General features: G+C 47.2%; 1 protein-coding gene and 1 pseudogene across 1 annotated transcript; one reads left to right on the top strand and one right to left on the bottom strand.

The window, feature by feature from the left end:
• Window positions 1-37711: 37711 nt before the first annotated feature.
• On the bottom strand, window positions 37712-86446 carry LOC149356952 (uncharacterized; annotated as a pseudogene).
• An 11839-nt stretch (window positions 86447-98285) lies between these two features.
• Window positions 98286-121619, top strand: LOC149356951 (aurora kinase B-like). The gene is made up of 7 exons (XM_089576471.1): window positions 98286-98338; window positions 109251-109377; window positions 112033-112112; window positions 114855-114993; window positions 117024-117172; window positions 120676-120907; window positions 121515-121619. The coding sequence occupies exons 1-7, from the start codon at window positions 98286-98288 to the stop codon at window positions 121617-121619; spliced, it is 885 nt and encodes a 294-aa protein (XP_089432597.1).
• Window positions 121620-144179: the final 22560 nt, after the last annotated feature.

The raw sequence follows: 144179 nt of genomic DNA, 5'->3' as shown, positions 1-144179 counted from the left end.
CCTTTATAAGCATTTTGTAGTGTGCAAGATTTGGATTTAAAGCGATTTAGAGTGATTCATGCATTATTAAATTTTGCTTTGTACGCGAGGGAACGCTATCAACGCTACGGTCCCGTCATCAGCTGACTGCCAATGGCGACGAGGTAGATAGCGTAAACGGCGCGGCGTAGGGCGTCAACAAACAGGCACTGCATTAGACATGAAACCAAAGGTCGCCACTGTTCCTCGGGTTCTTAAGATCCTACGTGAGCTGTGATCGTGGGAACCACGCAAGGCCGCAATTGTTTCCGGCGATTGTGCTCATAGATGGCATCGTGCAACGTGTGATAACTGAAGTAGCAGTGTTGAAGAAACAACTGTTAGAAGCTCGGTGCTTCTTCATGTAACATCTGTGAGTGTGCTAACAACCATTCTGTGGGAATGCGAACGTCACAAAGTTTACATACAGCGTGCACAAGGAAGACAGCCTGTACGCCTACGGTCTAGCGTGCCACTACAAAGAGTAAATAATTTCAAATATCTTTGTGTAAGTACATTATGACTCTGAAATGCACTGGAAAAAATCAACTAAAACAGGATTGCACAAAGTTACCTTAAGGATGTGATGTTTTATTGCAAGGGCGAGAATGTTTCGATTTTTCAATGCTTCGCATACTCTCTGTATAAAACCCATTAGTTGGCTTTTATACAGAGCCAACTAATGTATTGCATAGAGTCTTGGGGTAACACGTATCCTACATATCTCGAACCTGTAATCGGATTACAGAAGAGAGCGGTAAAAATTATTATTTCTTCAAAATTATCTGACTCTAGCAAACCACTCTCTAAGACAACCCGTATTCTGCCTTTTCATTCCCTATTCACTTTAAAGGTAGCGCAGACAATTCAACAAATCTTACAAATTAATGACCCACTTCCGCATAGCATATTTATCAGACCTAAAAGGGAAAGTAGGGCGGCAAGTGCCAAAATTTCAACTTACCAGTGTGTCGCAATAGTTATGGGCAAAGAGTAATAGAGTTCAGTGGAGTTTTGATTTGGAGTGGCATATCTGACGATATTAAACTGAAAATAAACTTTGTGCAATCTTTGAAAACGTTCCTGATGGATATGTAAAGTTATGGTGTACTGTTTCTCTTTGTGTGAGGTGTGTGTATTGCGCACGCTTGTTCTTGTTTATCGCTAAATTGTTGAGAATGTGACTTTTTATGAACGCATGTGTCGTCTTGTACATTATTGTGACGGACGCGAAACTAGCCTCTGGCCATGGGTCCTAGGGCATTGTACGTACTGTACCGTTGTAAATGGATTTTCGTTTGAAATAAAAAATAAGACGCAAGGAAGAGGGCGCTGACGATGGATGATCGCAGAGCTGAGCACAATGAAGGCATCAGCAAACTAAAGATAAGTTTATTTGTATTGCTTTATATACTGCATTACGAGATCGCGTGGGCTAGATAAGATTCGTAATGACGATTTTTTAGAAGGCGTTAATAGACACATGTCTCAAGTGAGCCCGCGCCGCCGCGGTGGCTCAGTGGTTATGGTGCTCGGCTGCTGACCCGAAAGACGCGGGTTCGATCCCGGCCGCGGCGGTTGAATTTCTTTGGAGGAGAAATTCTAGAGACCCGTGTACCGTACGATGTCAGTGCATGTTAAAGAACCCCGGGTGGTCGAAATTTCCGGAGTCCTCCACTACGGCGTCTCTCATAGCCTGAGTCGCTTTGTGACGTTAAACCCCATAAACAAACCAACCATCAAGTGAGCCCGCGAAAATTTGAAATGGGCCGCGAAAATTTAAACCCGTTAGTCCGTGCTTAGAAGCAAAGCAACGCCTCCACCGTGGGCAATTGCTGTAGTAGTAGCATGGCGGAAAGCAGCTCCACACCACCTCCGGCGAAAAAGGCTAGGTCGGGACAGCATGCTTCCGTTCGCCAGAAATTACAGCTGCATGACTTTCTTGAGCAGCATCCCCGTTTAGCAGGTCCGAGCAGCGACTTATCGTCATCTTTTACAGGGTGCAAAACAGAGCGGTTGCGGCGAGATGTTGCAGAGCTCCTCAATGAATTGGGGCCCGCAGTAAAAGATGGAGCAGGTTGGCGACGTTTTTGGTCAGAACTCGTCGCACAAACTAAGAAAGACGTGAGCATCGTGTCGGCCGCTACCACGTAAGTTAGACTGCTGTTGATATTTGTAATAAAAAAAACGACAGTTCCTTTGCCGTTCTGCCTTATTCGTTGTACTCCTTAACTGTGCCAGCATACAGTCGCAAGGCCGCGCTGTCACTTTTATTTTTAGCAACTTTTGATCACTTTAAACGCACTGGAGTAAATAGATAGGTAGATAGGCAGGAATAGTAGAAGTGGTGGTCGTGTAATAATTTTGCACGGGTAACTGTTCATCTCTGGATTGCTTTTGCATGACGTCCACTCATACGCGTTTTGTTCTCAATTTCAGTGAAACGGGTAGTAGAAAGCTGGCCAATATTGGGGAAGGGGTGCTTGCATTGGTTGGCCTTGACTGTGTGGTGGGTTGCTGGCCTGGCACTGCTCTTGAAGGACCCTACACTGGTGAGTGCAGAACAGTGTGCGCAGAAATTTTAATGTGTAGTGTTCTTGCCGAGTGCACAGTGGTTTTATTTTCCAGGCATCTAGGCACTTTCATGAAGCAGCCAGTAAAGAGAAATCCAACTTCTGATTATCAGCGTAGACCAGTTCTGCCCGAATGAAATTAAAAGGTAGTCAACATGCATCTTGAGAAGCTGCTTTGTATCAAAGGCTGGGAAACCTTGCTGCATATTTGAGGTTCTACTTGATGGTGTTCAGTAAGACACCTTTAGCATGGTGTGTGTGGCCATCACGCACACGTGCGGTTTTCTGCAGCTCCTCTTTGGGTTTCCCCATTTATTTGGCCCCTATCCTGTTCAACAGCATTATTTGGGCCAGGCATTGCACTAAATTCGATCAAGCCACAAGGATGAGACTGCCGCTAAGTCGTGATTACAACGTAATGAAAATGGCTTGCTGAGGACGACGTGATGGTTATGATGTGACAGCGCCATTGTGAGGGCAGCAGTGCAATGCTTGACAGCATGGTGAGGCCAGCATGCAAATTAATGATTGGCTGTGGCCACTAGTCCTTGCCATTTCTGTCATTGTTGTCTTTCCTGAAACAAGAACGCTTCCCATCACGCAGCCTTCAGCTGAAGTTGTGTCGCCACCCAATTGTTACATATGTGAAAGTTCACCATGCAGGCACAGTGCATAGAGAGAATGAACTCTTCCATTTTCACTCACCTACAAAATGGCATATATAGAGATGAGAAAGCAATTAATGCATCGCTGCACAACTAGCACTCAACAGGAAATTATGATCAAATGTAGCACTTTAATACACTTTAAACAGATTGCTAAATTTGATTTTTTTCATGCATCGTATGCACTTCTTTTGACAATGTTTTGCAGGAGCCACAGCCCTAGACCAGCCAGTCGAAAACCAAGCAGTCCCACTGCAGCACTCAATATCAGGTATGTCATGGGAGTTTTGTATTAAACTTGTGCACAAGATTTCAGAGTCGGTCAATCACAACTCACTGTTCTCTGTTCATTGCCAGCTAGTAGAGGCATTCACCTTGTTCTCTGTGACAGGCATAAAGATCAAGCACTAGTGTTCGTGCTCTGTTCTCTTGCAAATTAACAGTAGACAGCAACTACTGTGCATACAGCATACCATACTGTGTTGTGCAAACCTTTGTGGGCTGTTGTTTTTGTAGAAGGACTTAGTGCCAAGACAGGCAGCACATAGAATGAGAACAGGACAAGCATACTGAGAGCTGTCTGTTTGGTCCAAGTCCTTTTACGAAACCAGCCGTCCAACACGTATTACTAAAGGTTATCGTTTCTGCTCTTTATAACTACATTGCCACGAGCTACAAGCCATCGGAGTAGTGCCTCCACCCCCCAAAAGGCGGATATTTTAACGACTATAGCCAACGACCAAAAAAGGTTGGCTGAGACTGTGAAGGGTCTTCGGACCGATATTGCACAGGCATGTATCATACTTAAAAACCAATCTGTAATCAAACTGTGTGTTCGGGTTTTGAAACCATAATTCAAGACCTTCTGACAGCATCGTGATCTTGTGCTTAATGGTGTAAGTGACACTATGTCGGCCTTCTTAACACCTTTACTGTTACTCACATCTCTTGGCACAGTTGTGCCCGATGTGCATTAGTGTATGAATGACATCTAAAAGGGCAATGTGCACATTGTTCAGATATTTGTAACACATCACCTTGAGCTACCTGCATTTCTATAATTCGGAAAGTATTGCAAGCTCTGTCCATCCTTGTAAATAAGCTGAATTCTATACTATCCAGCACGGAAGCCAAATTTGGAAGATGAAGAATAATCTAGAAATAATAGGAGAACAGGGAGTCAGTATATCTCAGTTGATGCCACAGTTTTCGATAAATTTTCTTTTGACAAAGAGAGCAGCACTTATCAAAACTATAGCTAACCTAGAGGCATCTCCCTACGTTCGCACATGCGTGTACTGTCTAGCATTGAAGAGGCTTGGTACACAGGCAGAGCATAATTGGCTGTTGTATCCGTCTCTACAAATGCAGTTACTTCCAGGTCTGATACGTGTTTGATTCAGTCTACAATTCCATATATTTTTGCCCCACAATGTTTCACATGTCCAGGCTATGGACCGCCACACGACTGCGCTGACGTCAGCACTGCATCAGCTTGCAGCAGCAGTGACGACTGCAGGCGAACGCCAGGCACAAGCCATTGAAGGTTTGACGGCAGCATTAAAAACTGCACAAGACGGCCATCCCTGCTGTGGATGTGCTGCTGACAGAGCCCAGCCACAGCAAGAAAAATAAACACAGAAATTTTTTTTTGTTCTCTTTATTAAAGATTATTTGATTCAACAGAGTTACTGAGTTGTTCATAATGAGACAATGCTAATATGCGCTATAATATGGAAATGAAAAAAAAGGCGGCAATGCAGCACACACTATTAAGGAAAAAAAGTGTCCAGTGTGCAATAACGAGAAAACAAATCCTATAGCTCTGTTGTTAGCTGATCCAATCCAAACTTTCGGACGTGGTAATTGAACTCATGCCCTTGAATGTGGGGAACGGAAATCCATGTTTGCTGACAGGCATGCCGCCTGTGTGCCTAGAATGCTTTTCCTGCGTCCTGGGGAATTCTCTCTCTGATAGCACGTGTCATTGCACTGATTTCACTGTAGTTTGTTCATTCTATTTTAAAGAAATGTAAATTAAAGACCAATGATACGAATAGAGGACACACTTAAAAATCCACTAGCAACACAGCAGCAAATTCTTTAGCAGCTGTGCAACCTGATGATGCTTTCATGTACAGACTATGTTTTGAGTCCCCAAAAGGTGCTGCTTGTGTTACTGAACACTGTCATTACAAGATGCCATTTTAAGTTCAATTTATCGCGTCTTACTCTTTGGAAACACCACATTTTTGTCTCCATTTTCATGCAATGGGCTTTGGTGGAGTCCTCGAGGGGCTGATATGTAGTGCTATTCTCATACACACAGAAAAGTAATCGTGCATTTTGTTCTTTTGTGTTGCATTACACTTAAAGAGCATCCACTATACTCTGCTGCACCTATTGTTTGCTGTAAGGCCCTGCCCACATTCATGGCCGCTGCACAGAAATCCTGCACGACCAAACATTGGTCGGTTGCTAAAACTTTTCCTGTTGCCTAAACAAGAAGGTAATCACAAGAAAAAACTACAACCTCTAGAATCTTGATATCTGGCTTGTTTAATAAACTCGAACATTAAAAAGCTGATTTCATTTACAGTTCTGATCAGCTAGTGGAGTAATACAGGATGCCACATACTGTAGCCCAGTGTTAACATCTGCTGTTTTCTTAAATTGTGCCCTACTACAGCATCATGGGATACCTCGAACTGAGCAGTGACTTTAATGACATGCAGGCACACAAATCTGTGAGAAAGCCAAAGAAACGTGGCATATACGCGACAGGAAGGGCTATAGGAAAGGAAGGTCGCGCCAAACATTGAAAGAGCTGCCGAAAGGGACGGGATCCAGTACTTCCCATTCGGAATGGACTGCAGACTATAGCATCAAGATACTGTTAAGATAAAGTAAAGACAGCTTGGTCTTTGGTATTGGTTGTGATGGGAGCTTGTGTTCCGTCTAGTAAACAAATTACTCTGCACAGTAAACCTGTTGGCGATAGTCAAGTTTGACATTACCGGTGACAAAAATAAAAGTTCATTTATAAAATAGTATTTCTTTTTTAACGGCCATGCATTTCTACATTAATTTTCTATAAGCTCATTTCTACCAGTGATGAGGTTACATGAGCTGGCACATTATTATCTTTAGGTAAGTAAGGCTTTTTGACGGGTTAGTTGGTACATAATCATATTTGAAAGGCTGTGCGCTAAAAAGACGTTCACAGGAAAAAGGATAGAGACGACAGGAAGGAAGCGTCGCCTCTATCCATTTTCCTGTGAACGCCTTTTTAGCGCACAGCCTATAAAATACCGTTATAGCCTTTCAGGAGTGTATTACATTCCAATGAAAGGACCAGTTCTACAATTAAAGATTTTTGGAAGGAACAGGACAGGTTCAACCACCCTTACTTAGACTCATTCCTATCACCATGTACCGTTATGCAAACAAGCAAGCATTCATGCTTACAGAACAAGTGAACAAAAAATGACACATGAGACGAACTAGATCTACCGGAACACATGATGCCATACATTTAACGAATCAGATTCCTGCAAACATACTTGACCCACTATTTTTATACAGAAGGTTTTCTAGCTTTCACTGCATTTTGTGCATTCACGTCTGTGGCACTTGTACCTTGAATCTGAAAGATTTGATAGTGCAAAGATCGTGTCCACATATGTGGACAACACCACAGCGATTTCCTAGGGGTTGGGAATCCACCTCACAAGCGGGAGGTGCTGTGTTTGAACCCAGTGCCGCCGAATACCCTCTGATGATACCACTGGTAACAGGCTTTCTCCTTGCCTGGTGCTTGGCTTATCTGCCGTAAAATGCTTGAAAAATAGCTCTTTGACTTCACCTTGTGTAAATAAACAAAAACTGGTGTCATGGCACTTTCCGGCCGAAGCTGTCCTTTCTCCATAGCCCACCATCACATATGGGGACAGTGCATTAGAAATAGTTCATTACAAGCACAAAAAACTGCACATTTGAGCTGCAGCTGTACACTGAAGTCGGAAGCGAAGCTGGACGCATAAACTGCCACCCATGCACGAGTGCAGAAGTTGCACACACACTGCTATACTCCGCGTCAGCAATTTTTGGCAGCGTAATGGAAGCTACAGACGTGAAACATGCCTTCTTCCTACGTAGCAGAATATAGTCCCTGCTTGCAGTTATCAATTTCCACTTAAAACATAGCACATTTTTAACAATCCTTATTCAAGGAATATTTCTTACACAACTGCCATATTCTGATTTTGAACACTTAAGGAAACAAGTTTTCTTGATTACAAAAGGAAACTTAGCTACAAGAAGCTTGAACGGGTGGCATCAACTGCTCCAGTGACAGAATGAAGACACCGTTGAGGGAGCAAAGCTCCAGGTGACCAGGCCTTCCGTCATGCGGCCTACCTTTCTGGCAGAATGAGAGTTACACACGCTGCACCTGTGTAGTCTTTCTTTAACTGCCAAAAAATGTTGCCGCAGAGTATTGCACTTTAACGTCTTTCGCACACACAGACACACTATGTGCCACGAAGACGCCGCATGCGACGCCTCACTTTGTTGAGGTAGGTTTGACGCTGAGGCCTGCCTTGCTGGAAAAGTCGCAGCTTGGAGTCGCGCAAGGCCTTTCCTCGGGAAAATAGGAGGCGTCGAGCCTGCTGCGATAGAGGCGGAGTCGTAGATAGTTTGGTCTGCAGAATCAGCTGCTCATCGTCATCATCAGAGTCATCACTGTCTTCACAGTCATCGCCACCTACCACAGCCTCACCAGCAGCAAGGCAGATGTTGTGCAAAATTGCACATGCCGTAACAATGTGACTGGCTCGTCCAGGCTCATGGTGCAGCGTGCGGTACTTCTGCAGGCACCTGAATCTTGTCTTCAGGACGCCAGTGCAGCGTTCCACGACTGCGCGCATTGCTCCATGTACTCTGTTGTACTCTGCCTTTGGTGATGGCGATGATGGGTGACCTGCCACAGGAGTTAGGAGCCACGGCTCCAATGGGTAGATACTGCCGCCTGCAGAGAAACAGCAGATATGCTTGAGAAAGTTGGACACAAACGATTAAGCATTACTGTAAAGGCAGTGTGCCCACACATGCACTTAATATCACTGCCATTCCTGGCGCTTTTAATGGTAATTAACTAGATACCTAGACTAACAACTGAATGTTTATTGCTTGCTCAAGGTGAATAATTGATAGCTTGTCATAAGTGTTCTTGGTGCAGCAGCCAAATCGAGCGCAAAAGTGCAGAAACATTTGTCTGCTGTGGTCGTGAGTTGGCGTTTGTGGTGTAAGTACTATCGGGGACAAAATTGGTATACTCCACGCGGCGGGAGCCGGAGCAACGGAAAACTGCGTTGCAACGCCATCTGCAGGCGGCATCTCGGACCCAGACAGCCAATCTGTGACCTTTATTATCCGCAGGCATGTCCCTTGACTCGTTTCAATGTTTCGTGCTTTTGCTCGCCAAAATGCCGAGCGGCGCCGCAGCAGTAGCAATCTGGTGGCCCTCTTTTCATTCTGTGTCTTCTTTTTTTCAACGCGCGTTTGAGATATGGCTTGAGAGCCGGCGCGCACCGTCATGATGCGATCAAATTCCCGCGAACGCGTGGCTAACTTGTCGTGAAAGCACCGCGTTTTTGAAACATTGAAACGAACCAAGCGATATGCCTGCTGATCATAAAGGTCACAGACTGGCTATCTGGGTCCGAGATTCCAACTGTATATGGCGTTGCAACGCAGTTTTCCATTCCTCCGGCTCGCGCCGCCTGTAGTATACCACTTTTGTCCCCGATAGTACATATGTGCGCGCGATTTGGCTAACTCTATTAAACGCTGCATCCATGTGGCGTATCTCGTAGCAGTGGCCATGAAACTTGTCATTTCGTAAAGTAATGGAGAACTTGCCTCAGCTCTTTTGTTGAAAATTGTGAAAGAAGAAGTAATAATAAAATACTTGGACTCTGAATTCAAGAGGTTATTCAGATTATCATGGGAGCCCTCCACAGTTTGTTCGCGTGGTTCAGCTTGATCGTCGCCGGTACTCAAAAAGTGTCTTTGGTGGTTCGCCAGTTGCTAAAACTAGATCCCTATTTGGACTCCACAACAGGCGTTCATTGTCAGCAGACTGTAGCATTGGAGGGATTTTCAAAGGCTGACTAGTGATCTCAAAACGAGTCACAAGCGGGGGGGCCATTAATGTGCCTGCACATTGTTGTGAACGTGAATTTCTAACACCGGAACGCTCCTAAGGATGGCGTCCAGGCCTGCGTCTCAACGAGCCTGCGCGTCGTCTTTGTAGAGAGTGTTGCGCGTTCGGCCGGTGAGCTACAGAGACGCTCCCCAAGGACGGCGTCCAAGCTTGCGTCTCTCCGAGCCCGCGCGTCGTCATCGTTGAGCGCGTTGTGCGTTCGGGCCGGACAGCTACCGGAGCGCTACCGGGGTTGGCGTTCAAGCCTTGCAGGCCAATAAGCCACCAGGACGCTCCTGATTGGACGAAAAGGGGCTGGAGTCTCTGCCGAGTCTATTAAAGGGCTCCCATCTTCTTTGTGCCATTTTCCTGTTGTATTGCAACTGGGCATGTAGCGTGCTTCTCGATGCTTGTAAATATGTGAATACATATACCTTTTTTCACGCTGCTCCTTATCAACCCCCCGTCTCTTCAATGCTCCGGCCGGTCGGCGACAGCGGACCCGCGTCCCGACGGCAACTGACAACCCGCGTCTCAAAAACATGCAGAATGCTGATAAGGAGCTGGCCCCCTACACAAAGAAACAATTTGAAGAGAACCATCACTGACATTCTGGTCACCCACATATTAAAATGCAGCAGTACTGTGCTTTCCGCATCTTTTATAAGTATAATCCGCCATGTTTCATGTTGTCTCCATGGCTGCCTAGCATGGGAAGCGACATTTAATAAATACAGCTCAACCATGGAGTCGTCTCTTGTCAAGCACGCCAAGCACCCTATGCCCTCTTGCACAGAAAGAACAGCGGCCCAAGTGAAGGTGTGCAGAGATCTCACATATGAACAGGACTGCACAATGCCAAACGAAGTGCCCATTGCAGGTTGCGCACGCTGTGCGATAGCCAAATCGAGGGCCAGGGTACAGTACTCTAGAACTAGTGCAGAACGCACAGCCACATCACAGAGACCTATGCTGTGTGTGATAAAGGAATATCATATACCACATTTTTTCCCTAGAAATTGCAAACCCAGTTATGCAATAAACACTGGTCTGCGTGAGATGAAGACTTTCAGTGCCCGCGAAGCTGGTTATTAGATCTCTATATTTCTCTGCATTTTCTTTCTCTTGGCACATGCTCTATTTTGTTGGAAGAGAGTCACGTCTCTGTCCAGTGCATTACTTGCTCTTAAGTCTCCACTTCGTCATAATCACAAATAGAATAACGTCTGCTCGTATTCGAGACATCCCAGTGGAGGAAAATTATAGGTGCTATGCCTCTCATTTTGCTTTCCATAAGCCATGACAGCAACTCATTAAGCTAATCAAGAGGTCTGCTACACTGAAGTTTTGAATGTTTTATTTTGCAATCTAACGACAAAGAGAAGCGGCTAGGCAGTACAAGTCGTATCTTTGCGTATAAAGTTATATCCTCACCAAGGGGTAGAACCCATCTCGGTAGTTTTGTCTGCATGCTCGGGCTGTATGCGAAAGTAACAGAAAAGAATATATGTTTCTGGTTCTCCCACAATGCATACATATTCAAGCAAGGTGGCATACGCTCCATGCAGCAAAGTCTTCAATGCATGAGGTCCTCCGGAATTCCCGCCACAGTGGTATGCATCACTTAGCTCCCTTAGTAGATGATGTGGTTGTATTTCACTTGAAACCAATAAATGCTGCATGGAAGCGCTGTTGGCCAGCTGGGTATCGTCTGAAGTATTTTGGGAAGCTAAGGGCAAATCAGCCTATGAGAAAACCTCAGAGAATTAGACAATAACAGATGTGCAGCTAAGCATCCAAATACTTGTACAGAAACAGCGGCGGCAGAGTCACGGCGGCAGACAAGCAATAGAAAGCTTTCCAGTACGTATGCAGGAAACCAAGACTGAGAAATACCTGCCGAGCTTTTAAAGACGTGAAAAATGCAGAGAGTAAGAACCACTCTTCCTGAGGCCCTAGGGCTTAGATACAACAAACGTGATATGACTGAATCTACAGCTGACATCAACAAAAAGCAACTGGAAGATTAGTGGCTCAAAAGCAGGGCAGCGTCGTATGGATATAGGTGCAAGATTATATACTGGTAAAACATACAACTCAACTGGATTTGTATTTAAAGAAACCTGCAAATATATAGTTAATATTATCAAGCCTGAAAGACTGCCAAAAGGAGTATAAAGAAAAAAGTCTGAGAATGGTGGCAAGTGCCCGCACCCTGTGCCTAAGAGGACGGTCCTAATTTCCATCTATCCATTTGCAGCGCTGCCTAAAGAGCGAAGCAAGCCTAGAAACAACAATTACGGCTTTTTTTCTTTAAAGATGTAAAAAAACGAAGATCACAACAGAACTGGCTTTCAAAAAATTGTCTCATGTACAACTGTGAGTTCGATGCTACTCGAGTGTGTGTTGTGTTTAATGGCGCATAAGCGGCTAAGGCTATCATGCGCCAAGAACAAGGTTTAGAAAAATTGGCTTGAGCAAAGTTTGAAAACAAAGTGTATAAAAACGGTGGTGTAAAGGGCCTAAAAGTTATTTTCATTACCTAGTCGATGAAAGACAAACACTTTAAAAATGGCTCTTTGCAGAAGCTTTTAAAAGTTGGTTAACCTCCGTTAACATCTTTGGCTTGGCAAGGATCTCGAGGCTCCCAACAACTGAGATAGAGACCTCAGCCTCCTTCTCAGGACTGAGAAAGGGGCTGAGGCGTATCGATCTAAGGAGAGAAGCACAGGGTCAGAACAGCACAGTTTTTGCAGTATACCGGCTTCCCTTAAAAAGCTAAAAACATCAACCATACCAACAGGTGCATGTTCCGCTAAAATCAATGCTGGATGAAATGGAATATGTTCTTTGTAAAATGTAGCAAAATATTTTTTCCTTAGTGATTCAAGTTTTGTGCATGAGAGTAGTATGTGGCTTACGGTGAGTTCATGTCCGCATTGCTCGCAAACACGTTTATTTATTTTTTGTGAGTAGGAAGTTGTGTGTGAGATGTGTGTGTCCAAAAACGGAGATAACATAATATAACTTCCATGAAACGTTGTTGATGGGAGCATGACTTCCATTCTTCTATCAAGGGTTTTATTAAGTGGAGCTTATTATTACCTTCAATATTCCATTCAGACTGCCATTTATCTCAGAGCTTATACGGTACTAACTTCATGCCATCTTTGTAGGGAATGTTAACTTTCTTTATTTGTTTGTTCCGAGCTTTCGCAGCACATGCATCCGCTTTCTCATTGCCAGTGGTTCCAATGTGGCTGGGAACCCAGCAAAATTTTTTCTTGTCCATGTATTGTGGCGCTTGTTATGTTGTGTATGATACCACCGATTATTGGCGCGACTGCGTTTCTATGGTGAAGTGAGGTTAGTATGCTAAGAGAATCAGTGTAAATGATACTGTTCTGAATGTTCTCATTTATTATTTTTTCTAACGCCACCGAGACTGCGTAACACTCGGCGGTGAAAATGGATGCACACTCAGGTAGCCGTACTGTTTCTTCCCAATTATTCCGAACCACAGCACTTCCAACGTAGTGTGCTGATTTTGAGCCATCGGTATAAAATGCTTCGTATTCTTCGTATTTTTCGATCAGTGCTAAATATTCTTGTAATATCTGGTCATGCGGTGTGTGTTTTTACCGAAATTGTGTTAATGTGAAGTCGCACACAGATGGTAGGCAGTACCAAGGCGGGAGTGGATAAGGTTTGCGGGCAATATTAGGCAATGCGTTCATTATGTCTAATTCTTGGCATTTCTCTTCACAGCGGAGAAGAAGTGGTCTGATTGCGAGGGGTCTGTTGGTAAATAGTGTTCGAGATGGGCACTTTGTAACGGGTGGGTAACAGATGTGTTTAGGGTGGGAACGGATCTTTAAAATGTATGAGCATGTCAGCGTTGCTCTTCTGTCTGCAAATGGTGGTTCATTGGTTTCTACGTACAGGCTTTTTATGGGTGACGTCCTGTAAGCACCAGTTGAAAGACGCAATCCCATATTGTGCACAGGATCCAGTCGCTTCAAGTACGACGGCCTTGCTGATCCATACACTATGCAACCATAATCTAGAATGGAACGACTACAGAGAGATAAATCTGTAGAAAGCATACCCCATCAGAACCCCAGTGTTTGCATGAAAGGACTTTCAGTATGTTGAGTGCTAGCAACGCTTTCTTTTTCAGTGCGTTTATGTGAGGCAGGAAAGTAAGTTTTTTGTCGAAAGTGATGCCTAGAAATTTCTGTTCATTTTTTAAAGGCAGTTCGGTTTGGTTTAGATGTAATGTTTAATTTGTGTGCAAGCCTCGTTTAAGTGAAAAAAAGTAAGGACACTGTTTTATGTGGTAAGAACTGGAAACCATTCTTGTCTGCCCATGTTGCCATTTTGTTGATTGTAAGCTGTACTTGTTCGCATGTAGACATATTAGAAGATGTGCACGCTATCTGAAGATCATCAACATACACTGAATACATAACGGACCTTGGGATTATTTTCCTAATAGAATTCGTTTTTACGACGAAGAGAGTTGTCCTTAAAATTCACCGTTGAGGAACTCCATTTTCCGGAATGAAATCCTTCGAAAGGGTTGAGGCTAGGCGGACATTAAACGAGCGGTTAGGCAAAAAGTCTTTAATGGAGTTCAGCATTCTGCCACAGATGCCGAGCTCAGTGAAGTCCTGAAGAATCCCGAACCTCCAGGTTGTATCATATGCTTTCTCTAAATCAAAAAAGACGCTAAGACAGTGTTGTTTGTGTATAAAAGCTTCTCTGGCCGTATTTTCAATGCAGACTAAGTGATCTGTAGTGGAGCATCCCTTTTTAAATCCACACTGAGGGATATCAAGAAGTTCACAGGATTGAAGAACAAAAGTTAATCTTATATTAAGAACATTTTCAAAGGATTTGGCGAGACAACTGGTCAAAGCTATGGGTCTATAACTGCTAGGAGAGGTTAGGGGTTAACTAGGTTTAAGTAATGGTACAATAATAGCTTTCTTCCAGGCTTCAGGTATTTTCCCTAACATCCTAACTGTGTTAATGAATCTTAAAAGTGCTTATACGGCAGGCTCAGAAAGCTGTGCAAGCATTTCATAATGTATATGGTCGGGTCCTGGAGCAGCTTTTTTTCCGGCAGACAGTACTCTATTGATTACTTGGAGGGTAATTAGACTATTGCATTTTTCATTTGCACCTCCACTTGTTAGGAGCCTCTGTTTTCCAGCTGTGCTTTTGAATTTTAAAATGGACTGCGCGTAGTGTGATGAACTTGAAACTGCAGTGAAATGTTCCTCCAATATGTCTGCCTGCTCCTCTATGCTTGTTTGTGTGCTGGGTGTTGTTAAAAAAGGAATTGTGAATGGTGAAAAGTTGCCGTTTATTTTTCGAACCTGCTCCCACATTTTTTTTTTATGTGATTTGGCTGTTGATAGTTCAAACATAATTCTGCCATGAAGCTTTCTCGGCACTGCGACGGACATACCGAGCTTTAGCTTTTGCCTTTTTCAAATTGAAGATATTTTCATGTGTCGGATACCTACAGAATTTACCCCAAGCTCTATTTTGTTGCTTTTTAGCTTCTTTACAGTCTTTTGTCCGCCATACTTTATGGTTTTGTCGCGCCACTCCTGACGACTGAGGAATAGCTGTGAGTGCGGCAGTTACGATACAATTAGTACAACTTTTCGATACAACTTTTCGTTTATCTGGTCGATGGTGAGATTTTCTAAAACTATATTTTCTAAAGTTGCCTTTGCTCTAAAAAGTGACCAGTCGGCGAGGTGGAGCTTCCAGCGCCGTGGCCTTGTGGGGATTATTTCCGGTGGGGATGTTAAAGTGATTAGTATAGGGAGGTGTTCGCTGCCATATGAGTTGTCAGTGACGTCCCATTTAAAATCGTTAAAAACAGAAGGTGAACTAAATGACAAATCTAAACAGGTCATTTTCCCTGAGGTAGGGGAGCAGTATGTGGCTTTTTCTGTATTTGAAAGACATAGATTATTTGTGAGGATAAAATCTTCGATTATTTGATCCCTAGAGTCACAGCGCTCGCTTCCCCAAAAAGGGGAGTGAGCGTTGATGTCCCCGACTACTAGATACGGTTCAAGTTCTCTGACAAGTTCTTGTAAATCGTGGACTGTTAATGACAATGTGGAGGAATATATACAGACAAGATAGAAATCGTTTTATGGCTGACGACACTGACCGCAATGGCTTCAAGTTTTGTTTTGAGTGTGATTTCTCGAGCAGGGACGCCGCTTTGCACAACAATCGCGACGCCTCCAGAGTGTATTTGCCAGCACACGATCGCGTCGAAACGTTTTATAGTGTTTCCGTATATTTGCATGTTGTGGACCAAGATTGGTCTCCTGGAGACGTAAAGCTACGGGCGAGATTAACCCTAGAATATGTTTTATGTCATTGTAATTCCTCAACATTCCTCTACAGCTCCACTGAACTAGAAAAGCCATGTTTATGTTTGGGACAGGAACGATTAAGGGTTTTGCTTATTTTCTGGGGCCGTTATGGCGGCCCTGTCTTTTTTCCGCTCAAGAGAGCTGTTCTGCCGCTGTAAGGCAGGCGGGCTGGGAGTTACGTCCATCACCTCGCAAGAGGTGCTGGACGACTGCGGGGAAGCCGCGGGTGTGTGAGTGTCAGGCCTCCCCCGACGGGGGAAAGTCCTGCCGGATGCTGACCCATGGGCCGGCACTCCCTGGCTTGGAGTTGGCAGAGCAGCCTTCGCTGTCTCTGCCTAGATCGTGGGTGGCCCTGCCACAGGCGCGGTGGAAGTGGCCTCTGCCGGAGTGCTGTGTGGTGCTACGCCCCTACGCACCACATCAGCGAAGTTTGGTTTTGCTGTGAAGGAGAATGGGTTGGTAAGCGCAAAACGCCTCCTAGCTTCTTTAAAGAAATATTTTCTTTGGTCTTAATGCTGAGGATTTCTTTTTCCTTTTTCCAGGACGGACAAGCCCTGGAGTATGCAGTGTGACCTCCTTCGCAGTTCGCGCAGCGTAGGGCTGCATAACATTCCTCTGAAGGATGGTCTTTCGAGGCGCATTTCGCGCACGTTTTTCGACCGCGGCAACTCTGTGAGCCGTGGCCAAACCTCTGAAACAGCGGCGGGGATTGGGTATGTAGTGCCTGACATTGACTTTCAAGTCTCCTACTTCGATTGTTTCGGGCAAGCTTCTGGTGTTAAATGTCACGACTATGTGTTTGGTATCTATTTCCTTGTTATTCTTGCGGATTTTGATCATGTTGACATCAATTACATTTTGATCAGAGAGTCCTTGAAGCATTTCAGCTTCTGTTACATGGATAAAGTCAGCTTCTGAGATAACGCCTCTGACTGTGTTGAGAGATCGGTGGGGAGTCACGAAGACAGAGATGTAATGTTTGAAAGCGTCGAGCATTGGATGCTGCCACGCAGTTCGAGCAATAAGTCGCCACTGGCCATGTTTGAAACCTTGTAGCCAGAGCCCAAGGTATCTGTCATCCATTTGGATACAATGAATGGGGATGTTATTCTGGCTTGTTTTTCTTCAACTTGACTGTGGATTACGTGGAACTTTGAGAATCTCGGTTCCTTTTTCGCGAAAAAGTCTGCTGCCCCGGTCCGCCCTTGAGAGAGCGATCTGGTTTGGAAAGGGGGGGAGTCATAAAAAAATTTAGTTTTTCGGTCATGGTGCCAGCCACCCACCATGGAGTCCAACAAGGGGACGCGACAGGAACTTGAAAGCAAGTCCTGCCGACGCCATCTGTACACCTCAACTATAACCAAATATGACTCAACTCAGGGCACTTGGCCACATAAGGTTAACGCTCGCCGCCAGGAAAAAAAAGGGAAAAAACCAAGAAGAGAGGAAAATACAGGAAAGTTGTGAGAAAGGAGATAGGAAAGTGAAAGATAAAGGGAAGGACAGGAAAAGGCGACTGCCGATTTCCCCCGGTCGGGTCAGGCCGGGGGTGCCGTCTAAAGGAAGCTGGTGCCAAAGTGGTGTGTTGCCTCCGCCGAGCGGCCTTAAGGGTCCAATCGCTCGGCATCGGCTCAACCACCAGGATCCCCTTTTCCCCGGACACGGCGATGACACGCACGGCTAAGCGTGGATGCTCGTGTCCGTGGTGGCGCATTGCTCACCATCATCCCCCTGAGGGGATGTCCCTGCGGATGCTCGGGAAACCCCGTGGTGTCGCCACTCATCAACGTCTGCATGCTGCAGACTCCCTCCAGCGGGGATGTTTTCATCTAGAGATTAAGTCAGAAGTCGTTAAAAGAAGTTCTCCGAAGATTATGAACAGCTGATACCCTTCTAGAACCAGCATATGAGCAGAGCACACAAGTGGTAGTCTGTGCAAGTGCATGCGAGTGTAAATTAATATAATATGGATTGATGGAGCAGTGAGTACAGATACGAGCAGATATCAGGATGTTATTTTGAACTATTCTTGTCAGGTGTTAATGGATATAAAATATAAACATTTGTGTTGGCACATGCCAAACATATGCAAGCACGTGAGTGTGAGTTTATGCTTCTCAGTTGGCAATATGTCTGCAGTCACCATCACAGCTGTTTAGCATATGAAAGAATTTCAAGAGGTTGGAACGTGGACCAGCTGACTAATATTTGACAGGCTTCCAGCCGCAGAAATACCACAACACACAAGCGTAAATGGACACTGTAATACAGCGAGCTACATTTATAACATTTATAAGGCTGGTGTGGTTTTATGCGGACTATGAGGGACGTTGTAGTGGAGGGCTCTGGAAATTTAGACTACCTGGGTCTCTTTAACATGCACTGACGTCGCACAGTGCCTAAGCCTCCATCGAAACATGGCCACTGTAGCAAGGATCAAACCCACTTTTTACAGGCAATCAGTCAAGCACAATAGCCACTGAGTCAACGCAGCGGCTTGCAAGTTATGCAAGAGCAATGAAGGCAGATGGGTGCTTTAAAACCACCTCCACGCTTGCTGACATCACACAACACATAATTGCTTTCAGTTACAATCTTATTTTAGTTTATAAAGGCATGAAAATTTTACTAAAAATGTGCATTCTGAAATGAAACTACTTTCTCATAAAACAATCAAGGTGTCCATGGCACACTTCACTGGTGACCGCACAAAAGTTTTGTTTCTGTTTTGCCTAAAACTGTCATGCACATGTTCAATCCTCAGCAGTATATGGAGTAAAGTGAACTGCCTTCAGATGCCAGAGAGAGACATCATGCGTGTTTGCCAAATTATTGACACATCTGTTATGGGCTAAATTTTTTACGCATCCCAGAATCCTCAGCAGTGTATGAAATGACCTGAGTCCTCTCCAGATGCAAGAGAACTCCATTTCATACATCAGTTGCAACATTGTGGAAGCTACAGAAGTAGTCCGCAGCAGGGAGGCATGTTTCTACACGCTGAGTTCATGAGCAAGGGGTCTAAGTGGTAACTCAGAAACTGGAAACTTGGGGGTGTACGTTTGATTCCCACTCGTGACAGTTTTTTTTCTGAACTGCGCTACTTTGCATTAGTTTAAATAGCATTTGGTGGTTCAGTATCACTTTATTTTATCAGCTTTTTGTTCAGAACAGGTTCAAAACCACTCTATCCAAACCAAACAATGGTGCACGGGCCTATTATGCATGATTCAGGCTGTCTGTAACTTTCATTTTCGCAGTTGCCGAGGACATTCCTTTTTCCTGTACCCCTCAGAAGTATGCGGGCATGTTATCCACTATACTGTATCAGCAACAGAGCAGCAGATTAAGAGCAGCAAAGGATCGCACCGGATTGAGTTTTCTGCAGTAAGGTCAGTCAGACTTTGTCACTCTGCTGGGGAGAATGTCAGGATATCCCGCACAGATTTCTGCGAGGAACGGATTTTATTACAAGAGTACACATTTATAATTACTTGCTTAGCGTGCTGGGGAGTCTTCGAAGTACGAAATTTTGAAAAAAAACTAGTTCTGGAGAAGTGATCGCAGAGGCTGGTCCAGACCGCTGAGCACGACTGCATTTTCTCTAAACTTAAGGCGAGCTCGAAGAGTACGGCGGCGGGTTTGTGGGGCATCGAAAACGCATCATGAAGAAAAACGACAAAAAATACAAATTTACAGATTTAGATTCTGGTGCTCACAAAAATAAATTTTATCGAACTGATTGTTTGATGTATTAAATGTGCAGATGAAGTAATTATTATTTTTCGCTCAGCGCAAGAAACAAACTATTCTTTATCTCCACTGCAGGCAGCGCAAACATGAGCTGTAGCTTTGACATTGTCGCACCTGATGTTTGAATTGGAGTATACATGTTGTCCAGCTCAATCATCGAGCCAACTGCCCTATTGACTGGACAGAGTAGTTCATGCACTGCTGGGGAAGCATCTGAAAAAGCAAGTGTTGCAGGCTGGTACCTGAACGTTATTCCTTAAAGCTAACCACTAAAACATATGTCTGCACTTTCAAAAATACTTCGTCACAAATAGTTTTCATTCCTGTATTAGTATATTTCACCAATTATAGGAATTGTATCAGGTACTCGAAGCCAAGAGTAGAACCGTAACTCACACACTCTGTGTACTGCATGTCATCAGATAAAATGCAGTTGTACTCCAGCTGCTCATGAAAATTACATGCCGAGCAAGCAGTCTGCTTCTTCAATCAGGAGCCCCAACTCGGAAGTGCCGCCTGAGAGCAGACTCGCCCCAGACGTGGGAATCGTGGCAAGAGCCAGGAAAGTGGGCATCAATATCCAGGATGCGCAGGTCAGCATCACACACCTGCAGGAAAGTCAATGTGCTTCACACTATACAAAAACAAACTATGAATATTGCATAAGAATGTAATCTGCCAAGTGACACAAGTGCTACCGTTTTTAGAAACCCATTAAAATGCATGCATGAAATAGCTGGAAAAATCCATGCACTTATTACATGCGCAAACATGAGGTAAAACAAAAAATCATCTACACTGTGTGTAAAACTGCTCAGTTAGTGATAAACGGAAGCGGTTTTTGAGGTTAAATGCCCTAAAATAACTCAAGCGATGAGGCATGCCATGGTGAAGGGCTGCCAATAACTTCGACCATATGGGGTTCTTTAAAATCCACTGACACTGCACAGTACACGGACCACTATCCCTAATAAATGGGAGAACATTCCATTAACCATGGCATGCAGGCAAGCAAAAACAGAGCATTCTTACAACCATTGTGTTCAATGCATAATGTGCCTTTCTCGTGAAATATTTGGCCTTCCCCACGTCAGGGCTTGACTTCGAAAGGGCCTTTTCGCCAATGTAGGTCCCGTCGACGCATCCCACGACGTCTGTGATGCCGCCGCGCAGAAGGAAACTCTTCTTAACATACGCACGCTCGGCCGCAGTCGTGGGGAAAGCGAGCCACCACTTCTGCACTGCCGCGTCAATGAGCGCGTCGGAGACGTTCCTCACACAGCGGCTCACAGTGCTTTGGTGGCATCCAATCAAGCGGTCTGCGCCGAAGCTCCCCTGGAAGCACCCGGTCGCGATGAACCGGAGGGAGCAGAGGACTTGCTCTTCGACCGAAAGCGAATGAGGCCCGATACGCACTCTCCGCAGGCGTGGGTCGTAGCCTAAGGGCCGTTTCACATGCTGCGACTAGAACGAAAATAGTCGGCCTAATCGGTGACGCCGCAGTGCGATTTTCGCACAGGGCTTTCACTTGCAACGCGTGCCCAGCAAATTCGGTCGGACGGACACGCAAGGTTGCTCGATGTTCGCATAGGCAACCCACGATTAAACGCTGCAGAAACGCTGCACGGAATGTGTTGATGATGTTATGGCCAGGGTGTTTTTAGATGCAAGGCAATATTTCGTATGTTTTGATTAGAATAAACAGTTTTGCTTACGCCGCGGCAACAGCTCCCACGTGACGTCACGTCACGCGCCGTCTCGGCGCTGCCCATTGGTCAGTCGCAGAGCGAACACACCGACGCTGCGACTGAATTCCAACCAGACGGAACTTGATCGCAGGCCATCTGCGGCTAGACCGATGGCCCGCCCCGGTCGCAGACCGACAGAATTCGCAGCGTCGCAGGCGAGAATCGCATGCATGTGAAAGGCCCTAACTCTTCACACAACCATCGTACCGATGTTTTGGAGAGGCGAAAATATCGCTGGAGTTTGTCGTCGGCCATGGCAGTAAACGGGTCCTGCCGGCCGTACTGACATTTGCCGTCAGAGGAAGCGATGACCCAGGCTGCTTCTGCTGCCCCCATGACAGTCCCGAGATGAATTCCGGGCACTTCACCGTTCACGAGTTTAGCTCCGAGTTCACCTGTCAATCAAAACCATTGGTCACGCCCCCGGCGTGCCGTACATAAATTATAGGCGTACGCGCTATGGGTGGGCCACTGCCAACATCCCTGCCGGCTACAGGTATGCTGCGCGGCTGTGCTGACTGCTGACAGACATCGAAGATGTTGACCATCGAAATATAACAAGCAAAACGGACGTCATCGCTGATTAATCTAAGCGCCTCTGCGAAGGACACGCAACGTAGCGAGAGCCGCCGATTTCTTCGCTCGCATACCAAGATTGCACAACACTATAGCCTGTTGCAACCACGTAATACACAGCACAACGCTGACGGCGCGTCACACCTGCTTGCAAGGCGTCAAACACGGAGCACGACGACGAAGCGGTGCTTGGAGCACGCCCTACTCCAACAACATCGCATCAAAGGTGTTTGGCTTGACCGTCCTTTCATCGGTGATAAAGCTCAGCATCAATGTGTCAAACACATCCGGGATCCACAAACGGTCGCTGCTCTAGACCCAGTGCAATAAAGAGTTTGTAATATACAGCGCGCAAGCACTGCGTACTTCACAACCGTAACACTTTTCTCTATTATAAGCCCGATTCCATTATTAAAAACAGGATCCCTCACGTGCCCGAACGATATTATTGCGATGTCACTGCGGTATAAAACGGCGATCGACGTCAGTGACAAAACCAGTCCGCAAAACCTTGAAGTGCGCGACGTAAACAAATACTACGCAGATATGCGCGCCACCACCTTCACAGATTTTAGTCAGCGTCTGATGACATAGGGTGAGTAGTGTAGCTGGGTGGCCCGCTCTTCACATCCGCAGTGCACTAAAGAGGAGTCACACATAACAGGCATACGTAATGAATTATTGAATACAGCCAAACAGCAATTTTGTTCTCACGCCGCATCACAGCCGCTCGCACGGCCAATTTCTACCGCTGAGATTCGCCAAGAGCGTACTAAAAGCAGTGGTTGGCCATAGCGGGGTGCGGCAGCGGCCGTAGCAGCGGAGAACTCCACCTGAGGTCACTGCAGAGAGAAGCAGTGACGCGAGGGTGGAGCGCAGTTCAGTTTTTTGCTTTTGTGTATTATGCAAGCCGGAAGATGCATGACTCACATTTTGATATACGACACAATAAAATATATTATCGCAATGGCCGAAAAATAAAACAGATTCAGCGTGTAGTAGTTGCCCAGTCTTTCCAGTCGAAGGCAGCGCTACCGGTGGCGTGTCAGCGCAGTAGCTCTCTCGTTTTCGGCACGGTGGGCTGCCGCTCTAGTTCGTATGCAAGCCACGCTGCAAGCCCATAGCGGCAGAAAGTGTCAAATCTTTGTTAGTTGCCTAAAGCTGTGCTTTTCAACAACGCTTCATTGGATTCAGATTTTAAAATACATTTGGAAATGAATAAAACGTTCATAATATTATCTGTTGCCTTTTAACCTATTCGAGAGAACAGAAAGGGTTGATACAAGAGTGCACCTGGTGCGCACTGTTCGTCTTTGGAAATGGAGAGACAGAGCCTGAAATAGAAGGCACGCCTTTCACGCGCCCGAAAAGGCGTGTCAAACAGCTAGCGGCGAGTGTGCAGATAGATAGCGAGAAGTCACTATTTCGCGATTGCTGATATGGCGCTGACAACTTCAGGTAGCGCTGCGGCCTGGTATTGCGCAGTGTATTGGGTTTGAAGTGTGAAACAGGCTCGCAGGGTGCACTTGTATCGCCTTTACGTGGCTTTATCTCTACATTTTATTGTCCGCTGCCTGCGCACGTTCCGCGCTATCTTGGTTCACTGACTGCCGTCATCGCAAACTCGGATGACACTCGGGCGAGCGCCAAACTCGGGCCTTCCGGCATAGCGCCCCAGGTGTTTGTTTTCCGTTGATAAGTAACCGCTTTCTAGACGTCCACTCCCCCTGGGAACTAACGGGAGTAGACAACATTTGACTTGCACCTGTCGCCTGTGGACATTCCTTGAACATATTGCGAGTAGAGTACCGCTGGTGTGCCGTGGTCGGGAACGAGCCTCGCGCTCGTTTCTGTCCGTTTGGCGCGGCAGAAATGAAGCGAGCTCCATGAAAAGAATTCCCGCACTTGCCTTCAGTGCCATTATGGTCCTCGAGATTCACCAGTGGAGCGAAGGGGTTGGTGCACGGCCCGAGCAGCATCCTTTCAGGCATACCAACGGCGGCCTCATTGCCCGTTGGGGTCCCCGGCGTCGATGGGGCGGCCGAGTTTCCTGGTGCCTGCTGGTCCATTTCCTCGGGAACGTCGCTTTGTGGTTCGGGGCAGTCCGGCGAGGCCATGCCTGAAAAAAACCGAATAACTTGGATGGTGTAAGCCCTAGCAGCGGTCGCCGCCGGCAGCAGGCCGGACGGCGGGGGCGGTGACGGGCTCAGATAGCAGTGTCCCAGATAGCAATCACTGCAAGCGCGAGATAACAGTCCGGTTCGGCAGGAGCGCGCTCGCAAACGCGTCCGTCGCTCTCTGTGGACGGAAATCGAATCCTCATCAATAGAACGATGGCTATGACTGTTGTTGAATTTGTTACATGAGGCACGAAAAAAACGGCAATGTAACTGCTAATACGCCGTTCGTTGTAATTCTAACTCTTGAAGCAGGCTGGTTTTTGTGGAGTGGTGAGTCAAAACAACGTATCAGCGTTTACATCAGAGTTTTTCCGAGCCACACGTGGCCTAAAGTTCAAATGCATGTCACTGCCATCGTTCGGTTCATCACACCGGAACAGCATGGGAGAATAGGTTATTTTCTAAACTATTCATTGTCTGTAGGCGAATACCACACGATGATCTGGGTATTCTAATATCTCTTTGAAAGAAGAAAACACGCAATAAAATTATTTCTTTAGAGTCCTTTAAGCACCGATTGACAATACCTTTGCTTTCTTTGCGTCATTTACCACACTTGTATGAAACATTACCGCAACTACCCAACAACGCTGTGGTGATGGTTTTTGAGGACAGTAAATGGCACAGTAACGGTCTCACTTCTCTATGGACACTTCCAGCGCGCCGTAAGGAAAGGGAAGAAGGTGGGAGTGAAAGGAGAAAAAGAGAAACAGGTGCCTTAGTGGAGCGCTCTCGAATAATTTGTACCAGTTAGAGATCTTTAACGTGCACTGACATCGCACAGAACACGGGTGCGTTTTGCGTTTCGCCTCCATCGAACTCCCCGGTACACCGAATAAGTAGCCAAGAGGCCTAAATAACAATCCACCACAGTGGGTAGGGCAGCATTTACTTTTGTAAGCGTTCTTTGTCTCAGACAGCAGATACTAAATAAAGCCCCTAACAATGGGTCAGTGGTGCAATAAAAAATGCCTAATTGGCTGTGGAGCTCGGCTGGTTAATTGAAAATTGCGGGTTCGATCCTAGCCTCGAGGGCCGCATTTTGATGGAGGCGAAATGTAAAAACGTGTGTGCGCTGTCGTAAGTTTAAAAAAATGGCAATGGTTTAACTATTTTAAACGTAATTAAACAGAGCGAAAGCTCCATTACACTTGGCTACGCTTGGGTAAACGCCTGGAGCGGCTCGCCGGCGTATCAGGCACACTGTCAGCGGCGCTGTCATCCATGGCAAAACTGCATGCGAGAGCGGCGTTGCCTCCTTAAGCAAAGGCCGAGTCACGTACATAATCACCTGACCACATCTGGCGAAGCGGTGGTCGGCGCATCGCGGTCGGAGCAGCGGCGTAGCGGCTGCACCTGCGGCGAGTACGTGTCCTTGCGTCACAGCCACACCTTCGGCGCTCCTCCTTGCTGAAGGTCAAAGTGTCACAGCCGACCACCTTGGCGAAGCATGATGTAGTAGAGCATTCGCTCCAAAAACCTTAGCTGGTCTACATTAATCTGGAGTCCTCCACTACAGCGTCCATCATCTAGACCCCCCTTACAAAAATGCACATAGTCGCAGTTAACTATTTATAGAGTTTTTATGATGTCAATAAACAGTCTACTAATACTCACTTCCTAACACATCTACAAGTTAAAAAGTCAATATTTTCTTGACTGATATGACTCTAAAAAGTTTATTGAAAACAGCTTTATTAAAACTCTCACAACAAAGTATCGATTCACAGCTGGAGTCAATAACAGTCTATTATATTCAAGTCCTTACGAGTTTATTCGTTAAAAAGTGTATTTTCTTGAGTGACATGACGTAATAGAAAGTAAATTGACTACAGCTTAATAAAAACTCTGGCATCAAAATATTAATTCACAGCTTAGAACCAACCACAACCACAAATCAAACAATTGTCCCCTCAGTGTAAAAAATTTTAATCGTATTATATCAACTGTAGTGGAGAGGTCATGATGTCAAAGTTGGCGATAGGTTACGACTTTAAAAATACGTTATGCCGAAAGTTATTTAATGGCAGTGTAAAAGGAAATGCCTGAACACAGTATTTTTTATTGCACTGAGGGAGAACCGAGGTATGAAAATTACTCAAGCTGGAATTGCAAAATAGTGCAGGGATCACTTTAATTGCTTCAATTAAGGTGTTGAATTTCATCTGTTGCATGAAGGAGTGTGACATACATCCCCTTAGGCTCCTCGAGATAGGTATTCAGCACATTTACTTCAAATGCACAGCACATGCATCTTATCATACTGACGCAAAACATACATAGAGATGGAACTCATACAATCCAACAGCATATTGTGCAGCAGCATGAGGAAATGGCGAATGCTTATGTGCTTGGATACACACTCTATAGTGTAAGGAACAGGTTTGGTTTGGTTTATGGGGTTTAACGTCCCAAAGCAACTAAGGCAACGAGAGACGCCGTAGTGAAGGGCTGCGGAAATTTCGACCACCTGGGGTTCTTTAACGTGCACTGACATCGCACAGTACACGGGCCTCTGGAATTTCTCCTCCAAAGAAATTCAACCGCCGCGGCCGGGATCGAACCCGCGTCTTTCGGGTCAGCAGCCGAGCATCATAACCACTGAGCCACCGCGGCGGCCCCGTGTATGGAACATTTGTGGACCCTTTAAGTACGAGACCTCCTGCAGGTGGCGCATGCATGACAACCTGCACACCAACTGTGCGATGCTGTGGAGCGCTAACCATTTGTATTAGCATGATATGGAAACCAAGTTCCTAAACAACAGTGTATAAAAACTGAAATCCTACGAAGTTTACTCACTGAAAAGCAAATACATTTCTTGATGCGACCCAATTGGAAATCTGTTGACTACAGATTGATTAAAAGTTACCTAACAAAAAACCAATTTAGAAACAGGTCAAGTTTCCTCACTGATTATAAAAGCAACCACAGCTTGAGTTATTTCAGCTGAACAGATTTTATTCAATAACATAGTCGAGAGGTCACACTCTCAATGTTGCTCTTAGGTGAAGACTTGAAAACGTCTACAGTATTTTGGCAGTGTAAAATTTAACATATTATGAGCACTTTTAGGGTACCTCGGTACCAAGTGAAATCTAAGGTATGAGAAATTTTCAGGTTCGAAGTAAATTGGACGACGTAGTAAAAAGCGAACTTATGGTTTGGTATCATAAATGTGACAGCAAAATATTGCTCAGATAGCCGCCATCCATGTACGTCTTTACTGGCACGGGCACGAGTATAAATGTAAATGCTGTTTAATGTGCGTTGAGAAACAAATAGCACATCTATTGCAACATGCACAGCAGACATATTTCATATTATGCATGAGGAAAGCAGTGTTTCAAAACGGAAATGTTTTGAATTTTTTGGTTTGTTGTGTAAGGGAAAAAAGTACTTTATCATTTTGTACCTGAAAGACGATTGATTACAAGGAAAAATATTGGTGTGCCGCACACATGGAGATGAAAGGAACTGTTATCTCTGGGTATGGAACAGCTGAGGTAGCAAAGTTAGCAAACGCTTATATGCACACAGAAATGTAGTGTATTGTAGCGAATATTTGTTATCTTTTAAGTGCGGCAGGTCATGCTGTTTGGCGTATGCATGACAGCTTGCACACGAACCGCCCAGCGCTAAGGGAGGCCAACCATCTGTATGAGCATGACTTGCGAAGTAAGCCACAACACAAATGTGTACAGCTTTATTCAATGCATAATGAGTGCCCTAACGTAGCCGTAACATTGAGTAGAGTCATAGCAGTAAAGTGCACACCTTGCTATCACAGCAGTCATGTACAATTTGTATATGCGTAAATAATACAGGATCATATGCTCAGTGATAGTAATGGAAGAACATCAAAAATCAAATGAAATTGCAAAACTCTACACATTTGTGAAGAAATATATGTAGGAGGAGGAGGAAGAAAGAGAAACATATGTAGAACTTTCGATGACAGTAAGTATGTACAAATTGTGCTTATCTAAAAGCTTAACATTTCTCGGTTAAATGTAATGCAGTTCAGAATTAACATTTCAGTACTAGTATACTGGGAGTTCATTTTTTCAACTTCATGCATTATGGACTCCATTTTGCTTTCAATGTATAGTTTAGAGCTTAAAGGTCAGAATTGGGCTTGTACTAAAGATAGTGGTACCTGAACACAAGAAAGAGGAAAGTCAGCAGCTTTGAACAGCTTTGGTATTTTCCTTCAGAGTGGCAGCATTCACATGAGTGTGCCTTTGGAGGGGTGTATCTCCCCACAGAAGACAGAATTCATGACTTGTGCTGTATATTTAAAAGAATGCGGAACTTTCTTGAGCCTCAAACGTCACCACCCACTAAAAGCACCTATCAAATGAATTACTACTTCAGAAAATTCTTATTTGGGCCATGTATTTAGTTTGTTCCAGCTACAAAAAAATCTTTCATGTTGTATTGCAAACTGCAACAATTTTCACAACTGCTGCACACGACCAAAAGAAAGGCTGAGCTTTAAATATTGCATCAACTACTACCGCAAAGGTTTCGGCAGATAATGTGCTGTTCTCTAGTTTTCTAGAGGCACCACAGCATCAACTAAAGTCACACTAAAACTGATTAGGCAGCTGTAAGGTTGGAAAACGATTCGGTGGAACGGTGCCCCCGGATAAAGTCCGTCCCCGCACTCCTTAGTTCGCCGCGTCCCCTTCTTTCGTCGGCTTCGATGACACGTGAAGCTCCCTACGTGCTCGTTGTCGTCGCCCTGCTTGATCGGCACGTATCGGCCTTGGTCGACACCGGAGCGGCTGTCAATGTGCTCGACAAATCGCTTATTGTCAACGCGCCCCACCTGCTTCTTCCAGCCGCCAAAACCCGGCTCGTAGCTTTTAACGGCGCCCCGGTGGAGCAAGTCGGACGTGTTACCGTCAACCTGACAGCACTCGGAAAGACCATCTCCACCGAGTTTGTTGTCGCGGACAGCCCTATTTGGCCAGTGGTCCTCAGGTGCGGGTGGTGCCAGCAAGCCGGAGTTGTTCTCAACTTTACTACCACAGAACCACGTGCGAGCAAAACTCTGTGTGGGCCGGGTTGGCTTAGCTGGATTTCCAGCCTCGGTGTCACCCTGTGGCAGTCCCTGGTGTCGGCGACCAAGCGTGCTTCAGGATCTGTGCGCTACCTCGGAACGAAGTGGCCACGTCGAGTCAAGCCAGTCGACGTCACTACCGTGACTGTGGCGACCGCCGTGAGTCTGCCACCGGGTGCGGCAACCTGGGTGCATGCCAAGTCTGACAATCCGATCACAGCGGATGTGCTTTTCGAACCTACCCGGTGTTCGGCTCCAGCCCGAGAGATGACCTCCCCTCGAAGCCTTCTGTCTGTGCTCAATGGAGAGGCCCACGTATTAATGCTGAATATCAGCCGCGCACCGCTCGTGCTGACTCCCGGCACGCAATTGGGTGCAGCGTCAGTCTTGGACTCAGAATCACCGGTTGCGTCTTTACAGCCTGAAAAACCATCTAACCACACTCCAGCGCCGGCGGTCCTATCATGGGACGCATTTAACTTTGGGCCCACCCTGACCTGCGCGGAGCTCGCCTCTCTCAAGGCCTTGCTGCTCGAGCATCGCAGTTGCCTTGCTCTAAGCGCCGGTGAACTCGGGTGCACTTCCTGGGCCCAACACCGGATGAACACCGAAAACCGTGGGCCTATTCATCACCAACCTCGCCGTGTCGCGCCAGCTGAACGGAGAGTCATCCAGCAGCACGTTTGCGACATGCTTGACCAGGGAATTATCGCCCCTTCTTGTAGCCCTTGGTCCTCCCCTGTCGTCCTTGTGCGCAAGAAGGATGGAACACTCCGCTTCTGCGTTGATTACCGCAAGTTGAACGCTATCACTCGTCTCGACGTGTACCCGCTGCCCCGCCTCGACGATGCACTTGACCGCCTGAAGGGGGCCCATTATTTTTCCACCCTAGATCTGCTCTCGGGCTACTGGCAGGTGCCTGTTCACCCCGATGATGTGGAAAAGACGCATTCGTGACTCTCGACGGCCTCTACCAATTCAACCATATGCCCTTCGGTCTCTCAAATGCTCCAGCCACCTTTCAGCGCCTCATGGACCGCGTCTTAGGCCATATGAAGTGGACTATGGCGCTGGTCTACCTGGATGACGTCATTGTCTACGCGGCCACGTTTGATGAACACCAAAGGCGACTCAAACTCGTCCTCGAAGCCCTTACCTCTGCTGGGCTTCGCTTAAAACCAAAGAAATGTTTCTTCGGTTTCGCAGAGGTCACGTACTTGGGTCACGTTGTGAGCCGGCATGGCATCCGTCCCGACCCGGAGAAGCTAAAAGCGCTTACGGCTTACGAAGCTCCCACCACTGCCAAGGAGCTCAAAAGTTTCCTCGGATTTGCTTCATACTTCCGTCATTTTATACCCAACTTTGCCAAGCGAAGCGCTCCGTTGACCGCCCTAATGAAGAAGAATGCAGCGTGGAGTTGGACACCGGCCCAACAGCTCGCATTCCTTGTCGTCAAGCACGCCCTTCTCGAGCCTCCTACGTTGGCCCATTACAACGAATCGGCCCCCATCGTCCTCCACACGGATGCCAGCCAAGATGGGCTCGGCGCTGTCCTTCTGCAGGAAGACGAGTCTGGTGACCATAAAGTCCTAGTTTATGCCAGCCGCCAGCTTTCCGACGTTGAGCGCCGCCGCCACTCTTCAGAACTCGAGTGCCTCGCCGTTGTCTGGGCCGTCGAGAAGTTCCGTCCCTACTTGTACGGCCGTCGCTTTACCATCGTCACGGACAATAGCGCTCTGACTTGGCTGCAGTCTGCCAAACACTTAAATGCCAAGATTGCACGCTGGTCCCTGCAACTTCAAGAGTAGGATTTCACCATAGTGCATCGGCGCGGCTCTCCACATCAGGATGCCGGTTTCCTTTCTCGCCACCCTTGTTCCGTGACGGCTTTGACGGACCTCAGGACTGCGCAAGCGCAAGATCCCGACGTTGCTGCCATAATCCACTCCCTTGGCACCACCGTCGGCGCAGGTCTCCGCAAACTGCGCCGGGTCTATCAAATCAAGGATAACCTCTTGTGTCATGTGAAGTGGTTCCGTGGTCGACCACCCGTGTGGTTGCCAGTGGTGCCGGCAACACTGCGGTCGCAAATCTTGCGCGGCCCACACGACGCTCCCACGGCTGGTCACCTTGGTCGCAGCAAAACCTACGCACGAGTGTCGGAGCGCTTTTGGTGGCCTAATATGTCCAGAGACGTCAAGGAACACGTGGCGTCCTGCCAGACGTGCCAGTTCAGGAAGTCATCCACACGAGCAACCAAGCCACCCCCGCAGGTGTTTTCGCCGTCGAGTTCACCTTTCGAACTGGTTGGACTGGATCATTTGGGCCCGTTCCCGAAGACACGCGCCGGCAACCGGTATATTCTGGTTGCGGTCGACTACTTCTCAAAGTGGGTCGAAGCACTGCCCGTTCCCGACACGTCGTCCGCTCATGCCGTCTTGTTTGTGGAACAACATCTTGTTCTTCGGCATGGTGTGCCACAACGCCTCATCACGGACCGCGGGAGCTGCTTTATGTCTCAAGAATTTGAGCGTGCCCTCCGCTCCTTCGGCATTGCGCATTCCACTACATCCGTCAATCATCCCCAATGCAATGGCCTCGTGGAGCGTGTCAACCGCACCCTTACGGGTAAACTCGCCTCCTACGTCGCTCCGTCCCACACAAACTGGGATCGTTTTGTTTCTACTGCAGCTTTTGCACTCAACACTGCGGCTCAAGAAACAACGCATGTCACGCCGTTCTCAGTCGTCTATGGCAGAACGCCCTCCATCCCTCTCGACGCGCAGTTGGGCCTTCGCCATCCTACTGCGTCACCGACTGACTGCGCCCAACGACTTCATTCCGCCCGCCTCGACGCTCAGCGCAACCTTCTCACGGCCCATGCGCGTGCGCAAGTGGCCAATGCTGCAGCACCACCACTTCCCTCCTTCCGGTCCGGTGACTTGGTCCTCGTTCGCCGCACCATCCGCGCGACTGGCCGTGCCGCGAAGCTCTTGCCCCGATACCGCGGCCCTTACCGGGTCGTTGCACGGCTCGGCCCCGTTACGTACCGCCTAGAAGACCTCCCCTAGCTTCGGCCACGCGGTGTGCACCACATTTTTCCCGAACATGTCTCCAACATGAAGCGCTATGTCTCCCGCACCCACCGTGATCCGGACTTGGCTCCCACGTCCTCCCTAGTGCCGCCCTCCCGTACCAGCACCAGGCCTCCCTACCGGAATGCCGCCCCATAAGTGGAGCGCTGTGCCGTGAACGCAATTCCAAGTTCCGCGGTGTTCCGCACATCGAAGCCACCCCATCGCCTACAGGACGACTAGACGAGGGCAAGCGCGGCGCTGCGCTTCTTCGGGCTGACACGAAGACAAAAACGCGAATACAAATGCCGTCGCCCGACTCTGCCGCAGGAACTGAACGTCGTACTAAGCTTGAGTTTAACGGCTTACTGGAACCACTTTCCGAAGACGGGCAGAAGCCCTCGCAGTTTTCGTACGGCGAGGAGTCGCCTACAAGCAGCCCCGGGATCTACCGGGACCGTTCGGTGTCAGACGACACTATGTCATCACAACTTGACGATGCCTCCTGCACATCAAGCTGCGCCGGTGCGAAGAACCTCAGCCCGGGCTCATCAGGACGAGTTCGATGCCGCCTGCAAAGCGAAGCACGCGCTAGGGGACACCAGCGGTGTTCCAACTGCGTTCTATTTTCCCCTCCCCCCCTCCCCCCACCCCCCCCCCCCCCCCGGTGGAAAGATGTAAAGGCATACGGCCTACGCTAACCAAGAGCGCGCTGCACTATACAAATAAAGAAGAGGCGCGGGGCGAGCGCGAGAGGTAGAGAACGAAAGAGAATCGCCGCGGCCGGTTGTGTCTGAGTCTCCTGCGTCTCTCTGTGCCTTTCTCTGCGCGGGCCCGCCGTCCCGTAACAATATTTTACAACGTGCAAGCCCTCATACAAGGCGTTATACAATTTCAACACCTCAACCATGAAAAACTTGTGCTGGAGTGCAGTGCGGTACTTGGTGACAGTGGGTTATGTACTATTCCTGAATTCAGAATATGACACTGAAAACTCACGGGGTCACCTACTTTAAAATACATGGCATAAGTCGGCTGAAGCATCATTGGAAAGTTGGCCCATCTATTGTTTAAAAATTGGCATAATTATAATCAGCAGACACTTGAGCCCAGCAACACGCAAGACAACAAGACAGAACAAGTGGCTGAGTACTGGCAGGCACAGTGAAGTCAGTGCATGGTAAGGAACACAGGAGTTAAGCTGAACAACACAAGAATACAATGCAAATCAAGTGGGTGAGTAGTAACAGCCACCGTTAAATGTAGATAAAATGTAAAGATGCTCAACATGCGATGTCAGTGCACAGTAAAGAAGCCAATAAGTTAAGCTCGGCAGTACTGAAGAGAAGAAAACAAGTGGTTCAGTGAGAGTAGACGCAATTCAATGGAGGTGCAATGAAAAACTGCTCATCACGTGCTGTCAACACCCGATAAAGAACCTCTTATGGTCAAACTCAACTCATAGCCTGAGCCGCTGCAGTGGCTCAGCGGTGGCTCATCTGATGGCCTGAAAGACGCGGGTGCGATCCCGGCCGCGGCGACTGCATTTCGATGGAGGCGGAATGCTAGGGCCCGTATGATGTGCGATGTCAGTGCACGTTAAAGAACCTCGGGGTGGTCAAAATTCCGAAGCCCTACACAACGGCATCTCTCCTAGCCGGAGCCGCTTTGGGAAGTTAAATCTATTAAACCATAAACTGACTCATAGCCCTCTAATGTGGGGTTTCTCATAGCCTACCCCCAGCTTCAGGACATGTTCAGAATTGATGAAAAATAATGCAGGTTCCTAAACATGACTTAGACCGAGCAGACCGGTGAAGGAGTCTTTGATTAGAAGGGACAGTGCCACCTGGTAGCTGAAAATGTTTGAAGTCATGGCCTCATATTTCAGTAATTCTGTAATTTCGTAAAATAGCTCTGGCCTCGAACTGCAAGCCTGGATCCTCAGAAAATGACATACACATATAATAACGCATGGTAATATTGGTAACAGTATAAACACTGACTGATTAAGCGTGCTACAAGCACTGTACTCCAGATATGCAGTATAATGCTTAATAGAAGATATCCTTAGCATAAAGAAATTCAAAACACAAGAAAAAACAATCAAATTGTACTCGGCTTGAAGTCATTTCGGTGTTCGTGGAAATTAAGGAGCTGACATACGTGCAATACAAGCTGAAAAAAAGTATACAATGTAAACATGTCTTTTCAAAATGGCAGGAAGTTCGTAGAACACAAGGTACGAAGCGAATAGCAGACGAATTGGGACAATCAAGCAAAAACTATGTACATTAAAGGCAATTGTAGGTGAACGGATATCATATAGGCAGCATGAACAATTCATAGAAGTGAACTTATGCTTGTGTTAGACACATCGATCTTGTGCTTAATTTTTTTAGTCCCAAATTAAAACAAGCCTACACATGAAGCATGTGACGATACTACCACGGTAAGCCATATTTAAATTAAAAACCAAAAACTTGAGAAACTACAAAAAATGCATTTTGCTATATTTTACAATCAACATACATTTTCTTCGATCCCAGCTTACCGTTAAGAAAAAATGCAATTGCAGATTTCTCATGGGGTTTTAGAGTTCTACAGGAAGGACATTTTTGAAACAGACTATAACCTTTAACACTTGAGCTGCTTATGTTCCATAAGAACCAACACAACCATACGCAATGACGAGAAGCATTTGCCTGATATCTAAGTCATCACGTGGGCTCCAGAGCAACTACTTCTGTGAGGGATACGATGTAACTGGCATGGCTGTCATGTACAAACAAGCACTTTCTAACTGAAGCAGTGCTGACAGTAGCAATTTGGCCTGCTGGTTCTACTTCAGCAGATATGATTTCACTGTTCTCACAGAAAGTGCCAAGAATGCTTCGTCTTATACGAAGGACTTCTTACTTGAACTTTAACAATCCTTTCCCTGCCGGCGTCATTGTACGAAAAGGGCACCAAGATATCACTGATCACAACTCCATCATCAAAAACATGAGTTGCAGCGTCTCGATTTGTGCAGTGCTGACACACAAAAGCAGAAAGACCCGATTCTCATCTTTTTGTAGTAGGTTGCACTGTCCCTTCTAATTCCTTTTGCAAACAGCATGACGTTTCCAATACTGATGCATTTTTGCTTCAATAAATATCCGGAATGCACCAGAAATAGTTCTTTCCAATTTTATGAGACACATTTTGCCAAAGCTTTGGAAGAGCCTGGCAAATCATATATTTATCAATTATTTGCACTGCAGCATACCGTGTGCCAGATACGAGCTTTCGAAGTTGCCCATTTATGGACAGGGACGGGAACTAGGAAAACCCCCACAGTTGCCCCACTCATGCACACTGTCAACAAGATGTATGAGGAGGTGCGCATTGTATGACATGTGCTTTTTGCCATACAGATCTTGGTAATGGGCCAAGATCTGGGCCAAATGGGTAATGGGCCAAATGCATGACGTCAACAAAAACCATCCAGGTTTTGTAGTATCTAGCTGGAATGTAATACTTCAGGATAACTGGGGAATAAAATAGGAGCCAGCTTCTCCACTCTAGCGATTTCCAATACTTCACTTCGGTGAGTGGACGTGGTAACCGCGACAACTCCCAAGCTGGCTTCATTGCCACCAGCCTGGCCTTCACTTCATGCAAGCTGTTCTTGAAACAAAGTTTTTGGCATTTTTTTTTGTTCGAGCCAAAGAAGTGTAGTAGCCTTAAAAAAAACCTGAAGCAGCATGCATGTAATCGACGACAAAGCCACAACTGAAGGTAAAGAAAGTGAGCATGGTGAGAGCGCTAACAGCCTTGACACCGCAGCTAACTTTCATTGCCTCAGAACTGGCTTTCTCGGCATGCGTCAGGAATGAGTCCTGGCACCTCATTTGGGTGCAGAAATAGGTGCAGGGTACACCCTACAATGGCCCCTACCTCTCTGCACCGCTTCTCTTTCCTTGCACCAAGCAGAACCATACTCTCCATTGAACTGTGTCATGCATATCACTTCTCCTCTGACCCCGCTATCAACAGTGCATGGTCCAGGAAACACTTGATGTTCTCTCTCTGTGACAAGAGTCCATCCACTTGACACCCTTCATTGCAGGTCATTCATTGTTTCAACAAACGGCAAGAGAAATGTATTCACAGCGGCTTTTTTGGGGCCAAACCATAAGCCAGCTAAAAGAACTCTCTGCACCCTCTCTTTGTAAGGGAATTCATTAATGAGTTTCGGCAGTGGCCAGATGGAATAGCACGAGCTCTCAAAAAGTGGGAGGCCATCAGTGTTAAAAGTTAACGTTTTGTCGTCTAGTTGCAAAGGTAAGGCATGGTAACCTGCACTCTGAGTGATGTCAGAGACATCATAGGACTGTGCCTGCTTCTGTGGCAGATCACGAAGTTGCTCAAGCATGAACACAACTTGTGCTGCAAGTTTAACAGCAAAAAAAAGATGACTTCTCAACAAGCACGTCCACATTCTCCTCTGCACTACATTTTCTGCATGCTACTTGACCTTTGTCAACATCCTCTCAAATATATTGTAACGCGGCGGCCAGCCGAAGAATGAGGCGTGGTGAACGATGGCTATGAGATGATTTAATGGCCGCTGGCCTAGCGCGGGCGCTCCGTCCCGCGCCACTGCCAGCTTCGTCTTCGTCACAATATAAACAGCAAAGAATGCAGTAGAAGTGCCTCTTTCTGAAGCTTTCAAAATCTGAAAAATTCTAAAAAGAAAGAATACTTCGTTGTTGGGAAAACTGCTCCCTCAGGTAAGTGGGCATCAAAACCTTCAGCATACTTTCGGTTCATTCTTTTGAAGCATCATTCCGCAGGCTATGTGCAATTATCAGAAGTATGCCCTCGCCGCTTGTTAGTTTTGCACAGGGTAGATGAGCTGGTCCTAAATTAAAAAGAAGAAATAATTAAGAACACTGCGGCAAAATAATGCTGCTATTTCTCACATGCAAGCTCCGTGCGCAATTTCATGCAAATAAGCGAGCATTTGATGGTGGAGAATTTTAGGAGTACCTGCGGATAAAGATGCACATTTCGGTACACTTTTTTAAATTGCAATTTATCTGTAGAAAAAAATAAAGAGGTGAAAGACATTCAATTTCATATTCAGTGGACATGGGCTGACTCCATGTTATCATTTTCAGAGTGTATGGTGCATTGGTTAGAAAGGAAATGCACACAACCAAAACATTGTACACCTTAGCTCAACTTAATTTCAACTTCAAAAGGCTGCAGATATGGCACTGAAAGTTAAATATCGCGTTTTGTGACCTGTGCAATGCCAAACTGTAAAACACGACTTCGAACGAGGTCAGGGGTGAGAAAACTACCTGCTCTTTCCAAGAAAGCATAGGCATCATGCCCTTAGAGATAAAATACTGCGCATATGTTACTGTGCCTATTCAAGCATTACGTGGCTAGACCACGAGAATAGAAGCGCACTGAAACGTCCTTACAAGGTCGCCGTTGTCGTGCCTTGGTGCATTTGTGGAGCCAACAGATTCTATCGCCGGTTCCAAGTCGGCGCCATCCTCAAGTGACCCACCGGTGGAGTCGGCGTCGTCCCCATTCGACCCTTCTGTGGAGCTGGCGTCGTCTTCAGTTGACAATTCTGTGCAGTCGGCGTCCTCTTCAGTCGGCCCTTCTGCGGAGTCAACATCCTTCTGCGGAGTTGTGTGCATGCAGCCCACAGAAAAGAAGAAAAAGGTTGAGTTACGGTTTTAGTTTACAAAAAAAATGCTGCGTTGTATTTTTAGTTTCTTTTGTCTAATACTTGATTGGCAATGAAGTTAACTTCTCCATGTTCTGCACCAAACATGCTGGCTTGTTGGTGCCGGTAAGACCAGTGCCACTTGCACCGAAAGACCAGCTGGAATCCTTCAAAAATGACGCATCAGAAAATAATGTGTCATTAATGTTAGCTCATCGGAGCAGCTACTAGGTTACATTTATTTCACTGCAACCAAACGTTACGTGGAGTCAGTATTATGCCAAACATACTGAAATATGCGTGTGAATTGTTTCTCTTATTTTATTCTCAACATGTTCTGAGTTAAGTTTCGAATGGCGTTTGAGTGTGTGATGGAATGAGCTATGCTGCCTGAAGAGAACAGCGTGGAATTATGGTGAAAACCTGGCTGTGTGCACTGAAAGGACATGGTTAGCACTGACTCGCAATGCAGGGTATCTTGAGGATACTTGGTTCGCTTTCTTGACAACACCTGCGTCGGTAAAATTTGTGGTCGTTTGGTTGGAGCTGATAGTGTAGTTGCTAGTGTGACGTGGCCAAAACATTCTCCATGTCACATCGCAGTGCTGTCTGAAAAAAACTACTAATGAGGGCATTTATCAGAGGTGTTGTTTATGTACAGTGCCGCGTCAAAACATTCAGAATATAAACCAGAACCAGCCACAGTAATTAAAGCAGGTTGCTTGGACTGATTGCTTGGACCAGAGAAACTCTAATGATGAGAACCGACAGTGAATCAGGTTGACGAGATTGCTGAAACATAACTCCATGGCTTCTATTAATGCACACCAAAGCTCGCATGAATGTATCGAGCCCCGTCAGTATAACCAATTCAGTGAGAATGCCTTTTAACTCCACGACTCACGTTGCCCTGTACGGCACATGCTTTGAATTGAGAGGATAATTTTGGTGTTTTTCATGCTTGAGCCATACTAAATGCACAGATGTAGTAGGTACCGTCTTTACCTTAAGTAAACAGGCTGCGGCAGCGGGAGCGGGCTCGCGGCTGAGCAGCGGCGCGCTGCAGATGCCGGCGCTGCACTCCGGCAGGGAGCGTGACCTGGCTGACGTATGCCTGCTCCCTCGCTCCATTTCTGGATGACAAAAAAGACACACAGTAGCGTGTACAACGTGCACTATCACGCATTCAGGGTACTGGGCTCAGAAAAATGGGCCGTTAGCTCCTTTTTAGAACTGGATGCACATTTTTCCATGACGACTTCTGTGCCATCCTGCAAATGAAGCAAAAATTTTTAACTCCGTCCTCTAAAATTGGCAGTTGCATTTTTAGTAGTAATTAATAAAGTAGAATTAATTCGGCGTTTTCACCTGAGTTAGTGCCGAAGTCCTGGCAGAAGAGCCGAAAAGTTTGGTTCCTTTTTTTATTGCATGCATTTAGTCACTTCAATAGCCCTGTTGCGATAGATGGAGCATTGCGGCCCGCCCGCTAATTAAATTAAGTGTTCTTAAAATATAGCGATCAGACCAACTGCTTCTTCAGAATTTAACAGCAGTGGAAGCGTAATGTAAATCTCCTTACGTATGATCTCGATTAGAAGATGTCGCCATTAGTATTTGTTTTTCAGTACTAAGTTGCAAACTTTCCGTGTGCTGGTATAGGAGTCATTTCTTCAGTCGCAATTTCTTAAGTGATTGCTTCTGGTGCAATTGAGGAAGCGTACAAAGGTTTCATTCCCAGCAGTGCCATGCCATCTGTGTGAAGGTTGACCAGATCATGTCTTCAAGCTGCCCTAGTCTATTGATTGATCGCAGTGAACTATCATGCCGGCTGTCGACTAAAAACGGAAAACGCAAACACGGTTTGCTACTGCTGATGCTGTGGGCCTGCTTCCTACATGTTTTCAGGACGGCGCCTTGTCCACAATTCAGAGGCTCCATTCATCGTGCAGGTTATTCTCGTGCGTTCTGTGATTGCCGCTGTATCGTGCTTACTTTTGGCAAAGACGGTGCATAGCACTGCCATTTTTATTTTCAAGCTGGCCATAGTTTGCTGGGAGCCGTTACCTGCTTTATGCACGTGACTGCTGGAGCATACGCTAGTTGTATAAAAAAGTGGGAACAAGGAGCAGTCTAGTTTAGTAATAGATGCCTTCGTGTTAGGGGTCTGGGCTGTTGATGTCCTTAAGCCGCACAGGCACCAAAGACGCCATGGTACAGTACCCTGTTAATGCTGACCACCTAGGGTGTTTCAACCTTAGCTGACATTGCAGAGCACATAGGCGTGATTGCATTTCGCCTCCATTGAAATGCAGCCTCGGTGCCCTCGGTTTGGCCCACATTCCTGGGGTTTGGTAACCATACTGAATGTCCTAAGTGAGCTTCTGCAGGAGTTGATAGATGTTTTAATATTCCTGTCGTGCTAATCTATAAAGACTGAAATCTGCTTGGCAGATATATCGTTCAGTGATCAGGAGAATCTGACTACATTCCCTACAGCTGTTTTGCTCTGCTCAGTTGAAAGAGCTTCAGTGTCTTCAGATATTCTTACGGTTGCACTGTAGGAAAGCTGCTGAACCTGAGCTACTGGAGGCTATCATCAGTTTTGCTTGGCTGATCCCAGCAGAAGTAGTTTTGCCTAAGTAAGCTGTGTTGCTATTCAATGCAGGTTCACATTTAGAGATGATTTGAAAGGCCAATGCTTAACTTTGATGCTGGTGATGTCTTTGCACATTCAGCATGACTGCCGTTGAATACTAAAGTTCAACTCCAGTAGTCAATAGCAGTGATAGAGCAGAATGTTGGCTGCTGCCAAATAACTACAAAATTATCTTCTACCATTGAAAGGACCAGGGGCTGAATCAGGGTATAACCTGCAACCACTTTATAATTGAGACCTCTCTAAAAGCACCATTCCTATTGGCCGCTGCCAGCCGGCGACGATTCAAGGGGAGATTGCGTCGGCGGCTGTCAATACGAGCTGGGCTTTTAGAGGGATTTCACTTGTAGGGGGGGCTGTAAAGAATATCATAATTTGGCCTCAAGACATCCGTTAATGATTCAAAAACTGCCTATTACAGTTTATTCTTTATGCGTCAAATTACTACAAACTCTTAAAATTTTAGTTCATTCAGTGCGGCAAAACAAATGGTGTTAGACAATTAGTCGTCCTTCATCTTTTCTCTGACTTATTCCGCTCTGTTTCGGACATTATAAGTGTCTGCTAGCCTAGCTTCAGTCAGTTTATCGTGCGCGTCAATCTACCTAGGTCAATTTTTTAGTGTTGTGCTGTACGGCGCGGGAGATTAGTGCTCTCGTCAATTAGTGACAATTTTTTTTTTCAGTCCAGACCTTACGCGCTGCATCAGCTCCTGCTGACACGGCAGAGAAGCTGGAGCTGTAAAGTTAAATGCTGCGCGTAGAAAATGCCGCTCTGAAGCGGCAGCTAACCAGCTTAGAAAATTTTCGTGGTAAGTCAGCAATGGGTATTTGTTGCACTGATATGGAATGCTACGGGGACGTGGTACGACATTAAAACTGAGTGATTATAGTAAAATTATTTTAAACTGATTTATACCTGATCATTTCGTTCGTATGGATTGCAGTGGGAGAGAATATTTTCTTTTATGTAAGGAGTGCAAGCTGTCGTGAAGATATCCAGATATCAGCAGCCAACTGTCTTTTTATTGCAGTGAAGTGGCTGCAGTTCACGTGCATTATATCTGAACACTTCAGATTTGATTTGCACACGTTGGATTTTTCTTGATTATCGGGAGATTATTTTGCTGCCAAATTTCAGAGACTGCAAAGCTCGTAAAGTGACTCAAGGCAGTGCTTGGGAAGGCTGAAAATGAGCCCAACACAAAAGAGCCAGTGGCACAGCCGCATCCCATGATAAGCTTGAAAAGTGTTTTGTTGTCATTTTCTCTTTCTTTTTGTTTCTTTTGTTTGCCATGTTGAAACCCGGCATGTAAAAGTAATTTATTGCCTTGACGCCATCATCAATCAAAAACGCTTCGCCCGCAATGTTATGGTCAGATAAAAATGAAATTTGAGCCTTCCTTCTTCCCGAACTGTCGTGAGATTTGGTCACTTGAAAACTGTACTCTTATTGCTAACGAACGGCTGAGGTACTGATTTTTATTTTGCTTTCTTAACAACCCATTACTTTTTGTTACGTCATCAAAGCAATGCTGTCAGCAAAGATGTCTAATGTTTTCATCACTGTCAGCCCAATTGGGTCCACTTCAGCGCGACCTACCAGCTCATCACCAATTACATTTTTGTGACAGCTCCAGTTATGTTAACCCCCAAACTAATTAATCATTGTGCAAATTCCGCTGGTAACTCTTTCCCTGATGTTCCAACACCTACGCCATAGTCCCCGATGGTGCCTTCTCCTAGCTTCGCGTCTTCCTTGGCGTGAAGTAGCTAATTAGTGCGGAGTTTTTACTTTACCCACTGCCGATTCTATGGATTCATGGAACCTTTCAGCCATCCCGTCATCATCATTGCATGGAAGTGCACGGCCTGTACCGCCTTCAACTTATACATCTGATTAAGCTTCGTTACGATTACTGCCATCCTCTCATTACTACTCTAGAATTTGTTCATACGGTCTTGCCTGCTGCACCTTAATTGATTGAGAATTGTGCACATAGTTCCTGCCTGTCCAGTAGGGGCGGGCGAATACTAAAAAATTTTGAATAGTGAACAGATATCTTTCGATTCGTTGACCGAATCAAATAGTTATGCTCGCAATTATTGGAAGAACCGAATCTGGACTGAAGCTTTCAAATAATCTGCTCGAAGTTAGAATTCATATGTCGTTATTTATTTAATGAATTTTTGATGACTGTTTCAAGAACTGCGCTCACTCCGATGCTGCAGAGCGGTCAGTCCGAGCTTGTGGAGGTGTTCATAATAGATGTAGATCTGGCCTTCAACATTCGGTAGCGCAGCATGACTCAGCCAGGTTTAGCGAACCCTGCCACCATGCCAGAATTGGAGGTCATAGCTCAAAGCTCATCCTTCTCGTTGTCTGAGATTTGGCGCTCATTTCTTTGCTCTCTTAAGTAATAGCAAACGGTAATTTTCCTGTGTGTGACATGACGGTTGCAGAGTAAATATACGGACCCAGTTTGTGTTGCGTGTCCCCTACTGGAGATCAACGTTGTGTCTTTGGACAGCCACAGATTTCCATGACTTAGAGCCGCTGCTAGTGCTTCGCTGTCTCACATGGATATCTGTTTTTTACAAGTATTCGCACAAGTAGAAAATAACCGCAAACATATTCAATTCGTCACCATGGTTTTTTCACTGCTCGGTTCAGTTTTTAACTATTTGTGTTCAGTTCACTGCCAAAAAATGCTGTTTGTACACTTCTACTCTCCAGTAAACAGTGATAGAATACTTGCCCACTCCTTATTGCTGCATGCGCCTCATCTCTTGCCTTAATTTTGCTTGTCCTCTGATATAATCTATTGCTTGATAGTTTGTCAGACGGTACTGCTAGGCCTGCCTCACAAAGTTTTTGCATTAAATGTTGCCAGGCTGTTTTCAGTGGTGGCCTATTCAGAGCAAATAATTTTTAGTACCCTCCGCTGCAACATAGGGAGTGACCTTGGTCATTTCAGTGATGTTCTGGTGCCATTTTGATTAACTTCACTTTCACTCCACTCCTCTCCTCCAGAAGCGGCTAATTGACAAAAAGTACGCCAGAAAAAGCAGATGGTCTTGACAGAAGAAATGTGCACATCTGCAGCCGCAACCTACTAAAGTGTTCTCGCTGCTGGCGACCCTGAACGCCAGCAGCCACAAATGTAGCAGTCTTTGGTAAACCCTGCCACGTGCACGCAAACAACGAAACGTAGTGATTCACACCACAATGCATGCGGGCTTTGTGTGCATCTGAGTTTTCTAATGACTGAAGTTCGTTGCTCAGCTCCTCACAGAAACACTGATGTTTACCCCACATGCACTCAAAGTGCATGTGGGGTAAAAAAATAGAAACTTTTAAATGCTAAACTCGTGTGCACAGGTGAAATTTGATTCTTTAACGTTCTGGGTTGGGGTCACATCAACAGGCTCTTATGGCTTTCATCTTTATGCCTGTCCTGTTGTGCCTTGCACGGGATGAACTTAATTTATACAATAGACCATTGTTAATTTGGCCCTAAGGATCAGGAGCAATGCGCGATTTATATGAATATAGGTGCCGTTGCCACATGTGTGAAGCTCAGAAAAGTGTAACTTACGATTTAAACCAAAATTGTGTAGGTTGCGTCTGCTGCCACGGTAGGTTAGCTTTATCATTTCTCCTCTTTCGTTCACCTAACTAGTAAACAGTCCAACTAAATTTTAGTTGTGAACTTTTTGATCCCCATTCTTATTCAACCAAGAAATCTCCTAATGCCAGTGCAGGATACAGCTTATGTTGTGATTATCATTCTCTGGCTTATATGGTCTGTGCGTTCAGTGCAGATAGCTGCTACGTCATTTCAGAAAGGTAATCAATCAATTTCATCAGTTTAATTGCTCTTTAATGTTCTGTTAAGGTTTTAGAGCCTGTAAACTATTGTAACAACAAAAGGGGACTCTACACCCCTTTTTTAAGCTAAAACCTCAGGCATTGCGTATAGTGCAGTCCTCGACATTGTAAGGCACACATTTAGTGCATCTTTTTGTTGATTATCTTTGGGTAAAAATGTGAACCTTTGAAATGCTTTGCAACATTAGAGCCACTTTATATTTATTTTATAACAGTGTCTTGTTGAAAACGGTAGGCCCACCCATTTTGTGACCTTACAATGTTTTCATTCCCTAGCAGACTGTGGTTTACAGGTGTACGGTGTAAAATCAACATATGTTTCAACTCTCCTCTACTTAACTACACAGATGAACATTGGTGGCGAGGTATTTGTAGAAGAAGGTGCATTGGAGAGGCTGAGATCTGCCTGCCCTCGCAGCGCTCCAAAGTTCGCAATGGGCCTGCTTCGGCTTGTCTTTCCTACCGACGAACTGCAGGGCAAATCCCTTTATGGGAGGCAGTGCAACGTCCGCAAGGACCTGGAGCCGAAGGAGGCCCTGGACCCTGCCCGGCTCAATGCTGTTCTTGGTACGTCTCAAATAACTGCATGATGTAGCCAGCCACTTCATTGATAACCCTGATCATTTTAGAAGGTGTGTGTGTGTGTAGATGTTTGCTTCACGCCAGAATTAAAGCACATCATCGCTTTGGCCACTGCAGTCTCTACAGCAAACAGTGAGGCATGTTTGTCTTAGGGAATCAATTACCGAGTGCAGGGATTCATTCGCTTTTTGCCCCTTTGGCAGCGTGTAAACTTTTTATCAGATAGCCGCTCGTACACAGAGCGCAGTGCCTTCTTTACGCTGTCAGACAGGTTGTAAGTGTAGCTGGGCGGAGACTCTCTAGCGGCAGCGGCATTATGTTTGCACCACGAGTCTGGGCCATTTGGACACAGACTGTGATCAGAGAGCATGTCCGTTGAGGTTCCGTGGAAATATGTGGCCATTACCGCCCTCTGCATGCTGCCTACATTGCCTACATCGGACTTAAGAGGCCATCTATAATACTTGTAAAGCGTCTCAATGCAATCGGCAGTCAGTCAGCCTCTTCCACCACGAGATTCACCATTACCTTTGTTCTTGTGCACAGTGCTCTGCAATGCAGTTCCCATGCGCTTTTTCACATGGCTAACAGTCTTCCTATGTGATTGGTATATATCCACAAACGCTAGCATCTGCCACAGCGCGGAATGACCGACTGTTGCCTTCACAGAACATCGCTATGCAGCACAAGCCATGACGAGAAAGTGAACGCGCAAAAAGAGTGTTAGCAGCTTCAACTTCCATTTGTCCCGATTTACTGAGTTTGAGTTTCTTTATTTTATTTCTACCACAGCGAAAAAGTTACATCATAAAAACATACGAGAAAAAAAAACGCTGTACAGCAAACTGTGATAAGGAAGGCGAGAAAAAAGCCACGGTTTTATGGCTTGACAGGCCTCACCTCCCATAGAAACAAAACATCTACGTCGACAGCGGCAGCAGGGAATAGAGTATCATCAACAGCAAAACATCACCAAGCAGAAAACACCAACAGAATATTATGTAGTGGCAGAGAATAAATGAAAAAGAAACAAAAAGGACATATGATTACAAAATGATACACTTAAAGAAAAACATCATTCGCAGGTGCCTGAAGCGACGACAGCGAAGAACTCTTTTTTTTGTAATGTACGTAGTTTTTCTGCAGTGAGGTGCAGTTTATTTAGTGCTTGTGGAAGACTGAAACAAATCATCTGCATGCCGTAATTTGTGCGAGGTGTCGGTACGAACCAAATTTCTGGATATCGAGTAGGGCGAGACGAAGTGATCTCTCTTAATCTTGCTATTTTATGCAGGGTTTTGCGCCTTTTATGCATCTCTGATTTGAGAGTTACCAGTAGCTTGTACACATAGAGCATACTAAATTGAATTACCTGATATTTTGCGAAAAGTGAATGAGTGTGGGCATGATTAGGCTGATTTGCAACTGCGCGTAGCGCATTCTTCTGCATATTGACTAGCTTTTGAAGAGCTATTTTTGTGCTGTTTCCCCAAACTAAACGGCAGTAACAAAGCGGCGAGTCAAAAAGTGCGTTATTAGTAAGCGCATGAGATGCGGTGGAAGCAAATGTCGACATTTTCTAAGCACACCTAAAACCCGAGAAAGTTTAGTGCGCAGGAAATCAGTATGATGATTCCACAGCATGAAGTCATGGAAAAAATCCCAAGTGATTTAACAGTGGAAGAAAATTCGATTACAGAGTCGTTTATACGCAAGGCAGTGGAGGTATTAGATGACGTTGATTTCGCACGGAAAAGGACCGCTTTGGTTTGGCATTATTGATTAGTAATGAATTTTCAAGTGACCATAAATATAATTTGCTAAGTGTTTGATTTGCTCCTTTCACAAGGTCGTCTGCATCGGTTCCAGTAAAAAAAAGGCTAGTGTCATCTGCATACATTACGTATTTGGCTGAGTCATCAATGTTTACAATGTCGTTAATGTAAATAATAAATAGCAGAGGCCCTAAAATACTGCCTTGAGGCACACCACATTTAAGCATCTCCGAGCTCGATAGTTCTTGATTTACACAGACAGACTGGAATCGATCCCTCAAATAGCTACTTATTAATTCGGCGGCAACGCCGCGAACACCGTAAAAGAAGAGCTTTTCTTGTAGTGTATTATGGCTTAGCCTGTCAAAGGCCTTCGAAAAATCAACGAAAAGCCCCAGTGTTAATTTTTTGGACTCTATATTTTGCAAAATTAATTCTTTTTGGCAGAGTAAGGCGGTTTCTGTGGACAGACCTTGCCTAAAACCAGGTTGTGAAACTGTGATCAGCGAGTGATAATCAAAAAATGTGGAAATCCTGAGTAAAATTATTTTTTCCAGTGCCTTTGAAAACACTGGTAGTATTGAAATTGGTCGGTAGTTGCCAAGGTTGTTTTTTTCTCCATTTTTATGCAACACAATTACCTTAGCATGCTTCATATTTTGCGGGAACACGCCCGTGCTTAAAACAAGGTTATAAATGTAGGTTATACATGATGTGATGAGGTCAAGAACAAATCTTACTGGTTGCATTTTTAAGCCACAGATGTCCTCGCACTTTGTGTTTTTAACCTGCACGAACACATTTTGTACCTCATTCTCGTCGGTTGGATGAGGAAATATGGATGATTGTAACGGTGGCCTTAAGTGACGCAGTGCTCTATCATTATAACTGCTATAAATAAGAGACGCGAAGTGTTTGCTAAATTTGTCATCCAGCATTTTGCCACTTAGCTGCTCATTATTTATTATTAGCTCTTTAGTATCAGACGTGGGTCTATCGGGAGATATAATTGAAGAGAGTTTACTGCAAATGTGTTTCACATCGACTATTCCATCAAACATATTTCGAAAGTAGTCTCGTTTTGCTTGTCTCAAGACACTATTTAACTGTTTCTGTATCGCCTGAATTCTTTAAGTGAATCCTGGTTTCTGTTTTTCAAGAACCTTTGAAACAGTTTTTGCTTTTTTCTTATCATTCTGAGTAGTTTGGGAGTTAGCCATGCCTTTCTAGCTCGTTTGGGTTTTCTTAACTCTTTAAGGGGAAATGCTTTTTATAGACCGAACAAAATGTTTCTAGAAAATAGTCATAAGCCTTATCGGCTGAAAAACAGGAGAAAACGTTTTTCCATTCAATTCCACTGAGTTCTTCACGGAAGAGTTTCAGTGTGTGTGGATTAATCTCCTGGACAGTTTAAACCGGAGTAGCCTGATGTTGGACATTATTATATCTATCTGCGGCCAGAAAAATTGGCATGTGATCGCCCAGTGGAGCATTAGTTGTACCCGCCAGTATACGTTCTTCCGACATGTTGGTGATGAACAGATCGATCCCTGTTGCGCTGGTAACAGTGACGCGCGTGGGAACAGATATTGCATTGATTAAGAAATGTGAATTAAAAAGTGTTGACAATTCAACCTTTTCTGAGGTTTCTGTTAACATGTCAATGTTGAGGTCCCCCCCAAGTATGAGCGTGTAATGGTGGTCACTGACAAAAGAGAAAAGGCGATCTAAATAAGGAAAGAATTCTTCTAAATTGCCATCAGGTGATCTAGACATGACAGTAAAGAGATAAGTACCACACTTTACACAAACAGCCTCAACAGCAGGTGTGCATTGGGAAAAGTCATCTCTATATTCGTAGCTCATGTCTTCTTTTAAAAAAAGACAAACACCTCCTCCTCTCCTTACGTTTCTGTTCAAGAAAAATGTGTTGTATCCATATAGGATGAAAACATCATCGCCAGTAAACGACGTCTCGGTAAGCACAATTGCTGTAAATGTGAAACTGAAATCAGCAAGTAAAACGCAAAGGTCGTCATATTTCTTTCGTGCAGATTGCATGTTTAAACGAAGAAAAGTCAAAGGGAAATGTTTTTTTGCCTGAAGTAGTGAGCTAAGATCCGACGGGTTTGTAGTTGAAGTAGCCATGGCTATGCATTTCTGAGGTTTGTACCGTACAAAGCCCACTGCTCCAATTCCTCAAGATCACCTGGCTCTCTTATGACATGCGCAGTGAGCCCGTCGGCTTTACGGACAAGAACCTTCACATCCTTGTACCAGACGTACTTATATGCGCTTTCCTTGGCCCAGCTCTTTGCTGCAAAAAGCAGTTGCCTGTCTGCTTGCGTCAGGTTTTCAACAAAATATACAGGGTCAAGGACTTGTCTGTGTTCTTCTAACAGTTGTTCTTAGATAGCCAGATTTGGTTCTCTAGGTCCGCCTTTCGTGGTGCACGTGTGCAGCCTGCACAAAATTTTGATAGAGCTACGAAATCAGAAACATAACCAGAAAATAGTTCTATAACTGTGCCCAACCTATATGGGACCCTTTACCCCTCGTCAACTACATGCCATCAAAACAGACGGCCTGCCCCGCCGCGGTGGCTCAGTGATTACGGCGCTCGGCTGCTGACCGGGAAGACGCGGGTTCGATCCCGGCCACGGTGGCCGAATTTCGTTAGAGGCGAAATCCTACAGGCCCGTGTGCTGTGTGATGTCAGTGCACGTTAAAGAACCCCAGGTGGTCGAAATTTCCGGAGCCCTTCACTACGGCGTCCCTTATAGCCTAAGTTGCTTTGGGACGTTAAACCCCAAGAAAAAAAAAACAGACGGCCACATTTCCAGGGCTGTGAAAGCATAGCGCTTTACATAAATCCTTAACTGGCAAGGTACAGCTGGGAAGAATTTTTTCTGCAGCCCTTGTTGCTGCTGGCTGCAATTTAGTTTTTAAATAGCCCTGGTAACTCTTATGGTGTAAACTCCTGTGAGAAACACCCACCATGGCAAAAATGTCTTTGAGGGTAGTCTGGCCATTACCAGAGCTTTGCATAGCACGAGCTCCGAGAATGTTAATTCCAAATGGCCTGCACTAAGCACTGCCTTCTGCTGGCGGAGAGCTGCAGTCGATGGCTATAGCTCCAAAATCGCGGCACTGCATGGGCAGTTTCACTGCAATCCCATACTCCGTGCTGTTTCTCGAAAGGGCAACATCCCCACCGCAAATCCGGCGTACAGCATTTAAAAGCAGCAGGTTAAGCGTCACCAAATCGATGACCCCGTAGGTAGCGGCAGACGCTGGCGGGCCGGCAACTCACATTCTGTTGCAAGCGTCCGAGTCTTCCTCTGGCTTGCCGAAGTTGCTGTTAGGCTGGCAATTTTGTCGTCGCAATTCTTCTGCAACTGCTCGTGGTCCGCGCTGGTCAAAGACGTTGGGTCAAGTCCAACCTGCTGCCGCCGAGCTCGTCTGAGTCCGCGGGCTGCTCCATGTAAATTTAACGACAAAGTAGACGCGCTAAAAAACAAGGACGACAGGGTATAGAAAGACAACACAGGCGCTAGACATCAACGCACTTTATTCTCGAGAACAACAACGAATTTATAGGCGACAATCAGGAGCATAAAAAATCAACAATTGAATCGCATACGTGATGGCACTTCCCGATACAAGAACCTCAAACCTTTAGTGCACAGATAAACATTTGGTTTGCTCACGCACATTTGCCTTTCCAAGTGAATAAGAAAGGCTTCCAATACTTCCCGCTCTTTCTGATCTGCACAGACATATATCACACGTGTCTGCTCAAACAAAGGGGTACATTTTTTGTCATCATGCTTACATCGTTTGCAATGTGCCGCCAAGTGTCCAGGGCCTGATATCGCAGCTGCCAAATTGTTATGCTCCATGAGGCGAACATTGATGCAACGGCCAGTTTGGCCGATGTAGCACTTTCTGAAAGATAGCGGAATCCGATAGACCACATTGGTCCTGCAGGCCATAAACGGCTTCCCATGCTTGATGGGGCATGGCAGTTTTCTGTTGCAGTCATCATTCACCACTCTGCAAAGTTTCCCGAGTTTGTTGGGTGCAGTAAGCACTACCCTGATATTGCTTTTCAAGACCATCTTTTTAAGGCGGTGCGTAAACTGGTGAACATAGGGCAGTGCCACGCATCTTGCCCGTTCGTGAGCTTGTCGCTCAGTCGTCAGCTTATGATCCCCAGCTTTAATCTTGTATATCAGACTCTCGACGACCGATGCCACCAGTTCCACAGGAAAGCCTGCCTTAGTCAAGCGACCCGCCTGCTTTTCAACGCCCTCAAGCATGTTGTGCGAGCAAGACTTTTCTAGAGCTGCAAGAAGGCATGTGTTAGGAATGCCTCTTTTTACCAATTTGGAGTGGGCCGAATCAAAATTCAAAATTATTTTTTTGGACCTTGGCTGGTACATGTGGCAAACGTGTGATTCACCAAAGAAAAAAGAACATCAAGAAACTGTAGGCTACCATTATTTTCAAGTTCATGGGTAAAACTAAGAGCTCCGGCACAAGACTTAAAAAGATCTAGAGTATTCGGGTTCACACATTTCGGGTTCAGTTCCGGGTTCGGCTCCAGAAGGCCATTCCGTTCCGGTTCGAACCTGTTCGGACCGTCTCGAACCGGTTCAATCTGGTTCAAACGGGTTCAGGACAAAAAAAAAATTAGAACGCGGATGGGTTTCAGTCAACCTTGCTATGCGTTTTCTTTGTTCTTGCACATCGCATTACAAAATAAAAAAATGCAAAGATTTGTTTACGAGAACATAAAACTGGGCTAGTTGGTAAGGATTCCCAAGCAGCGCAGGTAATCGGCCCAGTATTGGAAATGGATGGTCCCACTCTGGTCCTTATTTGTAGGAGACCGGTCTTTGCCAATACGTTTGCAATATTGGGCCGGTTAACTGCGATGCTTGGGTTCATGCTTAAGCAGCGCAGTAAACAGGACGAAAGGAAGTCTGGAGACGACATAGACAGTGACTAACAACTGGTTATTACATTGTCGGAAACGTATATGAAGGCGCAGGGAACAATCCAAATAACAGAAGAGCAAAGATCAAAACTAAAAAACCGTACTGCGCATGCACATCATAGTCGAGTCATGACATCTTTTTCAACGAAATTCAAACGCTATATTCCATAGCAGACGGCACTCCCCTATATCCTGGACCTCACACAGTTGCCTCGAAAGCCTAACTCCTTATCTACGAAATTGAAGGATGGTGAAGCAACACGCTCATCAGCTTCCTTCCTGATCATAAAGGCCTCCACCATCTCCCTACAAATTCGATCAGGGTGATTAAACAGGTGACTTGTCTTTCTAAGTGGAAAGCAATGGGCATTTGTTCGAACATCAAAGATGGGTGAAAAAGTAGCGGTGTCGTACAACTTGGCTTTGCATTGCAGCGAGTGCAACGATTGCTTCCCACAGTAGATAAGACAAGTGTCCTGTTTAATAACCCTGTTTGCATTTTTAGGGAGTTGGTCGAGGCCAATGGGATCAGGGAGGAAGCAGATGAGTGTGTTGCTTCACCCAACGTTTTTAGATCCCTTTCAGTTTGCAAGCTCCCCCGGGCCGAGCCCGAGAAAGCGGCCCCCGTTCGCTTCCACTCACCACGCGGCGCTGCTGTCGCTGTCGGCCCGGAGCCGCCGGAGCGCTCGCGCTTGGCAGTTGCTGTGACAGCCTGTTCTCATCCGCGATAACATTGGAAGCGAACACGTCGAACTCAAATTTGCTGCACTTTTGTAGCTGTCACGTTGAAACTTCAGTCTCATGGTTAAATAAATGTTTCGCCTGGCTAGTAAGGGTGAGATAAAGCGCAGGGTGATACCAGTTCGCAAAATACCAATCGTTTGCATTGCGCTTTATCGCATCGCGTTCGCGACGTTTAGCGCTATGCGTATGTTGGAGTAAAGCTATCAATATTTTTTCGGTAGAATGCACGAAACATCAATGAAAGGTTAAAACTAGCGATGTTCCACTTCTAGATCAGTCACGAAATTCCGCGCTATATTATCAACGAAGCACCACACATACCAGCAGCATTTTGCACGTTCTTTAGAAGGCCAATTTCAGTGAACACAACTATAAATGCAGACACACTTAGCTGGATGCAGGGAGGGAATAACTATAGAAGAGCTTTTTATTTGCAATGATCGCACAGACGGGAGCAGCGTCCTGCACTTTCATTTTTAGAATGTTAATTTCATTGAACACAGACAAGCATTAAATGCAGACACAATAAATCGGAAGCACGGAGGGAATGGCTACAGAAGGCGAGCTTTGTTATTTGCGATGACAACCTTTTCTCCGTTCTCCAGCCGGCGGTTCACGTCTCTCGCATAGAAGTGCAAGCGTGTCACTATGACAAAATGCAGAACTTGGCATGTAAAAGTGGCCATATGCTCTGCACATCCAAGCCGAGCAAGGTTTTGCAATTCCAGCTCGTCTAGCAGCTCCCAAAAAATGTCCCCAAAAACGGGACCTTCTTTCAAAGAATTCGAGATTGCTTAGTTTACAATGTTGGTAAACTCTAGCATCTTTTTGGTGGGATGCTTTAAGCACCCTTGCTTGAAGCTTTTGTATACTGTAAGATAAGCGCCACTGCCAACAACTGGCACAGGAGAGCTGATATCTTCCATGCTGATATCTGCTGGCTGCTACAAATCAGGCGGCGGCGACGATGGCGTAGGCGCGAAGGGCCACGCTGGTCGGGCAAACAGCGTGGCGAGCGCCACCGCGCGGCAGGAAACGGGAAGGCGACAATCCGCGCACCGCAGCTTTCGAACTGAAAGGGATCTAAAAACGTTGGCTTCACCATCTATCAATTTGGTAGATAAGGAGTCATGCTTTCTTGGCATTGTGTGAGGTCCAGGTGATTGGGGAGTGCCGTGTACTATGAAAGATACTCTTCGAATTTCGTTGAAAAATACGTCACGACTCGACTGTAAAGTGCGGGCGCAGCATGGTTTTTAAGTTTTAACCTTTGTTTTTTCGGGTTGTTCCCTGTGTCCTGCGCCTTTATATATCTTTCCCAGAATAAAATAACCAGTTGTTAGTCAGCGCTCGTATCATCTTCCGCCTTTCTTCTGTCGTGTTTACTGCGCTACTTGAGCATGAAAAAATTGTTTATTGTGAGATGTTCTCACTTTACCCATTTCATTAATTGTCCACAGCAAAAAGACGAATTTAGGCATGAGCCGCAAAATGAAATTAACTCCAAATTAATCAAAATCGGCTATGTATATACGCTATAATCCACCTTATGAGGTGTGAGGCGAAAAGCTGGTGGATTTTGCATCTACAAGACCCTCCTGCTTGAGCAGGTCTCCCCTGAAGCTTGAGTCCGTTGGGACTTCCTCGTACGCAGTGTACTTACGGGGCCCCAAAATTGCCGCCGCACGCGCCCTCTAGGTTCCCGCGCACTACTGAGAAACGAAACTGTCATGTATCGGCACGTATACATATAGACCTTTCCGTCACCCCGAAACCGACTTGCCAGTCCCCCCCCCTCCTTTACTACATAGCAAGAAAATGTTCGAGAATCTCTCCACCACCCATCCCCCACCCAACGAGAGCCTTGTGGGAGCACTGGCTCTCCCTAACATCCAGAACTTACCAAACATATTTTATTTAAATCACCTATTCGACATCACCTTTGTGACTCACGTTATATATCCCGAGCCCCTATAGCTCAGTATCTTCAAAAACTCAGCTAATCCTCACTATAGTAAAGTAAGAAATTTGTTTGTGATAGAATGTTTGAGACTTTTCCTGGGGCGCTATCAAAGGCAACCTTTGCGTCAGCAGAATTTTTTGCGCCGTTCATAGCGTGAAAAAGAATGGTTAATCTGGCATGCACCATTTTTCCACACACTTGTTCCAGCCATTTATTTTAAAACTACAAACAACCCCTTTCTGGCGGATGTGCTTAATAGGTGACTAAGTGCTCGCCTGTCTTTTCTGGACGTGCTCGCGAGTGCTTATTCATTCGGTTTTCTCACTCTTCGATTTTACTTACCTGTACGGCCTCTCCACAAGGCAGATGACAAATGTTGTTATCGGTCATTACTTCCTCTACCTATACATCTACAGCCTTACCTAGACTTTCTTGACACTAGTGTATTAAAGTGTATAAAAGCGAAGTCAGCGGATGTACAGTGCAGCCCACTTTAATGGCTGCAGATATAACGAACGCTCGCTTATTACGAGCGGTTGTGAATATGCATAAGGGCAACGGAAATTGGTCGCATATACAGCGAACAACTCGGGCTACACCACTTGGTTATAGCGAACGAGATGGCGTGGTGAACTACCCCGAGGTTGTAGAGGTCGTTCTTCTGCTAAGCACGCAGATGAAATAGCGCCCCTCAACATTAGCAGCCGCGGTGGCTCAGTGGTTATGGTGCTCGACTGCTGACCCGAAAGACGCGGGTTCGATCCCAGCCGCGGCGGTTGAATTTCTATGGGGGCGAAATTCTAGAGGCCCGTGTACTGTGCGATGTCAGTGCACGTTTAAGAACCCCATGTGGTCGAAATTTCCGGAGCGGTTCACTACGGCGTCTCTCATAGCCTCAGTCGCTTTGGGACGTTAAACCACATAAACCAAACCAAGCCTCTCAACCTTCACGAAACCGTCCGGACAGAACATGTCAACCCAGAAATGGAATTAAAAGGCGGCACTGCTGTGAGCAGCGCTAACCGGAAAGTCCGGCATCCGGTAACACTATAATCGCTAAAGTGAACACTGTAATGATATGCTATAATTCTCTATTGCAATAGTAAGTAACCGCCGGCCAAACCCGCGTCGATGACCAAAGAGGGCAATCATTGCCTACGCGTTCGCCGGCTCGGCAAAGCATCCCGAGTAGAAGAAGCGCGGTGCGCGTGAGAAAGAGGCATCGTCAAAAGCGAAGTTACTGGCCATGGTCGCGGATCAACTAACAGCAGCGATTAGATAATTCTGAAATCCTTGCTGGCCATGCCAGTCACGTGGTATGCATAGCCTGCCCAGTCGTCTCCATCTTTTGCGCCGCTACCATGTGCAGGCATTGTCATATAGCGGACAGTGCAACGGATGCATTCTGCGCCACACGCGCTGCGCTACATCGTCGCTGCATCAGCCCAGGAACGACAGAAGAAGCTCGAAAACACGCGTGACCAGATGCTTGCAGATTTCTAGCAACACTTCGTTGATCCATAGCCGACCGCATGTTTCCTCGGATAATTACGTTCCTGCGCACCACAAAACCGCAGAAGCGCCTGCTCTGACGGAGACGTTGCACACCAAGTGCGAGCTCTCCCTACTGCCAGGAATCTCATTCATATGGCCGACCTGCCAACCGTTGAAACGCACACTTCATCCATGATTAGTTATACCCCCTCCCTGAATTTGATAGTTGGCAGCAAGGTCTCGACGAGAATTAATTGACCGCCCTAGATAGCCTGGAAAGAGCCTCGACAGGCTCTGCTTTGCACAAGCAGGCACGCATAACTCAGCTTAATAAGAAATAATTGCCACTTTTAGCGGCCTTAGTATTTTTGGCTGTTGTACGAAGAATCCACTTGCTACAAACATCAGATATAACGAATAGAAGCCGCGTGACCGTCAGGTTCTTTATAAGTGGACCCGACTGTAGTTTCAATTGGCCCCAAAAAAACCTTTTTCACCCTTCAGACATGGACCTTAAATGTTAGGACGTACCTTCGCGCCAAAGGGGCGTTTGTGCCGTGGTCAGTGCATTTCTACCTGTGCGAGCAACAAGAAACAATTTCAGCAATAAAATCATATTTTCGTCGTGATGCTGTATTCTCTTAGGACATACTTAAGGAGTCTCTTAAAAAACCCGTCGACATCATACATTTCACTATAACATTTATGTCTGCGATGAAAAACACCGGAATTCCGTGCGAACTCTTCGTGTTCATAGGACACAGAACCGCCGTGGTCCACGAGGTCACTAGTACATCTCCACCGCTGCCAAGAACCCGCCTTTCGTTGCTTATTTCCGTCGCGCGCAAACAAGAATATGCAGATGCCAAAAAAAAGAAGCTGCGCCAATTTATACATCCTTCTTTTGGGTAATACTAGTAGTAATATCTCGGGTTTAACGTGTCGAGTAGACATTGGGGCTAATGACAGACGGTGTAGTGGATGGCTCCATATTAACGGAGACCAGCTGGGGATTTTCGATGCGCGACAGAGCACGCTTGTTTTTGTATTTTTGGAATTAGCAGCCGAGCTGCACAGTCATTGAGCCATTTCTTTTCTTTATTGCTCTACAGGCCCATCGTGACGGGTTTTATTTAGAACTTGCTGTCTAAGACAATGAGCGCCTACAAAAGTAAATGTTGCACTACCCACTTCGGTAGCTCAGTGATTAGGGCACTCGGTTACTTATTCGGCGTACCCGGGTTCGAACTCGGCCCCGGTGGCCAGGTTCGTATGGAGGCGAAACGTAAAAGCCACCGTGTGCTGCGCGATGTCAGTGCACGTTAAAGGGCAACTGCGCCACTTTTTGAGAATCTCGCGATACTCAAGGTTTCAAATCTATATAGGCTGTAGGTAAAGCATGCTAAGTTTTTTTGCACTACCATTCAAAATAGTGACTTAATCGACGATTAAATTTTGCACTTCTCCTCAAAGCAACAACGGAGTGCGGGGAAGTTCAGTGTGATGTCACAGAATGTATGATTTCAAATTACTGCTGCCGTCAGCCACGCCCTGCCATGCCTCGTTGGACGCTGCCAAACAACGTTTCGGCGGGCTTTGACTTCGATGGCATTGGTTTTTTTCCTTCAAAGCAGGCGTTTATGCGTTGGAAATGTACGGATACTTTCGATGACGTCATCATGCGTCCCCCACTTAGCGTTGTGCGCTGCGGAGAAGCTTGAAGGCCGTCGCATTTTTAATTGGTGATTACGTCACCGTTTCAAATGCTAGGCCAAAAGAACTTCGCATACTTTACCTGGAAGTTTCATACATTCGAGCCTTTTAAGCTCGTCGATTTCTTAAACCAATGCAGTTGCCCTTTAAGGATCCCCAGCTAGTAGAAATTATTCCGGAGCCCACCCCTACTGCGCCTGTTTCTCTTTTTTCTTTCACTCCCACCTTCCTCCCTCTCTTACGGCGCGGTTCAGGTGTCCATCAAGAAGTGAGACAGACTGCGCCATTTCGTTTCCTCAAAAACCACCATCGCAACATTGTTGGGTCCTCGCGTTAATATTTTGTCTATTTGTGCGATATGACGCAAAGACAATGCAGGCATTCTCAATCGGTACTAAAATGACTATAGACACCCAGTTTTATTGCGTGTTTTCTCCTTTTAAATCAAGCCATAGATATCAGAATACATGGATCACTGTGTGGTATTCGCCTACGTCCACTAAATAATTTAGAAAATATTTTTTTGTCCCATGCTGCTTCGGTTTCATCAACCGAATGATGGCTGTGACGTGAGTTCAACATTAGGTCACGTGAGGCACGGGAAAACTAATACAAACGCTGATACGTTATTTTGGCTCACTGTAGCACTTAAATCAGCCTACTTCAAGACCTATAATTAGAACGAACGACGTATCAGCAGTTATATTGCCGTTTTATAGCACCTCCTGCGGCCTAATTTCCACTACACGTCACAGCCATCGTTATGTTGGTGAAACCAAAACAAGGTCAAGAAGAAATTCAAATATAAATCATTTATTATGTGTTGGTGAATACCACGTGGTGTAATCCATGTACACCAACATCTAACGCATCGTTTGAAAGAAGAAAGCACGCAAGCAAAAGCTTGGTGTCTATAGTACATTATTGAGTTAGAGCAGCCCTAACATTTTGATTAAAGATTTACACAAATATGTAAAAGGGAGGAGTAATAACTCAAGATTTCATATAGACCTGACGTACAAGTGTTTAGAATTGGCGGTAGTACATTACAGAAGCGTTAATTAGGCTTCTTCCCAGGCACCAGACCTCCTGTAAGTTTGCTGTCGCATATACTGGGTACCATTTTCGCACTTCCCAGCGCCGACAGCTACGGGTGTGTAAATCTATGCGATAGATCATCTCATTTTGTCGGAAAACAAGACGTATGCCGGGATGCAAAAAAGTGGGGCTGAACCGGGTCCCGAACCGGTTCGGAACGGTTCCTTTGAATCGTTCCGGTTCGGGTTCAGTTCCAAGATGGCGAAAAAAATATGGGTTCGGTTCGGTTGCGGTTCCGGGCGAAAATTCGGGTACGGTTCCGGTTTCGGGTTCGGGTTCAGTTCCGGTTCGACACCCTGCTCCAAACTCGCTAAAAACAGTTCACTAAGCACCGGGGCGATGCACGAGCCTATGCAGACGCCCTCGCGCTGAATAAATTTCCTGCCCTCAAAATTAACAAAGGTAATAGAAAGATAAAATTCTAAAAGCGATAACAAATTTTCCAGAGAGACTCCTACGTCATTTTGAAAGCCTACAGTGCCATTAGTTTCAATGCTCTCTTTCACTGTGATTAAAATATCTTTTTGGGGAATTGAGTAGAAAACATTTTCAACGTCAATCGAGAATGCCCGCATAGACCCTAAACACAGATCATCTTGCAAGAAAAATTCAATTACTTCCTTCGAATTAGCCACACTAAATGGGTCGATAACCGGAAGAAGCTCCAAACATTTTTGAAGGAACCTAGAAAGGGCACCTTGCCAAGATCCTACTTCCATGACAATCGCGCGCAGGGAAACATCCGGCTTGTGTCTTTTTGCCAAAAAGAATACCATGAGCCCATCTTTTCCAGCCTCTTTTATACTTTTTTTGAGGTTAGGTAGGTTCATCGTATCACAGAGAGCAAGAGCACGCTTCCTAACCCCAGACCCTGTCGAATGCGTTTGGACAAGACTCTTCGAAATTGCCTGATTCGCCTTGTCTAAGTAGAATGTTTTTGGCATAACCACAAACCCGCCTTCCTTGTCCGATACTAGTAACCTTAGTTCGTTAGATTTCACGTAATTAACAGCAGCTTTTACATTGATATTTGACCTTCCGGAATGCAGTTCATGCCTTAGAAGAAAATCAACACCTTCAGACATGCACCGTCCCATCTCCTCTTCATCAGCCAAGTTCGTGATCTTTTTAACCATTGTAACGAGGCCGGTTGCCGTCTCTCTGGGCTCGGTGCAATACTTAGGCCGAGACACAGAACACTCTTAACATCCTCAGGAAGATCACACCCTCCAAGACATGTGACAGTCCCGCGATTTGCGTTGAACTTTAACGTCGTATTCTTCCATGCGCAGAGCTTTTGTAGGCTGGCTTTCCAAAGGAACTCAGTCACACGCACGACATGCCTGTTCCATGTCCTGAACACTGCACCTGCGCCTTCCTGGTTAGTAGCAGTGGTGGCAGCGAATACACGCAGGCTGAACTATAGATGGCGAACCTGAAGATGGGCTCACGGTATTCTTTTCAGCAAAAACACACAAGCCGGATGTTACCCTGCGCGCGATTGTCACGGAAGTAGGATAGAGGCAAGGTGCCCTTTCTAGGTACCTTCGAAAATGTTTGAAGCTTCTTCCGGTTATCGACCCATTTAGGGTGGCTAATGCGAAGGAATTGATTGAATTTTTCTCGCAAGAAGATCTGTGTTTTGGGTCTATGCGGGCATTCTCGATTGACGTTGAAAATCTTTTCTACTCAATTCCCCAAAAAGATATTTTAGTTAGTTATATGGGGTTTTATGGCGCATAAAAAAAGATATTTTAATCACAGTGAAGGAGAGCATTGAAACTAAAGGCACTGTAGGTTTTCAAAATGACGTAGGAGTCTCACTGGAAAATTTGTTATCGGTTTTAGAATTTTATCTTTCTAGCACCTTTGTTAATTTTGAGGGCGGGAAATTTGTTCAGCGCGAGGGCGTCTGCATAGGCTCGTGCATCGCCCCGGTGCTTAGTGAACTGTTTTTTAGCGAGTTTGGACAAACGCATTGAAGCGCGCCTTAATGACAACAAGATTTTATGCATTTTAGATATCCTCCTGAGACCCGTGTATGGCAATTTGTCCAATATATTGGACATTAGCTTTTAAGCCAGTACTCCCGCGCTGAAAGATTCATCTTCATAAAACCCGCTTGTCCAATACATTGGACAACTGGTTGCGCCATCTGTGCACCTTTTTTGAAATTAAACTGCTCACTTTCCCGCCAAAACACTTTGAAAATTGCGGCGTTCAGCGGCGCGGCGTTCTATGGCAACTGCCGGAGAAGTAAGTGTTGTTTCTGCGATTTTTACCTACTATGAACGCGTAAATTTTGTTGGATATCAACAAAAATAGAACAGGAAACATGTAGATATCATAATTGTAACTCTACATGACCTAACTTTTCTGTGCATTCAATTTGACTTCACGTGTCCAATACGTTGGACGCTGGGACTCAGCCCGGTCATTTTGACCGCGCTTTTGAGATGGCTTTCGCAATAACCGTAAACGAATACTGCTGGTATTTAACGGCTGGGGACGAAATCACGTCTTTTTTGTTGTAGGAGCCAGGCCTCGCGTTCCTGATGAGACGGCCGAAGCAGTTTTACAAAGAATTGCACAAGCCAACACATCAGACATTGACCTATCGGACAGCGACGACGACACTATTGTCGATCCAAAAACAGCAAGAAACCCAAGAAACGTCAAGAAGCAAGAAACTTAAAGGAAAAAAAGAGCAAGAAACAGAGAGTGACAGTGAAGTTGAGTGGAGCCCACCATGAACGCAAGCTCGACGAGGAGAGACCAACAAAAGTGCCTACCACTAAAGTCCCTGTATGAGCTTTTCTAAAAAAAGCTGATCTAGGGACTTTACCTACCACTTCCCAAGGCTGTCTGACGCAGCTAACGCTGCGCGCTGCAGGTTTCAGGGGCGCACCATGAAAACAAAGTTTTCTGGCGCAAAATGTCAGCAGTGCTTCAGCATAACAAAAGACAGAAGATGCTTCGAAAAGGCACACAGCAAGTGAGCACAGCGAAACTTTTTTATTCAGTTGACGTATATTTTGCTACTTTGACTTTTGTCATAATAAAGTATTTTTTCGCACAATTTTCACAGCTTTATCTCAAGTATTTTGTGGCACGCCCACTGGGTGGGAAAATACGGCTAGAGTCCTAGTGTCCAATATATTGGACATCGTGCTGAGCTGAAACTATTAGTTCTGTTGAAAAAATATCTCTCACTTTTCACCTTTGTACTCCTACCAGCTAATTCTGAAACCCTACAAAGTTTTTGTGCACTCAAATTCACTTCGGGTCTCAGGAGGATATGTAGACGATTTTCTTGTGGTAGCAAAACGTGAAGACCACAGAAATGAGGATCTAATCCAGCATACTCTATATCTTTTTAGTCTTGTCCCGGAGTTCTGAGTTTTACCCATGAACTTGAAAATAATGGCAGCCTACAGTTTCTTGATGTTCTTTTTTTCTTTGGTGAATCACACGTTTGCCACATATACCAGCCAAGGTCCAAAGAAGGAATTTTGAATTTTGATTCGGCCCACTCCAAATTGGTAAAAAGAGGCATTGCTAAGACATGCCTTCTTGCAGCCCTAGAAAAGTCTGCTCGCAAAAGATGTTTGAGGGCGTTGAAAAGCAGGCGGGTCGCTTGACTAAGGCAGGTTTTCCTGTGGAACTGGTGGCATCGGTCGCCGAGAGTCTGATATACAAGATTAAAGCTGGGGACCATAAGCTGACGACTGAGCGACAAGCTCACGAACGGGCAAGATGCGTGGCACTGCCCTATGTTCACCAGTTTACGCACCGCCTTAAAAAGGTGGCCTCGAAAGGCAATATCAGGGTAGTGCTTACTGCACCCAACAAACTCGGGAAACTTTGCAGAGTGGTGAATGATGACTGCAACAGAAAACTGCCATGCCCCATCAAGCATGGGAAGCCGTTTATGGCCTGCAGGACCAATGTGGTCTATCGGATTCCGCTATCTTTCGGAAAGTGCTACATCGGCCAAACTGGCCGTTGCATCAATGTTCGCCTCATGGAGCATAACAATTTGGCAGCTGCTATATCAGGCCCTGGACACTTGGCGGCACATTGCAAACAATGTAAGCATGATGACAAAAAATATACCCCTTTGTTTGAGCAGAAACGTGTGATATATGTCTGTGCAGATAAGAAAGAGCGGGAAGTATTGGAAGCCTTTCTTATTCACTTGGAAAGGCAAACGTGCGTAAGCAAACCAAATGTTTATCTGTGCACTAAAGATTTGAGGTTCTTGTATCGGGAAGTGCCATCACGCATGCGATTCAATTGTTGATTTTTTATGCTCTCTGATTGTCGCCTATAAATTCGTTGTTGTTCTCGAGAATACAGTCAGTTGATGTCTAGCGCCTGTGTTGTCTTTCTCTACCCTGTCGTCCTTGTTTTTTAGCGCTACTACTATGTCGTCTCAATCCAAACACCAACTAGCCCCGCTTTCTGCCTTAAATCCATGTCAAAGGCAGATGCCGCACTCAGTGTCAAAGTATCCGTCGTGCGCGTCAATTCGCGTTCCTCCACGGCACTGTTATTTTTTTTGGATCGCTGGTTGTGCAGCGAGACCGCTTGCTACTGTCGCTACGACGTGCTCCGGGCCTGAGACGAACACAGGAACAATTGCCGAGGTCGATGTGCCTGATAAGATTGCTGAAACAGTTGCTGAGGTATCTTTGTCTGCCGGTTGACGATCTGGCACAGCGGTGTCGCGGGTCAGCACTGCTGGCAATGAACTCAGGCCTTTGGCATTCTTTATACGGCATTTTTATGAGTCTTTTGCCGAATTTAAGCATTGTATGAAACTTCTGGCAAAGCTTCACCATAGTGCCATTCCAAAATGGCGCTGCTAGTGAAGCATTGAGCGTCTGAGAAAATGGCGCGGGCCAATAGGAGACACAGAATTCGCCGCATGACTGCTTAGAGCCAGTAACATGACCGCTTTTCATGGTCTTTTTAGTCTTTTTTTTTCCAGCCGCGAATCGCAGTAGGCCTTTTTTTTTGCTACAAAAGAAAGCTGATTCATCGCTCTTTTAAACGATACCAAGTCCGTAGCGCTGTGAAGCGTACTTCTATTGCCACAGACGCCGCAAAATCGGCATTTTTCGAGGTTCTCTCGTAAGCAGTTCTGTTGAAATCACTTCTTTACTGCATAATTTCTCACATAATTTGTGGTGTTGGGCCACCAAACTTGGAAATGAGATTAAAAATAATGCAGTATGTCCAGACCAAATTGAAAAATCATTTTTTTTTCACGATTTTTGGCTACCAAAGACCTACGTCCCCCTTTAACATTTAGGCGGAATCCACAGGAAGTGATGGCAAGCTGACCAGATGGGAAACGATGTGCACTTTGTTTCAGAAGCACTTATTTTTCACCTGTGGAGCAGCCACATATCAGCGACTTTTTTTGTTGCATTCATAGCTACTATCGTTGCAGCACCCGTGGGACATTTCTTGGGCATGTGTGGGTGTTGTTACCCACATTACTTGGATTTTCTATATATTATCAGCACTTGCTCATTGCGTCTATGTTTCGTGCTTCTGGATTGGTCTCAGCATTTTCTGTGCTCGCAGTGCAGTGCCTTGAACTAATGCAGCACCTAGGTAAATGGCTACTATTGCCAGAACTTCTTGCTACTGGTTACTGATACAGTTACTGATACAGTCTGTGTTAAATTACCCAAATTTATCACCTGCAGCATTTAGAGCCCACTGCTGGATCATCCAGTCATGATCTGAAAACTAATCTGCTACATATGCAAATTATTCTTACCTGTCCAACTCATAGAAACAGTGTACTTAACATTTCTTGAGCCCTGCAGCGGCCGTGTTTTGATGGAGGTGAAACGCTAGGCGATTGTTTACTGTGCGATGTCAGTGCATATTAAAAGGGTCATGACACCATTTCTCAGACTCAACCTGTTTATTTGTTCACTATAGATCTTGGAACAACTTAGCAAATAGCTCATTTGGTTGGTTGGTTATTGAGGTTTAACGTCCCAAAGCGACTCTCTGTGAGGGACGTCGTAGTGAAGGGCTTCGGAAATTTCGACCACCTGGGGTTCTTTAACGTGCACTGATATCGCACAGCACACGAGCCTCTAGAATTTTGCCTACATCGAAATTCAGCCGCTGCGGCCGGGATTGAACCCGCGTCTTTCGGGCCAGCAGCCGAGCGCCTTAACCACTGAGCCACCGCGGCGGAGGGCTCATTTGGTGCAGTGAGTAATTTGTAATGAAATTTTTATAAGTCCTTCTGAACCGTATGACGGTCAGGCAACACTGGCGTGCTAGGGATCTATGATGACATAAACTGGCGGCGGTCACCTGTCACATGCTTGCTCGCAACTGCAGGACTGCATCTCTGAACAGCGCAAGGGAAGCGTAGTTTCAGTTTGCTGTGTGAACTCGGGGGCAGCTTTTTTCGTAGACTAGGCAGGAAAGGGAAGGAGACAGGCCTTTCTTCCCGTGCCGTGAGGTGTGGCCGGTTCGTTCGATGTTCGCGCGAGGGGGGAGGGGAGGGAAATGTGATGGTGGGGTGAAGGGAGTTGGTTGGGAAGACCATACGGCGTTGCTGTAGCACTGAGGAGACAACACATACACCACTATAGGGGGACAAAGGCATGTGTCATTCCCATTTCTGTCAAGCTCCTGCTGTATTTTCAAATAAATTTAGGTCCGAATAGCCCGTGTCGGTGACTTCATTACGCGACGATCCCACTGCTCCGGCAGGCCGATATGTCGACGGTGGTTGCGATGACCGCGCGAGCCAGTCTCCAAGCGTGACGGCGCAAGTTGCGCCGCAACCACCGTCGACATATCGGCCTGCCGGAGCAATGAGGTCGTCGCGCCTTGCCAGCAGCTGATTTCGTCCACTCAAACCAAGATTGAGAACAGCACAATCGTGGCGCATGAATTCGCTAGTCACGCGAATTTTTTTCTATTTTGTGGACTTTCTTTGGAGCTCTAAGAAACGATACACGTCAGGCTTTCTTTATCACAAATAAATAAAATGGGGGTTTCTGAAGGTGCTCTCCAACTTAGCTATTCACATTTGCTGTCTAAAGACAATATTTAGGTGTCTAGAAAAATTATCTTAATTGCTAATTGATAAATTGCCAAACAAAAATTGTCTATTATGCGCAACCCGGTTGATACGTGTATGTAAGCGGTTTCCCTTGCCTACCTCAAATATTTTATTTTTTAACCCTTGGCTAAAGTTAGCCTGGACACCCTGTATACTTGTCGCTGTCATACCTCCGGTTCTTGGTGTCTGAGACGAGAGGCTTATGCTTGTTGACGTTTTTTCGTGGAACACTTTGGCGACGGCATACGTTGAGCATTCACAGCAATCCGCTTCGGCTAAATCGTGTACACGTGGGTGATGGGGGGTGGGAGGACGGGTGAAGGTTGTTGAGGATGCATTTTTTGCTGTAAGTGCCCGTATGCGCGGCCACCAGTGTGTGCATCAAGCGTGGAGGCTGCGCGCGCGTGCACGTGCACGTACACGCGCACGCACAAATTGCATTCATTTACGGAAAAGGAGGCTATACTGCGAACGGAGTAAAAAGAACAACTAAAAGTGCATGCGCACTCCCAGTTTGATTTGTACCAGGGGCGGCGCAAGAAAAAAGCTGCATTTAAAGATGTCTTCTGAGGCATCTCTAAACGAGATTTCCGAGGTTTCTTTTTATCGTTGTTTCATGGAATATTAGGAATCTCTCTAACCTTCCTCGTGCATTGCTTGATCTCGTCGAATTCAGAGATCTCGGGATAAGTCTTTACACCACCATGGCATCCTTACTTCGCCCGCACATAAAAATTTCGGAACCACTCAGGAGGTTGAACTTGCGCAGCATATTCCTCCTGCGTTAAAGAGCACTGTTCTCTGAGCAGTGGCCACGTTGAACGCGGCGGTTCTGCGTGTTAATCCATCATAACGGTTTTCCACACCCCAAGCGGTCCTGTGAACTGGAAGAGTTGGCACAGAAATCTAGACTGTTTCATCGCAGACAGATACGTTATAGTTAAGTGCATGATCTCAATGTATTTGGAGGAATCTGCTGAAGTATGCCCCAAAAAAACACACCATCACGAGGAAAAAAAACATTTTATTGCTGAATAATTTCTCGTTGCTCGCACAGGTAGCAGTTCAGTGACCACGGCACAAGTGCCTCCTTGTTCTTGGCGCGAACGTACGGCCTAACGCGTACGGCCTATCTTTTTAAGCGTAAAAAAGGCTTTGTGGCTGATTAAAGCTGCAGTCGAGCCGATTTATGAAGAACCTGACGGCCACGCGGATTCCGTTCGTTATATCTGATTGTCGTAGTAAGTGAACTCACCGTTAACAGCCAGAAGTACTAAGGCTGCTAAAAGTAGCGTGTACTTCTTATAGAACTGCGTTATGCGCGCCTACTTCTGCAAAACAGAGTCTGCCGCGGCTCTTTCCCGGCTATCTAGGGCGGTCATTTAATCCTCCTCGAGACCCTTGCTGCCAACTACCAAATTTAGAGACGGGGTATAACTAATCGTGGTTGAAGTGTCCACAGCAGCTGCTGGCAGCAGGGCCACATAAATAAGATTGCTGGGAGTACGGGAATGCTCGCACTTGGTGTTCAACGTCTTCGTCAGAGAACATGCTTCTGCGACTTTGCGGTCCGCAGGAACGTAATTATCCGAGGGAACATCTGGCAGCTATGGATCAACGAACCGTTACCACAAATCAACATGCGTCTGTTCTTCTCTGTCGTTCCTGGGCATATGCAGCGCTCGTGGCACAGAGTGCATCAGTTGCACGGTCCGCTGTATGACACTACCTGCACGTGGTAGCAGCACAAAAGGTAGAGCCGAGAGAGCAGGCTATGCATACCACGTGGCCAGTATGGCCAGCAAGAATTTCAAAGTTCTCTAATCGCTGTTGTTAGTGATCCAAGACCATGGTCAGTCGCTCCGCTTTCAACGATGCCCCTGTTTCACGCGCACCGCACTTATTCCACTTGGGATGTTTTGCCGAGCCGGCGAACACGCATGCAGAGATTGCCCTCGCAGGCCATCGACACGGGCTTGGCCGGCGGTTACTTACTGTCACAAAAGAGAGTTATAGCATATTGCCACCTAGTATTGCCAGGTGGCGCATACGAAGTAGGGCGACGACGACGAAGTAGGGCGCGCGCCGTGTGGAGTCTGTCGCTGTTGTTGCCCCAGCTTGCCTGGCCTTCCCTTTCGTGCCTGCTAATAAAGCCCCCCTTCGTCAGCAAGTACGTTACAGTCTGGTGTAGGCGCTGGGTAAGATCCCTGTATATGTCTAATGCTCCTCCGCATACCCTGGGCTCCAGTCCTTCGCTGGTGGACACCCCTGTGCACCGTGCTAGCCGGAGAAACCAAGGCCTACCTCCCGAACACGGGCTTTTGGAGTCTGCAAGAGCACCCACCCATCGACCTGTTATGCCAGCTGCAGCCTACTATACCTTGCAGAATCCGCGACTGTCCAAACCATTCCGTGGCAGTCAGCTCGAAGACGTCGAAGACTGGCTGGTCGAGTTTGAACGCGTGGCCTCGTTCAACCAGTGGGACGACGCAGCCAAGCTTCGAAACGTCTTCTTTAGCCTGGAGGATGGTGCACGTACGTGTTACGAGAACCGAGAAGATGCGCTAACATCATGGCACGAGTTCCGCCGACGCCTGCTGGAGACCTGCACCAGCACGGATCGCCGAGAACGGGCTGAACGGGCTTTGCAGTCTCGCATTCAAATGCCGAATGAGTCTGTAGCCATGTACGTGGAGGATATGACTCGGCTCTTCCGGCGAGCTGACCCGGCCATGCCCGAAGAGAAAAAGGTGCGCCAACTCATGCGCGGCGTCAAAGAACAGCTCTTTGCAAGCCTCGTGCGCAGCCCACCATCCACCGTCGCTGCATTCCTTGCTGAGGCCGCGACGATGGAAAAGGTTCTTCAACAACGTTCTGCGACTTACAACCGGCCCGTGCATGCTGCTGCAGTCACCGAATCGTTTGCCACCGCCGGGAGCCACCCTGACGATTTGCGCGAACTGATTCGCACCATCGTGCGTGAAGAGGTCCTCAAGTTTTGCAGCCCTTCGCAGTCTGCACTTGGTTCGATTTCCGCTCTTGTTCGCGAGGAGGTGCAACAGGCGTTCAGGGGTCCTACCGTCGAAACACCACCTCTGCCGGGAGACTACAGCCGCCCCACCTATGCCGAAGTTGCGAGACGCCCGGCTGCAGCTTCGCCACCGCCGATTCCAGTAACGCCTCCTGCACCGCTGTCCCCAGTTCCACCAGTCCCGTATTTCGACGATCGCCGAGTGCACTTGCGGAAGGCCGATGTATGGCGCACACCTGACAACCGGCCACTCTGCTTTCACTGCGGAGAGCCAGGCCATCTCTACCGCAATTGCTCTTATCGACGCCTAGGTCTGCAGGGCTTTCGAGCCGATTCGCCCAGACCCCGGTTTGGCCACCGGCCTCCAGCCATTGAAGACTTCCTCGCGGAACAGCGACTTTCAGCCCGTGCGCCGCATCAGCCGCGCTCATCTTCTCCGAGGCGCTCTTCCCCGAACCCGCACAGCTCCTCGCGAGCAGTACAGGGTCGCTCGCCGAGCCCTCGCCGGGAAAACTGAGACCAGCGACCTTCGGAGGCGAGGTCGCTGGGAGTCGCTGCGCTGAAGACCTCCCGCCGCCGCCGCTACGCTCCGACCGTGAACAGATAGCACCGTCATCTGACCAAGACAGCTGCGTTTCCTTGGACATACCTGTTCTTCTCGACGGTCACAGAGTCAGTGCATTAGTGGACACCGGGGCCGACTATTCAATTATGAGTGATAAATTGGCGACTCTTCTAAAGAAAGTCCTTACGCCTTGTTCTGTAGTGCATCTCCGTACTGCCGGGGGTCATCTCGTTACTCCAAAGGGTATTTGCACGGCTCGCGTTCAGATTCGGGGATCTACGTTCGTCGTCAGTTGTGTAGTTCTGTGCAATTGCTCCCGCGATCTCATTATCGGCATTGACTTTCTGCGGGAGTATGGTGCTGTCATCGACCTCCGCCAACGAATCATCACCTTTTCGACCAGTAAAGCGACCCACCTCGCCGAATCTTGCCACCGCAGTGCCGCCCTTCGTGTTTCTGCAGACAGTGTCACGTTGCCTCCACGGAGCAGTGTTTTGGTTGAAGTCACTTGCAACGACTTGCATGACGCAGAAGCAGTCGCCGAGGCTAACCGTTCACTCCTGCTTACTCAAGGCATCTGCGCCGCTCGCAGTCTACTGACGCTTCGTGGTGGCCGGTGCGGGCCTGGTGACTAATTTTTCTAATGAGTACCGGCACCTTTTTGCAGGAACTGCTATCGCTTCTGCCGAACCTGTTACCGATATTCCCGTTTGTTTTGCGTCCGCGGCAGCCGGCACTGACGAACCTTCCCTTGAAAACGTCGACATAAACTGCCACCTGTCTCGGGAGCAACGCCTGGCTTTGGAACAGCTGCTGAAGGAATACAAGTCGTGCTTCGCTTCCTCCTCGAAGGTTCGTCAAACACCCATCACGCAGCACCGCATCACCTATGACGACGCTCGCCCTATACGACAGGAGCCTTATCGTGTTTCTGCTAAAGAACGGGCGGTTATCCAAACTCAGGTTCAGGAAATGCTTGACGATGGCGTTGTTCAACCTTCCCAAAGCCCGTGGTCTTCACCTGTAGTCCTTGTTAAGAAGAAGGACGGCACTCTCCGGTTTTGTGTCGACTATCGCAAACTGAACAGTGTGACCAAAAAGGACGTCTACCCGTTGCCGCGCATTGACGACTCGCTGGATAGATTACGGTGCGCTAAGTACTTCTCATCCGTTGACTTAAAGAGCGGCTATTGGCAAATTGAAGTAGACGAACGGGACCGCGAAAAAACCGCCTTTGTGACTCCAGATGGCCTCTATGAATTTAAAGTGCTTCCTTTCGGTTTGTGCTCCGCCCCGGCTACGTTCCAACGGATGATGGACACCGTCCTCACAGGCCTCAAGTGGCAAAGCTGTCTTGTTTGCTTGCACGACGTCGTAGTTTTTTCGGAAACATTTGACCAACATCTCCAGCGCCTGCGGGCTGTCCTCGAAGCCCTCCGCTCGGCAGACCTTACCCTGAAGCCCCAGAAGTGTCATTTCGGTTACGAAGAGCTCAAATTTCTGGTCACGTTGTGAGCGCTGAGGGAGTGCGGCCGGACCCCGAAAAGACTGCCGCCGTCGCACGTTTTCCCGTTCCGACCGACAAGAAAGCTGTCTAGCGCTTCCTGGGTCTCTGTGCGTATTATCGGCGCTTTATTGCTGACTTTTCCACGATTGCTGAGCCGTTGACGCGCCTCACCAGGAATACCACCTCCTTTGTCTGGACCACTGAGCAACAGACCGCTTTCTCTACGCTCCGCCAGCGCCTTCAAACACCGCCCGTTCTTGCGCACTTCGACGAAGATGCCGATACCGAGGTCCACACCGACGCCAGTGACATCGGTCTTGGCGCAGTCCTTGTTCAACACCAAGAGGGCCTTGAGAGGGTTATCGCCTATGCTAGCCGTGCTCTCTCCCGCGCCGAGAGCAATTACTCCACGTCTGAAAAAGAATGTCTTGCGGTCGTGTGGGTCACCATGAAGTTTCGCCCTTATCTTTACGGCCGCCCATTCAAAGTGGTCACCGATCACCACTGCCTATGCTGGCTGGCAAATTTGCGAGACCCATCTGGACGCCTGGCACGCTGGAGCTTACGGCTCCAGGAATTTGACATTACTATTGTTTACAAGTCCGGCCGCAGACACGAAGACGCCGACACACTGTCGCGTGCACCAGTTGATCCTGCCGACGCAGCGCCCGATGGCGACAGCGGCTTCCTTGGTACCCTCACCGCCTCCGACCTACTGACTCGGCAGAGGGCGGACTCGGACCTTCGCCCTCTCATTGACGCCCTTGAAGGTAGTGATACGGTTATACCTCGCCACTTCTCTCGACGTCTTGGCTCCTTCTGTTTGCGGCAACGTCTCTTGTACAAGAAGAACTCGAGAGGCAACGATAGACCTTACCTTCTCGTCATTCCAGCCGACCTCCGATCTGACGTTCTTTTCGCCTGCCACGATGAGCCCACGTCTGGCCACTTGGACTTTTCACGTACGCTCGCCAGAGTGCGGAACATGTATTACTGGCCTGGACTTTCTGCTGATGTCAAACGATACGTTAAAAGCTGCCGAGAATGCCAGCGCCGGAAAACGCCACCACTTAAGCCGGCGGGTTTTCTGAAGTCCGTTACTGCCCCTCGCGCTCCGTTCGACCAGATCGGCATGGACCTCCTCGGCCCTTTCCCCTTGTCGCAGGGCGGCAATAAGTGGATCACAGTTGCTACCGACTATTTGACTCGCTACGCCGAGACCAAGGCGATCCCTCGTGGCACAGCTTCAGAAGTCGCAGAGTTTCTCATGCACAACATCGTCCTGCGACATGGCGCTCCTTCGCACGTGATTACAGACAGAGGGACGGCGTTTACAGCGCAACTAATCGACCACATCTTTCGGCTGAGCTGCACAACACACCGCAAGACCACGGCCTACCATCCGCAGAGCAATGGCTTGACCGAACGTTTAAACAGGACCCTTGCAGACATGTTGTCCATGTACGTAGATGTTCAACACAAAACTTGGGATGAGGTCCTGCCGTATGTCACCTTTGCCTACAACACCGCCCTGCAGGAAACTACGCGCTTCTCCCCGTTTCGCCTTGTGTACGGACGCGAAGTCCAGAGCATGCTTGATGCCATGCTCCCGTGCCCAGAGGATGACCAACTCGCCCCAGACGCCCAACAGTTTGCCCAACGTGCTGAAGAAGCCCGTCAGCTGGCCCGCGTGCACATCCGGCAACAGCAGAGCTCGGATGCGCGCCGTTACAACCTTCGCCACCGACAGGTTGACTACAAACCCGGTGACCAAGTCTGGGTGTGGACTCCTGTTCGTCGCCAAGGCTTGTGTGAGAAACTGATCTCCCGCTATTTTGGCCCTTATAGAGTGGTACGGCGTGTGAGTGAGGTTAACTATGAAGTGGTTCCGGACGGTGCTGCGCAACCGCGACGCCGACAGCCCGACTCTGACACTGTGCACGTTGTGCGGCTTAAGCCGTACTATACACGGTGACGCAACCGTGCTGATGTTTTCGCGCGCTTCAGTTGCGGCAGTTTGCTTGTTTTTTTTTTGTTTATTTTTTGTATCACCCTTACGTCGACAGCGACAGCGCTCTTTTTTTTTCTTTCTTCATAAGGGGGGAATAATGCCACCTAGTATTGCCAAGTGGCGCATACGAAGTAGGGCGACGACGACGAAGTAGGGCGCGCGCCGTGTGGAGTCTGTCGCTGTTGTTGCCCCAGCTTGCCTGGCCTTCCCTTTCGTGCCTGCTAATAAAGCCCCCCTTCGTCAGCAAGTACGTTACAATATCGTTACCGTGTTTACGTTACCGTTTACAGTCCTACCGAACGCTGGACTTTCCGGTTAGCGCTGCGCATGGCAGTACCGCTTTTAGGGCGGAAGCTTTTAATGGCTCATACTGTCGTCCGTTAGTAGAGTGTGTCACACCTTTGGCAGCGTTTAAGTCGTGTTAACTCGGGAACAAGAAAGATAGGAGAAAACGCCTGGTTGCTGCAGATAGAACAGAAAAAAATGAACCTAGATGCTTCGTTTTATGGCTGTACAGTAATTAGTTGGTTAATTACAGTCAAAAATGGCAAAACTGCGTCGAAATAGCGTAAACGACGATATAGCCACGGGAACAGTGTGACGTCACATCCACCGAATGTCGTCACCGCATAGTGAAAACTGCCACAAAATGGACGGAAAAACGTCGGATTTTTGCCAAATTAGATAAAAAATGTGCAGTTAAGGGTAATTAGCACTTAAAATCCCCGAAAGATGTGTAATTTGGGTATCAATATAGCCAGGGGAACGGTGTGACGTCATATACACCGGAAGTCTTCACGGCATAGTGTCTTCGGCTTTCGCCTCTGAACACTTGCCAAAGTTGCCAAAGTGTCCTCGCAATTTTTTTATTGAATTTTTGGGTCGGCGTGTTCTTTCAGAGGCGGTGTCGGGAAGGATCAGAGGCGCTCTTTCATTTCCGCGCTTATTGGAAGCACGACCTCTTCAACGTCTGGGGTAGCTTACTACGCCTCCTCGTTGGCTCTAACCGAGTGGTGCGGCCAAAGTTGTTCGTTGTATCTGTCATAGCCCTTGAGCATATTTTGAAGGTATCACCGCAGCCGTTTGTAATACGCAAGCGTTCGTTATATCTGCTACCGCTATCAGTGGGCTCAACTACATCCGCTGAATTCGCTTCAATAACCTGGTATCAAGAAAGGGTAGGTAAGGCTGCATATATATGTGTAGAGGAAGTAATGACCGATCTCAACGTTTGCCATCTGCCTTGCGGAGAGGTTATAAAGTTATCTAAAAGGAAAAGCGAAGAGTGCGAAAACAGAATGCATCAGCACAAAGTTCCCTCACGACCATGTCTAGAAAAGACAGACGAGCATAGCTGCCAGAAAGGGGTTGTTTGTAGTTTAAAAAATAATTGCCCTGAAACAAGTTGGTGGACAAATGGTGCAACGCAGATTCACCAGACTCTATGAAGGGCTCAAAAAACTCTGTAGAAGCACGGGTATCTTTGATAGGGCCCCAGAAAAAGTTACAAAAATTATATGTAGTGCAAGTATACCTTCTTCCTCGCACAGTGATGACGAAAAAATGACAAGCATGCTTTTCAAAATAGATGCGGAATTTCTACCGCATCCTTTCTGGAACTCCGCTCCTTCTATCTCAAGAATACGTACGTCGCTTGGGAAAACCAGACAGTCTTGCAAAAGTCTGGCGTGTGTATAGGATCAAAAGTAGCCCCGGTGCTCAGCAGCATTTTCCTTAGTCATGTCGACAAGGAAGTGGCGAATGAATTGGCAGGTGGTTTCATACGCATTTTTATGTATGTTGATGATTATCTTGTGGTTGTGAAGTCCCCTCAGGCAGAAACCGTGTCAAGTGTTTTAGATTGTTTTGTAAAGAACGGGTCCGGGCTGAAATTTACGCATGAAATTCCTCAGCATAACACACTACAATTTTTGGACTTACTGCTGGTCTTTGAAAAAGACCACGTGTGCTGGCAATACTCCCCTCGGAGCGAGAAGCCCCTGTTGAACTATAGGTCTTGCCACTCGAAACTAGTAAAAAACGGAATAGTAACCGGGTGCATGAGTATTCCGTTAAAGAAATCCTGTTCCCACAAAATGAAGACTAGCCTATGCGCTCAGGTACACCGCTATAAGGAGGCCGGTTTCCCGGACTCAGTTCTTGTGTCATGTGCGGAGAAGATCATGAAAAAATTGAAAACCCCCGAACGTGACCCTTAGCAGCGCTCCAGTGTGGACGATAGAACAAATAATATAGCTGTTATGCCCTACGTACATTACCTTTCGCACAGATTTAAGCAAGTGAGGGCTAAGTACGGCGTCAACGTTGTGTTCTCGGCTCCTAATAAGGTAGGCAAGGTTGGGGCAGCTGTTCAAAGGAAGAGAGATGGAATGGGAAGAAAACAGGGTGTAAAATTAACCATGCAAACAAGTTCGTCTCATGTAAGGTTGCTGGGGTCTGCCAGATTCCTCTGTCCTGTGGCCGTACTTATATTGGCCAGACAGGTCGCGTCATTAATGTACGGCTTTTGGAGCACCAAAATTCTTTGGGAAAGTGTTCAACAAACTTGGCCAAGCATTGTCTCGAGTGTAAGTGCACCCCGTTTCTTGTCGACAGCGAAGTCTTGCTCATACATAATGATCGCAGCACGAGGGAAGTAGCAGAGGCGTTTCATATATTGAGAAAAGGAAACAGATGTCTCAGCCAGCCTTCAGTAGCATTGTCCTCTAAGGAAATGAAGCTGCTAAACAGTGGTTAGCACCGATAATCACACGTGCGATTAGGAGACAATTTAATACCCGACAAGTGCATTTTTTGACAAAGCGCATGCGCGCGCTTTCTTGACGCCCTGCCTTGAAAAGCTGCGTGTTTTTCCAGTAAACGCAGTTGCAAGTTCAGCGCTGTGTGTGTCTTCGATCCGTCCTCGTCCTGTGTCCTGGCGCTGTTTTATTACAAGACTTTTAAACGTATTTGCAGCCGACTACTAGCTGCCGTTTAACAGTCGAGGGCTCGAAATCATGCTTCGGAAATGACTTTTACATTTTGTCAGTGTATTTGAAGTGTACTTCCGTAAATCGCAATTAATTCGTCCAAACAATACTTTAATTTTAGCAAATTGCCAGTCCGCATTACATGTTTTCAGCACACTTCAAGCTTTCTTTCGAACAGTGTAATGCTCGAAATCAGGTTTCGGGAAATCGCATTTTGGGGTTGGCAATGTATTTGAAGGGCACTTTCGTAAATACGCAGTTAATCCGTCTAAAGTATACTTAAATTCTGTCAAACGGGCATTCCGCGTAAACAAATTCGCATTACACTTCAAGCTACCGTGGAACCGGCTCGAAATCACGTTTCAGGGAAGAGTGAAAAGTCTCCCTTTCCTGTCGTCTTTTCGTTTATGGTAACTTCTAGCAGGTAATCAGCCGAAGCTAATCACCACTTATTTACACGACGTGCGGAGAACGTGATAGCATTATACCGGCAAAGGCGCCTTGGGCACTTCCGGGCCCGAATATGCCAGCGAAAAGGACCCAGACTGGCAAGGCAGCCGGCTCCCTTAGACGCCCGTGTATCTGTTTGCTGACAGTTCGACTCCTGACCTATGCCTGACGCAAGTTGTAACTAGCAGTTCGGTTCTAGATGGCTTCCAGATTCGAACGTGACCAATAGGAAACTTCAGCGGTAATTTGGGAGCCTACAGTCTTTGCGCAAAAAACGCCTCACCGGGCAAGATAGTGCGTCGCTCTCGGTGGGTATACCGTGTGTTTTTTTTTTTTAGAAGGTCCAAAATTTTGAAGGAAAGGTAAATTCCCTTACATTTATTTTAGCACTGGGGTTATACTGGAGGCTACGACGGGCGCCAGGCAAGAGGAAAACTGCTTTAATTAGTTCGCTGATTACCTAAATATGTTCATAAACTTTTCTAATTTTTATTTTAGGGGTTATGTTGTATTCGCAGAATTGGAGATCGTCCTCCAAACAATCCAACCGAGAAAAAACAATTTTAATTGGAATTTTTTTCACGCACGTTACAAGGCGCGAAAAAGTCACCCTGGTAGACATCTTCACACCCTAACTCAGCGGCGGTGAGCGCCTCTGACGGAGTTGGCTCCGCCCTGCGTTTTGCGTCACACGGCTGATATCACCTGAAGCCCGGACGGGCGGCCTGCGCTATCGCTGCTTGTTTCGATTCGTTCCGCGGCCTCACGGAATGCCGCGTTGGAACAAAAACGCATTGACACAAAGCTCAGGGCGTAGCGAACTACGTCACAGGCGCTCGCTGACGCTGCGCTACAGTGTGAAGCTGCCTACCAGGATGACTTTTTCTCGCTTCGTAACGCGTGCAATAATTTTGTCATTATTTTTTTTTCTTGGCTTGACTGTTTGGAAGACTATCTACAATTCTGCTAATAAAACATATCCCCTAAAATGAAAATGATAAAAGTTAATTAACGTATTCAGTTAATCAGCGAACTAATTAAAGTAGTTTGCCTCTTACCTGGCGTCCGCCGTAGCCCTCAGTATAGCCCCAGGGTTAAAATAAATCTAAAGGAATTTACCTTTCTTTAAAAACTTTGGACCTAAAAAAAACACCCGGTATATAAGGCAAGCCAAGCTTAGTACACTGCGGAGCATTTATTGTTTGCTGAGTAAATTTCGTCATGATTTGCTTTGTGTAGGTATCTTTGCCCTTCCCGTTCCATCGCGTGACTTTATAATCTCATAGCCCTCTTGATTGATTACTACGCATGCACAATTTGTTCAGCAGTTCAAGCATTAACCCGTCTTATTTTGACGTGGCTCGTGGGCTTTTTTTAAGCCCATGTAAATATATTTTTAATGTATTAAATGTATATTTTTAGTCTATTTCTAATGCAATCTAGTGTACTTAATGTATATATCAAGTATATTTTTAATGCATTATAAATATGCTAAGCGCGCAAAAATGTAATTTTCACGTATTTTTAAGAACATGCAAAACATTATTCGTAGTATACTTAGAAAGCATTCGTATTGCAGTTTAAGCATAGGGACAAAAAATGCAAAATAGATACGAAATTAATACAATGTGTTTGAAATGCATTTTTAGCACATCCCCTGTTTTGCTAAGGGTTACCAGGGTTTAAACATTAACACTCAGACCCCTTGAAGTCCATAAAGGGCTAAACAAGCTTCCATGGTTAAGGAACGAAAAAAGCGAAGAGGAGAAGACAACACGACACAAGCGCTCACTCGCAACTGAACGTTTATAAGGAAAAAAGAAGTTTGTACACAAAAAGGCGAAAATAAAAAGTAGGAAGAGACCCAGGTTCAGTGACGCCCCACCAAGAATTCTCATCAGGAATGGATTAAACGCTCATCAACAAGAGATCTAAAGCGATGCAGTAGATATCGGCACGAAAGAAGAATTACACGAGACAAAATCAAGTGCCATCGATTCAATACGCTTCCTTTAGCTCCCGTGTTAGTTGATTATGGCGTGTAAAAAGAAAAATGGTGCTATCAAAGTTTTGGCGCGCATCGCTTCCGCTTTCCTAGCCGGTCACATGCCCGGCAGTGGTCAGACAGGTTAGAGCGGTCTTCGTTAAAGAAATTCTTATGCTCCATAAGGCGTATGGTTAAGGAGCGGCTGGTATGGCCGATGTAAGCATGGCCGCAGGTCATAGGAATTTTGTAGACTACATTTTTACAGCATTCAACATATTTGTTAACGTGCTTAATGCCACATACTTTGGTGACGGGACGGGTTGTTGCGTCCGCCCGTTTTTGGACGGCTGCGCTCAGACGGGAAAGCTTCGCAGGGGCGGAGAAAATGACGTCAACATCACAGCGTTCACTTACTTTTTCAGCCAATGTGAAGTTCTATGAATTTACGGGACGACGGCAACCTTTCTTTTATTGCGAAAGCAATACTACGCTCATGAACGAAGTTTCGCGTAGCGGCGGCCGGTAGCCAAGTTTGACCTTTAGAATGACCTCTGACGTCATACCAGGGTGAGAGATGGGCTACCAAGTCGAGTCGTCGAACAGCGGCGGCCGGCAGCCACGCGCGACCTGTAGACGCGGCGCACAACTTTACTTCTTTAGACGCGGCGCGCCGCGTTCCTTCCGTTAGAGGCGCTGCGCTCGCTTTCGCAACCTACCAGGCTTGACCAATGCTAAGCCCCCTCCAATTTTTTTTCACGCTTGTGCCTACTGCTTGCAGTGTGGGACCTGATATAACTTGGAAGCCTATCACATATACTTGAGAGGGCCACTTCAGGGAACCCCGATGCTCTCAGCCTAGCTACCTGTTCATCAAAAGCTTTTTGAGCGTTGTGCGGACATGAATTTACGAGGGTCGATCTCAGTGAAGAGACTGCTACAAAATGTTTCATGGTTTTTGACTGCGCTGAAGAGTAATTCATCAGTGGTTTTGAACTTCTGGGCGCGTAACACCAGCAGACATGATCAGGCAAAAAGGGCAAGTTCAGGTCTAAAAACTGAAGCTTTTGCTGTTCTGGAAGTTGAAAATAAAAGTAGAGTCCAGAGCTAGTTTCTTTGAAGACATTTAAAATATCATCAACGCGCCTAATGAAGCTGTTTATTTTTGTGTATACCAGAAAGTCATCAACATACCTAAATATGCGAAAGTGAAGGTCACTGAGGCTAGTTTTTACATTTCTGTCAAAACGGCTCACAAAAATATCGCAAAGATTGGGTGCAACGGAAGAACCAATACATACACCAGAACTTTGAACACAGAAGTTATTGCACCAGCCCATAAAGGTTGACCGGAGATAAAAAAGACAGTAATTCAACGAAATGTTCAACCTACGTGCAACAATATGATCTGGTATTGATTTCATCAATGTCCTCAACGATGCAGCGCTGGAAGCATTCCAGCAGGCATTTCGTGGGATGGAATAAAATGCGTCTTCAATGTCTATGCTAAAGGCGAGACATTCACCAGGGTTTTGATCCTTTAGCAATTGCACAACGTGTTCCGAATTCCGCACATGGAAGGGGCCATTCAGTTGCAGCGAGGAAAGCTGCCGCTGAAGGTAGCTGGACACCGAGTGCTGCCACGTTCCGCGCTCAGAGACGATGGCGCGAAAAGGCATTTTGGATTTACGAGTCTTAATCGTGAAAAAAATTTGCAACTGAGCACCTTTTGACTTGCTAACGGCACGCGACAGTGAGAGCAAATTTAAATCTTTTAACAGGCCAACAGCAAATGCTTTTACCTCGTCATGCTGAACAGACAGAGCCTTGAAGTTTTTCCTAACAGCTGTACAGGCCTTACAGAGAAAAAGCTGGCAGGCATTATAGCAAAGAACCCTTCTTTGTCACAAGTGATTATACGGAAATTCTTGGAAACAAGGTATTTGATGATGGGTCCCCATCGTTTAGAATTTTACGACCTACCTTCAGACCGGCGCAAAACGCTGACACATTCCGAGACACACATCTCTCTTTCCATCGGGCCCCAAACGAGCAACATTCCTGGCCATTGCAAGCTTGTCCAGGTCAGGAAGTGAAGGATCAAAGGAGAATTTCGGGCCTTTTCAGTTGCGAGTGAGCGCTTGTGTCATGTTGTCTTCTTCTCTTCGTCTTCGTCTTTTTACGCTGGTTAACCATGAATGCGTACCAACTAGCCCAACTTCTTACGTTAACGAAGTAAGCTTAACCACATCTCACTGCTCCCTGGAAATGATGCAGTGAGTTTGACGAAGGCGAAGCTGGCCGTGGTGCCACATTGGACGATTTCCAGGAGGTCACACTCATGAAGCTCTCGAACACTGTATCCCGCTTTCCACCCGCGGCCCCTGGCCCGGATGGTGTGACTTCTTCTATGATTAAAATTTTGTTCGAGGAATCTCCCGCCGACTTACTGGCACTTATAAATTGCTCTCTTAAAGGGCCGTGGATTCCAAATGAGTGGCTTCTAGCAAAGATTATCCCTTTGCTTAAAAAGCCCGGAGACGGCTATGGGTTAGACAATATAAGGCCATTTTTTTTAAACTTCGAATCTCGTAAAATTAATTCAGAGGTTGTTGAATGGTCGAATAATGTCCATCATTTCAGAGACTGGGTTGTTGAACCCTTGCCAGATAGGTTTCAGGCCAGGATGCTCTATATGGTGTGCCCATATCGATCTGGAGAGCCGCATACAATTAGCTCGTCGCCGAAACCAATACGCAGCGCTTATTACTTTAGATGTGTCTAATGCTTATGATAGCGTTGACCACAGGACGCTCTTGCAAAGAGTACAGGCAGTAGGACTTCCGAGATACTTTGTGGCTTGGGTTTCTGAACTTCTGGCTGACAGGGAATTTTACTGCTTCCAGAACGATGTTTCCTCAGGCAGATTTCGACAAGCGAGAGGAGTGCCCCAACGGGCGGTCCTCTCCCCTGTACTGTTAACACCTTACTCAGCAGTATTCCCTGCAGTCTTAAGGTGTCTTCCTATGTATATGCTGATGACATCGCCTTTTTTGTTTCAGACAACGACATTTCCTCTTTGTACCAGTCCTTAAAGTCCTACCTTAATGTCCTGGACCAATGGTTAGAGGACGTTAGTCGGTTCCTTAATGTCAAAAATGTCTTTTATTGGTTTTCCGCTCTCTCATTTAGTTAATATCTCTATTGTTTACCGGAACCATGTACTTTCTCAAGTGCAAAGTATCAAATACCTCGGAGTAATTTATGATCCTTCACTTTCCTGGCGGACCCATATAGAGCAGATCACTGCGAAAGGAGTCCGAGCAGTCGATATGCTGCGCAGGCTGAGCAACGTTCTTTCCGGCATGAGAAGGCACTCGCTTATTATGATTTGTAGAATTTATGTCCGTCCAGTCTTAGAGTTCGGGTGTGTTTTATTCTCTGGTGCTCCAGCCTATAAACTTCGCCCCTTGAGTCTGTTAGAGCGGGAGGCGTTGCGCCTCTGTCTGGGCCTTCCAAAATTTGTGGCGAATTCTGTTTTGTACCTGGAAGCGCGTATTCCATCATTGCCTTCAAGATTTCAGCTGTTAACGGCGAAAACGTTTGTAAATATGTGCGATTCGTCGCTTCATGCCTCGAATTTGATCTTCCTTCGTCAGGCTAGACCATTTTTCAACGAATCCTCGTCTCGTTTCCATACTCCCCATATTTGTTTTGTGCGATCCCTCCTTGACCCTTTAAATGTCCGCATTTCGGACATCCTTCCGGTATGCGCCAATTCTTCATCTATTCAGACTGTCTTTGTTGACATCTTTCCAAAAAATGCAAAGTTAATGTCGTTCCATATGCTCAGCGGTTTATTACAGGATCACTTGCTGCACTTCAACTCTCATGTGCTCATAGCAACAGGCGCCTCACAGTGTGCAGAAAAGGACGGTGTTGACATTTTCTCCATCTCCCTTGACTGGTCATTCTCACTATGCCTTCCCGATTACAGCCCTATTTATTTGGCCGAATTTCTAGCAGTAGTCCTGGCGTGGCGCAATGTAAACAGCTCTTTTTCTTCTGTCATAATTATGACGGATTTATTATCCTTGTGTTCATCTCTCACCGCGTTTACAGCATCTCAGGCGCTAGATTTCATCCCACGTGTATTCGTTACGGTCGGTCTGGATGCCGGGGCACAGAGGAATCCATTTGAATAAGGTTGCTGGTACCCTGGCGATGGCATCTCTTGAAGGCCCAGTCGTATCTCTGCTTCCACCCAGCGCATATATTACTGCGTCCATGTTTCGCAGGTATCTAAGAATTTGCAGCATCAGCACTGACCTCCTTTCCCAACTTCTGGCATCTCCTTTACCCGTGGTGCAGTGAAAGTTGGCGATCACTCAAGCTAGAGGTTTCGTTTACGCGTCTACGTTGTCGCGTGCCTCACTTAAACTTCTACCTTTGCAGGTCTGGTCTGGCGGTCTCCGCATTGTGCCCATTATGCGCTGAACCCGAAATGATAGGTCACTTCTTGTTGACCTGCCACCGTTCCTCCTCTTTACGGAGGCGCCTGCTAGAGATCCGTTACGACAGCTAGGTCTAAGTCTGGCAGCTGGGGTTGTTCTGTCTCTTGGTGCTTCCTCCCTTGGGCACAGTAACTGGAATGTGCACTCCGCCATTGAAACTTTGCGTTCAGACACTAAACGGCTTTCGTCCTAAGCTCTTTCTCATGATCAATGTTTCTCTGCCACAAAAGCTATCCTAAACATGTCCCGTTTAGCCCTGTTCCCTCTATCAGTCACCGATCTCATAGTATTTGTTTAGTTTAATTTAATTTATAAATCTGAGTTCCCTTCCTTTGTTTCCTAATTAATATTATTATCATTATTACCATTATATTGTTTAACATTTTGAGCACCTGTCAGTCACCGCCTGTGTCTTGGCCAATCCCCCGCATGGGTACGCACTATTATTTTGAGGACAACAACAACAACGGAGCGCTCGCGCTAGGCCAGCGCCCATTGAATCATCTCTTGTTCATCGTTCATCGCGCCTCATTCTTCGGCTAACCGCCACGTAACATTTTGTGTGAGGTGCCGGGGAATCATCACCATCCTGGTCCTGGAGCTTCGGCGTCCTGTGTCAGCCGTTGGTAGTCGGCCGTGAGTCCTTGGCCTGCGTCGCCCGGCTTGCCCCAGCTGTTCCGACTCGAGCCGATCTCGCCGTTGCTTCCCCCGCCGCGTTGCCCGCTCCGACCACCCGACACGACGAACTGGACCCGACGCCATGACCGACCCGACTCACCCGACCTACCTACCCCACCGACCCGAGACGCTACACACACTTGAAGACACCGTTCCCCTGTCCCTGCCATTCGGCGCGGCCTGGGGCCCCGGCCTTTGACTCCTGGCAACCCGCGGCCCGAAAGCTTCATAGACCGGGACTCAGTCTCTCATCTTTCTCATCGTGGCGGCCAGCATTGCACCATCTGCTACTTACTGTTCAACCCTCCTCTCAAAACCATCACCATTTCGCGCGTCTCTGTCAACGATTGAGACGATCGCTCGGTGGCCCCGGGTAGTGTGACGAAGATGAAGCTGGCAGTAGCGCGGGACGAAGCACTCGCTCTAGGCCAGTGGCGAGTAAATAATCTGTTCAACATTCATCGCGCCTTATTCTTCGGCTGGCCGCCACGTAAGAATATATGGGAACCCTGCATATCCCCTGCGGCCGCTTCTGATGAAACCATATGGAGGTGCAAGGCTCACACCTGCTCAAGAAAACTTCTGTGCTGCCGTGCACGGTCTGCCAGTTAGGCAGGCCGTAGAATGGGGATTCGGGAGAGTAATTTCCCAGTTTGCTTTTGTTGATTTCAAAAAAAAAATAAAGGCTGCTTTTGCAGGCTCTGCCTAGGATGTACAGGGTAGCCGTCATTCTCACCAACTGCTATGCTTGCATGTATGGTAACCAAGTCTCTAACTACTTTGACTTGGACTCACCATGCTTCATTGATTACCTCCACCCAAAGCAGTCAGCTAAAAATGGTGAGGATTGGTCCAATGCTTACAAACTGAACTTTTTTGTATCGTGCAAAGTGCTTGCTTCACTTTAAATGATTATTTTTCTTATGTGAACCAAATAAGCACTCTTAGTATTCATAATGTGCTTCATCATGTTTGGGGCGTGTAACTTGCCGAAGTCACTTGAGCTTTGAGAGACGCTGAAGTCGATGGAGAGCTCCAGGTAAATTTGGACTCTCTGAGGTTCCTGAATACGCACTCCCATTGTACAGTACAGGTTAGAGTACAGTGAGTACAGTAGAGTAATCAGCCACTGGGCGCTATAACTACTGAGCAGCCGCAGTGGGACATAATATCCAAGAAGCAGCTTTGGCATGTATTGGCTGCTGGAAGTGCTCAGTCAGCTTGCACTGTCATATGTGGACCAATTTCGTCGCACTTCAAGGAGCAGTGATGTGCTCATTTCTTGCATTCAGTTTGTATAGGTGAGTTTTGATGGATGCAGTTAAGGGCATATAAAAATAAAGATTTTATTCTCTTTTGATATCACTCTTTGTACAGTTTGTGTGAAATCACATTCAACAAGTTTATTAGTGCTTATTACTTGCACTATTGGCCTCATTTTGTTTCTGTCTTTCTGTGAGTTCAGTGACACGAGCCTCGAATTCTAGCTCGCAAAGCTTGAACTACTTTTTCATTATTAAGGCCTTCATTTCCTGCCTCTTCTCCCAGCGTCTCTGTTTCATTTCGAGGTGGACTGTTTCAAGTACTGAGCGTTCTATCTCAAGCTGGATGTCTTTCTCTTTGAGCGCCTTTTCATGGCTCCATCTTCTTTCCAAAAACTCATGATTTTCTGCACGTGCTGCCTTTGGCTTCCGTTTTTCTGCAAATGCAGATTTCCCGAAATGAAATTAATGCGTGACAGTGCATCAAATCACCGAAAGCAAGGCAGGAAAGCAAGACAGATCCACGTTTGCCAGTTGGCAAAATAATTTAGCACATGCGAGTGGCACAAACTGTTCTACTGATGACGCTGTTTGAATATGCAACCTGGTATGATAGAGCTGGACTGAAAAGTGTCCTTGCTTCGCTTCATTTCAGCCGTACATGCAGGCTCACGTTACTCAGTTTGCTACTGTTCCTGTGGTGTCAGAGCACTCGCACAAGGCATTTGCTCTGCGCCCTGAAAGTTGTCAGCATCAGTGCTGAAATATTCGTCTTCGGCGGCTTTGCTTCCCTCGCACATTTGTTGCAGCAAATATGACGCAGTTTCTGGAGTGTTGTTGGTAGTCCCAGATGGTGTTGGGTCTTAAAAGAGGAGAAAATGTGCACCCTCTGTTACACCACTCAATTGGTGCTTTCCAATACACTACATTTCATCACAAATACGCCATGACCCTGGCCAGTTGCTACACATCAAGTGCTGGCATAGGTTTTATTTACACACCTTCAAAAAATAACACCACCAAATGAAGAACGCCGCATACTTGTAGTCAGTTCTATTTTTTCTTTTATTTATATATGTCAGTTTTATTTCCTTTTTTTCATTTTCTCCAGTCCACAATGATTACCTACCACATTAAAGCAAAATGGCTCTCACTTACATCATGCTTAGCAGAATGATGCTGGGAAAGTAAATAGAAAAGGAATTCGATGCATTCTTACAGGAGTCACTGGGATGGGGTGACACTCCCGCAGCGGCGACGCAGGCATTGTCGCGCACTCCTGTAGCAAATCTTTTGCTTGCGGCTGCTTGGGCCTTGCAGTGTTTAAACTTGTGTCCAAATTCTCTTGCAAGGTAAAAGATCCCTTGCAGGAGCCTCTGCTTCTCTTCATACCCTTATTCTGTAGCTGACCTCTGAGGATTCATACGGCGTCATGCTATTCAGCGTTTCGTACAGCTTAATCGTACTAGTTAAGTTAGAGCCTAGCTTGCGGCAGGAATTCGCACCAGCGACCTACAATCAGTAGGTGCGGCTGTTCATCGAGATATATGAGATGGCTGTTGCGTCGTTTTTTTCCTCAAATCCAATTTTCATTTCCTTCATTACGGCATCTGCTTCTCTCTTTCTTATCTCGCTCCCATCTTCCTCCGTCGCGTAACGGTGCGGTTCGGGTGCCCACCGAGATGTTAGACCGTTACTGCGCCATTTCCTTCCTTCAAAAATGCGTTGCGTTCAAAGCTGTTTTCAATGTGCAAGGTGTCGCACCGAATGGACGATGGCGTTCCGTGGACTCCCTGGAAGCGCTGCAACACGATGTCGCGTTCCACTCCTACAGGCGATGCTTAAGCGTTCTCCAATTTTTACCATCTGCGTGCGGTGGGCCACAATAATAACGGACAGCTATTGCAGCTATTCAGTCTCTCCTTACACATCACCAATTTTCTTTCTTTCAGTCAGTCCTTTCTCATTTTTTCTGACGGCCGAGTGTAGGCGTCACCCGACAGCCACCTTTCCTTCTGACCCATTCAAGTGCCGACGCGCGGCTTCCGCCCCTCCCTTCCGTCACCCACTTGCTTGATCCATGTGTGCGATGCGCCTCCGTAAACGTGTATATCTGTGCTCTTTATTTCCGCAAATTAAAAGATTGGTGCAGCGCATCCTTGGAATCAGTGCCGCCACGGGCCTACCTGTGCGCAAGCCGCGAGAAACGAAAAGGTGAGGTCTTGACGAGCAACCAGGGCTGCACAGTTGCGTTTGCTCTCTATAAGTAAGTGCTGGCAGCGCACAGGGGTGATTTGATTCGCCTGCAGCGCTATTCTGGCGTTTCTCCATTTTCTCAGAAGTGTTAAAAAAATGCTTCACCCAGCATGTCTTTCCTGAATCATTCAAAAGAGGCCGCATTGTCCTTATTCCTCAAAAGTCTCCTTTGTCGACATGTCCGGCAGATGGGCTCCCTATCACCCTACTGAATTCAGATTACAAAGTATTAGCAAAATTACCCTTTCCTCGCCTTCGCGCACTCCTCTCGTCCCCCACTTCCTCCAACCAGGTTTGCTCCAACCCAGATCGTGAAAACATAGTTAATCTTCCGTAACGGGAGACATTTTAGCGTACACTTTACGGCGGCCATCACAGGATCTTCGTGTTTCCCTTGATCAAGATAAGGCGTTCGACTTTTTAGAGCACGACAATAATTAAGGTTCGCTGGATGCTTTCAGTTTCCCCCCTTATTTTGTGATTCTAATTACAGAGGTCTACAGGGATATTTTAAGCGCTCAGTTCCTCGATGTCCAGGAAAGTACCGCATTTGATGTTGGCCGCGGCGTCCTTCAAGGTTGTACCTTCTCCCCCCTTTTGTTTGTCTTAGCATTAGAGCGTTTCCTCTTGGAAGTCAATCGCCACTCCCTTATTAGAGGTCTGGCATTGTCAGGCAGCTAATCGGTACCCGTCACTGTTTATGCAGATGACATCACTCTGTACAAAGCTGATGAACGCAGCCTGCTTGAAACATTAAATGTTTTTCATGAGTACGCCTCCATGTCTGGGGCTGCTCTTTATTATTCTAAGAGTGGTTATTGTCTGTGGGGTCCTCTAGATTCATATTACATGTGCAATACATTTGCAGTGGTGCGCGCAGATGCATATTTTAGGCGTGACCTATGACTGCGCTGCAATATGGCATGGTGTGTGGTCTTCGCTCCTTGAAGGCATTACAGTTAGTGTGCGCAGGGCGCAGACATTTGACGTGCCTTTGATTGAGAGGCGCTACCTGGTTCAGTCCGTCTCAGCGCTTTCTGATATCCTTTGCCATATAGTTAAACCAATCCTCCGTGTCATAAGGGGAGGGGGGGGGGTGCAGGCTACAGTTTTTTTCTTTTTATTTGGTCAGGCAGAACCTAGCTTCGGGCTTGGGCTGTCCTTAGGCAACCACGGGAGAGAGGAGGTTTGGCCTTTCCAAATTTGAACGTCACGTCTTCGCTGTTAGCTTTGAAGGGTGTTTTGCGTATCCTGCTAGGAGACGCGTCTCCGGCGCGAACCCTGACTCGGTACTTTTTGGGACCTTCTTTACGCTTTTTGGATCCCGCGGCCCCTGTTAGTCATGGATCTCCAGTCCCAGCACGCCACCACTTTCTATGTTTTGTCAGAGGCCTTTTTCAGGCATGTAAGAGCAGTAGCACCTCATGTAAACATCGTCGCAGACCTTGGGGTGGATATTATGGGCTCGCTATCGTTGCCTGCTGCGCCGGCGGGTCGTCGCTCACCTTTGCACTGCGTTCAGTAGGTGCGGTTGTGTAACTGAGGAACAATGCGTCCTCATCAGCGCAATCGATAGCTTGGCGCTTCAACTCTTTTCCATGCTGATGTACCACACTGCAATCTGTTGCAACGCACCGTGGGAATCACACCGAAAGAATGCAGCAAGAATGAGGCCTAAGCACGGGCTCTAACTGGGTGGCGGCGCGAATAGATGAAGATCAGGTAGGGCGAGAGCGGCCTGTAGGCTTTAGGGGAACAGGTAAAAGTAGCTTCTGTAGCATAAAACGGCGACAGTCCAACATCTTATACTGTGCCAGGCACAGTTTAGCAGCAGAAGCGAGCAGCGACGATGGCAATACGGAGTGCGTCAGCCTCGTCACTAGACAAATTTAGTGCACCGCTACCTTTACCGGACTACCGGGAGACCGCCCACCACGGGTAAGCACGCGCTGATTGGTCTCGATGTTGCAGGTTCACGTGCCGCTCCCGAGCTCCTGGCGACATCTGGCGCCGTCAAGTCGATTTGCGCATGCGCACTGGCTGAGCGCGAGGTCCCGGTACTCCGGTACTGGTAACGGTAACATGGTACATGGTATGCTAAAAGTGTCTATTATCACACGACTGACCGAAGCATACGAGACGCTACGTGGCGGTCGGGAGGGCGCAAAATGGTGTTTTTCTTACTATCTTTTGGACTTGGGAAGCGATGTGACTAAGAAACTCATTTCAGAATAGCAGCTAAAAAGAAGGGAGTCATATCAATTACGCTCAGTTGATCAGCGAAGTAAGTGAAATAGGTAATTTAACACAGCTTGCTCCACACTGATGGAGTAGACGCTGGCACACCGGGTGTTTTGAAGGCGACGCCTACCGCTTAAACGCCCACTTGGTTTGATTCCTGTTTACAGTGCAGTGCGCCTCGAAAATGGTCCCATGTATTGACAGTTGAGGCAGGTAAAGTTAAGCTAGGAGTTATTTACGTGGTAGCGTAGTTATCTGTGGAAATATTTGCTGCTTGAGGGGAAGCCATGTCTCGAAATGGCGCACTGCCACTCCAAAGTGCTACAAAATGCCGATAAGACTTTGCTGCAAAATTTTGCAAAATGCGTTTTTTTATGCTTAAAAAATTGCTCAGAATCACGGTTTGGCGGTAGCACTACTGCGAACAGTGTAGTTAATAAGCGAATCGAAAAGTCATGAAAACGAGCCGAATGGGAACCGAATGTTTGTGTCATTACTCGTAACAATAGCAAATATTCGTACGAAACGAATATTTCCGTGAAAAAACGGAGCGTTGGCAGCAGCGCTGTAAGTCATAAATTTTACGCTCAGTGCGCAGAGTAGCATATTAGAAGGAAGTTTGAAAAATTTTTGTTGTCACTCAAATATCTCAAATACTGACGACCACTTCCAAGTTTCTCGCAAATTTACTATGGTTTGAACGGTTTTGATGTGAACAAATTCCTCGGTAATTAACGCGTTTTTTCCTTATGAAGTCCGGGTTAACGAGTTTTATTGTACAAATAAAAAAACTAACGTCCTATAGCCTTTCACCTCAATAAAATAGAATCCTTACTAAGCAATCTGCTGAACTAAAAAAAGAGTCGAGAGCAGACATCTAAACTTAATTGCTGTGCAGATATCCTAATTTTTATCCGCGGGACATCATGAGCTGCTAGTAACCTAGTGCACAACTCAGGCGCATATTGGGGAAGTTGGATTTTTGCAGGAATTCATTTGTCCATGATTCTGTAGCAATGCTTGGACGCAAATTTTCAATTGCGGAAAGATTGCGTCCCACAAAAAATATTACTGAGACAAGCTTGATTATTTGAATTGCGTTGACTCTAGCTGACTCCTCGAAGGGCAATATTCGTTAATGCATCTGGTACATCAATTATATATTCTTGGAGGTGGAGAACGGAGAAGCTACTTTAAAGAGACCACTATAAGCCTACCCACACCCACTGAGTCTCGGGCATTTCATCTCGTGAGTTCCTAATCCCGCTCCATCTAAATTCGGTATGGCCGCATTGGGTACAGGGGCACATAGGCCTTCACTTAAATGAGGTTGCAGATTCTTTATCCAGGGCCTCTTTGTGCGGCCCAATTACTGCGTTCCTTCGAACCGGTGCATTTACAGCTGCGGTAAGATTTCGCAGCTACACATTATTTCAGGAATTCGCTGCCACGGCTCTTACATAATCTCCCGGATATCAGCATCTTCTGCATCCTTGGAGTAGCAAAAACTATCGCTCGCACAGACTGGAGGTCTCTTTCATGCGTTTGCGTTGCCGGGTTCCCCAGCTAAATTTCTACCCTCACAGACTGGTCTGGCGGTTTCCCCATTGTGCCCATTTTGTGCCGAACCTGAGACGGTAGATCACTCTCTGATGTTCTGCCCCCGCTTCTGATTTTTTAGGAGCCGCCTATTACAAATTTCGTTTCATGAGCTAGGTCTGCCTCTGTCCACTGTGGTAATTCTTTCCATTTTCCTTCTTTTATTGGTCGAAGCAACATGAGAGTGCGCTCTGCAAAATATCCTTCTACAAATACCGTGACTCCCATTCTGAAGTTTTTCTTTTCTTTCGCCTCCCCACTCTCAGTCAGTGCGAACTTCCAACATTACATGCGTTGTGATTGAATTTGCACATAAAACCATTGCCCCGTCTTTGATCTCCTAGGTAACAGGTCCACTGTCGTTGCGTCGCGCCGTCTGTCAGCCTATACCCTATTACTGCTCCTTTTCCCCCGTTAAACGCTTTTCTTTCCAGCAATTCACCGCCTGTGTCTTGGCCACTGCCCAGTTGTGGTTGTGTGCCATCTTTTTTTGAGGCCAACCAACAAAACCATATGCACACCAGCAAGACATTAGAAAAAGTGACGCTAGAAAAGCACTTTCACTGGGGCCAGAAATCAAGCTGCTATAGTATATGAACAGCTTGCTTGTGTGGTTGCGCTCTTTAAAACCTAAAAAAAGGCATATTTTGTGCTGTTCTCGCCTTATGTGTGCTTCTTTTTCTTCGACAAATACAGCGCTCTCGCGACTTCGCCTCGTGCACCAGCCAGTGCTCTCAACGAACGTCGCAGTCCTCGCGGTGTACCAAACCTCGCTCGACGGCTCCGTCCAGGCTCATTGGTGGCAGCTACCTGCAACTGGCACGTAAGCCGGCGGCAGTTTGCAATGGCTGGCAGCAGCGGCAGCGCGTGGCCCAATTGCCCGTAAGGCTAAAGCTGCGGGCGCGCTTTCGCCACTTTCGTAGTACGTTGGACACCCAGACCATTTGCAGCTGCTGCTTGCTACTGCTCAGCGAGCGTCTACTGTTTGCACGTAGGACGTCGTTCCTCATGCTTTGGTTTCGCGTTTTACGAGGGGCTTTCTGCAGCCTGAACTGCGCTACATCATATCGTAACGGCACGGGATGGTACTTGGGGCTCTTTGGAATTTGAGATCCGGTAACATGGTCAAGGTTAGCCGGTCGGATATCTTTGAATATTTACGAGCGCTACTTCTTCCTGAGTTGAGGTGCGTCGGCGTAAGCGGCAGTGCGAACGAGAAGCACAGCAGCGAATGAAAGTACGGCGGGAGCGAAGAGAGCGCGAGGAGGAAAGAGGAAGAGGGTCGAGTTACGGCGAGAGCGCTGGTTGAGGCACGCACCCGCAGGCCTCAAGCAGCTTACCCACTATCGAGAAACCCGGCGCTTGTACGCACCGCCGGCTCCCTCGCTAACCCTAACACAGGCCTCCCACTGGTGCCGACACCAGACCCGTACTGCTCTCACCCCTACTGCCCTTCATGTCCGCTACCCCTATAAGTTCGTCTCCTGCTTAAGCTGTGCAGGAAACCGGGAGATTTCACGTCCTCGTCTTAAGCCCTACCTTCCCACGCTCTCCATCCCCAACCACGGCGGAGTAGTATTGGGAGACTCTCCTGGCCAGCTCCGCTGCTGCTGAGCAGCGTCGGATAATTACCGACGCCCTGAAACGGTTAGCCCTCCAAGGGCTGTCTTGGAGGAAGGGGTTGCCTCGTGCCATGGAAGGGGTAGGGGGGAAGGGCGTGGTTTGCCCCCATCTGTACTGGTTGGCAATAAATGTTTGCCGAAGCCAAACGCCGCCGCCATTCGGCATTGCACGTTTCTTATGCTATCGCCTATCGTTCAAGTACCTCGACAGCTGCGCTTATATTCCGCATTACCTTTTGTCGTAATCTTTCAGTGATTTTTTTCCTTTGATGCTAGATGTTAGCTTTGCTAATAGTCGTCAAATTATAAGCCGAGACTATAGTGCCGGCAGCCGGCCAAATTAACCGGCAGTATGACCCTAGTCCGATCACATCGCGGCACACAACGATTGAAAAGACACTGCCGGCATTCTCTTTTTCCAGCTATTTTGCCTGTAGAACCCCCTGCACAAAATTCTGCCGGCAGCAGGCAATCTAACATAACCCAAAGAATGTCAAAGTGCTACCCTAAAAGCAACACACTCCCAAGGGAAAGAAATGTTGTTTTGCGTTTTTTTCTCTTTCCATCTATGTAAAAAAAAATTCCTCTCGAGAGAGGCTTCGAATTGATGACTTTTGCGTCCTCAAACGCAGCGCTATTCCTCGAAGCCAGAGAACCGTTGGAACGTACCACTGCGTTCGCGCACCTTACCGCTGCTGCGCCCGTCACTTCTCACCAGCCAGCCAATAAGACGACACTGCAGGCATCCTGTTTTTCGGGCTATCCTGCTGGCTTCTGGCAACGTAGCCACTTCCCTGAGTATATTTATGCCGTGCGCATCAACTGCTGCGCTGGATCGGCACACAGACCGATTCGCTGGAGAGCATGTCAACTTATGATCGCTGATGTCCGCCTGCAACAGGGCCTTTACAGCGTTTAGGGTCACGTGTCGCACGAAAGCCCTCGGCGTCGTTGTCCGTGAGCGAATAATTCCGATGGAAGCAGGGAGTTGCCAACATTAGGTTACAAAGAAAACTGGGTTAACAAGGGTTTAGGCTAGAATCGAACCCAGGACTTTCGGATTGCGCTACCCATATTCCGCGAAGCGTCTTTAGCTCAGTGTAGTGAATGCGTTGTGGTGTTTCACTTAATGAAGTATAATGAGTAATTATGCTAATGAGTAATTCTGCAATCAAGTAAGGGATGCGAGCGGGGCTTGATAGCGCTATCTCGTTGTATTGTTAAAGACGATCTTTATGCATCCCCCAATATCTTTTCCAGAGCTATGTAACTGTAATACCACTTTCCAACAGCTCGCTGTCCGGACTGACATTTTTCCCCCTCGCTCCAACCCTTTCTTGCGTGCCCTGCTAGTGATGGGCTGAACACGTACTGTCATGATGGAAATTTTACGAACCCGCCGCCGTGGCGCAATGCTTAGAGTGCTCGGATACCTAACCAGAGGACCCGTGTTTAATCTCAGTCGCAACGCCCGCGTGTCGCTGCATTGTAAACTCTGAAGGCGCCCATGCGCTGCGCATATCAGTGCACGTTGAAGAACCCGAGGTAGTCTAAGCTTACGATGATTGGTTATCAGTAAAACGAAAGTTGTGGTGACTGTCTCACTTCTTGGTGGACACCGCGACCGCGCCATAAGAGAACGGAGGACGGTGGGCGTGAAAGCAGGAAGAGAGAAAGAGGTGCCGTACTGGAGGGCTCCGGATTAATTCCGGCCACATGGGGACCTTTAACATGAACTGACATCGCACAGCACACGGGCGCTATTGGCGTTTCCCATCCATTGAAATGCTGCCGCTGCGTTCGGGTTCGAGCCCCGGTACTCCAGCTCAGCAGCCAAGCGAAAAACCTCTGAGTCCCCGCGTCGGTTACAAACAAGAAACATGAGCCTGCACTATACTCGCGAGCAACTGTTTATGGCTATGTAGCAGAGGCTAGACAGGAAAGGGAAGGAGACGGGTCTTTATCCCCGCGCCGTAGGGAGTGGGTTCGTCGTTGTTCGGGCTAGGGATGCGGGAGGAGGAAGTCGGAGAGAGGGTTCAGGGTAGCTAGTGCTGATGAGCCCACTTTCCACGACACGGGGACAAAGCACCGTCTGCTTCTCTTTCCTGCTAGCCTTTATTGGACAGCCATGAAAAGTTGTCCGCGAGTATAAGGCGTAACTTCCGCTCACTGTTAATTGACTTATTTTTCGTCCCTTCCCTCATGGCGGGGTTGAGGTTGAGGCAGTACGCATTCCCCTTTCCTGAAAATGGTTGTAGTTTAACTCAGCCAAGCGTGGTTTAGAAAAATCGACCCGACGACGTAGACTGCTCCGATCGACTCGCTTCGACCATAGCGAGAGCTGCAATGCAAATGCTGCCGCGTCCCGTCGAGTCCCGTGGTTAGTCACGTGGCCACAGCTGCCAAGGCCGGCTCAGCGGTCCGCACGTCGGCGGCACGAGGTTGCAGCTGCGGCGAGTGACGTGTGTTATATCATGTGGCTGCCCCACCGCCACGGCTCCTACACTTCAAGGTCAAATTGCGGCGCCGATGATATTGGCTTGACTAGGCCAGTAAAGCTTGCGCTTTAAAAAAAAATCAGTTTTCTAGTACGGTACGGTTGAGGCGTCAACTCAAAATCAGCTAAGGCGCCAAGGAGAGGCCTGGGGTAAAAATTTTGCCTTTCGCTTCTCTTGGCCACCGAAGCGGGGACCATTTTCTTATTCAGCCCGTATTAGGGTCTCTCGCTGGGAAGCGTGTATGCGAAGCCTGCGTCTCCGCGTTTTGTTCATGCTGTCTTGATGCAGACAGCGCCGCAAAGGCATCACGTCTTCTCAATGTTCGGCTTACACCCCGTCCCCCCCCCCCCCCCCCCCCGTTCCCCTCGTTGTGAGCGTCACTGTAGAATAAATAATATCTGCCGTCCGTCGCGGCGGCTCAATGGCTAAGGCGCTCCTCTACTGAGCTGCGGTACCCGGGTTGGAACCAGGCCAGGGGGAGGGGGGGGGGGTTGGATAGTGGCGTAACACAAAAGGCGCAGTGTGCTGGGCGATGTCAGTGCATGTTAAAGATCCCCAGCTGGCTGAAATCATTCCCGAGACCTCAACTACGGCACCTCCTTCCTCGTTCATTCCCACCTTCCACCTTTCCCTTACGGCGCAGTTCCGGTGTCCAACGAGTTATATGAGGCAATTACTGGGTCATTTCTTTTCCTGTAAAACTAGTGTTTATTTTGGCCATGTGATGTGCGATGGCACTGTATGTTAAAGGTCCCTGAGGACCGAAACTATTCCGGAGCCGTCCACTGCGGCACGTCTGTCTATTATTCTTATTTCACTCCCACCTTCATCTCTTCCCTTACGGCGCGGTTGAGTTGTCCACAAAGAAGTCAGTTACTGCGCTTTTCATTGGCTTAAAAATTAATGTTAATTTTTGGGCCACTTTTGGAGGGGCGCTTTATCGGCACAATACATTACTTATCTTCGAAAAAATGTAGGGGGTGGGGGTGGGGTTGGGGCGTATGAATGGGCGCATTCATAGGTGACACTTGGTGAATATGGTTAAAAAGATTGGGGGGGGGGGGTGGGAGGTGGAGGGGTGTCTATTATCGCAGTGTACTTCGTGGACTTCGCCAAAGGAAAATAGCATTTTCATAAATATCATAGAGAGCAGTCCTCGCTGAGAGATGCGACCCCCTCCCCCTTCAGTCCACCAGTTGGCCAAGGGGGTTTTCCCAAACTAAATTTCACCCTTGAGGGGTTAAAGGGGCGACTGCCGCTTTCCTCCTCTAATCCGCCCTTGGAGTCTTGTGCGACAGCGCGTGCATTAGAACTTTTCATTTTGCCCCCTTACTCTTTGCCCTGCAACATTCCAATTCGCAGCGCTCTTGGCACGAAAGAACCCTTGACTCGCAACGACGTGGACCAGCAGCAGGCTTCCACGAGCAGCGCAGAAGAATCCATCGAAGAATCGTAAGCGCTCGGGCTACTTTTAGCCAGTCTTTTTCTTTCATTCGTGTTGTGCGCGTCACTGCCTTTTTAATTCTGTGACGCTCCTGATATGTAAAAAAAAAGTTAGAGGGCACTGCGGAAAACGCATTGGAGCTACGCGAAAGCATTGACGCCTCCTCGCCGCCTCTAGTTGCTCCTCGCCGCCTCTATGTCGAATGTGACGTTGCGCCTTAGAATCGAAGCACGTAATTCACCTTAAAAAATAATTAATGCAGCTGACTATAATTAATTCACATGTAATTAAACATTATTTTTTCATTCACACTTTTTTCATTATTTCGCAATTTTGACACAGTCCAAAATTAATCCATTAAATTCACAATTAATTCGTTTAATTCGAACGTGATTCTTTTCAATTCTCCTTACTTCACAACTAAGTAAATATTGATTTACTCGAATTCGCCTTTAATTCATTTCAATGTATCACTAAATTATATTATACCCACGTTAATCTACCTTAATTTAAAAAATAATTCACCTTAATTCAATCCAAGGCACCTTATTTCGTCTTCATTTATTACTGATGTTTCTATAATTTGTCATTATTGATAAGATTTCCATTAACTACAAACCCCCCATCGTTTCACCTCGGTATTAATTTCGGACGTATGAATTTCGCGCCTTGTGTTGGCTCTGTCCACCTTTCCGCTTACGTGGGCCAATCACGTGGTTGGTCATGCGGGGGCGACAGGTGTTACGGCACTTCTGACGATTCAAATTTCGCGCCACTCGCGCCCCGACCACGCTCAATTTTGGTCCATTTTTTGGCTCTAATTAATTAAATAATGATCTGATTGGCACCAAATTTTCTGCCCGGCATCGCCTCATCACTCCCCTTTTATTACAGCCACTTTTTGGACAATGTCTCTTTATGGTTCGTTGCAACTACTGCCGACACCTTTTTCGGGCACGAAGTCGTCGACGTAGCCAAGAAAGGCTTTCGCCCTAATGATGGTTGGTTGGTGGGTTTATGGGGTTTAACGTCTCAAAGCGATTCAGGCTATGAGAGACGCCGTAGTGAAGGGCTCCGGAAATTTCGACCACCTGGGGATCTTTAACGTGCACGACATTGCACAGTACACGGGCCACTAGAATTTCTCCTCCAAAGAAATTCTAGCCGCCGCGGCCGGGATCGATCCCGCGTCTTTTGGGTCAGCAGCCGAGCACCATAACCACTGAGCCACCGTGGCGGCGGTGCCTTAATGATGATTATCTGAGAAAACAGAGTATTAATACGCTGTGTAATTCGTGGACTTCGCCAAAAAAAAATAGTGTTTTATCATAAATATCATGCAGTGAAAGTCCTCGCGGAAAGATTCTGCCCCCCTCCCCCTTTAGTCCAACAGCTGGCCAATGGGGTTTTTCGAAACTAAATTTCTCGCTTGAGGGTGGGAAAGGGCGACTGCAACACTCTTCCTTATATCAGCCCTTGTAGCGTTGTGCGACAGAGCGTGCATTAGAACTTTTCATTTTTGCCCCCTTACTCCTCGTCCTGCAACGTTACAATTCGCAGCGCTCTTGGCACGAAGGAACCCTTGAGCGCGACTGGCGACGCCATGGACCAGCAGCAGGCTTCCACCAGCAGCGCAGAAGAATCCGTCAAAGAATCGTAAGTGCTCGGGCTACCTTTAGCCAGTGTTCTCGTTTCCTACGAGTTGTGTGCGCCACTGCCTTTTTAATTCTGTGACGCTCCTGTCTCCTGTCACCTAAACAAGAAGCTCAGCACGACACAAAAATATAAGCTCTAGAGTTTTGATTTGTCGCTTGTTCAATATAGTCAAGCATTAAAAAGCTGATCTCATTTGCCTTTACGATTAGCCAGCGGAGTAATACAGGTCGTCGCGGACGGACCTTGGCCCAGTGTTAGCAACTGCTAATTTTTGAAGTTGTGTCCCACTATGCATACCTACCCCGATGGCGTCGTTTAGGTGTCCATCGAGAGTGAGCCAGTTGGTGGGCCTTTCCTTCAAATGAGCATTTTAGCCCTTTACTGCTTATGACCCCGTACCGAATACATTCTTGCACTAAAACCACGGTGAGTGAAAGCTTTGGGATCATAACAGGAGCATTGAAATTGGGTTTTGAGGAAAGAAAATGGTGCTAAAACTCTCTTCCATATCTCGGTGGACACCCGAACCGCGCATTAAGGGAAGGCATAAAGGAGGGAGTGAAAGAAGTAAGGAAGAAAGAGGTGTCGTAGTGGAGGGCTGCAGATTAATTTCGACCGCCTGGCGATCATTAATGTGCACTGGCATCGCACAGGACACAGCCGCCTTTTGGATTTCGCCTCCATCTGAACGCTGGCGCCCCGGTCGGGTTCGAACCAAAGTAGTCCGGGTCAATAGCCGAGCGCTCTAACCACTGAGGCACCGCGACAGGTACAGGAAAATTGATGTCCTTGCATGGTTTCATGCAGATCACAAATGTCGCTTTCAAACATATGCAAAACAGTGCTGTGTCTGTGTCCTGTCCCTGCGCACTGTATTAAGTAGAAAAATGATCCAACTGGCCCCTTGATGCAATAGAACGTCGTTGGTAATTTCTCATATGCATTGTCCTTAGGTGGAAATAAATTTGTAACGCATGCGCTCAGCCGAGCAGCAAAGAAAGTAGGTAGAGTTTCGCCGCCCCCCCCCCCCCCCCCCTCCGGAGTCCTGGTTCTAGAATGCTTTCCCCCTTACACATTTGTGCTGTGGTGAAACCGCCGCGGCCACCTACTGCTTTGTGGGTTTTTTGCGCAAAAGACACGACACAAAGGAACGAGGTAGACAGGACAAGCGCTTTCCTGCTTCTGCGCTTTGCTCTTACCGTCGCCTTCCTAGAGGCCCTCAAGCTCCTGTGGTTCGTGGGGGAAGGAAAGCTTAGGGGAGGCCCATGCCAGGGGGAGAAAAGCGGGAGAAACTTCCGTCCCTGCTGATTGGAAGAACCTCCTCTGAAGCCCTAACTGGTCCGCCATCCGCTGGGAACGTAACTGAATGCGGTATTGGCGGTAGCGTCTGTAAAAAGAAAATACAGCGATAACTAACAGCAAGAAGTTTCTGAAAGGAGCAAAATCTCTTCCTCTCTGCATTCCATTTTAATTTCTGATTCCCGTGGCCGTTGTCACCAGCGCGCATTTGTTTGCGTGTTTCGCGAACTCCGTGAGTCGCTTTATCTCGGGCGCTGTCGCCTCCTTTGCGGGACGGATCGCGGAACTCACCCAACAAGCAGCAGAGTATGCGGCTCAACTCGCCGACTGGAACTGGGTAGACCGATGCAACACCGCTGCTCGACAAATGTCGAACCAGATCCTGTTTGACGTCCGGTTCGTGCACGTGGCGCGTTCTCCACGCCCTCATTGATCCGACGCAAACCCGCACCGAAACACAAAAACATCTTCAACGAGCAATTCACACCTTCAACGGAGACACAGCGAAACTGGCTGACGCGCTCCGCGATAAATATCTGTATACAGACCAGGATTCGCGTCGTCCGGCGTACTCTTATGCAGGTTCTGAGAACGCAAATCGGAATCGAACGTTCTACCTTCACGACCTCAAAGCGGTCCTGACAAAAATAAAACGAGGGACAGCCCCTGGTAGGGAGAAGGTGACGGTGAACCTTCCCCGAACCGGCCTACGAGCGGCTACTCGAATATTCCAATACCATCTGGATGGCTCTGATCACATTCATACCCAACCCACGCAAAGCTCTCAACGCCGACCTCAGGAGGCGGATAGGATAGCTCGAGGGTACGCAACAAACCGAGCATCCAACAATCCCGACCCCGCAGAGGAACCCGAGACGGTAGCCCAAAGCTACACAGAAATTCTTAACTACTACAGAGAGATCAGACTAAAATACCCGCCCCAACACAAACAACTCAATAGAGAAGACGCCGTAGCATGGCGACCGTTACAAACGGGAACATTCCCGTGCCTAAACATGCTAAGTGAAATATACCCCACGCAGTACAAGAGCGAGTGCCCGTGGTATGGAGACAAACCAACCTTATACCAGACTACATGGGCTTGCCAGAAAATAGGCGAGCTACCCATAATAGAAAACCCGAGTGCGGAACAGTGGGAGAGGATGCTATCCAGCGACACAGTGAAAGTCCAACAAGGACTAGTAAGGCGTGCACGCAGGGTAGTTACCCTCAGCGGAGCCCTGGACAAGGGGAACCGACCCTGGTGATAAGATGGAAGACTCCATCGGAAGCCACAAAAAACATTGTAAAGTAGAGCAAATAAACGTTTTCCACCACCACCACCGACCCATCTCTCTCACATCTTGTGTGGGGAAGTTGATGGAGACCATGGTCCGTGACAGACTGTCCAACGACTTAGAAACGCACAACGCCTTTGCAGACACCATGTACGGGTTCCGCCCATACCGGTCCCCATAATATGTGCTGCAGCAACTTCATAGAGGGAATCTTGATCCTGTCGAGCACCCTAGCGACGACAACCCGGTCCTCGCAATGGAATTGCAGAATGCTTTCGACAATGTGACGTATGATATCATCCTCTCCCACCTGTCCCAAGAGGACTGTGGGAACAACACAATGCAATACATTAAGCAATTCCTTACAGATCAGCAATCATATATCCGACTCCAAGACAGTGAACATGGCCCGTACACACTTGGTACGCGAGGGACTCCACAGGGAGTGGTCCTCTCGCCTCTTCAATTCAATCTGGCCGTGATGAAGCTCCCTACCATGCTGTGTGAAGTCCCCGGCGTGCAGCATGCCCTGTACGCGGATGACATCACCCTCTGGGCAACACACCGATCGTTTGGAGAAATCTAGGCCAACCGACAGCAAGAGGCGGCTATTGGGGACGATTATGCACGCCGCTGCTGCCTTGAGTGCTCCCCGAGCAAATCGGAACTCATGCACATATGTCCCAATCCAAAGTGCACAACAAAAATTAACCTCTCCCTGCTTAGTCGCCCGATACCTGAACACGAGGAATTGTGGGTATTGGTATTCTAGATGCAATGGAACCGCAAGATCGACACCGCACTGAAGAAGCTCCGCAAGGTGGGGGTTCAGGTGGGTCGTACGGTCTGCCGGGTATCAAACAAGCGGGGAGGGGGGGGGTGCGATGCAAAGGGGCCCTGCAGCTGAGCTGGCCAGTGCATTCGTAACCAGCCGAATCCTGTATTCGGAACCGTACCTCCCCTGCGCAAATGCGGTGAGAACGCTCTCGAAGTGATTCTCTGACAAATCTATGAGAGCTCTGGACCTCCCCATTGCAACATCCAGCCAAGGTCTCCTCGGTCTGGGGATGACGAACACCTTTGGGGAGCTGCGCGAGGCTCATCTCAACAATCAACTTGCGTTTAAGCAAAATACGTGCGGGTAGGCGCCTTCTGACTCGCCTCCACTTCAATTACACAACTCAACAGGAGAAGCGGGTATCCCTGCCCGAAGCCTGGCGCTTCGCCCTGCAGGTTCGCCCCCATCTCTAATAACACGACAAAGGATGCCCATGACGGCCACAACCCCGCGCGAGCAGAGGCCATTTCCGAGCAGTATGGTGCACCGATCAGGAGTATTTTGCACGGACGCGGCCGGTGAACACCATGGGGGTTGGTACACGGCGGCCGTTGTCCACCAAAGCTACTCAGTTTAAGGGCTCGCCTTCCGTGCCCCCAACATTACATTCGCGGAGGGAGTTCCTATGGGATTTGGTGCCGCGGATCCAGCGTTGCGAGTCATTATAACCGACTCAAGGGAGCTTGGCGCAATTTTGGACACGGATAAATTCCAGATCGCGCCTTTCAAATTTTACATAGATGTGAGTACCGGGGTTTCCCAACCCGCCGCACCATCATCTGGGCCCCAGGACATACGGAGATATAGGGAAATATAGTAGCAGATGCTACCGCCCGCGCGCTTAGCTAGTGGGCACCGCCTCTCCCTTTGCCTGATCCGGCTACTGGTTTTAATCCGGCTACTACTTTTCGGCAAATCTCTCTCCTGTATCAAACCAGTCTCGGCTGATACCCACCCCTCTACAAAGGCCTCAGGATGGCGGAGGAGTGTTGGCTTCTTCGTCTCTACACCAACACGGTACGGTGCCCGGCAGTGGGTGAACATTTCAATTTGGCCTTTTCGGGTGAGTGTTCACACTATGGGGAACGGATTGCGGACACGTATCAGATGGTGTGGGCATGCCCTGCCAATCCTGCTTTCCTACTCCACCCCCACTCCACCCGAGAGGACTGGGAGGCTGCCCTGCTCGGCTGCTCAACTATCCAGGACCAACGAGCCCTGATTACAAGAGCCCGGGCCGCCGCGGAGGACACAGGGGTCCCTGACAAGGCATCACTCCTAGTGATTGTGACGGCTGGGCCCTTCAGGCCCAGTCCAAGCAATGCCTCTTTTGTAAATTGTAGTAGTAGTAGTAAGAGACCTTTATTCGGCCATAATTTACAGGCCGAGTATGTCGACCGCCTGGGAGACCAGAAGTCGCTGTTCTTCCTCCCCTTCAGCGCCAAGCCAGTCGAGCCAGGTGGTGATGGATAAAGAACGTGGGGGGTAGGAACCCGCCTGCTGTGCAGCCGGGCAATAAAAGAGGCAATGGGCCAGGTCCGCATAGATACAGGGGCAGTTGGGACAGGAAGGGTCTGATCGATAGCGATAGAGAAAGAGGCAAGACGGGGTGATAACTCCATTCATTTGGATGTGCCGAAGAAGGCGAGCCTCCGGCACCGTGAGCGATGGATGAAGAAGAGGGTAAAGGCGTTTGTCTAGGCGGAGCTTGAGGTAGACCTCTTTTAGGTAGCGGCGAAGGGTGAGTCTCCCACCGTCCTCCGAGGGCTTGGGCCAGGGGATCAACGGTGCCCGGAAAAGTATATAAATGAATAATGTTTTACGCCCCCGACATTAAGGTCACAGAAACTTTGACGTCGTGCTCCTCCATGCGGTAGTGATTTCGGCGCATCGACAGCAACGGTGGTGTTGGTTTTGTGCTCGTGACCTTCGAAATTGGGAGGAACGCATCGAAACTCGCACGGATTTGACGGGAACCTCTATCTGCGCTTGATTTTTCGGGAGCCACTGCTCACCGTGGATCATAGTAACTGCTATGATTCGAGTCGGCACATCGTGGCAGCTGTCTCTAAAACTTCGTGCTAACTGAATTCTATTGGAATCGCATATATTAGCGAGGACATTGAAAGTCATTGCGTGATAGTGGTTTCTTTCACATGTGTACGCTAAACATTTTTAGAAATTATCTACGATTGTAAGGTACATCGTGCACACATTAAATTGCGTGCACTTTCTGTGCACAGAATGATACCTATGTATCGCGTGAACACTATGCACGGAATGATTGGACATTGTAAGGGATGGTTAGTGTACGCGGGGCCATCGGAACGCGGCTGGGAGCGCTCAAAGCGAAGCGTCTCCTTCCTTGGAAAGCGGCCGCTCGCGAACGCGCCGGGAACTACGGGTGTCCCCCGCCCCGCGGTACCGTTTCGCGCACGTGCTGGCGCGAAAGTGTATTTGTCTTTGTTTTTCACTTTTATCGTGGCCATGCTCTCGGTAAAGCAATCATGTGAGCAGTCTAACATGATTGGTTGCTACGAAATGTGGGCCGGGCCTTTAGGTCTTTAAAACCGGACCCCGGAGCCGGAAGCGGAGTTCTGCGCTATGGTGAGATGCTATGCATCTTCGGCTATGCCGAGTAGGGGCCTCCCCTAGTGTTAGCCAGTTCCGCCTTTTTGTTGTTTGTCCTTTTGCCGCTTAATATGTCTCTAGTGTGCCTTAACTTGTATATGATTGTAAATAGATGTACATGAAACTTCAAGTAATCGCCTTACCCCTGCGTGTCCACTCATCGAGAGACCGTCTCTGACGGGGCACCTCTGGTGCGAAGATCAAGCTTCAGTCTTTCAAGTGAACAAACCGTCTGTGGCGGTGCACCTCTGGTGCAAGGGAAGAAGAGAACCTGAAATTTACTGGCGCAGTCGACCCGATCCTGCGGCCACTGGAAGACGGCGCAGGAAGAAGCTGAAGGCAGGGAGAAAGGCGACGATCAGGCAACAGCAGCGTTCCAGAAAGGACCTGCGGAGAGACGGCGGCAAGGATGCAAGGACCACGCCAGTAGTCCAGCGACGCGGGACTGCATACGGTCCAGAAAAGCAGCGCGTCGATAACTTGACGGTCACCGGCGGCGGACCAGCGGCGTGCGACAGCTCATCGCAGCGTCCGGGGAAAGTGGCGGTGGACTCCGACGCCAAGGAGCTGGCAATGCGGATCGACGCATCGAAACCGTGAGTTTCCTTGGTCGCATTGTTCACGTCCCTGTGTTCGAGCCGGTAGGACAGCTGAGGGGTACGGAAGGCGGTATGGAAAGCTATCCAAGCCGGCCCTCACTTGATGTGAAGTACCGAGTAGAACTGGCAAAGGCGCGCTTGGCTTATTTTCAGGCAGAGCTTGCAAAAGTGAATGGAGGAAAGGCGCCGCTATGCGAGGAAAAACCTCAGGATTTGCAGGAGTTAGAAGCAAGGCGCCAGCAGCTAGAGCTCGAGCTGGCTAAGCTAAAAAAATCTAGGAGAGCTAGTCAACTAGCCAGGGAGAACTGCTCCGAGTCCCGAGCGGAGAGGCCGCCAGTGCTGGAAGGCAAAGGCATATGCCTCTCAAGCACAGGTGAGGAAAACAGCCAGTCAGAAGTAAAAAGTGAGCCAGATTTCTGCGAAGCTGGAGTCGGAGTTCAAGAAAACATCCTGATGGAACGCAGCGTCGCGGTGTTAGAGGCGGTGAACGCGCACCCCGACGATCCAGCTGCACAGGTTAGCTCTACCACAGATAAGACCAGGAACGCAGACGCGAGTTCAGGATTGTTGGAAGTCACTCTGACAATTCCAAAAACGAGGTCTCAGGGAAGCCACGGAAAAGGGCCGTTCGTTCAGCATGAAGCGGCCGGTGACTACCGATGTAAGATTGGAGAGCTTGTGACAGGAGAAAGTGTAACGTTGCTGGAACGGCACACTGTGTCGAGCATGGGGCAGGAAGGGCCCCGTAGTGTTATTGATAGCAATAGCCTTTCATCCGAGGCAGAGAGCGGAGGTGGGCCTGTTGCGCCGATCGGGCAGAGCGCCGCGCAATTGTCGAACGCACCCGATGGGCGTCCGACCAGGGCCTTCGAGGAGAAGGAAATGCGTGACGACTTGCCAGAAGGCAAGCTCGGGTCAAGCGACGGCGGTTCAGCTCGTGCAGCAGACGATGCCACGAGGCCGGCCAGCGCCTATCAAGCAGGTAGCGGTAATTTCAAGGTTTGCCCGTGCAGGAACAGGGCAAATGGCTCCAAGCGAGGTAGAGTAGCTGGAGGCAGGTGCGTGGCCTTCATATTGAAAGTCAGCGCGTGGAGCAGTACGTTCCGTGCTGCAGTACGCCAAATGCCGTGTGGCAAAAGCGGCCGCACTGATATGATTAGACTGGACAGGGGCTATGCTCCTTACGCAGCACGCGTCTCGTATTGGCGCGCCGATGAGAGCGTGCCCTCAAGTGTGTCGCGTGCTGAGGTATTTGGACTTATCGAGTACCACGACGTTTTTGATCCAGGAGGGCACCGGCTTTCGAGCTCTCGCCCCGCTGTGGCACCAGTATAATGAGCGTAGCGGCCATTAGGCGTTAATCGTATCGATCGAGACACGTGTGGGCTCGAACGCACACAGGGACGCTCGGTGCGACTAAGGAGGCTCACGTGGCCACTTACGGACGTCGTGCGAGTGCTACTGAACGCTCCAGTTGCGAGTGTCGGTGTGTGTGTGTGCTCGTTCGCGAGCAGGACGCGGGCGTGCATGCAAGTGAACTGGTTACATGGACGCCGTGTTACGGCGCACGGCAGGCATGCCACCGTGTGTATTTGTGGAATTTGCTTATGTTGTGTGTGCATTTTGCATTTTTTTGTTTTTGGTTTTGTTGGCGCCAGTGCTGGTGTAGCTGCGGCATGTCACCCACAGGGTGGTTTTGTGACCCGTACCGATCCCTTTGTTATAATTCTAAAAGTGGCATTTGAGCCCTTTGAAGAATATTGGGAAGGGCGTGTAAGGGATAGTTAGTGTACGCGGGGCCATCGGAACGCGGCTGGGAGCGCTCAAAGTGAAGCGTCTCCTTCCTTGGAACGCGGCCGCTCGCGAACGCGCCGGGAAATACGGGTGTCCCCCGCCCCGCGGTACCGTTTCGCGCACGTGCTGGCGCGAAAGTGTATTTGTCTTTGTTTTTCACTTTTATCGTGGCCATGCTCTCGGTAAAGCATTCATGTGAGCAGTGTAACATGATTGATTGCTACGAAATGTGGGCCGGACCTTTAGGTCTTTAAAACCGGACCCCGGAGCCGGAAGCGTAGTTCTGCGCTATGGTGAGATGCTATGCATCTTCGGCTATGCCGAGTAGGGGCCTCCCCTAGTGTTAGCCAGTTCCACCTTTTTGGTTGTTTGTCTTTTTGCCGTTGTATCTAACTTGTATATTCTGTAAATATTTGTATATAAATCTTCAGTTATTGCCTTTTTTATCCCTGCATCTGAACTGATCACGAGAGCGTCTCTGACGGGGCACCCCTGGTGCGAAAGATCAAGCTTCAGTCTTCAAGTTAAGCAAACCGTCTCTGGCGGGGCACCTCTGGTGCAAAGAAAGATAAAGAACCTGTGAAACTTTACTGACATGTAATGCGTGAATGATGGACGAAATGATGTATTGAAAATGTCAGTTGCACCGTCTTAGAGAAATTTAGCATTTCTGGTGAGTCGACACATCTGTATTTTACAGAATGCTGCAACATATCGCAGTTCGAGAAATATCCTTTTAGACCGAGAGCAACGATAAGGGTATGTGCGTCAATAAAACAATGCAAAATATGTTCTCTGTTCTTATTACATTGGTTGCACTGCTGGTCACCGCCGGTAGCGTCAGCGCTGCGCCAATGTAAGAAGGTTTAACGTCCGAAAGCGGCTCAGGGGACGAAAGACGCCGTAGTGAAGGGCTCCAGAAATTTCGACCACCTGGTGTTCTTTAACGCCAGGTGGTCGAAATTTCCGGAGCCCTTCCTCATAGCCTGAGCGGTTTGGGACGTTAAACCTCGAAAAACCACTTTCTTACACTGTCTCAGCGCTGCGGCTACCAACGTTGACCAGCAGCGGAACCAGTTTTAAAATGTCACAACAGCAAAGAAACTGTGTGCGAAAAACACAAACGCGCTGCTCTCGACCACGCGCAGAGCAGGCGGAAAACGATACATCAGCCCACCTGCCGTAGCGGGCCCGAATTGGGATCACTGCATGCGTGAAGCGGATTCCATGCGAACTCCTCCCGTGGTCGAATGTTTCGGTCGTTCGTTGTGATGGAGTTTAATGCGGCGATATTCGCCCGCCAACCGCTATCAACGTAAGCGAAGGAAGAGCTGGCGCTAGCCTCTGTAATTCATGGCCGCTGGCAGGTATAGAAAATTTCACCCCCCTGCAGTCGCTCTCCGAGCTGCACGCCATAACTGCGCCGGAAGTCACGTGTTTTCACAAGTATTGCTGGGAGTTTTTGGCCGACGGCGCAGCTATGGTCACTTTGGGGCAGCGGCGTAGTCTGTTACTTTATCTGCTGCGCATGCGCAAGCGCGCGGAGACGACGCAAGGGGGGAACTCACGTGTAACTTTAAATAACGTCACCTAACGGCATTTCCTAAATTCTTTCCTTCCTCCATTGCGTGCTGCGAGCAATGTCATTTGCATTGTTTTCGCACGTGCACTTGTGCATTGCGGGGAACTCACCCGGCTAGATGGCTGCCTCTGCGCGTCTGCTCTTCGGATCCCCTATATCCATGCCTTCAGGTTGCAGGTGCTCGTGTTAAACCGTCGCCATGTTTTTATGGATCGTGCATTGCCGAGAATCCACCCTGTCAGCTGACTGCCTCGCCTCTTCTACTCTTCTCCTCCCCTCTGCCTCTAGGCCCTCAGGCGTCGCGTGCTGCAATAAAAGAAGTGACATTATTGATGCTTGCCCACTTGCAGATATGCATTGTGAAGAACCCACCTTGGCAGTTGACTTTCCGTTGCGCTTGTGCCATGCTGGACCCGTTTGTACGCTAGAGCGCCTTTTGTCAGTGCCTAAACTTACCACACAATCATAGTTTGGCAGAGTTACGGACGCATTTGCCTGGAAAGCCGTATTGTGGTATGTATGAAAATGCATCCATATTAATGTAACTTTACGGAGCATAGCGCAGGATTTTCGCGCCTATTATTTGGGAACCAACGAAGTTTTCTTGTACTGCCGTTATTTATTTTTTTTTCACTGGGGAATCTATTCAAGAACAGTTGAGAATAGAACATGTGCCGTAAGATTCTAGGTGCCACCAGCCTGGATGATTTCATTTTTTTCCTGCCCACGTGCATCATTTTAAGCAAACCTTAGAGGAGATATAGCACTCGTGCTCTCGTAGTGCTTCAGACTCTGTGGCCTTTCACTCGTTTATTGGGGGCATTTATTGTGCTGCGCTATCTATGTTATAAGAATTTGCGTCGGATTGCAGCTCCGAAGACGGAGTCAAGATCCGGTCCCTGGACGACTTTGAGATCGCCCGGCGACTGGGGACGGGCACGTTCGGCAACGTCTACCTTGCCCGAGAAAAAAGGACGAAATTTATCGTTACTCTTAAAGTGAGTAATCAGTACGATTTGAGATAATTTAATGTACAGTTGGTGTCACAGCATTGTATTCATTTAGCGAGATTTCTTTTCTTAGAGCACGTCATTGCTGCTATATTACCCCCATTTTGCTGTCCGACAGCAGTTGACATGTGTTATCAGCGGGGGCTCGATTTCCTTCTTTATATAGCGGGTGATGCACCTGAATAACTCTGAATTTTTATAAAGAGGCTTTTTTATTTAGAAGACTTAAGACTATCAATAGTGAACCGCATCAGAATACACCTAAGACGGTTTAACTAGTAGGCTGGTCGACTAATACTGAATAGTTAACGTTTTAACTACTTTTATTAGTCTCCTTATCAAGAGGCCTGTAGCTCGTGTTAAGTAATACATAAACTGAGTGATTGGAATTTCGAAAACGAAGTTGCCCTCGGTGCTGTGGGCTAACGTATTCTGGCTGTTTCGACTAGTTATGTTCACTTGAGGGGTCGCTTTGCCTGCGAGCGTCTCGAAGGCGCTTGTATTTTGGCGCGACTTAAACATTTGTTGGCCCACAGCGAGAGAGTGAGTGCTTTTTGTAAATTCTTTCGAATTTTTTTATAGAAGACCATAGTATGACCCATTATCCGACACTGAGATAGATGGATAGCTGCACACACTGGCGAAGCCTTGACGCTGTCGTGGGCTCACTAGTGCATAATTGTTTGGCTAGAAAGACCACTCCTGTTTACGAGCTGCGACACCCAGCAACCTAGGCGCAGTGGAGAAAACACGTGTGCATATTCATGTTCGATGAGGCGTGTGTTCATGCAATTGCCTGTTTTCTGGTTGTGCGTTCCGCCCCACGAAAACCTGTATCCCTGCATTAGCGACAGTCAGCTTCGCTCCCGTACTGTTTGGAATTTCTCAGAGTGCAAACACCTCGCGTACAACCTCTACTCTCCTACCCCAGTGGCTGAATCACCAGGTACACATCTGTAAGTTTACCGAGGGTAGAGAAACTATAATAACGTATCTTGCCTCCACCTTCTTGAGATGTGCGATGCGATAAATCTACAGAATGACTGCGGTACTTCTGACTTGTGTGAGGGAAAACGTCTTCTGACATAATAAGAAGGCTCTGTTGAAGAGCTCTAGAAACCCTTTTTGAGTGCATAAACAAATTCCCTGAAGTGAAAACTGAGAGTGCATGGTACCATATCGTCTACATGCTTCAGGAGTGTTTGTATCATCGAGAAACTTTGTAACGTTTTTGAATGCTCGAATACAACGGCACGTGGTCTTATCAGTCGCGACGCAAGAGGCGACCAGATATTTATGGCCGTAGGTTGCCGTAGGTGCGCTTCGCCCCTTAGCTTCAAAGTTCTTTAAACTGAGCGCTCTATAAGGCCGATGGTGCTCCTTTTCTTCGTCAACCAGCTGGTACATATACTTATATCGCCGTCACTGAGTTGTAGTCATTTACGGGCACAGGGTAGCACAATAAACAACGTTCAAGTTTCAAGCAGTTCTGCCAGTCTTCCTTGTCGACCGCCTGCCTATACTATTCTAGACCATATTTTGACAGCTTAAACCGACCGGTTGATTTTGATATGGTTGCGCTGTATTGTTTGTAAATTCATTGTAAAACTTCATACAACAGCCAACAATGAAAATTCTGTGGGATGCGAAAGCCACTTCCTCCTTTGTTGCTGCCCCCGTTACTGTGTTGGGGACGTCATATGTGGCGTCACACGTATGCGCAGTACATTACTGGTTACGAGATACTACGTAACTGATGACGGCAATAGTTTTTCTTAATTTGTATTTTTATTTTGGTTTCTATTTTTATATCTTTCAATTTTTGTTTCTTTTAACATATCTTTCTATTTTCCCTTTTCTCTTTTTTTTATCTACATTGTCATTATTATTATTATTATTGTAATTTTAATAATTTGCGATTTTATTTATTATTATTTTATTATTAATCTTACATTAATATTTGTTATTTAGTTTTCTTCTTTTCATTTTACGATGATTTAAATGATTTTTGGTTACGACGTATAGCACCATTGATGACGTCATCAGGATGATTGAGAGCTACAGTGTGACAATTTTAACGGATGAACGGACAAAGATAAGCCATTAAATTATTTCGTCTTAATAAATGTTTCACTATTCACAAGGAAAGGGATCAGTGCTCGAGGGCTGATATAACACTGCCAACCGAAATTCTTGAAATTTATTGAGCACAGCTACAACTGCACATCATCCAAGTTGGAAAGTTTCTGACATTGGTTTTGCTGCTGTGGTGTTCTCCGCCTTCTGTTAAAAATGCAAGGCCTTCAGACAGACTGTTCTTTGCAAGACACGCCCTAATCCCACGAAGAAATGGTGTGTAAACGTTGTGCGTGAGACAGCAGCAGTGGCCTAGCGGTTGGGGCATCCGCATCGTGAGGGAGAGGTGCGGAATTCAGACACTACTGCCGCCAGGAATAACCATCAGTTTCCAATTCATGCAAGCTTTCGCCTTGCCTGGTGTGAAATTCCTAGGGTGAAATTCCCGCAAAATGGGTCTTTGACCACACCTTGTCCGGATGAAAATAGCGATCGCCATAGCGCTTTTTGTCCAAATCTTCCCTTAAAAGCTGCCAACAAACTTCACTTTTAACGCTGTGCGTGCAGGTCATGTTCAAATCAAAGCAGCAGCGGTTTAATATCGAGCGCCAGCTGATAAGGGAAATCGAGATCCAGGCCCAGCTAAGGTGAGCTTGCTTGCTTTGATTTTGCATTGTCATGAGTACACCTTGCAGCACACATCGTTGCGCTGCACTCTTGCTGGAGGTTATCACGTTCTTTGTGCAGCTTTTTGGCGATTGTTTCTGCGTTTCGCGGCGTCGCCGTTGCCGTTGTCTGTTGTAAGAAGCAATGGACACTTTGTTCGCGCTTTAAGCTGCGAAACCAATACAGCGCGAGCTTGAAAAGCAGAGGGTAAAATTGGTAAATCTCTTTTTGAGGAAAAGAAACGGCACAGTATCTCTCACACATCTCGGTGGAAACCTGAACCAGAGGAGAGGCGCACAACTGCCCTTTTGGAACAGTGGACACCTCAATCGTACCTTAAGCTACGTGGAGGTAGTGACAGATGTGCACTGCGTGCGGTGGGATTGAAAACGTTGTGCCAGAAACGCGGCGTTGAAGCCATAGGCCGTCGGCAATCGTTGTTTTCATTGGCATTGTCGTCGACAGCGTTTTACACCGATAATTTTAAGGAAAGGAAGCGCGCATTACTGGCTCAATGGGTCAGTGGACGCCTGAATCATGCTTATTGTTACGTCTGGTGATGAGATATAGATGTCGGCTGCACGCGTTAGCGCTGACAACGGTGAGCGAACTGCCACTTGCCAGGGTGGCAGGGTGGGTGGGGACTTTTAATGGAGATATCAAGACAAACAGAAATTTCTCAAGCCTTATGCCGGAGTACATCTTGTACCTCTCGTCCGTAACGCCTCCCAAGGCCGCGACAACCTCGCGAAATATTTTACAGGCCTCGTCTTTGGGAACCAGGCATTGGTGCAGCAATTCGAGCTTATATCCATCTATTTCTCCAACCACAAAGCTACCTTCATGAATATCAAGAACTGTTAGTGAAGTGTTTCTTGAAGAAGGAATATATGCAAAAAATAACAAGTTGTCTGTAATTGAACATATATTTCTTGCTTGAATTCTTTGCCTCAGTCTATCGAAAAGCTGAAACAGCCGATGAGCTGCGCTCAAATTTCACATTAGGAACTAACGTAATCGTCCGCAATTTTTTTGTCGGTACAGTTATGGCCTGAGCACGCTCATTAACTCTTTAACTGCAGTTATTTATTTATCTTTGGTGTTTTCTTAAGTGCGAGAGATTTATATGGCTGTGTCGCGTCAGCAAAAAGCGTCCGCAATTTTGTTTACACCATGATGTCGTTCTCTGATGAAAAATGTGTGAGTGTTATTGTGACACAGATTGTTATAAAACGCTTCAGTGGGAAAAATTTGGTTCATTAGGTGTTCTTAATTCATTAAACACGATAAAACTCATAGAAATACACAGAGAGGTCGATATAGTACACGGACGTCAGAACTGCCATGGACGTCGATATAATATGTGGACGTTTTGCTTTCTCATTCCTCCAATGCCGGTCGCGGCAGCGATCTGAAAGTTTTTTCTTCTGCATATATATCACTTCTTTGCTGCGCCATGTAGCTGGGAAGATGTTGGATATTCTGCTGACACTGTCTTGTGAGCCCTTTTTTTTCCTCTTTGAAAATGCACACCTACCACAATCACATCAGAATGCAGCCAGCCAAGAAGCGAAAAACTGATAACTGCACGCAAGTGAAGTCAGCTGGTTCTACAGAGAAAGGCGTTTCACAGCCCAGCTCCAGCACACGGCTTCTTTTGAGAACGCTTGATTCAGTTTGTCGGTGTTCGAAATACTAATGCTGCTGTTATGTTGGTTCTTCAGCCTCCTTGAGGAAGAAGAATTCATGCGTTCTGGACGTAGCATGGTGGCTCTCAGACGTAATATTGTAAGGGAGATTTGGCGTGGTTATTTTGTTATTGTCGATGTGGCAAAGTGGAAAGTACCACGTAATGCTTTGAATTTTACACAAGACAGGATCCACAAGCAATTTTAAAATAAATTTTGTAGTGGTACACGATTAGAATGAGAAGAGCACCAGAAGCCAGGCGTATGTAAATTTCACATATAACATCCATGGCTTGAGGGCTGCCATAATGGAGCGCATTTGTGTACACAAAGTATAGGTGTTTTGATGAAAAAGTTGTTATTCGAGTAACCAATGCCGTCATTCTTGTCAACTTCTATTTCTTTGGTTATTTTTATATTTTGACTTCTCATTAAAAGCAGTCACGGTGATGCACCGACTTGCTTAACCTCGCTTAAAGTAACCACGGTTTTCGCTAAGCTTGGTGCTGTTGTTCGCACGGCAGAATAAGGCTAATTGTTAACCTCGTTTAAGGTAAGCACGCTTAACGAAAAAAAGGGTTACTTAAACTACGGTGAAGCTCGCTCTTGTGGCAAGGACATTAGGCGGGCAAAATAAGCACATTGGCGTTCTCTTTTTTGCGTGAAAGTGCAGGAAATGCACACATCAAACAATCTTGAAATTTCTCAAGGCCTTTTCACTGTGTAGCGTTTTTTAAGCGTCAATCTGTTCTGTCGTTGCGTATGGCTGCTCTGTTATCAGTGCGTGTTTGTGAATAACCTATAACTCATATGCATTTCAACATTTCTTCAAAATTTTCAAACAGTTCGATAATATTGTAAAATGTATACGGGGCTGTTAAAACATATGATCAGAATACTTCGCTTTTGTTCCCTTGCCTTGCCTTGCCTTACTTTATCTTTCAACGCACGTTAAGACAGCGTTTCCTTTGCGAGTGACCACCGATGCCAGACTTGTTCACATGCCCAACGGCCACTTCGGGCCTTCCCTTGCAGGCACTCGAACATCCTGTGCCTCTACACCTGGTTTCATGACAGCACCCGTGTCTACCTCATCCTGGAGTATGCACCTCAGGGGGAGCTGTACCCCCGTCTTCTTGACGCAGGGCGATTCACCGACCAGCGAGCAGCCACGGTGAGTGCCCTGTCCTTTTATCACTCGTGTGTCACCCCCGTCATGTGTCACTGCCGTCACCACAGCTTTCAGTGATGCCACAACCCCTCCTCTGATGCTGTGACAAAAGCGCTGTGCCTCTGGGCACAAGCCAGTAGTCTGATCTTCAGGGCTGGTTACTGATGGCGGGTGGTTCTTCTCGATAACGTTGAAGAACAGGTCAACGAAAGGGTATTGAACAATGTGGTTCTTTGGGAGCCACAATGTTAACGCTTATAAAAGGTTTAAAGGCGGACACGTAATAGGCCAAATTAAATGATGAGCCTGAGAAGGAAGGCTGACCCCATTTACCTTCCCTTTTCTGCAGCTAATTCGTACAGCCCCTAGGTTTTGGTGTTGAGCTGACCTTCGCAGAAAGTAGTGGTTATAGGGGTGTGCGCTTGGAATTTTCTCACGCCCGGACCGAATTCCAATCGACAAAAAATATTTCTAATATTCTCTGCCAAATTCAACACCCTTACAAAACCAATAACCGTGCGAAACAACGAAAAGCTAGCGGCGCTGCTGCGAAACAGCGCTCCAGTTTCAGCTGCAGCTGTCAAGGGACGCAAGGCTGATCTCCAAAAGGAGGACGCAGCACGAAGTCAGTGTAGTAACTCTATGATCATCATGTCATACGTAAAGGAAAACTGCTGCCTCTGTGGCAGTCATGTTATACTTACAATAAGGTTTGTGTTCTACTGATGAAGAAAGCGATTAAATTATCGCCGCATCTCAATCGAGGAGTGGGGTGAAAGCTGTATGAGCCACGGCCACCCAGATCGGGCATCAAGCCACGGTCTGTTAAATTGCGTCATCCCTGCCGCGTTGCCCAGACTTGTTGGCCAAGTATGAGCAGTATGATACAGCTGTTTTATACGTTCCTACTTAGGGCTATCGGCAAATAAAACAGCTGTCGTACCGGTGCGCTCCTATGGGGCGGGAACGTGCAGGCTAACGAAGAGGGTTCGGCGTTAGTTGAGGAGGACAACGTAATGAGCTATACAAAGAAAAATGACAGGTGTAACGCTGAGAGATGGGTAGCGGGCAGAGTGGCTGAGGGAACAAACGTGACTTAATGACTTGCTAGCCGAAATCAAGAGGAATAAATGAGCTTGGGAAGGGCATGTAATGCGAAAGCAAGACAACCGCTCGTCCCTAAAGGTAGCGGAGAGAATCCCCAGAGAACGCGAGAGTAGCAGGGGGCGGAAGAACGTTAGGTGGGTGGGTGAGATTACGAAGTGTGCGAGGATGAGGTGTATGCAGCAGGCAACGGACAGGGTTAATTGGAGACACATGGGGGAGGCCTGTGCCCTGCAGTGGGTGCAGTCAGGTTGGTGGTGATGATGGTGATGACTATGAGCAATTTGAATGTCGCCAGATAAATGGACCGGATCGCTGCACTCAAGCCTCAATACCGCGCTGTCCGATCTCGGCAACATGCTGTGGGGCGCGCGGGGGGGGGGGGGGGGGGGAGGGGGACCTTTAGTTTTGTGTAACAAAAAAAAAAATAGGCAGTTTCGACCGAAGAATTCGTATTTTCGGCTCTCATTCCTTACAATGATGCAGTGAAAATTCCTGCATTTTTCCCTACGTTATTGCTTTTTCGTTAATAATTTCGATTTCAGTAGAGATTAGTGAAGGTCAAAGAGCTGCAATTTTCCACGTGCTACTCGTTACGATTGTATTTCAGGCAGGAACTACCTGTCTGAAGAGATGGGCGCCATCACCATCTAAAAGTTACGTGATAAAAGAAAAAGCTTAGATTCCAATATGGAGCTTTGTTCAATCATAATGCACTTCATAATGGACGCTCGAAGAAAGTAAGCATGTAAATGACTAGAATAAACTCCTTCTTCGTACTTAACTTACAGAACTAATTAGAGTATCGATCTACATGAATGCCATATTTACTCCCTGACTGGTCGGCCGATGGCATATTGTCGATCCCTTGTACGACTGGTGGATGTCGTTGGTTTTTTAGCAAACCGCGCACATATTCCCCCATACAGTACGCCTGCCAGCTGTGCCAGGCCCTCAAGATCTGCCACAGCCGCAAGGTGATCCACCGGGACATCAAGCCGGAGAACTTGCTCCTTGGCATCAACGGCGAGATAAAGATCGCCGACTTCGGCTGGTCCGTGCACGCGCCCTCTTCAAGGTGGGCACACTGGCTAGTTTTCACTTGTGATGCTCGATTGTCAGGAGATGCTATACTCGTTGACAGCACTTTGGTGTTTTTTTCGTTATATCTGCCTAGTATGCTCTGTAAGAGGGTGTACCGTAGTGATCTGTCCGGTTTGTAAATCATCCTGCACAAACTACTGGACTATTTCGGCTCAAGCACAAACCACGTGGTAGCTTATGATAGTCTCCGTTTTCCGATAAAAATTTGGATTGACTGGAATTGGCGAACAACTGCAGTCGTCTGCGTAGAGGATTTTCGTGAGGGCGAACGAAATAGCCGATTTTAGAGGCTGCATCATCTGGGGTAATGTGAGGCCTGCCCCAGATCCAAGCAGGGTCACTGCTTTTCTCGCAGTTCGCCAGATGGCGCAGCCTCGCAAATTGGCTACTCCGCTTGACTCGACGAAAATGCTCTACGTAGGCAACTGCAGTTCTTCGTCGGCTTCTGTCAATACAGGTAAGTTCCGGGGCTAAATTATTTATTGAAACAAGCAGACCATCCTAAGCTGCCCTGTGGTCTATGACTGGGACCAAGTAAGCCTGTAGTTTGAGCAGGAGAAATTTTTAAATCCCGGGCTGATAAATACGGCATACCCTATATACAGTTCCTATGTATGAACAAAGTACCAAAGGAGACGTTTAGGGCAAAAATCGAAAGCTATACTGTTTGCTTCAAAAAAACAAACCAGTTAGCTTGGTTTGTGGACTGCGCTTCGGCAGCTCTCCACTCGATACAGTGGAAGAGTTCAAACTTTTAGGGCTGGCATCCCAACCTTATGAGTTGGGATGCACATATTAAATAACTGGTCAAAAATCTCTCTTCCACTGTTTGCTTACCACCAAGATATTGAGACATTTTTCCAACCAACATTAATTATGCTTCAAGCCAAATCTTTCACTCTCTCTTTCGGTCCCACATTAACTATTGCACATTAATTTGGTCCATGATTAATAAAAAAAAAATAACAGTATTACATAGGCTCGAAAAAGAAACTGTCCGCTGCATTGTTAATGTTCCATACTGCCACCACATTGAAGAGCAGTTTGCTCAATTCAAGATAGGTAGTGCCGCCGCAGTGGCTCAGTGTTTATGGCGCTCGGCTGCTGTCACCTAAGACGCGGGTTCGATCCCGGCAGCGGCGGTCGAATTTAGATGGAGGCAAAATTCTAGCGGACCGTGTACTGTGCGGTGCCAGTGCACGTTCTAGGGCGCTGAAATTTCCACAGCCCTTCAGTACGACCCGCGACACATCAGTGGTGCGGGAGAGACCCAATCTAGGGTCTCAATCAACTCTGTCCCCTCAGTACGGCGTCCCTCAGAGCCGCAGTCTATTTTTGACGTTAAACCCCCATAAACCATAAACCAACATAGTTAGTATAGAGCAAATATACAATTACTGTCTTCCATAACTGCTGCACTTTTCGAGGGTATGTTAGCAAGAATTCTTTAAAAAAAAGTCTAGTCTTAGATTGCAAACTCACGCACATCGAACCTGGTCATCTCAAAAATTGTTTGTGCCACGGCTGAGCACAAATCATCCTCTGACACAACATACTATGCACCATTTCTTACAAATAAGCTCAAAAGACGTTTTTATCCGAAGCATACTAGCCGCACAACCGAGCTCCTCCTTGCTGCGCCGCGCGCGGCCGCGTAGCTACCACTTGACCTACATCGGCGCACCACGTGATATGACGTCACAACAGCTGTGAAAGCTGGGGCTCAACTCGTGCGCTCGCTTGCGGACGCGCAGCCTCCGCCGGCGGCCTAACTCCCGCTCCTTCCGCTAGGGACGCTGACGTCACAACAGCTGTGAAAGCTGGGGCTCAACTCGTGCGCTCGCTTGCGGACGCGCAGCCTCCACCGGCGGCCTAACTCCCGCTCCTTCCGCTAGGGACGCTGACGTCACAACAGCTGTGAAAGCTGGGGCTCAACTCGTGCGCTCGCTTGCGGACGCGCAGCCTCCACCGGCGGCCTAACTCCCGCTCCTTCCGCTAGGGACGCTGACGTCACAACAGCTGTGAAAGCTGGGGCTCAACTCGTGCGCTCGCTTGCGGACGCGCAGCCTCTGCCGGCGGTGTGCTTCACATCCTGGGCTTAACCGTAGGCTAAGCCAGGCCATTTTTTTTTTCATTGACATAACTCGCAGAGCATTGAAAGGCATATTTATTTGACAGTTTTCTTAGTACGTTGCATCTATTTTGTCGCACAAATTCTGTTAATGAATATGCAAAGTGTTTGCCTTTCCACCTGGATCGTCATGTACGACGCTATACAAACAGAATGCTGCTTTGTAGAGCAGATTTATTGTTAACTCCTTCATTTGCTTGCAACATAATTATGTTGATAAGCGGAGTGCATGTATCATATTGTAATTTTATTCTCGCATTTGAACCTTTGTACTGTTTATGTAAAGTCACTGCTGCCAATATGGCTCCTTAGCCTAGTCAAGCTGTGGTCACAGCTTTTTTGTCAGGGAAGCCATCAACATTGCACTGTCGTGCAGAATGAACCTGATTTGATTTGAAACCAGTGAAAGTTTGATGAACAAAGGGTTCGGCAAATGAATATTGTACTGTTATAGGAGTTGAGCGGACAAGGGGAGGGAAAAATGGGACTCGTTATGACTAGCATGACGGAAAACAGTCACTCATACCAAGAAGCATAGGGGATGTTTTTTAACCTTTGGTATTCGTCAAGTTGAGATTAAAATGATATATTTTAAAGATAATTGATTAAAAAGCAAACGAAAAACTACATACCGCCAGAGGTATCCGAAACAAGGAACTTTGAATTTCGCGTCCGGTGCTCTACCGACTAAGCGCAGGCGACGCCTGTCTAATCTTCTGCTTTCGGGGTATTTATTTTAAGCGTAAACCGACCTTGAGAGTGTTCACCAGCGCCACCCTCGTGCATAGCGGCGGGCGCAGTACGTCCTTCATTACCGCGAGGGTCACGTAGGAAGGTGATCGAACGGTGAGGGTAGAAGCTTGCGACAACCCTCTTATGCTACGTATGGTATCAAGACTGCCAAAATCGAGGCCTTCGTTAGCTATAGAGCAGACAAGGGAAGGCAAAAGAGGGCTCCTTATGGCATAAATGACGGAAGCCGATAGTCACTGAAACCAAGGAGCATATGCGTTGTTTTCATCACTGAAGTGTCATCAGAAATTAACTGCTTCTACTTAGTGCAGCTGCGCTCTTCGGTTAGCCTCACTGCAGCAATTTCATTGCTTAGACAAAGCAGCTATCGCGTCACGACTCACGATGTGGAAACAAGAAACCAAAAGTGGCTTGAAGAACTACCTGCGAGCGATGGTCAGTGACTGCAAAAAAACAGCAAAACCGCTGTTTGTTGTTAACTGTTTGTTGTTAGCTGGTAGGCACATGACTAGTAATAGCGAGCGATAGATTGCCTCTTAGTGCAAGCTGCAAATATATGTACGCATGTGGTAATCTGGCATTGTTGCCTGCAGGCGACGTACAATGTGCGGAACTGTGGAGTACCTGCCGCCGGAAATGGTGATGCACCTCGCATTAGACGAGAAGGTGGACCACTGGTGTCTGGGCATCCTCATCTACGAGATGGTGGTGGGCAGCACACCCTTTGCGTCGGTCTCATTTGAGAAGACCTGTGAGCTCATAATGCCGGCCAAGCTTGAGTTCCCGCACCATGTCGGTGCCGATGCTCGCGACATCATCGGAAAGGTTAGAAGCACGCATTGCGCGAAATAGTGTACCCCCTGTGGCTACATGTTGCATCCGTGTCTGTCAGTGAAGCATACGTGCTGCGTTTGTTGTGCTTTTCCGCACTGCGGATGTACACTGCTGACTCAGCAGAGTTGTGTTCTCTTCACATTTGTGCCGCACCTTTTGTCTAGCAATGCTGGTATATTGCACTGAAACAGACCTGTGCCTATACGGTTTTCTTCTTCAGAAGCAGCGAATGTGGCAATAGGTTCTGTTAGTCGAAAAAGCGCTTACTTTATAGAAATATATTCAGTTTTTGCTAGATGCAGTAGATAGACTGAGAAGTAGGTAGGTTAAGGTATGATAGGGTAGGTGGGAGTGTAGGGTACGGTAGGGTTGGTAAGGCACGTAGGTGAACAGGTTATGGTGCCGTAGTGTAGGCAGTTTAATGAGGGTAAGTAGGATAGTTAAGGGGACGTAATGGTGGATAATATACGTAAGGGTATTAAGGCTAAGGTACGATGCGTAGGGGTTCGTAAGGGAAAGCAGGTGTGTTAGTTAGGGAGATGGACATGCTGTTTAGTTTTAAATATGCGGACGACTGCAACATATCTTATTTTCGCAGCTGGTCCGGATACGTGCCGTAGACCGCATTTCCTTGGATGAAGTGCTGGCCCACCCGTGGAACACGAAGAACGCCGACACCACAGTGGTGTCCATGACTTTTTGAAAACCCCGCGGGCATCGCTCATTGCGTTCACTGGGCACGCTGATTTTGTCGTGCACGTTTGACGAGGCATCTGAATTTCCTTGTATCGGTTTAGGTGTTTGTTTCGTGTTTTTTTTTGCCCATTCATATTGTCAGTACATGTAGTACAGCATTTATAGGGCATTTATTGGGTAAATTTTTACTTAGTTTCGTACAGCACGTTTTTAGAATACTCGTTACTTTTATTCACAAAGTTACGAGCATTGATGAGGAAGTTAGAGCGCAAAAAAGACAAAGTGGAGACGTGGACGGGACAAGCGCTTTGTCTTTGTTTTTTTTTGCGCTCTAACTTCCTCATCATGAACTACCAACAGGCCCCAATTTCTACTCTGCTGAATTATATTTCTTCTCCACTGGGCTCTTTTTTGTGTTCCCTACGCCCTAGCGAGCAGTGTTCCGTTTGTGCTAGTCTCATTGCCTCTTCAACGTGCAAGGCCCGCTACCTCGCCTTCTGCGTCAGGAAAGATCAGTGTCCCCCGGATATCGGCCTTTTGTTCGGGGTGTTGCTACCTTCACTCGGGCATTGGAAAAGAATCTGCAAAATCATAAAATCTGAATGTTGGCGCCAAGTGCCGTTCTTGCTGGAGTGGCTTCGGATGGCTTGCTTCAAGTGGTGCGGCCTTGGCTTTTCTGGGCAACAGCGCTTTAGAGAGTACATGAAAGCGGCTGAAGATGCAACGGGATTCCTTTGGAAGACAGTTATCCGCAATTTGCCTAAGCCAAACAAGAAGAAAACTGTCATCGTTCCAGTGAACACATTGGGCGACGTTTCACTCCCGAACAAAGTTCAACGCGTTCTGGAAAGAGGTCCTAAGTTCAGCTTGCAAGACCCAGGTGACAAGGTGACTCTTTTAGCAACTGTTCATAACATAGCTAGGAAAGCACCAGCAGAGAAGGCACGGTGCATTTCAGAGGGTGTTGATGCATTGCAAAGAACATACCCCAGGAAGAAAGGTGGTCGTCCTATCCTACGTGACATTACTAGCGATTTCCAGGACTCCGGCTTGTCACTCCTCTTATCTGACAAGGAGGGCGGCTTTACTGTCATGCCGCAGGGCTTATGCGAGGAAAAGGCCACGCAGGCTGTAAGCAAGAATTTCAAGCCAGCAGGTATACGTCCAGGAAGAGCGAAATCAAAAGCACTCTCTCTGCTTGAGGAGCTCAGCCTTGATTCACTTGCCAAACGTGTTCGTGCGACCAAGGTTGATGTCCTGAAACTATTTTTCGCTGCCAAGACACACAAACCGCTTTGTCCTTTTAGGGCAATCGTGTCCGAAAAGGGCAGCTGGCAGGAACACGTCAGCACGTTCCTCTTGGCACACCTGAACAGCCTTAATGTGGACGATCCCTACAAGATTGCAAGTGCAGACCGTTTGGTTGAACAGCTCAAGGAAGGTCTTCCCGGAGCGAACTGCGCCTTTTCAGTGGATGTGGAGGACCTCTTCTACTCTGTACCTCGCGGGGAACTCTTGACAGCCGTCAGTGAAGTTATTGATAGGACTTGCACTGTGGCTTTCCAGAACTCCTGTGGCATTACAGCGGAAGCCTTTTTGGAACTGCTGGACTGTTACTTAAGTTGTACTTTGGTGAGGTACCGAGATGTTTGTTTTTTGCAGAAGGACGGCATATGCACTGGTTCTCGTATTGCACCTGTATTATGTGAAATTTATCTAGCTAAATTAGATTCCTTGAATCTAGACAATCTTAACGACCTACCTTTTGTAAAAGTTTGTAGATACGTTGATGACTTTCTTGTTCTTGTTCACGTGAAGCCGGGGACACTTTACACCTCTTGGCTACCTCGATTTTAGATGTTTTTAACAGGTGCTCGACAAGCCTAAAATTTACCCTTGAACTACCTCAATCTGAGTCGTTACAGTTTTTAGACATTCGCTTGTTTTTTAATTGCATTGCTTCCTTTTGACTCAGCTCACTCCAAGTTAGTCAAAAGAGTGATAGCTACATCATGTCTTCGTGCAGCGCTCTTCAAGTCTTGTCACCATAAAGCAAAAGAAAGTTTCCACACCCAAGTGGAGCGTTTAGGTAGTTCTGGCTACCCCGCGAAATGATCGTAGCTGTGGCGGAAACGCTGATACAGAAGATGAAAACACCCTTGCACAGGCGCACGAAGGAACAAATGAGCGAAAGCTTCGCTGTAATGCCTTACGTGCACCGCGTGTCGCATAATCTGTAGAGAATTGCGGCTTTATTCCAGGTTAATGTCAAGGCGCCATGCAAGCTATCCAAGTTATGTCCCATGGTGACTGGTGAGCGTCGAAAAAATCCTGGGTGCAATAAGAAGCACGAAGAAAGATTTGTTCCCTGTAAAGAAGGCGTTATTTATCATATCCCTCTGAGCTGTGGTCAAATCTATATCGGTCAGACAGGTCGATGTTTAAACGACAGATTGAGGGAGCACGCCAATTCACTAGATAAAGGCTACGGCTCGAACATCCCACCCCACTGTAAGGACTGCAAATGTCTACCGCTTCTGAAAAGCACCTCGGTAATCGGGAGGCATCAAGGTAGGCTCGAACGTGAGCTCTTTGAAGCCGCTAAGATCGCTCAGAACAATCTATGCATCAGCACGCCCTCAGTGCACATGACTCCAAAAGAACATCGATTTTTGTCATCATAATGTGTATTATCTTAGCTATTTTGAACCGTGTATGCCTTCGCCACCTTCTGCACACTCGCCTGAGGGTTTAACAACAGCAAGTTTGGGAGACAAGAGGTTTAGCGCATGCGGTGCGGCCCCGCTAGGTTCCCGCTAGGATAAATAAAGCAGTTCTTGAAAGTTAGCGCTTGTCCCGTCCACGTCTCCACTTTGTGTTTTTTTGCGCTCTAACTTCCTCATCATGAACTACCAACAGGCCCCAATTTCTCCTCTGCTGAATTACGAGTATTTATTTGGACCGTTTACCGTTGAAGCTTGAAGGCATTGTGTTCTGATAATGCTAGTTATTTTTTAAGTTCTATGCTTCAACTAGTTTACCTGATCACATCCCGCGAACAAAAAATTGAACTAGATATCCTTAAAGGGACGCAGGAGAAATTTATGTTGTATCGATAATGTACCACCTCCTAAGCACAAAAATATCTCTTACCTGCAAATAAAGGTCTTTCAAGGTGAAGTACAGGTACCGCTGTCACAGGCCCATCTCTCAGGCACAAGTGCGATGACGAAATAGCTGAAAAGAAGGAATGGATCTCTGAGGCTGACCAGCGTGCATGAAGGTTACGCGTTTGTGTATCGGATCTTCAGTCGTGTCGCACGCACGGGCACTAACCACCGGCCAAGCTCCGGGGAGCATGCCGCTATCTAATGCGCGATAACCCACTCGCCCTCTTACGCACCGAGTGGGCTATAAAAACACTCGCTGAATAAAGCAGGTCGTTCAGTGTTCTGTGGCTGCGTCCACGTTTGACTTCGGCCAGTGGTTAAATGATGCTTGGTGTCAGAAGTGGGATGATCCTCGAGCCTGCTGTTCGCGGATTCCACTCGTTGTGCTCACCCGCCGACGGACGACCCGGAGCAGCTTTGCAGACATGGTAAGCATCAAGGCTCCAGAACCACTGATCCTGTCCGGAAAGCCGGAAGAAGATGGAAGCTGTTCCACCAAAGGTTTGAACTCCTCTTGGAGGCAACGTCACCTGAAAAACCAAGGACTGAAGCGGCGAAAACGGCGCTCTTGCTGAGCGTAGCAGGCGAAGTTGCGATAGATATTTACAGCAATTTATCGTTCTTGGAGACAAGGCAAACAGGACTGCAAAGTGGTTGTCGCCATGTTTCAGGAATACTTCGCCGCAAAGAAGAACGAAGTGCACGAAAAGTATATGTTTCGTAAACGCGTGCAGTATCCGGCAGAACCTTTCGAACAATTTTTGCGAGAGGTGAAGAAACAGGCGAGGTTCTGCAATTTCGAGGCCCTAACTGACGACATGGTACGGGACTGAGTGGTTTTCGGCACAAACTCTCCCAAGCTACGAGAGCAAATGCTTAGAGAAAAGTATTTCGCGCTCGGAAGAGCTATGACTTTATGCAAAGCAGCTGAAACCGCCCCTCGCCAAAATGAGATCTGCTTTAAGACAGAGACAGAAATCTATGCAGTAACTTCAAGAAAAGGGCATCAGCCAGCCACGTGCCCCCGTTGCGGCCGGACACATCCGCCAATGCGCTGCCCGGCATACGGAAAAACGTCGTTCGTGCAACAGTCCAAACCAGTTTACCTCGTGTTGCAGAGGGAGAACTAATGTCGGTGAGGTATAGCAAGGTGGTGACGACGACTTCCAAGTTTAATACCCCTGTCACACGGCCAGTTTCCATGGCCATCGAGTCGAGGGCCTTCGAGATTTTCAATCGCCATCGAACTCGAGGGAGTTGTGGTCCTGCTACACGGCATATCTCAATGGCCATTGAAATGGTTCTCGCGTCTTACGCCAAGCTCGTGTGGCGCCAGAATCGTTACGTTCGGTTTCGCGCAGATAACAAAACCAGTGCCCGGATGAATGGAATTCAGTGCCCGGATGAGTGGGATTCAGTGCCCGGATGTTGGCTCTCGCTCTCGCCGGGACGTCACCATACTGCCGACAACGGGAGCTAAAAGCATATCATGCTTAATAATTAACTCTCGTCCAAAAATCCTGCGAATGAAGCAGATTCGCTCGCCGCAAAAACTAGGACCTGTTCTCATCTGTTGACGCCCGGGCGAGGTGGAACTGCCGCGCGCTCCTGTTTCTCGCTTTTGCACACCACGTCGCCGCTCGCGGCGTACATAGATACAGTGATAAAAGAGCATAAATTTCTGCTGTCTACGTACCACGAGCGTATGCGCGCTTACGTACGCTTTCCCACTTTTAGTTCAGCGTATGCTAGCAGAGACGCAAAAATAAACTTAGCCTATAGTGGCGCCATCTGGTTGTCAAGATGGGAACCATTGCTGTCAACAAACTGTCTCCTCTTAGGCCTAGCAGCGGCAGAATCGTCGCTCTAAATAAAAAGTAAAGCAAATTTATCACTTATACGTTTTCTGATAGGCAAGATGAGAAGAAGTGAAAGACCGGTACCCCATTTATGACCAGTGAACAGACTGGAAAAGGCAGCAACGACGAGAATTCAGTCCGAAGCGAGGGGCCCGACTTTGAAGGGCGCCGCCATGTTTGTCGTTGGAAGCAATGCTAGCAACACTGGGCAACGCTCAAGGCCCTCGAAATCTCGATAGAGTTCCGGGCTGCTCCGTTGACTCGATAGACTATTGAGTCGATGGACATTCAAACTGGCCGTGTAGCAGCGCTCGATCGCCTCTCAGTCGATAGTCTATCGGTTCGAGGGACTTCGAAACACCCGTGGGACAGGGGTATTAGATGTGGCGGTCGATAGCATTCCGAATGGCCGCGACTAGCTTGTGGAAGCCAGTTTTGGAGGAAAGAACGTCACATTCAAAGTTGATACCGGATCCCAAGCGAACCTCGTCCCTTTATCAGCCTATCGAAAGTTTAATGTCGCTGGGCTTCGGTCAAACGGAGCAGCGCTGTGCTCGTACATCGGTGGCATTGTCAAGCACCGAGGAACCTTTTCGACACCTGTCGTCATTTCCAATCGAAAAGAAAGTGCCGAGTTCTTCGTGGTAAAAAAAAAAAAAAACAAAACAAACACCACGCTATTCTTGGATTTGAGGCCATCAAGCGTATTGGACTCGTTCAGCGGAATATCGATGCTGCAGCCACAACCACTTGTGAGGAAACTGCCCGGCAGTTCCCGCACTTGTTTCTTGGAACTGGACGCCTCCGGCGGGAATGCAAGATTGTGCTTCGCGAGGATGCTACACCCATCGTCCAGCCGGCTCGAAGAGTGCCCCTGTCTCTTCAGCAGCCACTGCGTGCCGAGCATAACCGAATGGAACGAGAGGGCATTATTCTCAAAATGAGCGACCCGACGGACTGGGTAAGTCCACTCGTAATGTTAAAAAGATGGCAAGCTAAAAGTATGACTTGACCCGAGAAAATTTAATGACAGTTTGAAACGGGAACACTACCAGATGCCAAGGCGAGAGGAGATTGAGGCAGAGCTAACAGGTGCAAAATTTTTCTCGCGTTTAGACGCCAATGCCAGTTTTCATCAAGTTCTCTTGGATGAGACTTCATCCAAAATATGCACATTGTCCGCACCCTTTGAGCGTTACTGTTTTTTGCGCCTCCCTTTCGGCACTGCCTCAGCCAGTGAAGTGTTTCAGAAAGCACTAAACGAGGTATTTGACGGTCCTCCTGGGGTTTGCGTGTATGTTGACGATGTGTTGATTTCAGAATATATTTATTGAACATCATGGCGATGTTGGGTGCACCGGCAAAAAGCCAGTGGCAAGGCTTGACGAGGCTGGCGCACCCTACAGAAGCTTGGCAGTGATACACTTGTTCACGCTAACAAAACAAACGAAAGAAACAATACGAGGGCACTTTCGGAGAAAAAAAAAAGAACGTACAAACACACAAGACATATAACAGTTGTTGGCATTATTTAGCTATACATTTATGAGGATTTCTTATTTAATAAATGTGGGAGAGTGAAGTTCAGCATTTGATACACGTAATTTGTGCGGGTCTTAGGCACAAACCAATTCAAAACTGTTCGAGTAGAGTATTTAGACTCTTTGCATTTCAGTCCAGACAGCTGTAACATAAAGCAATTGTTTTTAACAACACTTGTTTCATACCGCCTTAAGAGCAACGTTTCATACAACTGGGGAAGGGGGGTGATGCCGAGTGCCTGAAATATCGGGCCACTATGCTCTAGTCGCGGAGCATTCACAATGCTACAAACAGCTTTTTTTTGAAGAAGGTGCAAACGATTAATGTTGGTAAAAGACGTAGTGCCCCAGGCCAAAAAGCAATAGTTAAGAACAGAAGAAAAAAAGTGCGTTATACAGCATTTGCTTAATACGCTTCGGCATAAAGTACCTTAGTCGACATAAAATACCGACAACCTTGGACTGTTTGTTTATTACCATTTCGACATGATCATTCCATAATAAGTTCTCATGAAAAATCACACCTAAACTTTTGATGACTGGAACAATCTGGATGAGTGACGAGCCCAATCTTAAAGAAAGTGGCGATCCGTTAATAGGCTTACTGCGAGGTCTGAAGAGCACAGCTTTTGTTTTCTTGGTGTTAATGCTTAACAAATTGCATTTAGACCATTCTAAAAGCGAGTGTAGACAATGTGATGCTTGTTGCTGAAGATCTTGTAAATGTGAGGCTCTAAAAAATAAAGTGGTGTCATCTGCGTAAATAATGAAAGTTGGCAGCTTACTAATGCAGACGACGTCATTAACATAAAGGAGGAATAGGAGAGGTCCCAAGATACTGCCTTGCGGAACGCCTGAAGTGATATGCCTAAAATCTGAGGAGTCATTGTGTATGTTTACCTGTTGTACTCGAGAACCTAAATAAGACTGAATTATTTGAAGAAACTTTCCGCGAAAACCATAGTGCTCGAGCTTAGCTATCATTATTCTGTGATTCATGCGGTCAAATGCTTTGGAAAAATCAATGAAAATGCCAAGAGTGAGAAGTTTCTGTTCAAAGGACTCTAAGATTAGTTCTTTCTGAGTTAGAAGCGCGGTTTCCGTCGAGAAGTGTTTTCTGAAACCATGCTGACTGGGCGTTATTATGTTATGTTTGTCACAGAAACCAGATATTCGTCTAAACAGGATTTTTCCAAAACACTCTGAAGAAACAGGAAGAATGGATATTGGTCGATAATTTGACAGAATGTTTTTGTCTCCGCCTTTATGTGTAACCGTGACTCTGGCAATTTGCATTCTTTTGGGGAATACTGCATGTTCAATGCAACAATTAAAGATATATTCTAACACTGGGCTAATTACATCGGCTACATACTTTACTGGGGAAATTCTGAAACCATCAATGGGGCCCAATCCGAGAAGAACATAAAAAGCGCCTACGATGTGCAGTAAAAGCAGCTGGCTCCGAAAGGCTTACCTTTAACGCTGCAAAGTGAAAGTTTGGCGAACCAAAGATCGCATTTCTGGGTGACATAATTTCCAGCAAAGGCATCGCGCTGGATCCAAAATTAATTTCCATCATTCACGAGATGCCAAGGCCAAAAGACAAGCAAGCAGTACAGAGACTGCTGGGGACAACTATTTTAGCAGATATGTGCCAAGCTTGGCACAGCGCCTTTCATTGATAAGGTCTCCTCTCAAGCAAGATGAGCGGTTGCAATGGACTGCCAATTAACCATGAAACTGAATGGCGAGGAATTTGTGAGGCGCTGAGCGCAGCTCCGCTGTTCGCAGTTTTCGGCCCAAACCTGGACGTCAAAGTTACATCAGATGCCTCGCAATATGGCGTTCGGTCGACTTTGCTGCAAAGGCTTGATGACGAACGGAAGCCAGTAGCATACGCTTCAAAATCGTTAGCTGGGACAGAACAGCGCTATTGTCGAATTGAACGAGAAGCTCTGGCGCTTGATTTCGGCTGTGAGCGATTTCATCACTTCGTTTACGGGTGATCACCGGCCCCTTATAGACATAGCAAAGAAGGCGATAGCTGATATGCCACCACGAGTGCAGCACTTCTTTCTCAGGCTTTCAAAGTATGATTACACAATCGTATTTCGTCCTGGCAAGCAGATGGTCCTGGCAGACGTGCTATAAAGATCACTCGTTCCTGGAGACAGCACCGCCGTGGATACCACCGACGTCGAGATCCATGCCGTCAGCGTGGTGTCAACGCTCGTCAGCGACACAACAGCCCAACGCCTTGCCGTATCTCAAACTCAACGCCGTATCTCAAACTCAATGTGGACGTCAAAAAGACGTCCAATGCAATCTTATACCAGGGTTAGTGACGCAAGGAGAACAAAACTTCGGCTATAATGGAAAAAGAAAGGTAACAAGTGGGATTAACATTCAGTAAGAACAGGCAACCAAATATACAACTTCACATTATAATCCGCAGTGTGAGCACACATTTACCCTCGGCACATGAACCTCAGGTCTCAAACAGATTAATCCACATAAAGCATGTTTCTGTCGAGAGTATTCCTAAGCTCCCGCGTTAAGGATAAAACATGGTTTGTAACAAATGCTTTGCGTGAAGCATGTCTAACAAAATTATGTAAAAGCAGCACGTGCCAATAGCCGAGTTACGAAACCGAATATGTGCAAACATTAAATACGCTGCACAACTACAGTGCAGTTACCATGTGAGTGCCAATCAATCCGAGGGTTACCAGCAATGGCCGCTGCTTCCCATGGTTTCAGAAGTGAGACGCTACTTCGCAGAGGTGCCTTAGAGCTCCAGCGCTCGCACGATTCGATCGCGTTGCAAACGGAAGAGCTGCCGTTCACGGCAAATCGCACACGCAGTACCGTTGACAGCGATCCGTTGGAACACCACAGGCAGCTGTCCGCAGTCGTCACTCAGGTTCTCCAGGGAACAAGAACCCAACTCGCTGCTTGACTGTAGCATCTCATTTGCAAAAAGAGCGCCTTTTGCAGCATCGGCGCATAAAAGGAATCCCTCAAGGTGATCGCAGTCGGTGAATTGTATCCTCCGACGGCACTGACACACAGATTCTGCAGCAGGGCTTTCCTTTCACCGTGACAGCGGAGATAGAACGGAACCAGACGCGGACTTGCTGACTGAGGCGTCGTAAGAGCACGTGGAAAGAACTGCGGAAGACCTCCACAAACTGGGCGAATCTGACAGCCCCTTGAAATCATGACGGCTTTGCGGCAGCGGCGTAGACGCCCGAGCTAATTCTCGGAGCATTACGTCGCTGGTCGCCCATTCGCTGTACTGGCCGGAGTCCTGCAGGATGCATTCCTGGCGGCAGTCGACTCGATCCTCCATAATGTCACCTGCGAATGAAAGAACAAAAATTACGACTCACAGTTTTTGAGACGTGCACACGGAAAATCTTTGTCTGCTACTCCGTTTAAGCGACGAATATGCACCGATTATACTCACAGAAGCACACGCCAAAAGCCTCTTCGTGAGGAGCGCAGTCCAACGACGACGTAAGATAAGTGCCCAGGTGGTCGGCACTCCCACTTGTTCGCAGACAACTGGGACTTCCCTCCAGTGCTGCTAACCTCGAAAGCCTCTGCTCCCCCAGTTTTTCACTCAAAGTCTTCTAGATTTCCCTAGATGCGAAAAATAATATTGAGGCATGAAAAAAATGTGCGTAGTTGAACTGCAAACTGTTTTATTTCGCAGGGACCCTTTTACCACATTTTGGTAGTAACTTTAATCACAGTAACACATTAATATCCCATACAAACTCGCGTACCACGATCATGAGTAAGAAAAACATTCGAGTTATCAAAAGCTAACAAATCCTGGGCGAAGCCGAGAAATGAATGGAAATCTGGCAGTGAACACTTATGCTCACCGACTGCAGTCAAAGGGCGAGGCAAATCCACTTTGTCCACAAATGTGGGCGTGAACCAACAAACGCTAATACAGAGGACAAGTCATTTGAGTGGCATTCCGGCTGTGTTTCACTCATGCATATACAAGTCCTTTTCCCATGAGGCCAATTATGCATTCCTTCCCTGCAAAGTGATACAGTTGGCTCTTCCTAGAACCCGCTTGGCGTAATTAGTAGCTGCCACGGATTGCGTCACCAAGCTGTTCCTTAGCTTTGTTTCGATCAGGTTGGTCTGAGAGAAAACTCTCTCCGCTGTTGCACTCGAGTGCGGCAAACACAGAACTTGTAGACAAAGTCGCTCAAGAAAGAGGAGACATTGGGCTTCCGTCCCCTTGCCTGGCGTCTCTCACTCGTTTTCAAGAGCGTTGAACGCTCACATCTTCCGGCACGTCCATTTTCGTATTACGGAGTGGCCTCTATTCTGCGTCATTTTTCTCATTTCCGTTTCTGGCACCGAAGAGAATGACGTGGCAAATGGGGCTATTGAAGAAGTCCGCTTTTCGATGACAACTTGCGGGTCGACTGCCTCTAGTCTCTTCATCTGGATGTTATCCAGTGGGAGTCTGGTTAGTATCAGGGCTGCCGCATCAGTATAAAATTCTAAACATCTCAGGCGGAAGTTATGAGTAATAGTTCAGTCTATGCTATGAGGCCCCGACAGTGCCGACATCACTTTTACGCCGAGGTATATCTCCTCAAGAGGCATGAAGTTTGTTGGGTCTCTGTACGGTACACGCTCACGCAAAAAGTTTAAATTTATATACGCTTCGAGAATGGTCTTCAATACCGCTGATATGGAGTCAAGAAGCTTGAGCAGTGTTGTCTCTGCGGCTTGCATTTCCTTGTTTAGTGTGGTGAAGAGCGGAAGAGCATAGTAGAGAAATTGGAGATACAGCTTTGTTGAGGGGTCCTTCAGCTTGCTCAAGATGGATTCAGCATCTTAAAGTCGGTCCTCGCTGTTTTGGTCTAAAAAAATGCAACAAGAGCAGGGTATTTTTCGAGAAGCCGTTTCACAACAGCTTGGAAGGAGAGCCAACGTGTATGAGAGGGGTGTGAAAGCTTGTGATGCTGCACAGCTAGGATCTCCTAATGGACATGGTGATATGCCACCATTTGCTTATACGGCAGGAAATAGTTACAAATGTCTCTGGACAAGCCTCCAATGCCCCTGGGGAGCGTCTGGCATGCATATGATGCACGCAGGTGAAAGGAATGGCACACGCACTTCATTCTAAACTGTCCGGGAATGTCGCCCGTGAGGAGGGAAGCCATTGAGTTCCTAGCCCCCATCATTACGTCAGCGCCATCGGCTGCAAAGCCAATTATGTTCTTCCTGTAGTCATTCACAGCTGCTGTGAAGAAATCGCCCACTAACATGTGAGATTTTCGCTGCCGTCTTTTCCGAGCACTCCCTTGATTATTGGACGGCACTTCGGTCTGCCACAAGACATTTTTTTCGCGATGTCGGAAACTGAGCACACCGCTTTTACTAGCGGTACGAGGGGGTCCATCATGGCACGCGGAAGGTTGTTCTGAACAGCGAAAGCAGCCGACCTATTTCCCCTTCCTTGGCTTTCTTTTCCACTTTTGAGTTTGCGCTGAAACAGGGCATGCCAAAAAGCGTTTACGTCTTTACCATGCTAGCGAAGCTTGCCGTGCTACTTGCTTGACTAATTCAGATTTTCCACCTTTATAATCAGCACCACACGACTCGAAGTAGAAATGCGGCGGTCATTTCTTGTTCTTCATCAGCCAGCCACTGTACTTGCTATACTTTTCCCATTTGTCAAGGTACTTTTGCGCGTATACCTTGGCTTTCTCTGGTGCATGCGGGCATTGCAGGTCACAGTCGGACGACGACGACATTCTGGCGGTGACATTGACTTTGAGAGCGGCTAGCATACCTGCGAGAATTTATACGAAGTCGTCTACGCTGTTGTGAACGAACATGGACCTGTAATTCCAGCAATTACCAGTGGACTCTTTCTGCTTGCATCCCGGTCGAGTTGGTACTCAAAAAGACTAGTTAACCACATCACCCTCAGCTGGCGAGTCACAGGGACTGTTTCTAAGAAAACTCGTCGCGAGATCCACTTCTACAGCAATAGAACCCAGCCAGGAGAGCACAACCTAGACCAGCCCTTCCAACAACCAGCGCATGTCGTGACGAGGAATGTGCACTGCGGAGTCACACCAAACTTCCTTCAGCCGTGGTTTCGAGGAACCGTGCTTCTTGGCCAGCGTGCTTCTTGGCACTCCTAAAGCTAGGCTGTTCCAGGGTAATGGAATAATGGAATTGAGTGGGCGAGTTGGTTTTCCAGGAACTGACCTGGAACTGTTCCAGGAACTGACCTAGAACTGTTCCAGGAACTGACCTGGAAACTCCAAGCAAAGGAAGTCTCCCAACTTTTGCCTAGGCAGATGCGTCATCGACCCTGTCCAAGGGCCGCACCCACCAGATTTGCTTCTTGGCGGGAAAAAAAGGCGGGAACCGAAGGCAAAGCCCTGTTTAAGGTCGTTCGTCTGCCTCATCGAGTCTCAAGAGCTCTTGTATCCTGCGCTTCCCTCATCATATCGGTAAAGTCCGTGTATTTGGTTCATCATGTAATTAGAATGGCATGTTGTCCCCCAAAGTCTCCTTGAGTCCCGTCACGTCATCCTCGTACCTCCTCCCGGCCCGACTTCGCTACCTCGATCCCAAGAACACTTTCCCCTCGTGCAGATGGCACATTGACAATCTCAAAATCAAGGTGGTGATGAAACGGTGAATAAGGAGCCGATTCACACCGAAAATTACAAATGACCCATACAGAAAGTAAAGTAAACAAAAATCCCTTTTCGCCTAAACAGCGTTCTAATTCCCTAGATTTAGGGGAAAATCCCTTGGGTTGGCAGCACTGCTTGCCTCCAAGGCGGGGCCTTTTATACCTTACCATCTCCTCCCCATTCCCTCCTTACCTACGATGAGACGCCACACGAGGAGGCCCCACGGGGCCTTACATAAGCGGAAAGACATTCTTTATTTAGTTATTGTAATTGTTCCAGTTAGTTAGGTGCAGCCTTGGTTGCACAATTTAATTTGTTGTTCTAGCCGTAAGGTTATAGAACCCCCAGCTGCAATTTTCAAGAATGCGGAAGTGATTTGTGAGGCTGAATTTTACTTTGTAAGGGCATGCTATATCTTTTCCACGCGGGCTCAAGGTTCGCTGCTTAATTTAACACGTGCGGGCGCGTGGTGTTGAGCCCACCAATATTGCTTAAAGTTTCCTGTTTACTTTACTGCAACTGCGGCTAAGATGTCTAAGGAAAATCAAGTTACATGTACAGACAGCGAGGTGTTGGTGAATTTAGAAGAAAGGAGGTGTAACTCTGTTGATGAGGCAGAGGGAGCGGATTTCAGGCCATGGTCTTGTGTATCGAGCCCGCGACTGGACGGGGTGTGAAGTGGAAACGGCATACAAACGCCGCCAGTGGATGCTGTGGAATGTACAAGGCGCGAACAGCAAAGGTGGTAGAGGACAACCTTGCCTTAATTGTTTGCGTACCTCGACAGTTGTCACATATTTTATATCATCCGCTGCAATTTCAACTGTATTATCTTTGTATACTTCCTGTAGAAAATAATTAACACAGCAGTTTGTTCACGTTGTCGTATGCACCGCTTATATGGAGAGGTCTGTTCTCCGTCATAGCTATTTCTGTGCATTGCGTAAGCACGAACGGGCTATCATCTAAGCGCCTGCTCCTTCTGAACCTTTACTGATGTTCTCCGAATACCGTATTACTTTCTACTCATGACTGCAGTTTTAATTTCCCCACCTGCATTTTTTGCGAGCACTAAACTTCGCGAAGCGAATGTAGGTATTACCAAGCTTCCTAGAGCTTCCAGGCCGGTACGTGGCCGATGCACGGTACCACACCCACACTGAACCCATCTTAGCACGGACTCAGCAGTACAAAAGAAAAGTATACTGACCGGTGGCGCCCTTTTTAAGACGACAATTTTAGAATCCACAGCCTCGCCAGAGCTGAACGCATATTTTCTTGGTAAACTTCCCTCGCCCACATGGCCAGAACAGAACATTATACCCGTAAAAGCAGACAATGGCTCCGAAGCCTTTTAAGGCGAAAGCCTTTAATGCCTCATCGTGGTAAGCAGCAGTTGTCGACAGAAAATGTCACGCTTTTCAATTGGTCGAAACGGCCGTGACGTCACAGTGCGCGAATTTCAAACGGGGCCAATTGTACTTTGCCTAGTAACCATGCAACCAATTGAAGGGATCGTGTAGTGATGCTCCAAGTAAGTGGGACTGAGCTTAATTCATTGCCTAATTACCCAATTATCCTAATTACCTTTTCTAGTCAGGCCATATAAATAAATAAAACGGAGTAGGAAATTGGTCGAGCTCGGAAATCGAACCCCGGTCTTCGGCGTGCGAGACGAGCATGCTATCCACTCCGCCATGCCAGCTCGATGGTTTGGAATGAACAAAGGCGCGTTTAGTGAATACGGTGTCTTCGTTCACTCCCATCCTCTTCTTTTCCCTTCCGGAGAGGTTTAGGTGTCCACCGAGATATGAGAGACAGATAGATTTCCTTTCCTCAAAAACGAATTTACCGACGAGCGAGGCGTAGAACCGAATGGGCAATGGCGTTCTATAGACTCCCTGGCAGCGTTGCAAGATGCTGTCGCGTTCCACTCTTAGAGGCGAAGCTTAACATCTTAACCACACATCAGTGACCACACTTTAGGTAAAAAAAGTGCCCCCTGAATTTTGACGGGTGTTCACCGAGATATGTGAGACAGTGGCTGCGTAATTTCCTTTCCTCAAATACAATTTTCATTTCCTTCATTACGGGCGCTCTTTGTCTTCTTTCACTCCCACTTCCTCCCTTCCTCTACGGTGTGGTTCAGGTGTCCACCGAGATGACAGAGAATTACTGCGCCATTTCCTTTCCTCAAAAAGCGTTGCGTTCAAAGTGCAAGGCGTCGCGCCGAACGGGTGGTGGCGTTCCGTGGACTCCCTGGCAGCGCTACAACGCGCTGTCGCGTTCCTCTCCTAAAGGCGAAGCTTAAGCGTCATTAATTAGCAGTTAATTAGTATTCAAGCATTAATCCGTAATTACCCATTAATTAATGATTTGTCCTCACTTAGTAATTAGTACTCAATTATATGTGACGCCACCAGTGCCACAGAAGCAGCGAAAGTGGTTCGGAAAACGCTTTCGCCTCTACCCACTTTAGACAGCCAAAGGGCCCCCTGAATTTTTTTCCCTCAACGTTGGTTTCTAAAAAATTCACGGAAAGGAAAACGAAATGAAGCTACAGAAAAGCACACAGGAATTAGTCAAAATCCTCGCATGCTTTCCAGCATCGAACCATGTGAAGCAAGGGGAGCTATTTCTAAAAAAGTCGTTGCATTTTCTCTGGAAATATCTTCACGATAACTAAGCCCCGTACAAAAAATATCTGGTGAATGATGCAGCAGAGTACGTCCAGTCGATTGCATCTACCGGTTCTCATCATTTTGTAATTAATCCCCATGTACTTACATCGTGACAACGCAGGGGGTAGGAGTTGATAGGGGATTAAACACGGCCCAATCGGATTAACTGCGATGTCATGAAGATCAGTCAGCGCCGTTTTCTGGGGGACTCTTTTGAGGGGCACCTTACGTGTCGTTCTTTGGTTTCATTCGACTGTGGTTACCATCTTTTTGCATCTTGTCTATGCCTAATTCTTTAATGCACACGTATATTCGGTAAACGGTAGTTTAAAAGAAGTTTATTTTGTTTGTGGTAATATTGCATGCCGCCGGGCACCACTCTTGCGAAGAGCCGAACTTGTAAATTGAAAATAACCAGTTACAAAAGACAAAGGACAAGAGAAGGAGTGTTCACGCCACAACGACCACAGTTGGTATATTGTATTTTCAATTATTTTCCATTTACAATGTACCAACTTACCCGCATTTCAACCCTTGAGCCGGACTTGTACTGTGCTGTTGTAGGTTGTCATTAAGGACTAAAAGACGTCCCTGCGATAAGTTCTCCTGTCAGCGCATCCATGTAAGAATGTAAATTGCGTTTCTACCATGCCCTCTACGGACTTTTCTAGACCACCCGAAAACCGTTGCGCGCCGTACGTGCTGCAAATCTGATGCTCCAAGAAACCCCGAAATTTCTTGCCATGAACTAGCGTCCACCCAAAAACTTTCACAGTTTGTGGCTGCGCGAAATTTCGCGGCAAGGCAAATGCAAGGCCAGGTGATAGCTGCAACTCTTCTGGGGTGTTTTGTGCCCGATGCGTTTCGAACAGGAAGACTACAGGAAAGGAATGAAGCATAAGGTGCTGAAACCAAAGGCGTTTCCGACCATTTCAGTTTGTACCCAACATACAAACAACCGCTGCATTCAAAGAACCAGAAAACGCTGATCTGACGCTCTCAAATCGCACGTGAGCGGTGCATCAGAACAAGGTGTGTCGAATGCACTGAAGGCTGAGGACAACGTAGACGCACAGACGTGACTGTGGAAAACGGGGGATGCGAACATCATCGCAGAATGCTGTCGGATGAATCGGAAAGCCATGCTGCGGGCGAGTGTAACAAAGGAATAAAAGATATAAAAAGGAGTCCTGCCTTTGTTCGGAACCAAGTGGGCCAGGTTGTTCATTAGAAGAACCTGATCAACTTGTTTCCGAACAAAGGCGCTTGTCTGGCTGAAATTATTTCCGGAAAGCTGAATTAGTACTCACCACCTTCTACAGACATCGGTAATATTCAACAATTTTACGTCGATTTATTGGATAAGGCACTTTTATCCCACGAAAAAAAATGAAACTCGAAAATGTGGGTATACTATGCAAAAGTAAACAAAAGACTGACCATTTGCGAGCGTGCTCTAAACACTTTCAATAAATAACTCAATGCGTCAAATTACATCGCCTGTAGAACTTCTTGTGCTGTAAAAATTAGCTGCCCATGCGAATACCAACCGTGAGTGTATTCGTGTTCATTTTTTATTTTTTCCACTTCTAAAGTATGACATCATCGGCTTGCTTTCTCATCGAGATTGTTACAAAATGCTTTCTATTTGCAAAATCGCTGGACACAGGGCGACCCACGCAAGCCAGCGGGTTCGCGTAGAAATGTACTTTCATTGTACCACACCAACAATGTTAATCACTGGCATCGATTTGGCACGTTTTACAGTAGACATTTCGTGGACTAGAACAAACGATGTATGGAATGGCAGGGCATATTGCGAAATCACAGCCGATAATTGGACTAGATATGCAGCTGTTACCCAGACAAGCGCTTCGACTTCGTCACCGATAGCCAGCGCCGTGGCCGCCGCGGTGGCACAAACTGGACCTTTCGCCATCACCGGTGGCGGGGCGCATTCGGCGGGTAGCTGCTACAGGAAATCGAGCGGCCGTGCTATAGTAAACGCTTAGTCCGACTAGGAAAAAATTCGCGATGTTTTGACAGCGAATTTTTTTACCTCTTACCAACTCTAAATTAAAAACACGGAAACAGTTTCCGTATCCCTGAAAACCATGTTGCTGCTGCTTCTAATTACCTGACCGCTAGAGCAATGACCAAAATTCTGGAAAAACCTGCCGCGGTGGCTCAGTGGCTACGGCACTCGGCTGCTGGCCCGAAAGACGCGGGTTCGATCCCGGCCGCCGCGGCTGAATTTCGATGAAGGCGAAATTCTAGAGGCCCGTGTGCTGTGCGATGTCAGTGCACGTTAATGAACCCCAGGTGGTCGAAATTTCCGGACCCCTTCACTGCGGCGTCCCTTATAGCCTCAGTTGCTTTGGGACGTTAAACCCCAATAAACCTAACCAAACCAAACCTAAATTCTGGAAACAAGTCTGCAGAGAACAAATCATAAAATAAAATAAACAAGTTATCAATTTAGCGCTGCGAGTTCGTTCTGCTCTTGGTGCCTTGATGGGCCGACGGTAGTCGTGCCCCCTCGTGTGGAGCTCCCTTGCGTTCCACAAGTCTGAGCGCAGAAGGAGAACGTGGGTAAGCAGGGAATGGGGAGGAGAGAGAGAGGTATAGACGCTTTACAGCGCGGAACTATGGGTGCCGCCATATTAAGTCACGTGACCACTCTTCCATCGCTGGCCTTCTGACTCCGCTGCCTGCCTGCGAGGAAGCTTCAACTGCAAGGACGTTCTGCAGCGAGAATACTTATTTTGCTCTCAAAATGGATACAGGATGGGTGGATGACGCCAAGCTTTGGCCAAGCTTCAGAGGCCGTGTATGTGAGCTATTATTTTTGTATTTTAGGCATTTTTTCTCTTGTTTTCGTGTGGGCCTTCACGCCACATAGTGTTGTTTGGTGACGGCGGTGTGCACGCTGTTTGTCCTTTCTCGCTTTTCTAACTCAAAAATTGCTGCTGGCATTTCTGTCCTAGTGTGCTTATGACTGTTTTCGTGCATGCGTTTGAAGTGAGAGCTTCCTAGATTTCGTTGCAGCACAAGTTGGTTGCACTCTACAAACATGTACTTTCTTTGCAGCTGGCTCGTAACTGCCTCATTCTACAAAAAATCCCGAACACCTGCGTACCAGTCGCTGACAGATATTGAGAACTAATTATTTGTGTCTGATCGGCCGCGTCAATCACGCTGCGACCCGCGGCATATGTTTACGATGGACGAACGGCTGGTATTAGCTCCTGCTGTTCGACTTTGCATCAAGTCGAACTTTTGCTTGCTTGCGGAAAGGATTTTCGAATTTAAGCTTTTTAAAGCCTCCCGCAAGGAGCGCGAGATTTAACGTGCGCTCGTTTGCAAACAAGTTAGGGTTTATGAAAACCTCTTTTGCATTTAACCTATAGCTGTTGCGTAGCATCTCCCGATGTAACGCGGTGCGCCTTGCGTACGATGACCGGAGTTTTCAGCGTGGACAGTAAGCCTTAACTGGCAGCCGCTAGTAAAATACGAAGTAAAATTATCAGCACAAGCGACAATATTCTTCATTGCATGTTTCTGCACCCGTATTGTTAGATTAAAAAGGTTGGAGCTGAGGACGCATTTAAGAAGCAGTTCCTTTTATTTATGTTTCGCAGCTACGTTTGCTCAGAGCATAAGTGTATTGTGCAAAACTTTACTAGATTTCTTGGCAACCAACTTTCAGCATGGGGACAAGTTTTCTATTACCACAAAGCTAACCAACTACAGAAATAGCACATATCACGACATAGTGTACTGATACCATTTTTATTTCAGCTGTCTACAACTGCAAGATTGAAATGCCCGACACAGATGGCAATGCTGCCCTCAACTACCGGGGATTTGCTGAAGGCAGCAAACTGCTTGACAGGGGCCATGTTGGTGTGGCACTGCACCAGCAGAAAAATGGTGTGAGCTGCATCGAGGCAGACATCAGGTCATCGCAAACAGCAAGCAGGACGTACTAAACACAAGTAAATTTTGGACAACCTTCCACAGCCAGCTGCACATGCAAAGCGGGGCTGAGTGAGCGGTGCAGCCATATTTGTGCCCTGCTTATGAAGGTTGTCGAGGCAACACCCAAGAGGCTCACAGGACAGCCACCAACTGGCAAAGTATGTGCATGGAATGCGGCAACTGCGAAAAATGTGACCCCGACAGCAATGGAGGCAGTTTCTTCACATAAAAAAACAGGAACAAAGGCGCGGCAGTTTTTATCGGAAAACGAGATGCTCCTTCTCTTTGAAAAATGCCATCTCGACATCACCAAGCTGCAGAACACCATGCGACACGGTGTTCTGAAGCCACGCAGGAAATTACCTACAGGTGGTGGTGAAGACGGCCGTGCATGTAAGAAAATTATTTCCTGATGTTGCGCATGACTGACTCGAAAAAGTGAGTCGAGTAGGCATAGAGGCTATCATTAAGTGCAAGTAAGATTCCCTTCTGGATTTCTTTGTTGCATAAGTGTACATTTTGTTTGTTAAAATGCAGTCAGTTTGTATAAAGACATTATGCGTAAAGATTTGCTTTTGCTATGTTCAAAACTGCACATGCAAGGGACATCTGCTTACGGTTGAGCCACCCCAAATTACTGGCTGTAATTTTTACCCAGTAATGAGCTTTACAGCAGAGCGTGCATCTCGACATTGGGACATCTGGTATAACATCAACAAGACCTTCATACTCATTTATAGAGTCTGAGCTGTTCGCCACGCGCTGTTGAATATGATAGCGCATGAACTGCAGCAGTTCATATCAACTTGCGACTGTTTTTAGGGCGATGTTCTCACCAGGTTTTTCTTAGCATCTGTGCGCAATTCCAAAGTTCCAGGTGCACCGAGAACCAGCTATTGGCCATTCTGCAGCAGATTTGATTTATTGCAACTTCTTTTGATTTTAAAGTGCACCTATACATGGTCTTACGATGCATACTGACTGCGTGATTTTCAGGTTTTAGCCACCATAAGCCTGTTTCGAATATGCGCTAAAAGTCATTAAATAAACGGACCCTTCCCGTACTGCACACTTCTCCAGCAGGATCATGGGCAGCACGAGTGCAAGCTGCTGTGTCAGGCATGCCAATGTTTCTTCATGACCAATGTGCTGCTGTCTCCTGTGGAAGCTGCAACCCTGGCAAATCACCCTCAGGGAAGTGCAGCATAGCACAAAGAACGATTCCTAAGGATAGCTTCCAGTGAGGCCCGTACCATTCCAATCAAAGCTGCCCCTGAGAAGTGGGTATCAAAGCACATACATCGAAGTTTCTATGGTAATGCCAGCACACGGGAAGGAGCCAAATATCTCATTGACTGCAGCCTTTGGTGTGGTGACTCAGTTGCTCTGCATAGCATGCTGAAGTTTTTACACCTTGGATTCACAAATGCTATGGCAAGTTTTATAGTACAAGAACTATTGCTAAATATTGTTTGGCATGTGATGTTGACAATAGATTGGTTGTGACACCACGCTTTTATGTTGTATAGAAGCTCTTTTCCGTATTTGCAGTATGAACTTTCTATTACTGCATCATGCAACGTGGCAATTCGCAGGCCGGATTTGCCTGCAAAAAATGAAAGTATTACTGTCTGGTGATAAAATGTGAAGTCGATTTCCATGCATTGCTTCCAACAGCAGAGGACAACTTGACTGCTTGTTCATTGCAAATCGCATGCAAGTTACAAGCCTGAAAGCATGAAATTGGAGGTTGATTTTTTAATATCATGAATGCTTGGATTGTATATTGGAATATACTAGTCACTGTTGAAGTTACTTTAAGATGAGCCAGACTAATTCATTAGAACATGAATGTAATTTTTACATGAAGGTATGGAAGAGATTCAGAAGCAAAAGCCCGTGCCTGGTAGAAGGAAGCAAAGAACACGGACGTTGTGGAATGTGCCTTATCGTCCGACCAGCCACTTCATGGCTTGGTGCCAGCCCTGATGGCATTACTCCAGACTCGGACACAGTGCTGGAAATAAAGTGCCCGACACCATAGACTGCACTCAAGCGTGGCACCCTTGATGCCCTGTTTAAGAGCGGCAAATATGACGTGATTGAGAAGGACAACAAACTCATACTCAGCAATGCCGGGAAGAACAGATATTATCTGCAAGTACAGTTGCAGCTGTTTTGCTGCGAGAGAAGCCAGTGCGACTTTGTGATTTGGGCACCCAACGAGGCATACAGGGTCTGTTCTGAAAGTTGTAGGACTGGTTTTTTTCCTCGGCGAACGGGCGGACGAGAGGCGGTCTGCGCGTACAGGATCGCGAGGGGGGGGGGGGGGGATATTGGGAATGCTGGGGAAAATCGCCAGACGGCTCTGAGCCGTTGAAGAGCGCAGGTCGCTTGCACTGTGAGCCCCTGTCTAAACGTCTCGTCATGCAAAATCATAGAGCGTTTATCGAATCAGCGATACGCGAACAAATTTTGTGTAAATCTTGGTAAAACGGACAAAGAGACTCACGACATGATTAAGGAGGCCTACGGTGACGCTGCCATGGGTAAACCAGGCTTTTTTTCAGTGGCGCAAGCTGCTCCGAGAAGGTAAGGAAATAGTGCAAGACTATGACCGCTCTGGACGCCCTT

The sequence above is a fragment of the Amblyomma mixtum genome, chromosome 3, assembly GCF_055824585.1.
Source record: "Amblyomma mixtum isolate Tamu chromosome 3, ASM5582458v1, whole genome shotgun sequence".
Taxonomy (NCBI): domain Eukaryota; kingdom Metazoa; phylum Arthropoda; class Arachnida; order Ixodida; family Ixodidae; genus Amblyomma; species Amblyomma mixtum.
The sequence above is the reverse complement of the archived record's forward strand: the minus strand, read 5'-3'. Positions and strand labels throughout refer to the sequence as shown.

Coding starts and splice junctions, on each gene's coding strand:
- LOC149356951 (XM_089576471.1), top strand. CDS start 98,286: ATGGACCAGCAGCAGGCTTCCACCAGCAGCGCAGAAGAATCCGTCAAA. Junction 112,113..114,854: donor GAGATCCAGGCCCAGCTAAG/GTGAGCTTGCTT, acceptor CTTCCCTTGCAG/GCACTCGAACATCCTGTGCC. Junction 117,173..120,675: donor GTGCACGCGCCCTCTTCAAG/GTGGGCACACTG, acceptor TGTTGCCTGCAG/GCGACGTACAATGTGCGGAA.